The sequence below is a fragment of the Lepisma saccharinum genome, chromosome 15, assembly GCF_977018435.1.
Source record: "Lepisma saccharinum chromosome 15, izLepSacc3.1, whole genome shotgun sequence".
NCBI lineage: Eukaryota > Metazoa > Arthropoda > Insecta > Zygentoma > Lepismatidae > Lepisma > Lepisma saccharinum.
The window spans coordinates 47,061,314-47,205,492 of record NC_139243.1 but is presented as its reverse complement, the minus strand read 5'-3'; the positions used below and the strand labels follow the sequence as shown (position 1 = coordinate 47,205,492).

Below are 144,179 nucleotides of genomic sequence, written 5' to 3'. Positions count from 1 at the left end.
AAACCATATCAATCAATCCTCCCAGGTTCGAACACTGGTCACAAATGTACAGTTGTGTTCGTTCCATTACCCTTTGCATAAGTCGATCATTTATCCTATTAATCGAAGATGTTTAAAAGGGACGTCAAATAAACAAATCATCAATAGATTTAAAATCAAACGAGCTGATATGAGAACCGGATATGAGTTTGAAGTAAAAAGCTTTGCAGGTATGTCTGGTTTAAGTGTAAGTTACATTAAGGATAATGTCCTTGCTTTTTTTGCTGCTCATCTGGGCCTCCCCTATTGGACACAGCCGTTTCATCCATGGTCGTAGGCGTAACTTGGCAGGGACAAGGAGCACTTGCCCGCCTAAACAATTTCCAGATTTTACAAAATTTTGAAGTTAAAGATACTTTGGTTAACACCGATTTCTACTCGCCTGGAATTCTTTGAATTCCGGAGCTCCGCGAAATATACATGAATAGTGAGAGAATTGTTATCCGTAGACGTGAAAAATTGCAACTTCTATTAATCCAAATCCCATTGAATGTATACATATTTATTAATAACCTGAGGCACCTTTTTCACAGTTTAGCATTTATTTTTATCAAGGAAGTAAAACTGCGTGGAAAATAAAATTCTCTCAATCCGTTTACTTTGCTAGTGTCTTTTGCAGAACAATCTATCTGACAGACGGAAGATATTATTGCAAGATAAGATACTTTGAAGTTGATTAGGAAAATTTGAGTTCGAGATTATTATTAAATTTTTTTCGTAGAATAGTATATCCCGTAACATTTGAGACTTATTTTTGTAGATGTATTTCCAGTCTGATTATATGAAATGGCAAATGCAAACTCTGCACCTTAAATATTTTAAATATATATACAATTTAATAGAATTGCAATTGAAGTAGAATTTTTGGATACATTGGAATAACACAGACACTTTATATTGTTACTATTTTGTGTGTGTATTTGGGTGGGTGGTGAGAGGCGGTAATATATAAGGTTGAAATAGAGAAAACATCTACCTGTATCCCCCTTGAATTTTTGGAAAATTTTCTCCTTGAGAACTGGGAATTATACTTGAACTTTATCATGGTCCTAGAATGGCCACCCGGTTAAACCCCTGCTACCTGAGGAGCAAAGAGTAATTTATATTATGATTTCGGAAATTTAGCAATTATTTATTAAAATAGTCCTTTACAAAATAGAAACCTTTCGATTTCTGTGCCCCCCCCCCGCAAAGGTAAGTCTAAAATTCTATTCTGCCCCTCCCCCAAAGTTAGGCTCCAAGTTACGCCCATATCCATGGTAATTTGCTGCAAGGGCTGAACCCTTCAATGTATGTAATGTATTTTCAAGTGTCGATTTTGCTTATCTAAGGCAGAGTTTTAACCTCCCCAGGGATTTATCATCTATGCTAGGAGATAATTATAGTGTTTTAGCAAATGTTTTTAGCTTTTTGAGAAGGGCGAGCCTTTTACGCTGTTTCTGAGGAGGTTTTTACACTATTCTTACCTTTTTAATGCGTTGTGTATGTCTTGTGCAGGGCCCCTTAACATTTTCACCCGTTTTTTGAAACTTTAAGGTAAGGGTTTTAGAAAAGAGGATTGTTTTCTCGTGAATGGAGCAAACGTGTTGAAGCACAGAAAATTTTTAACTCACTCAATCAATATGACAGTCGCTATGGCTAACGCTATCGCTTTGTAATAAAGGGATCTTCGGTTCGATTCCGGTGCAGACACAGTGCTTTGGGATTCTACTTAAAACTGTACATGGAGTTCCGACTAATCTTTCCGAGCATTGGACAACAAAAATAAATATTTCAGAAAGTTTATTAGGCGTTCACAGTACCATAACATTCATCATGGCCTTCAAAATAGAACCACGCTATTACATTCACCCAACCTGGTGTTTACCCTAACACATTTCTCTGACGAAGCCATAGTACAGTCACGGCTACGTCTGAGCTGTAACAATCAAATATACGTTAAATGGGATCGTTACAACGCAGAAGTATCCGTGACTGTACAGGCTATTTTTTTCACATAAGGTAGAAACAGTGATTGATTGATTTGCTTTATTTTAATTCGCTTTTCTTCCACTTTGTCTAATCGCTGAGATGAGGGAGAATGATGATATGATGAAACTGGTGAAAATACAACCACAGACATCCATGGGCAGTACACAACTAGAACTTCACAGAAAATTATACTGTCTTTGAGTACAGATGTCTGCAAAATGTTGTCTAGTGTTGATAATTGAGTGACTTCAGAAACATAACCTTACTGACTATTCACCTTGAGAAGAAACACTATGTATCTTTCCCCAATGTGCTTCCCCACATGAATTGCCCCATAATTAAGTTTATTGAACCATGATGCCATTACACCGTATCAACCTCCCATCATTCTCTCCATCATTGTGGTCTAGATATTAGTTTGCAAGTTGACATGAGTTTAGCTTTATTAGACGTGCTGGGAAGAAGTAACGTGTACGAGAGAGCCTTGGAATTCATCTAAGGCAGTGGTTCTCAACCTTTTTCAGTCTGGGACCCACCTTGAAGGATATTACACTTCATGGCAGCATGGGCGCTGGCAGAATTACTTGTAGAGGTGTGCATCCAGTTTATAATCATATTTTTGCTAACAATCAATGCTAACAAATTACACATATTTCATTCTTAGACTTAGTAATTTAAACGTAATAGATTTTTAAGACACAGTAAATACATTTTCGAGCCCGTCTTCACGGCTCACCAAACGGCCCCTCGGGACCCACCAGCGGACGCTCCTCATAGGTTGAGAAACGATGATCTAAATGTGTTAAAACAAACATTGATTTTGGCTTGGAGTTAGAGGAAGGTTTCGACATTAGGTCACACACACATGAATACATTAATTACGTTGTGTACAAAGGTGCACCAAACTTTATGGTGAAGAGAAATACGAATGTTGAGTTTAAATCTGACTGGTGAATAACAGTAGTCTTTGTTGTCTATGTGCTAATTTCATAATTATTACTTACGGTAAGTTGTCACCATAACATTTCACACATGGTATTAACCTTGGTGATTATTCGTAGTGGATCCACAAACTATTTGAATGTGTATTTAAATCTTGGTGAATTCAATCACTTTTTTACTTCTTAGGTTAATACTGACGTTGAGGATGGATTGATGAACTAGAAGATGGAACAGAAATAATTACGCACACATATATGATCCAGGATTCGAAGCTAGATCTGTTTTCGTGACAGGTTGCAGTCAGTTACAGACAGTACTTCTACACAGAAACCGGTTGTATATTTTTAATAAAAAGTTTTCTTATCCTAACGCGTAAAGTTAAGCACCTTTTCTTGGGTGCTATTTAAAATGTATTATTGTAATTTTGGAATATTTTCTTCAAAGGATACTCATTGAATTTTTATAATGTCTAGAACCCAGTGTCATGTTTGGAGTCAAGTTTCAAAATTTGGTAATCTTAAATATTTAACTTTTTAACGACTATTTGAATCATTGGTTTCTATCTTACTTAAGATCTCAGTAAGTATACTCAACGTACCTAACGAAAAGGAACCTTCCATGCTGTATATAAATTCTACTAACGAGAAGGAACCTTTTATGCTGTATCTAAATTATATCGTGTTCACCACCACTGTATCTATTTCCGAGTTTTATTTACAGGTTGGCTGGTCACTTCATGCACATTACTTTACATTTGATCATTTATATACATTATATACAGCACAGGATAGTACCACGAACTTTAATTAAGTTAGATAATTGTAGTAACTGTAATTTTTTCAGAAATTATATCTGAAACCTAATCATGGATAATACACAAAGAACACCACATATCCAAATATGGGAAAACATTTTCGCCTGGTGCTTATAACCTCTGTTACACAATAAACTCGAACATTAACAAAATAGTAACAACTATTTTCTAAAGTTAAAAGTGCGTATGTATGAATTACTTAATAGTTTATGTCACATACAATGTCAAAACAGTTTTTTGGCATATATATAAGTAGTGGTATTGATGCTATTATAAACTCAATTTTAAGTGTAGAAAAGGCGAGGCTATTTGATTGAACAATCAGATTTGCTTACACTTAAAACAAAGCCAAGAGAGGCCTATACCCTAATTTTTCAGGTGTGATATGCTCTGATTTTTAAGAAATTCTGAATTTCTAGTGTAGAAAAGGCGAGGGCTCAACAGATAGATTTACCCATACTTAAGACAATGGCAAGAGGGGCTTATACCCCAATTTTTCAGGTGTGGAGGTTCGGGTTTAAGTCCTCATAAAATGTGAAGCCTCCCCTGATGGCAAAATGATAATATTGTTGTCTTGTAAACAAAAGGCTCGGGGTTCGAGTCCTGATAAAATATTTAAGATTGAAATACATGTGGCAAAATAATATCTCCACAAGTGAGATTTTGAGAATAATTACTGCTAGTTGATATACAACTCCCAGATCTGAAAACCTGGTAAAAAGTGTTTTACAACAGAGCAAAATTATTTTATATTGGGGATCACCCAAGCCTAGTTAATGTTTTGGCATAGTTCTGTTTTTTTGGACCAAGAAATTTTATATAAATAAACAACAAAAATGCCAAATCAAAAATATTGTAATCAATGCAATAAAAATATAACCAGCCCTACTTGGGATAAGCACAATTGTAATCCAGATAAAAGCAGAATAGTCACAAAAATATGCCCCAAATGCCATAGAGAATATAGCATAAAATACTTCACATATGAACATACAGATACTTCTTCTGCACAGTCATCAATATTTCCAAACAAAATTGAATGGAAATATTTGTGTGATTGCCCTGTATAATTTGGATTGCAATTTGCAATTTTCTAGACCAGGAACTTGACCCTGTGCACCAGAAACAGGCTCTCCACAAATTATGTGAACATCATGGAGCACACAATATATTTTACAATTTTGAGAATCTGAATTTAAATTCAGGAACAAGAGATTTGGATTTGATGTATCTGGAAATATCTTTGCATCTTGAATCAACCTGCAAACAATATTACATGTTAGGCTGGGCTATTTCAACAGCAGTAAATATTTACCAAATGTTTCAATGTTAAAAAACAATCAGAATAATATCTTCCAGTAAATATAGATACCTGAACATGCAAACATATTTTGAAAGAAGAAATATTGCAAGATATATAAAATCAGACCACCTGTTGGATTGTTTTAGGGAAAAATTTGAAAATCTATCAGAGTATGATTTTTTTAAAGTGCAAAATGAAACAGAGGCAAGATGGGTACTTGACAGTGATGTTGGGTTTGGGTATGTGAGCATAGAATTGGGTTCTGAATATGATGATTTTGAATCCAATACATACTGGCATAGAATTGATGCATACCTGTTGCATTGTTATTGGGGAAAATATGTTGCTTTTTTTACAAAACGTACTTCAAGTTTAGAAAAATTTAGGTTTTACAAATTTTTCCATGATCATAGAATTTATACAAACAGCAGGGGGCCTGTTGATGACATAACATGGGACACAACAATTTCCATACTTGATGAGGCAGGAAAATTGGATGTAAATTCTGGTTTATATTTTAATGAGTTGATTATGTACCTGCTTAAAAACAATATCAATTCTGGCTCATTCAATACAAGATGGACTTAAATAATTAGAGTTTTTACACAAAATATTTTTTTTGTAGATGGAACCTCCACCAGATTATAAGCTAATTCCATGGATTCTGTCACGCCTATTCTAATACAATTAATATTACAAGGCATGCACCGCATAAAATCATAATTCCAAGCGATGGCATGGAGTTCCACGATTCCATATCATACATACTGCAATTGGAGCTTCAGCAGTTCGGGACTGTGCAATATATTGTCTATAAATGTAGGAAAAATAATATTGTACGGGTTGCAAACAAAACTCCCAAAGCTTATGTATTTCAGGTTTCTTAAATTTGAAACAGAATCCAAACTGTCTGGAAGTTCATAAAAGTGAAGCCATTCTACAAGCGGGTCTATCTCAGCTTTTGCATGATATATTTGAGCAAGAGGTGATGTGTTTATAATATTTGTTGGTATAGAGGTTTGTTCTGAGTACAATTATGAACAGCTCTGCTGCATGTTGTGATGATGAATATCTAGTCCCTAAACCTAACAGAGCTGTGCAGTGATGTTGTTATTGGGAATAGGATTCAAATCCTACACAGATTTATGGATAGGAGTGATTGCCATGAAATTATATCTAGATCCCTGTGCAATAATGCTGTTATTGGGAATCCCACACAGATACAGATTCTTGCTGAGCTTAATAGGTGATTGTCATGGAAGATACTCAATATTTCTGCTGTTATTAGGTACAAAATTCAATTACACAGACACAGATATAATATCTAGATGCATACAGAACTGTGGTTTCTATAAATCAATATTTGGGGCAGTTCCTCAGATTCCCGAGGCGTAGAGCTGTGAGCAGGTCGGAATCAACACTTTGGGGCAGTTCTATTGCCTCGAGCAATTCTTATTAGCAGCTCCTGCAGTTTTATTAGCAGTTTTATTGCCTGATGGATTAGTTTCTGAGATTCCCGGGAATTTAAAACTTGTCTGAAAAGTGGCAATCAATGCCTATTGTTTCTATATAAACGTTTCAACATATGTTGACACAGAGCTGAGCATGGAACTGTTATGGAATTGTTAGATGAGATTTGTTTGTGAAGAATGAAATAATTTTTAAATTTATACTTAATATCCCTATCTCTAACAGTTTTGCTCTACATAGACACAGAGCTGAGCATGGAACTGTTATGGAATTGTGAAGAATTGAACTAACAGAGCTGTGTTGTTTTGATGTTATTAGGTACAAATCCCCACACAGACACAGAGCTGAGCATGGAATTGTTAGATGAGATTTGTTTGTGAAGAATGAAATAATTTCTAGATGTTTCAATACTCAATATCCCTATCTCTAACAGAGCTGTGCTTGCCTCACACAGACACAGAGCTGTTATGAGGAAATAAATAAAATAATATTTATACCTATTTGCTCTGTCTCTAACAGAGCAGCTGTGTTGTATTGATGTTATTAGGTACAAATCCTTGCACAGACACAGAGCTGAGCATGGAATTGTTAGATGAGATTTGTTTTGTGAAGAATAATTTCTAGATGTTTCAATAATAATATAATTAAATCATCCCTATCTCTAACAGAGCTGCTGTGCTGTACTGATGTTATTAGGTACAAATCCTCCTCGCACAGACACAGAGCTGAGCATGGAATTGTTAGATGAGATTTGTTTGTGAAGAATAAGCCTTGTTGATATTTCCTCAAGACAGGAAATTTGTGACAATATTTGTATCACCGACAGGAATAATTATTACAAGATTACAGATCACAGAACATGTGGCAAATATTATTATAGTGATGGCCCATATGTTGCAGAGTATGTATACAGGGAAGTGTTTGTAACAGCAGAGCTTGAAAAATACAGAAACACATCCAAATTATATTTTATTAGGGCTTTTGCTGAGATTCAGATCCCACCCAGTAAGGTTTCAAAACAATGTGCATATCTCAAGCCGGGAGGCACAGATCCTATGTGATTGCCAGATTTGTACCTACCTATACCGGGAACAGGCCTCAAACACAGACACAGGGCCATGCTGAGATTTTTTGCTATGCTCAATTATACAATTGGAAAAAATAAAATTTATTAACAGAGCTGTGCTTGCCTCACACAGACACAGAGCTGAGTATGGAACTGTTATGGAATTGTTAGATGAGATTTGTTTGTGAAGAATGAAATAATTTTTAAATTTATACTTAATATCCCTATATGCTAGCTGAGCATGGAACTGTTATGGAATTGTGAAGAATTGAACTAGTTAGAATTGAACAATGTTTTTATCACCGACAAGAATAATTATTACAAGATCACAGAACATGTGGCAAATATTATTATAGTGATATCCCAGTATGTATACAGGGAAGTGTTTGTAACAGCAGAGCTTGAAAGTTATCATATCTTATAGAGGGGTTTGTTCTGAATACAATTATAGCCTATCAATTATGATCCCTGACACAGCCCCGCTGTGATTAGGGCTTTTGCTGAGATTCAGATCCCACCTCAAAACAATATGCATAGTCCCTTTCTTCTCAAGCCGGGAGGCACAGATCCTATTTCAAATCTACCTATACCGGGAACAGGCCTCAAATCTCACACAGACACAGGGCCATGCTGAGACTTTTTTTTGGCAAAAAACACAATTTCATGCCACACATTGGGAGATGTAAAAAATTGGACAAGCTTTAAATCCCACACAAATACAGAGTTGAAACTGTCATGGCATAGGGATGAAATAACATCTAGACACTCAATAGATAGGAGGAATTGTTATAGTTGTTAGATGTGAAGAATTAATTATACCCTAACTGTTAGTCCCTATCTCAGAGCTGTGCTCTGTACAAATCCCACACAGGAACTGTTATGAAACTACACAGACACAGAGCCTTGCTGAGCATGAAACTGTTATGGGAATTGTTACATGTGAAGATCTATTATAAACACAGAGCTGTTATGGATATGGAGGTGAAGAATTGAATATTTATACCCATCTACTCTGTCTCTAATGTTGCTGTACAAATCCCACACAGATACAAGCTGAGCATGGAACTGCTATGGAATTGTTAGAAGAGATTTGTTTGTGAAGAATAAAATAATTTTTAAATTTATATAATATCCCTATCTGCTCTACATAGACACAGAGCTGAGCATGGAACTGTTATGGAATTACACAGAGATGTTATGGATATGGATGTGAAGAATTGAACTAACAGAGCTGTGTTGTTTTTGATGTTATTAGGCACAAATCCCCACACAGACAGAGCTGAGCATGGAACTGTTAGATGAGATTTATTTGTGAAGAATGAAATAATCTCTAACAGAGCTGTGCTTGCCTCACACAGACACAGAGCTGAGCATGGAACTGTTATGGAACTGTTAGATGAGATTTGTTTGTGAGCTGATCATGGAACTGTTATGGAATTACACAGAGATGTTATAGATATGGAGGTGAAGAATTGAATGAAATAATATTTATACCTAATAACAAAAATATTGAGTATCTTCATGGTAATCACCTATCCATAATTTGAATCCTGTTCCCAATAATTATATCACTGGTATCTTCACTCTAAGCTCAGCATTGTGCGGGGATTTGAAGCTTGTTCCCAATAATTATATCACCGCACAGTTTTGTTCATAGCATAGTTCTAAGTTTAGCAATTTGAATCCTGTTCCAATAACAGTATCACTGCACAGCTCTGTCAGGTATAGGGATATTGAGTATAGATTTATGGAAACCACAGCTCTGTTAAAATTGTTCCCAATAACAGCATCACTGCACAGCTCTGTCAGGTATAGGGATATTATTTCATGGCAATCACCTATCCATAATAGTTCTAAGCCCAGCAAAAATCTGTTTCTGTGTGGGATTTGAATCTTGTTCCCAAAAACAGCATCACCGCACAGCTGAGTATAGATTTATAGAAACCACAGTTCTGTATGCATCTAGATATTATATCTGTGTCTGTGTAATTGAATTTTGTACCTAATAACAGCAGAAATATTGAGTATCTTCCATGACAATCACCTATTAAGCTCAGCAAGAATCTGTATCTGTGTGGGATTCCCAATAACAGCATTATTGCACAGGGATCTAGATATAATTTCATGGCAATCACTCCTATCCATAAATCTGTGTAGGATTTGAATCCTATTCCCAATAACAACATCACTGCACAGCTCTGTTAGGTTTAGGGACTAGATATTCATCATCACAACATGCAGCAGAGCTGTTCATAATTGTACTCAGAACAAACCTCTATACCAACAAATATTATAAACACATCACCTCTTGCTCAAATATATCATGCAAAAGCTGAGATAGACCCGCTTGTAGAATGGCTTCACTTTTATGAACTTCCAGACAGTTTGGATTCTGTTTCAAATTTAAGAAACCTGAAATACATAAGCTTTGGGAGTTTTGTTTGCAACCCGTACAATATTATTTTTCCTACATTTATAGACAATATATTGCACAGTCCCGAACTGCTGAAGCTCCAATTGCAGTATGTATGATATGGAATCGTGGAACTCCATGCCATCGCTTGGAATTATGATTTTATGCGGTGCATGCCTTGTAATATTAATTGTATTAGAATAGGCGTGACAGAATCCATGGAATTAGCTTATAATCTGGTGGAGGTTCCATCTACAAAAAAAATATTTTGTGTAAAAACTCTAATTATTTAAGTCCATCTTGTATTGAATGAGCCAGAATTGATATTGTTTTTAAGCAGGTACATAATCAACTCATTAAAATATAAACCAGAATTTACATCCAATTTTCCTGCCTCATCAAGTATGGAAATTGTTGTGTCCCATGTTATGTCATCAACAGGCTCCCTGCTGTTTGTATAAATTCTATGATCATGGAAAAATTTGTAAAACCTAAATTTTTCTAAACTTGAAGTACTTTTTGTAAAAAAAGCAACATATTTTCCCCAATAACAATGCAACAGGTATGCATCAATTCTATGCCAGTATGTATTGGATTCAAAATCATCATATTCAGAACCCAATTCTATGCTCACATACCCAAACCCAACATCACTGTCAAGTACCCATCTTGCCTCTGTTTCATTTTGCACTTTAAAAAAAATCATACTCTGATAGATTTTCAAATTTTTCCCTAAAACAATCCAACAGGTGGTCTGATTTTATATATCTTGCAATATTTCTTCTTTCAAAATATGTTTGCATGTTCAGGTATCTATATTTACTGGAAGATATTATTCTGATTGTTTTTTAACATTGAAACATTTGGTAAATATTTACTGCTGTTGAAATAGCCCAGCCTAACATGTAATATTGTTTGCAGGTTGATTCAAGATGCAAAGATATTTCCAGATACATCAAATCCAAATCTCTTGTTCCTGAATTTAAATTCAGATTCTCAAAATTGTAAAATATATTGTGTGCTCCATGATGTTCACATAATTTGTGGAGAGCCTGTTTCTAGTGCACAGGGTCAAGTTCCTGGTCTAGAAAATTGCAAATTGCAATCCAAATTATACAGGGCAATCACACAAATATTTCCATTCAATTTTGTTTGGAAATATTGATGACTGTGCAGAAGAAGTATCTGTATGTTCATATGTGCAGTATTTTATGCTATATTCTCTATGGCATTTGGGGCATATTTTTGTGACTATTCTGCTTTTATCTGGATTACAATTGTGCTTATCCCAATTAGGGCTGGTTATATTTTTATTGCATTGATTACAATATTTTTGATTTGGCATTTTTGTTGTTTATTTATATAAAATTTCTTGGTCCAAAAAAACAGAACTATGCCAAAACATTAACTAGGCTTGGGTGATCCCCAATATAAAATAATTTTGCTCTGTTGTAAAACACTTTTTACCAGGTTTTCAGATCTGGGAGTTGTATATCAACTAGCATTAATTATTCTCAAAATCTCACTTGTGGAGATATTATTTTGCCACATGTATTTCAATCTTAAATATTTTATCAGGACTCGAACCCCGAGCCTTTTGTTTACAAGACAACAATATTATCATTTTGCCATCAGGGGAGGCTTCACATTTTATGAGGACTTAAACCCGAACCTCCACACCTGAAAAATTGGGGTATAAGCCCCTCTTGCCATTGTCTTAAGTATGGGTAAATCTATCTGTTGAGCCCTCGCCTTTTCTACACTAGAAATTCAGAATTTCTTAAAAATCAGAGCATATCACACCTGAAAAATTAGGGTATAGGCCTCTCTTGGCTTTGTTTTAAGTGTAAGCAAATCTGATTGTTCAATCAAATAGCCTCGCCTTTTCTACACTTAAAATTGAGTTTATAATAGCATCAATACCACTACTTATATATTTTTTTTTAAATGCTGGATTTCATGGGTAACCATGTGACACCACTGGCTGGCAAAAACATCAAAAGCATGCGGGAATGCATACACATAAAAAGGGAACACATACTCAAATCTAAATTACAAACATTACATCAACAAGTTACACATGAAATGCAAGTCATCATATCTACATAATATGCCAAAAAAACAAATTCAAAATTGCATTAAAAATGTTGGTAACTTACAACCAACAGTAAGAAGAATACATGATATGTTTTACCATAAAAAGGTATGAGAGAATTGCAAATTGTAATCACAATAAGACACAAAGCATATCAAGATTTCAGATTGCAATGATAAATAAAAAGTGGTGCAACATAGACAGAGATGAGAAGAAAGATAGGAACGTGGTTGCTGGTGATGTCAATATTATTTACAAATATTTCTTTCTCTTTTGTATATAAAAACGAAGTTATTTACTGCTAGAGCGAAACACATATGAACACTACAAGATTTGAGCAATAGAAGATGTGATCATTTATCTTGTGCATGGTGAACATTGCAGTAACCAATTGTACAAACATAAGTGCATACTGAATTGTCATTGATTCTTGTGTATTACACTCTGAAAAGTATTTTATAGATTGTGCAACGTTTGTTCAGATTTTGAAAACATAAAAATGTGTCAGAAGGGCAAACAATATTTCTGCTAATCACAACAGAAAAAAATTGTAGTGAAACTCTTTGGTTTCACAGAGCAAACAAATTCAACTGTTGCATAAATAGTATAAAAAATTGTTATTAGGAAATACCGATTCCCTGCACAAAGTATTTCCATTGCAGTCTGTATAATCCTTATAGTGACCGCTTGTTTAAAAATTCAAAAAAATAATATTACAGTATAATGGACTAACGGTCTTATCATTGTCGTAAAGTTTCATTATTTAATGGCGTTCATGTGCATGAAATTTTAAAGCCAAATGCAGATCTAATTATTTCTTTTTAAAAAACGGTAAAAATCAATGTATATAATTTAGATGATAGATGTGATAAGTCTGGGCTTGAAGTTAACTATTCTTTCACTGGTTTGAGCCAAGCGCTGAAAATAAAGGTTATATAATATTAGTTTATTACATTTGAAACTGAAGCAATCTTAACCTAGTTTATATTATGTAGTAGATTTGTATTGTATTGACGTATTAGGATTTACTTTTAAGGAGTATTTTTAACATTTAAATTCATCCAATAAATTCCCCATTGAAATTGTGAAATTGACTACATGATTCCGTATTCTTTGCACGTCTTATTTTCTTTTGCGAACAGCAGAACTTCAGGCTTCAAGGCGATTTTTTTACCCAACACACAGAAATTGAAGACTCAGCAATACTCTCTGATATCTGTGCATCGTGAAAAGGTACAAAAATACAAAGAACTGTTTATCAAATAAATGTTAGATGTTTATGGAAAGAGTATAAAGTGAATATAGTTTCTATTTGTGGCCGTGCGGTCTAAGACACCTTGCTTTGGACTGCGGCTGCGGGACGGGTTCAGTCCCGGGTTCAGTCACCCGTCCCCCTAATCTGGCTGCAGATGTCCACGCCCCCCTGGTGGCCCTCATGGGAGGGAGGCCAGCAGTCGGTAGGTAAGCCTTGGCCCAATATTGGGCTGTAGCACTATAGGGTTATTTTACTAGTTTCTATTTAATTAGTAGACTCAAACCTGAACTTGGCATCAACGCCAAAGTATTATATTTTTAATTTAATTTGTATAACAACAACAATAATAAAGGCAAACTTCCTGCAAAGATATGAGATACATACCAGGCACGTATCCAAGGGGGGCTTAGGGGCTCAAGCCCCCCGAAAGTTTTCGGTTTACACTAGATAAAATGAGTTTTTTTTCTTTTGGTGTGAAATAAAACAATGTGACGATAATTTGAGGAGAGAAATAATTATCGATGCAAGACGGAGAATGTCCTATAACCTTATTATTATTAACAGCACGTATCCAAGGAGGGAATCAGGGGCTCGAGCACCCCTTCAGGATTTTTTTCTGTTTACGCTAGATAAAATTAGGTTTTTGTCTTCTTGAATAATATGACGATAATTTAAGGAGAGACGAGGCAAGACGGAGAATGTTCTATAACCCTCTTGTTGATAATATTGCAAGTGAACTTTTTTTGCGCTTTCGGTGTTGTCGCAGCGAACTTGAGCACTATGTAAAGACTTTTCAGTACTTGAAGCTGCACAACAAAGATAGCCCTACGAGTAGGACGATTTGTTGTAATTTTTAATCTCTGGAAAGCGCGAGAGGAAACGTTCTTGAATAAGAGAAGGAGTCGAACTGCTGGCAATATTAACAAATCGTTTTATCTGCGGAATGTTGATCTGTACAGAGAATCGGTTAATGAGACTTCAGGGGTAAGTGTGACAGTTCATACAGTCGATAAGTGATCAGTCAATGTCAATTGGTAGCTTTATAAGATCTAGTGATTCGGAAATGAAAATGACTAAATACCATAAAGTAACGAAGTCTACTAGTTCCAGTTCGGGTCCAAATCTGAAGACATTGACGACAGTGGAACATCCGGAGCCTCAGCGTAGTGCTATAATTCGGGTCGAGGGCCGAAGAAATCGAAGGTCTCTCTCTCTAAAGTGAACATTTCAGCAGTCCCGGATGTTGGAGCGGTTTATTAAAAAATATATAAGCTGAAAAATCAAAGTTTTGAGTGATGATTTCGTTGTGCCCGGACCAAATTTTGTGTATGCAGTCCGAGAATTGCATGGCATAAAAATACTTTTGTTTAACCCTACTGAATTCGACACACATTCAAACACTTAACTACCATAAAGCGACAACTGAAAATTTTATGAATGTCGAGAAGAGAAAGCAAGAAGATGTTGGATATGTAGACATTTTGGCGGAAATTGTGAGCTCTTCCAGGACCCGAATCAGGGCTCTGGCATACCGTGCCATTGCTCTAACAACTGAACCATCTAGCCACCCTTGACTTAGACTGATTTTTCGCTAAAATGTCTATATATCTAGTACATGTCCTGAGAATGTCAAATCGTAAGATGTTGCCTGTATAACGAACAAGCACAAAAAATAAAGGAGAAAGAAGAAAACTGAGGGGCATTCCCACCGGTTGAGGAGACATTTTACTTCTGTAGTCTACACGAGCTGCCGCTTCGAGGTGACGATGACAGTGGACTACAAAGGGAGATTTCACACCTTGTCGCCTCAGGATTTCACCAGTCGAAAGTAGGTTTGTGTGGCCTTTTGTGTCGCTACGGTGTGAAACGTTGTTGTTAATTGGCTTATTCCAAACGGCATGTATCGCGTGTCCCTTTAATCTGAAACCTTCCTAAGTCTTGAAGATCCAAGTCACAAGCGTGGAAAATTAGGGTTTTGTTAAGGTTAGGTGCGAAGGCAGGCGTCAGCACCATAAAGGATAATATCCAAACCTACAGGAAGAACGCATCTTACTTAAGTCTCCAATACGAAATGATAATAACTTCTGGTGAATTGATTTTAAAAAATGTGTCCGAGATAAAGAGTGACGTTCCCAGGATTTTTGGAAGGGAGAGGGGTTATGCATACTACTTTTGATGGTCAGTCCTCATTTTGCCATCTTTTCCTGTCTTTGGTGTTTTTTTTAAGGAATACTTGGTCAAATGGGGTTATGATCCCACCAACCCTCCCTTGGACACGTCACTGGAGATAAATGACTAAGCATTTGATCATATTGGGAGACGAAACATTAGATGTGTTGGGAACGGAAGGGATTTCACTGTGCATTAATTGTTTCGCGATCCAGCTGTATTCGAGAGGACTTCCTTTGTTTCATGCCGATACATGACAAGACTGCCGTGACACAATTTTGAACACTTGCGAGAGGCCTGAATATAAACAATTTGGTTGGTTTCAGTATTTATAAGAACTGCAAACATGGGAGGACAAGACACATTAGTGGTGTTCAGACTCAAATCGTAGAGAAATATTCCAGAATTGTCTGCGTCCAGTTCGCAGCCCACTGAATCTCACGTTGTCGAGTGGATTGTCCATTCCGTGCGTGTGTAACGGGGTCGTAAAAACACTCAAAGGCACCATAGATATTTTGATGCCTGGTGAGAAGAAATGGGCAATCACACATAGTCAGATGGTTCAGGCACACAATGTTAATGCTTGTGCAATGTGCTAAGCCTTGTCTACTAAGAGAAAGTAACTTTCCTTAAAACCCCCTTCCTCCCGTTTTGGAACCCAATCGCCACCATTGGCCTTAAACATACAATTGTGAAGTTCTATCTATACCTCTTAATAAAATGGTGTTCAGTCCCCCACGAAAGGAAACCCTGGATATGTGCCTGGATGTTACTGTGCCCCCCCCCCCTTTTGGAGGCCCTTGCATAAATATTTGATATTTTCTATATTTTCAACATCGCTTCCCCAAAATTTCATTTCGCACCCCTTCAGCACCCCTAGATGATTAATCCTGGCGCCGTCGCTGCTCAGTAGCGTACGCAGGATTTCATCAGGAGGTTTGGGGGGGGGGAATTATTTCTTAAACTGTTTATCCAAATTCACATTACCAGTGTTTCATTATAGTTTAATTACTAGTACTACTCTTACTACTAATGGTGCTGCTGTTACTACAAGTACCACTACTACTCTACTATTACTACCACTACTAAATCCCGGCTTGTGCATGGGTGTTATACGTGAGAGTCCTTTCATCAACTTCATGGTCTCATCACTCATTTTCATCTTCGCAATTAGCCAAAAGTGGCAGAAACGTGAAGTAATATAAAGCAAAGCAAATAAAATCAAATTAATTTCCTCTGGTGGTCAACTACCTCCTTAACTTTTTTTACGAGAAAACTACACCTATCTTATTTGTAATTATCTGAACTTAATAATAACTAATTCAATTTAGTACCATTTTCATAAAATATAAAATTTTTACCTGATAATTTCCAGGAGACGTCTTCCGAACTCCCACGACAGTCCACAAAACCACATATAACGATTAATTTAAGTTCATCAACTAAGTTCCAATACTTGGCAATTTGACTGTGAACCCATTGCTTTTGTATGACGGCTCTCGTAATTTTCTATGCAAGGAATCTCCTGCTGCTTCATTTGTCCATCCATAGACAACCATCATCGCCAGTAAATCTATAATGATTTGTGTGTGGTACATTCGCCCGCTAATACAATAGCACCAAAATGTCGATCATGATTCTGTTTCTCCTGTCTTTCTCACCCTACGCCATTTTAAATACTGAAATGATGCTACTTTTCCAATTCTTGAACCTTACAATCTTGTGCGGATTTAGCGGAGCGGATTTCTCCCAAAAGGAATGTCTCAGTGTTATGAAAAATTATACATTGTAGCTCAACGGAGAAAAAGTAGTGGAGCAAAATAAAAAAGAATACTTCAATGAGACACTTCATTGGCCCATTTCTTTAAAAGAAAAAATATATACCCATGAAAATATGGCAAAATATACGATTGACCGCTAAAAGAACTAACTCCCACATGGTAATATCTTTTCTTTCAAAAATTCATAGCACGAGACTATATTTAGCAATATTCGTTTCCTGGCAGTTAAAGAATAAAATAAAGCACAAAATTGGTTAATCGGAACTGAAATGTGCCACGACTGGAAATCGAACCTGGATCTTCATTACTAGATCATAACGTTCATGCCATGCCGGAATACAAGGGGTGACAATTTCGAAGACAGCCAATGTCAATCTCCCTTCCACGCAGTACACCCTGGACTGCATTTTGCAGACTAACGAGTCTCTGGCATCTGGACTTACCACAGTCAGTATAATTCTCCTTCCATCCATTTCACTTCTCACCATTCATTCTCATCTTCACGATTAGCCAAAAGTGGTAAAAGTGGAGTGAAATGAATCAAATCAAATCATATGACGACATCGGGGAGGCCTCAATGAATAACACAATGGAAGAGGTTCTACGTGGAAAAAAGAAAGCGTACCTATTCTAGACTCCTCCATCTTTGCGATGTTTGTGATAGTTTCGTCTAAGAGCCTACGTGGCGGAGTGGTTAAGCACATCGCGCTATGGAGGCAGGGGCTCCAGGTTCGAATCCAGGCGTGAGCGTGGATGGTTATTGTAAGTGTTCCTTCGTCAGTTTCATCATATCGACATTCATCCTCATCGTCGCGATTAGTCAAAGGTGCAGGAGTGCCCACAGGAGGGATTCATGACAAGCTTGCGTCATGGAACTTTTGGGGGACATTTTATACCAATTCCATATATCTTGACACAAAAATGGGGGAATCGTTTCTTTGATTGACTTGTTATTGATTTTTAGTTATGGTTAAGATTTTGGTTCCATTGTGAAATGGAACACCACCTCTTATACCTCTAGAATAGGTTTGGAAAAGGGGGGGGGGGGTGCTGTTTGCATTAATACGAGGTTAGTCAAGCAGACAAACTGTTATGAATAAGGTTCAGTACAGTAACAATGGCAGTGAGCCTGAGCAATTTTGTACGTTTTATATTGCTTAAATATGTCTGTACGTATTATATTGTTTCGCAAATTTTGTCTGATCAAAATAATTTGAGTAGATAATGCGGTATAAGGAGGGAGGGCTACGAAAATAATATACCTTTTGGCCGGAGTGCATCATAGATCTTTGGGGGGGATGGGCACCTCTGCAAAGGTGGCAAAAAAGCGACTCTAAATCACAAAAATTAAAAAAATAATGTTTCGTCTACGATTTAGATTTTAGATTGTATACAGGGTGTATCAAAAGTAATAGCGCAAACTGACACAGGTGAAAGTACACGATAATAGAAGCAAAAAGTCTCAGTAAACGTGGGTCTGCAAACGAGCCGTTTTCAAGATAATCGCGAATGTGTGATTACAAGCCGCCACTGACTTATTTTGTTTGTAAACGTTGTCCTAGTTGGTAAAATACCAATAATACAGTATGAAAAATCAGGAGATCTCATTGCTTTTATTGAACATTCTACTTACTTTAACAAGGAATACAGCACTACTTTACTATGTTTTACGTTACAATTACTGTACACTCGTACCTGCTAAAGGAGGTGTTCAAAGTGTCGTCCTTCCATCTGGATGCAAAACTGTACACGATTCCGCATTGAGTTTCGAATTTTTTCGAACACTCCCGGATCATTTCGGAATTGGTCACAAGCATGTACAATTCTCTGCTCCAGTTCTTCAACCGTGTGAACGGGAATGTTTTACACTACGTCGTTGAGGTGACCCCAGACAAAAAAATTCAAAGGATTTAGATACGGTGACCTTGGAGACCACGATACAGGTCCGGTTTGACCTATCCATCTTTTATGATATCTGCGTGTTAGATGTCGTCTCTCATTAGCAGCAAAATGTGCCGGTGCTTCATCATGCATGTACCACATAAATTACCACAATTTAAAATACCATTGCCTGTGAACCCCGCTTCGTCTGCAAATAAAATGTTACTTGCAAAACGAGGGTCGAGTACAACCTGTTGTTGCATCCACTGAGAAAATGTCACCTAGGAACACAATCCGTTTCAATGAGACACTGAACTCGTTGGAGGTGATAAGGGTAGAGTGAATTACGAAGTAAAATTCTCCATACACTACTACGGCTTAGTGGTACTTGTGCGGTAATTTTCCCCGTCGAGTTTCCTGGAGAGTGTTCTACTGCTTCCAACACCATATCCTCAACTTCAGGTGCAGGTCTACCTGTTCTCCTACCATGTTCGAAGCTCCCATGTTCTTTGAGGCACTGATGTATCCTTGTAAATGTGCGACTCTCGGGGTGACTTCGAGCAGGGCATTTTTGTTGGTACAAGCGTGCTGCCTCCCGTGCACTGCCGTTAGCCAAACCATACACAAAATGCATATCCGCATACTCTTCTTTGCTGTAAGGTTCGATTTTCAGTACGCAGTCCAGCACAATTGACGGGACTCCCACAGTACGATTAGGCTGTGTACTGATTGTATCCATACAAAGTCACCTCTAGGAAATGTTCTGTTTGATTGCAACGCCACATCTCGAAAATGTTCTGTTTGATTACAACGCCACCTCTCTGAAATGTTCTGTTTTGTAAACAAAAAGCAAACCTCGGACAGCGCAAGGAGTAAAGCATTCGGTGTTTACAAAATGCAATCAATGATGGCTTGTAACCACACATTCGCACACATTATTAGCATTTTTACTAGAACGACGTTTACAAACAACGAAGTTAGTGGCGCCTTGTAATCACACATTCGCGATTATCTCGAAAACGACTCGTTTGCAGACCCATATTTACTGAGACTTTTTTGCTTCTATTATCGTGTACTTTCACCTGTGTCAGTTTGCGCTATTACTTATGAGACACCTTGTATATTAGTTTAGTAACAACGCTCTCCTCTACCGAGTGGTCAGCACACTGCGCTACGATGCCAGGGGTCCAGGGTTCGAATCCAGGACTGGATATGGGTGTTTCTTGTGAGTGTCCCTAAATTAATGTCATAATCATCTCTGATTCTTATCTTCGCTATTGGGACCTCACCGATGGCGCAGTGGTAGCGTTGCTGCCTCGTAATCAAGGGGTCCCGGGTGTTGGCATTAATGATGTCTCACCGAGTTCTCTCTTTATGTTCATTTTTATTTACACGTACCTCCCCTACTCCGTATACACATCTTTCCATTACAGATCCAATAACACATGCTCTAAGCTGCCTTTTGCCCCAGCACACACAGAAATGCACTTATCAAGACTTCATTCTACGGGCGCACTATTTAGCATAGCGCTAACCCGAACGCCCCCGCAGTTTATCACGCAGAGGTCCCTACACATACGGCGCTTGCTCTCTGTGTGTCTCGATACATCCATAAAAAAACTGTCTTAATCCATTGAGGGACGGCCACTTTCTGATCTGAGAACCTGAGAATGTGCGTCTGAAGGTATGAGAATATGAGACCCCGTAACAAGTCGGAACCCGGTATTTAAACTTCCGACAAACGACCCGCCCCCAACCACCGGGGCAAGGCCCTCTTGGTATCTTTCAAACAGAAAAGCCGTTGAGAGAAAACAACTGTTAGCTTCCTCGGCTACTGGGCAAAAGGTAACCTAGACAAGAGCATTTACAAATATCCAAACTTTTACACATATACTTTCCATTTCACAGCTGTATGCGTAAAAAACACCCAGCACGGGTTCCATACCCGGTGGAGGCACATGGCACAGTGGTTGGGATCCCATTTTAAACTGTAGGTCCATTCCCGATTAGCCTTACTGTGCATAAAGTGGACTTAAAACAACAATTCAATTAATCAAAATTATATTTGCGATTAGCCAAAAGTGGCAGTGAAGCGAAGTAAAATAAACCAAATTAATCAATACTCTCTCAGTGACATAAATAAAAACATATTGAATTGAATCTGAACCAAATTAATCTTTGTGAAAAGGCTTTTGCCATGGCTATTGTTTAAGATCATATCTGCACCGGAAGCAGAACCTATTTCCGGTTTCTAGAAGCTTCTAAAAATATAATATTATTGCGACAGTATCCAAGGAGCAACACGTGGTGGTTACCTTAAGTAAGAAGAGAAGTTGCTTTCTTTATGGAAGACACTTTTTAATAATATGATCTATGCATTGAGATAGCGCTAGTGTCGTGAATGATAATAGTGGCATTGTATTGCCTTGTATTTGTCAATAGTGATAAAAATTGAGTACAAGGTAAGATATTACGTTGTCATTTTTGTCATCACAATGCAGCCGTAATTTTAAGGTTCGTCTCTACCCCTAAAGGAGTTTAGGCAACTTAGCGCGACGTAGTGATCTTAGCTCCGAAAGTTACGTCACAGATTCCTGCCGTGACGGCCGAGGAAGGGTCAGAGAAAGCTGAGTATGTGACAAGCACGCTACGATATCAGGAATCACGGGTTCAAATCACGCCCTGGGCATGGGTGCGCTTCATGAATTTCATCACATCATCACTCATTTTTATCTTCGCGATTAGCCCAAAGTAGCAGAAAAACGAAGTAAAATAAAACAAATCAATCAAGTGAGTCATTGATTGGCTTATAAAGGAAGACAAGGATCAAAGGATAGAAAGCAGCTAAAGAAGAAAAATAACAAATGAAAGAAAAACTAGATGTGAAAGAGGAAAGAGAGAAGTTAGAGGAAAAAATGTCACCGAAGAAAGAGTCAAGCTGCTTGAAAGAAAGTCCAAAGATTTTTGTGTACTCAGACAAGTTCCATGATAAGTTGGAGTTGAGTACCCCCCCCCCCCATGCCGATGGCGCGTCTTCCCTCCCAGATCATGCCATAATCCCCACATAGTATTTAATTACAGTAGCGTGTCTATTACTATCCTATTGCTGAAAGTAACTTTAGCTTTACTTGGACACTTTACTTGATCTGTCGTCCCCTAAATTCTGCTTTTTCTTCATACAACGGCTTTAAATAGCAAAAAATGACTTGTGGCCGGCTAAAGTAACTATATTACTAAGGAAATATATTCTGATACCCCTCCCCCGCCTCATCGCACATATTGCAGCATGGTGCCAAATTAAAAACTATCTTATACTGTGTATTTTCAAAAAAAAAAATAAAACATGTACATGTTGAATATTTTATTATTTGAAAGGAAACTCTCTCTCGAAATTTTGATAGTGTGGTTGTCAGCGAAGCGAGAAAGGAAATTTTTATATCCATTTCCTTGCAGGCGTGTAGGAATATTGATTTAATATGGTGTCCATACTTTCCTAGCTACCCGTGATATTTACTCTTTTCCAGCTTCTCTTTTCGCACATTCCGCGCGATGAAAACGTGCGCATACCATATCGCTTAATATAGTCCCCGAAATATAATGTTCAAACTCTCCCTCCACTACAAAAATCACTTCACAATCTAAGATTTAGCACTTTACCAACAGCTTCACACCCCACCCCATAAATTCAATCCTCCAATCAAAATTTCCATGCCAACTTTAGACTTACACTTTATATTGAAGAACAGATATTTCCTCTTCTAAAAAAAATCATTCTCAGTATCAACACCAGAGTTTCTGCAACAGTCTAAGATTCTAAGACGTAATAGGAATACACAAGAGTTGGATATTCCCCCAAAATTAATGCTCAATCCTCTCTAACTGAAATTTCAGTCACAATCTAAGTCTGAACAATGATATTCAAGAGTTGGATATCACCCCTCCCCAAACGTTTAATTCTCAATCCCCCACAAGAATTCACGTGTCAATTTAAGCCACAATATTTTACAATTCTTTTGGTAGTCCTAAGTCCTTCTTGTTTAACAATCGTTAGTTGATAACGTATAGTCACATCCCCCATAAAACTGAGAAACTTTATCAGGCACGAAGTTCATAAACCCGATCACCATCCGTTGCACTCATAAGCATCTAAGGAATGCCATGTCAGACGTTAACCAACCTTCCTGAATGAATGGTTTTGCAAACAGGTAAATAAGGTGCTGACCTAAAAGGTATTGGAGGGTAATGAATTGGCATTATGGAGAAAGGAGAGAGAATAAGTATTGAGTGCAACGGGCAGTGAGGTATCATTTCTTCAGGAGACTGTAGCTTGGAAGGAGCAGGAGAGTTTTGGGGAGAGCTGTACAGTCTCATGCCTAAGTGTTCACTCTGAAGGTCAGAGCTATCAGCAGAGACAGGTAACTATAGTGGAACCACAAGCATAACAACCTGCGCAGACACGCGACTCCTGTGCACCGTACTCCCGCGAGGAGGGGGGGGGGAGAGTGAACCATGCTTCCTTATGGCCAGAGCTGAAGGGAAGAAGGGAAAGCTGCGCGGGGACCTTTCGTCCAAGGTTTTTTTCCTTGTGGTCGCTCTATAACTACCTTTCTTACCATATGTGATCCAAACTTGAAAGCGTAAAATCCAAATGGATTTTCCCATCTCTTGAATGTGTGTAGTTACTACCTCTTGCACTTTACCATCAAGCTTACCACAATAGCGAGTGGCTGCGGAAACAAGGATGAATGGTGAATGACCTACATCAACCCATTGGGACATCTGAAAGTCCCTAGTTCGATCCCCCGTTCCTAGGAGAACGTTACGTGGTGGAGATTAGGGTGGAGTGAAAATGGGCTAATTTTTTTTTTTTTTTTTTTTTTTTTTTTTTTTTTTTTTTTTTTTTTGAATTTCAATTAGCTAAATATGTCAAAAGGTGCCAATAGATCAATAGAACACTGTGTAAAAATTTCAAGACTTTCGAGCAATATTTTCATCGACCTTTGCAACCTTTTATTTTGCAATACTAAGCGACATTACAACGATATAACTATATAGTCAGTCAATAGTGACTATTAGTCAGTTTAGTCACCTTAAAACTCAGTTAATGCAATCAAATGCCACAAACAGTTACAAGGTGAAGTGAGAGAAGTCACGTTTCGACTCGAACGTCGGCATTAGCTGTCGAGAAGCGATGCGTGCACGGATGAAGCCATCTCCCGATTTCTGTCCACAGCTTTCACCACCTCGGTCACCATCTTCACGTGTGTTTCCGCAGCCTGTGTGAGGTTGGGGAATTTTGAGAAGGTGAGAGTTGGAGATCCCTGAGCTCAGTGTCTGTCATTGCCTTGATTATGGGAGGCTCCGAGATAGGCAGATGGTCCAGTCGATCACGTCGAAGTAATCCACAGCGTCGAAGTTGAGTTTTGCGGGAACCTTAAACCTCCATATTTGTCCACTGGGGTCTGCTGTAGCTCTGGCCTTCATCACTCGTCGAAGGACCAGCTCACGTATGTGTGGTCGATGGTCCGTCATCACGGCCAGGAGCAGATTCTCCGGGTGAGCGAAGTATGCATTGCGATGAATGACTAGGTCAACGATCGATCTTCTTGTGCTTAGGGCTGAGGTATCGTCACTTGACGAACATGTGGTGAAGGTGCCTAGCTCCATCTTTGCATGACCAGTGGGCTTTTACGGCGAACCACGTTGGAGCATATACGCGAATGATGAACGTCACCAGCTTTTTCAGATTATCTGACGGTTCCATGTCGCTTACATATAATTGGAGGATTCGATTGGCTGTCGTTATCCATCGTGAGTGATTCAGGCAACCAGGGTTTCACGTTGCCAGATCGACGGTACATTCACCTTTGCCGATGATATTGCACATTTCCAGTAGATAGCACTGATCTGTACTCAATTCCTTCGGGTCAACATTGGACAGTTGCTCGGTCAGCTGCACTGGTGCAAATGAGGAGTCAGGCTGTTCGCTATACGTCACCAGCCGCTTTCCGATATATCCAGAGAATCCACGCGGGCCTGTAGTCGTGCCATCGAGTGCCTGGAATAGATGGCGCAGGGGCAGCTCATTGGCATGGAGCAGACATACCAGCCACTGCAGAGGACGCTCGCAGGTTTCTTCCAGTCGGCGGATAACGCCCGCTGTGTGTCCCGTGTTCACATATGTGCCGTCACACCCTACAACTTTAATGTTCTCTGTCTGCCATTCCGCTCTTTGAAACTAGCGACTATTGACTCAGCTATGTCTTTGCTGGAGCCTGATGGCGGAGTCGTGTGGCTGAAGTACGAAGAACCCGGCTCTGCGATGATGCTTATGTGTTCTTCCGTGAGGGTTTTTCTGTGTTACTTGTTCTAGTCGCCGAGAACGTGTGTCAAAGTTTGATCCTTGTGGCCATCAAAGAATACTCCCTTATGCCAGTGTGAGTGTGGTCAAACTGGTCATCATTCTGCTGGAGTTCCTTACGAGTTTTGCTGCGTTCTCGGCGGATCTTGCATCGATCGATTACTTTAGATCAGTCGATTGGCGACACGAGACCAAGATCATGCAGAACTGATGTTGCTAATACAGCAGCCGATCCATCCGAGACTCGGATCCGATCGCAAGCTTTAGCGAGTGAAGGTAGAGACATTGTCATTTTCTTACATTCGCGATTCTGCTTTGGCTTAGTCTTGACTGATTCTGTATCTTGAATGTACTCATCGCCAGTGACACTGACCAACGGGTACGTGTCATCTTCGGCGCTGTCGGCAGAATTGGCTTGACCTTTACTCTCAACGGTCCTCTGCTTCTTCATTCGTTCGAGATTGGCTTCCTCTCTTTCAGCTTTCTTCTTCAATTTTGACGTCTTCTCTTGATCTATACTGCTGATTATCATCTTTTTTGATCCTCTCTGGTCTTCAAGGAAATGGCGTTCCTTTGCCGGAACTTTGAATTCTTTTGCGCATTTGCAGTTGGAAACCATGTCGAAGCACTTGCATTTGCTGAGATCAAACAGACTGTTACCTCTGTTGCGAAAGTCCGAGAGTCTCCGTTGGTAGTTGGCTTGATCCTTTTTCCCTTTGTAGACTTTTAGGATTGTGTTGTATTTGTCGTGGAACGATCTGAGTTTTTCAATCGCTTGCGCGTGAGTTACTGTTGGAAGTGAGGCCCTTTCCCAGATCTCTTCGACTTCATAGCACAGTTTGTGAGATATGTCCAAAAATGATGGGTATATTCCATTGTCCGTCCTCAGGTCTGGTCGCAGTTGAATATATTTCTTCATGAGATCGGTGTAGGTCGGCAGAGTATTGGTCGTTAGGTTTTGTGGAGCGCCAAATCTCTCTTGTAACTTCCATCTCTCTGAAAATGGAAGTTCTGGGGATGGGGATATCCTGAGGATAACATGATGTTCCCAAGATACCCCAAGGACATCCTGGGGATAACGTGTGTTGTATAGGTAAGCTATAGGGCAAATGGCACATTTTCCATAGTCTAGTTTCTAAAAATAAAAAATAAAAATTTTCACTCCACCCTACTATACAACACACGTTATCCCCAGGATGTCCTTGGGATATCCTGGGGACATTATGTTATCCTTAGGATATCCCCATACAATGTATAGGTAAGCTTAAGATGGCCAAAACCTTTTCAATAAGTAGCTCGCTTAGATTCGCTACTTAATAAGCCATGTTGAAATCAAACTGAATCAGGCTACAAAGTCATAAAAAGGGTTAAAATGCCAATTATTTCAATAAGGTGAAGGGCGATCAAAGAGTTGACAGAAAATAATATGATTTTGCAGGATTCTTACTATGGACAAATGGCACATTTTTCATAGTCTAGCTTATAAAAATAAAAGTTTTTTCACTCCACCCTAGTGGAGATGCGAGTTTTTAATTTATTTCACTTCGGAATAAATGAAAATTGAAAGGATAAGATCGTTACGTGGTATTTCAACTCTTGTCCAATGCTGTACTGTTGACTTAGTCAAATTTCTATCACAAAAGATTCTCCCCCAAAGTTAGGCGAACGCAACCTATGTCCACAAACCCATACGTGGGCATCCTTCTCCCTAAATTCCTCCTGTTCTAACTCTAATAAATTTAATTTGGTTCATCTGAGGTGTAAATGTTTTTACACATAAATGTTGAATTTCACATTTTAAGAAACAAATCCCCTCCAAAATTTCTATGACACAGTCCGCTCCATGGTGGGCACCCCAGCTTCAGCTGGGAGGGAAGAGTGCGTTAGAGTCCCTGACTTTGACGTTATACATCTAGGGATTCCATAGTGTGTAGAATTCGAGATTTGGACAGCATCGGAAAATTTCGAAAGCTTCACGTCCCGACAATGGAACTGAAATGGCGAATTCAGAACCACAGGCTTAGAAAGGTTTCCCATCCGAATCACGTACCGACCAAACTTATCTCTCCCGCACACGCACACTCCTAGTTACGGCAGTCAAGATGTTCTAATGCCAATGGTGAAAACGTTATTTCGTTATTTTGTTAAACATGGCAGTAATTGCTGTAACTTCTAGCCTGTAAGTGACAAAAAGCAGTATTATTTGTTATAAACAGAGGGGCAAGTGCCACGCCCATGCTAAGCACCCTAAATTAATTAGCAACTAAAATATTCCATGATCTTGGAATTTACAGCACAGGACTGGTGATGTAGAGAAAGAAATGGGAAAATATTTACCTAATTTTGCTCCATTGAACGGGTTTATTGAACCCTCGACATAAATTCGGCTCATCACGTGAAATATCTGTTGGCATCTATTAATTGACATAAGTGATTAAAAAAAAACAAGTGTCCGTTATTCTGTATTTAAATCCAATATCAATATACATAGTATTTAATACAAAAACAAATATTTACAATAAGAAATTCTTAAACTAAATATAATATGATTACATTGCATTCCACTCAGCATCTAATCAACATAATAGTGATTATATTAATCGCTTGCTACAATAATTACATATACCTATTACCATTATACATCATGTACTAATATACAAAGATACAAAATTGTTATTGTGATATTTATAGTTTAACATGAAATTATATACATTACAAAACACACTCTTTGCACTTATTTACGCCTTCACATATTTATTCACATTTTGTGCACTTACTTACATTTTCACATTTTTACTTACATTTAGATGAACAAAATAATCATTGGAAAGTTCTCAGTTTGAGATATTATATTCCAAAATCTTTGAAATATATTTGCCATTTACCTACAAGATTCTTTGCCTTTATTCATTTATGTATACTACATACAAAACAATTTAAGCACAAGCTCGTCCACAACAAGAACACAAACGACAGTCATAATTAAGAAAAAATAAAACATCTAGGTATTCTCTACAATGAAAGAATTGACCTAATTTCTATCTAACCTAGTATAGCCTAGACAAACAATCCTACAACATTATCAAGAAAATTGAAAACTTCTACAAGACACTCATGCCCATTTAATTAACCATAATTTGTAACTTCACCCATTAACACAATTATTGTTCACATTTGTGAAGGAATAGTTATCTGAAAAATAATTTAACCACCGTATTATCTTCAAATTTTATGCCCTACTTTCAATGATTTATAATTTAAAACCGTGAGAAAGAGGAAATAAAATGAACATAGTCTCCATTATTTTCTTTCAACAATATTTTTACAATCTGGACTAATCTAAAAATCCACATTTTTCTCATCGATCACCTTAAGAGCACAAAAGGAATCTGAGTTCTAGTTGAAGTAACCAACATCGTTAGTTCAGTGCCCTTGCTGTTTAGGTGATTATTTTACTAAACCTACAGTCCGTACGGATTGAGCCTGACACATACTTCACTACACAAAGACAAGCGCACATAATGCACTGGGTGAGTTAGGGGAGCCGCTATTTAGCCGCAAAGAAGTGCCGGATGTGCAAAGTTTTTACTCCCCACAATATATTACCACAGCCCTCTCATTTATCTACATTTGTATAAAACACACACACAGATAATGTAAATTTTAAATTGAACATTAAGATGTAACATAAATTTACATAATAACAAATCATTTCTGTGCTATCATTTTGTAAAAAAGTTAGTGTTAAATGATTCCTTCTAATGCTAATGCCAGATGCAAGGATAGTTTTTTTATATAAATGTCCAGACATGTGATATAATTTTCCCATATTAAAAATAAAACGAACAGAGGAGTTCTGAATACTTTTGAGATTGTAATGCAGGTCCTGGAAACCAGGGTTGTTAATGGTCCAGGAACCCATTAATTTTAATGGGTTCCATTGGGTCCCGCTGGGACCGCAACCTTTTTTCTCGCACAATTTAAATTCGGTCCAAGTTGCGTATTGTTTCATTGGAAAAAAGATTGCTGGACCTAATTTAAATTGATCCGAAAAAAGATTCCTGGACTGTATTTAAATTTATCCGCAAAAAAGGTTCCTGGACTGTATTTAAATTTATCCGCAAAAAATGTTCCTGGACCGTATTTAAATTCATCCTGAATAAATGTTCCTGGATCGAATTGAAATACTTTATACATAAAAAGGTTCTTTACGGCCTAGAAAACTTCCTGATTTTCTCTTCCTGACGGGAATTGAATTTATTTACAATTCATGGAAATTGACAACCCTGGGATTGTTAAGGATCCAGAAATCCATATATTCTAATGGGTTCTATTTGGTTCCGTAACAGGATGGGAATCTTTCTTTCCGCACAATTTAAATTCGATCCAATCTCCGTATTGTTTCATTGAAGAAAGGTTCCTGGACCGAATTTAAATTTATCCGGAAAAAGGTTCCTGGACCGAATTGAAATACTTTACAATCGAGAACCCATTTACGCATGTTGATTTTCTCTCCTAGATCGGAATGGAATTTATTTAAAATTCAAGAACCATGCTGGGAAGTATTAGGACGCAAGTCTAATTAGTAGCTCTTGCATAAGGTGATCTTTCGGATGTTGACAAAATATTTGATTCAGTAAATTTAGAGAATATTATGGACAAGTTCAATTGATTTTGGACGTTTTTCACATGTTGGTCAGTATTTATTTTTAATGCTTAATGGTGCTAGGTGCCACCATTTCTTCTTCTTTCTTAAGTGTTTTCAGGAGAAAATCCATAATTTCCACCTTCCCATAGAATGCAGCACAATGAAAGAGTGATCTGTTCATTTCATCCACCTGTGAAATATACTTCAAAACACTTCCCTCATTTTTCTCAATGGTTGTGATGACAAATTCCACAACCTCCAAATTTCCATTTTGCGCAGCGTAATGAAGTGGAGGATCCGTGGATCTGGATGGTTGTGAAAGGTATCTTAAGACATTTCCTCCACTTTCTGTAATCTTCTCAACTAGAAATTGGATGAAAAATGCATCTTTTTCCATGCAAGCATAATGAATTAGACTCTCTCCACAATAATTAAACTGGGAAATATAATTTAAAAAGTCTACATTACCCGGGACAGCTTTCAGTCTCATGATGAATAACTGAAATATTTCCTTCCGACCTCGTGTTATGCATGTGTGTAAGATGGATAAATTATGAAATCTTTCTCTCATAATGTATTCTGAAATATTTTCTCCATTCTCTTCAATCTTTTCAAGTAGAAACTTGCAAAAATCATCATTTCCATGTTCTACCGCATTGTATATTAATGTTCTTGCATCATTTTCTTGAAGGAACAGCATAATATTCTCCCCGTTCTCCTCTAGTGTAGAGAGAAGCAACTTCACAATTTCAAACGAACAACTTTTAACACTTGCTGCTTTGAGAAAACTTGAGCACACTTGCCTTTCCAATGTTACTGTTTCAACCACTTGTCCAGGATAAAGATTGCCAAAATAAGGTAGTCTATACTCATGCAAGTTCTTAGTATAGTAATTTAGTATATTATCTCCTCTTTCAAGGATCTTTTGCACAAAATACTCGGCACACGAATAATTGTAGGAAAGAATGGCACGGTCTAAGGCAGACATGCCATTCTCTTTCCGAGCAATGTACTGAAGACTCTCCTCACCTGCTGCCTCTAGAGCATCGAGTACCATTCTCATACAATCTTCATCCCATCCGGATTTAATACAGAGCACGAGGATGTTTTGTAAGGACTCTTTAGCAATATGAGCAAGCCTGACGTTTTGCAGATGGAATTCGAGAACTTCCCTGTCTTTGTACTTACCAATATATCTTATTATCAAATTCATGTATTTTGCCATGTAAAGGACCACCCCTTTCTCGTCTTTCACTAATTCTCGCAAAAGAACTATTAACTCATTTGAGCGTTTACCTAAGAGGTGATATTCTATTATCCTCTTAGGAATTGGTTTATATCCTTTGCCACCCACGAACCTAAGATACTTGATAATGTCTGAGAACGCGAGATGAATTGGAGTGTTCCCTTCTCGATCATCCTTCTCAAGATACTCCACAACATTCCCACCACTTTCACTCAGCTTGGAAATAAAATACTGAATCAAATCTGCGGATCCATATTTAGCAGCATAATGCAGATATGTCATTCCTTGATCATGGATTATAGAAAAGCACCGTAGAATATCTTTCTCATTTTTTATTACTTTTGAGAAGATAAATTTAACCACTACAGTTCTGTTGTATTCAATTGCATACTGAAGTGGGGTTTTATGCGTGCTATCTTTTGTACTGAAATAACGTAAAATGCTGGATTCATTTTTCTTTGCCTTGCTCTTCAAGCAATGGAAAATGATTTCCAATATTCGTACCTGACCAAATTTGGCCGCATTATGAAGTAGTGTCTTTCTATATTTCTCCATTTTGATAACTTTCTTTAGATCATATTTTCCTCTCCTACCTATTTCCATTAGTAGGCGGATTACAATTTCTTCGTAACCACGAACAGATGCTAAACCTAGAACACTTTCACCAAGCGTGTTCTCGTCTAAAATATATTTCAGAGTATTTTGTTGTCTCTTCTCCATTCTGCTGAGAGAGTATTCCAGTAAAGGCATGCTAGGTAAAATTGCACAATTTGTAGTACATTGATTGCTCCAAATGTACTGGAATATCTCCTCGTCAATCTCTTGTTCTAGTCTTGACGAAAGATACAAAGCAACATTTGTGCTAGCATGTGAAAGAGCAGTTTGGAGAGAACTTAGTTGGATTCTGAATCTTAGGGCTCGGCTTTTGAACTTCTGTATTATTTGAAACAGAAATTTTGTGAGATCAACATAATCATGTTTGATAGCAAAAGTTATCAAATAGCCTTCACCCTTTAATTTCTGATGTAAGATTTCTATCAAGAAATGTTCATCTTCCTCCTGTTGTTTCTGTAATAAACACAGAATAACTTTTTCAGTGCTGTTTTGCAATAAATCAACAAATGACTTTCCTCTCTTTCCAATGTTACTGATGAAATTAGTCACTTTTCTGTCATTTTCCTTAATTTTATTAAGGATCATCTCAAGCAATGCTACGTTCTTGCTTAAAACGGCACACTCCAGCAAAGTCTCTGAATATTTTACACGTGATGTTGAATAATCCACAAATACATGGGATGTGAGATGCTGAACAAGGGAGGCTCCTTGCTTCTCTATTGTGTCAAGTAGCAGTTCGCACATTTCGAGATGATTATTAATTGCAGCATATGAGAGTGGCGAATAACCCTTCTTGTCTACTTGAGTAATGTAATGTAAAAGTTTTCGCTCTTTGCTCCAGGTTTTATTTACCAGATACTCAACAAGATCATGGCATGAAAAGGAGGAATGTTCCATCATATCCATTGGGATCCTTCCGACTTCTTGTTTAACCTCGTCCATTAGCAAATTCACAATATCTTTGTGATTTCGTTCTTCATCATAATCGATGCTTGTTTTTCCTGAAAAATCACACTGCAAAATAAATCCTAATGTAGTGTTATTGTTTGCAAGAATTTGTTCCAATAACATGTCATATAGCTGGTTCTCATTACTTCTAAACTCAGAGGAATTCAGTTCAGAACCCAAATAAAAAGTATTTCCATTTGTTTTCATTTGCTGAAGCAGGAATTTTACGACTGTTTTCTGCCCAGAAAAAGCAGAAACATGTAAGAATGTCTGTTGTGAAAAGTCTTCTCGTGAGATTACACATTCCTTCTTCTTGACTTGATTGAACATGTCTATAAACAGCTGTTCTCTTTCCCTCCACAATGCATAATGCAGCAGTGTATGCCTTTGGTTGTCCTCTTCACAGATTAATGATGAAACATCTTCTCCTTCTTCCTCATACTTTGAGCGAAGATACCTTATGGAGTATTCAGTTCCGTAAGCAGCCACAAAATGCAGAAATGATATCCTTGATAGGAAATTTAGATTCGCGTAAGGGTTGAGTTTGCCTATCATTGGCTTTACTTTGTCATATAAATTGTCCAAACCTCTCGGTTTATACTTGAAACTACGGGTACTTACTTTTCCTTTGCGCACTTTTTGCATTGCCTTTAAAAAGACGTTCATTTGGATAGCTTCTTGAAGCGCTGGATGGTCTTCACTCTCTTGGCTTTCCAGTTCACTCTGAAGATCTTTCGCGTTCCTTGCTTCAGAAGCTGCCATTATCATAGTTCCCATGACATGTTGCAATAAATCTGTGAAGTCAATGTCTCCTACTTCTAAACTCTCAAGCATTACTTGCACACATTTCAAACGACAAGAATATGCAGCTACCAACAAGGTCGTTTTCCAATAACTGTTCGTCTCGAATATTACGTTTACAATGTTTGCTCCACAATACTTCTTGTAAGTATCTATTATAAAGCTCATAACTTCCAAGTTACCTTGATCTGCTGCAAGATGTAACCCGCTATTAGAATGTTTATCAGTAGATTGAATAATTTTCAAAATTGAATGAGGTTTTCCTTGCGATGAGCATAGATGCTTAAGCATCATTTTAAGGTCTTCCAAATCTCCATTCTTGCATAAATATCTGAAGAGAATACACCATTCCTTTATCTTTAATTGTACTTTCTTCTCGGTAGTGAGAAATATACTGCATAACTTCCAGTATTGAAAGCAGGCAGCCAATCTCACTGGTGTTAGGTTATGAAGTATATCCTTTTGGACTACGTCAGAACCTTCGTCCAAGAGGATTCGAAGTATCTCGTGATGTTTATAAGCTACAGCCAGGTGAACTGCCGTCCTTTGAAGTTTGTCTCCTTTATTTATTCCTTCACCTCTCTCTATTTCTCTGGATACTGTAGCAAGATCATTAAATATTACAGCAGTGTGAAGCTTTGTTGTAGCAGTCATACTGTCCACGAACGTACGAATTACCGAATATTGTAGTTTGTAAAAGTTCTGTTGCAACAGCTTTAGTGTTTCCGCTCTCAAATGATTCGACGTTAACATATCAACCACATGAATTGCACAAAAATACTCAGTAAACATACGGTGAGTGAAACTAAGATCTACACCGTTAGCTTTCTGAAGAATACCAATTCTGAGAAGTTGAGTATCATCAACAAGCACCTTGTTGTCTCTCTGCATTTTACGATGGTCATAACTGGACCCAACATGAAATAATGCATTTAAGGCGTGTGTAATACAAATCCTTCTGTGTTCATCACATGCAAGATCTAAGATTCGTTCAAAAAACAATCCTCTATCTGAAACAACTTCTTGAATATATTCTGAACAGCGCTTTCTTTCATATTTCTCAAACAGCTGAAACACATTCATAGTTTCGTCTATGTTAAAATGGTTATCAGATGCGTTGCAGTAAATTCTACACCTTTCTTCGTAAACCTCTGCAAGCAACATCAACTGGAGTGGTGTATCTACAAAACTCATTTTCAGGTAACTTTCTGGCATAGAGGATGCTTCTAAAAGGCTCCTCGAATAGACATAAGCGCGTTCGGTTTCATCATTATCTAAACCAAGTTTCTCTCTCCAAGCGTTTGCCAAGTATTCCTCACTTTGATTTTTTAAAAATGGTTTCAAACGATGTGCAATGCACGATGCAGCTCTCTCCAGTTCAGCTTTGTAATGCAGTCGTGTTGTTATAATCACCCTCCCATTAGTATTTCTTTTCAGCATTTGTAAGATTTGGTTAACCTTTTCTCTGTGCTCGAACTCTATTTCATCATATCCATCCAAGAACAGGGAAAAATTATGAGTATGTTCCAGAGAATGCCGGAATAACAACTTAGATAGACTATCGTCATCGTTAAGCAAATCTGTTAAGATGTATGACAAGTCTCCAAAACTTGTATTATCTTGCATTCGTGACAATACATCTGTTATATCTTTAAGATTTACTCTCACAACCCACCTTCTAGGATCACGTTCCTTTTCTTTCTGTGCGAGGTAAGTTAGTAGAGTCGATTTTCCCATTCCTGGCTCTGCAGTTATAATCACAGTCATTTTATCTGAAATGTCTTGAATATCAAAGCGAAAATTATTATATGCAGAAGCTTGAATTCCACGTATGAAACCATAGGTATCACTCCACCTTAGTACAAACTTCCCGTGTGAAATTTTGGAAATATATAATTTATGTATGTTCTTCTGAGGAAATGTTTCACACAAGGATATGTACTTCCTGTTGGCAAACTCTTCATGCAACAGGAAAATGTTTTCCCTTCCCTTGCATAATTTCAATATTTCACCAAGATTGCCATCTTCATGTTCCAAATCTCTACTTATGTCACAATTTAGGTTCACAATAACAAACAAATCTTCAATCGGGCTGTACAATATTCTGTTTTTCACTGCATTCTCAATATACAAGTTACGTGCGACAAAATGCTCAACGATGTCTTGTACTTTCCCTGGATCTTTACCTACCACAATATCTCCCTGTGTCACTAAGGCCTCTATTACTTGAGGACCAAGGCATGATATGTGTTTTACACCTACAATATCATGCAGTTGAACAGAGGCATTTTGAAAGCTAATTACTTTTTTCATTAGCAATTGTTTGAAGTCCTCAGAAAAGGAATTGAAGCTGTAGGCATGATCATTGTAACACGTGGGTTTGTATATCTCCAACATTTCTCCTGTGTTGTATTCCACTGAAGTTTCAATCACAAGCACAAATTTTGAAAGCTTCTTGTTTGTGTTTTCTACTGTTGTTTCTAAGCCAACTTTTCTTCCTTCTTTCTCAGCACTTCCTATGAAATATTTTAACATTTTCTGGAGATTTTCTTTATTCTCTCGCAATGTTTTCTCATCTGTACATAAAATTATAACAACATCTTCATTGTTGACGCATGAAGAGCAAATCAAATTATGTAGTTTCTGCAAACAAGTGATATTCAATACAAAAGTTCTAGAGGAATCAGATGAATGGTCAAAAAGCTTTGTGCAACAGAGTTTTGAGCTTGTGGTTGAAATGCAGATTAAATTGACATTATGTGAATGCATGTCTTGCACAAGATTGTCCATTTTAACCGCACCCTTCTTCACTGGAACTGTATTGCGGAATTCTTCGGAGTACTCAGTGAGCAAGAGAACCAGAACGTCAGTTTCAGTAAAATACCGTTCCTGATTTCCTGCTGCTGGTTTTGCCATCCAATTTCGCAAAGATGTGCACAAAATGTGTTTGAATTTCTTTGGATCATTTACAGTGTCTTCTATTTCTTTCAATTTATCTACCAGAATGTGATCCAGTTCTTCCACTGAAGGTTGTTGAACATAAAACTTTAGCAAGTGTAGAAATTCCTGAATGTGTTCATCAGACTTGTCCATCACACCTGCAGTACATCTCAAATGTCTCTTTATGTCCTCATTTACTTCCAACCGATAAATGCGGGCGTTCTTCTTCCACTTACTGACATTCAAGAATTCATCACTTTCGTTTATTTGGTGAAAAATCAAGTTTATGTTCTTCTTACAATTTATAGTTCTAGTTTCACCTTCCTTGACACCAGATGCTAAGTCAGCTGTAGTATAAATAATGCAGTCTTTTATGGCAACGTTTTTGAATTCGTCGCGTTCTCGAAAGGTGGAATATCCCTTGAAGTAAGACATCAGGCTGAAGTCTCCGCCCTGAGCAAAAAGATCCGCACCTTTAATAGTTGCATCGCCTGTTCTGTGTTTCGCTTGAAGAAACCGATATTTGGGCTCGCTGTTTTCTTTGAACATAAACACGACGTCATCGAATTTGTCAGCTGTTGCGTGTTCAATGGAGAGATTGTAGCGAACATTTCCTTGCTCTAGCGCCGATGTCACCAACAACGCTGCTATGTTTATTTGATAATCAGATCCTGTCACAGCCTTAGGGAGAGATGGTGCTTTATGAAACGTTGTCTGCCTCTTTTCTTCCAATCTCAGGTCAGAACGTCCAGCTCTCTGATTTGGAGGTGGGTCTTCTGAAGGTTTTTCCATCGTTGCTCCTAGATCTGGCCGTTTAGTATATGTCTTCAACACGAGATGGCTTTCCCTGTTTCCTAGAATGAGAAACATAGAAAAACTTCACCAACACCAGGAAACATATTTGTAAACATCACCTAGATGTGTAAAATGTCAGCAAGAACGCTTCTTCAATGGGTCCTTATTTACCTTGAACGAGTATCAACATTCGGGCATGTTGTACATTTGTCTGTGGTTAAATATTTAATTTCAGGTGGTATGAATAAATTTGATAATCTGAAATACTGCAAGTATAAATTTGTTAACAGTTTTTGTTGTTTTATGCACTTTTTATGTTGAGATTGATTATGCGGGACTGAACCAAAATTTACTGGTACTGTGGTACTTCACTGGAGACTGAACCAAGAATCCATTTGCTACAAGGTGCCCTCTCTCCCACCTAGAGATTTGTTTTTCTTTGCTAGCTCCAGAGATGCCCTGGACAGAGTGTAACTTTATTGGCTACGTGAGGAAGAATGGCACATGCACTAGATTGTGGAATTTTATAACAAGACTTATTGAGCATATCACAGAAGGATAGGGTGAATTTTATATGTATAAAACATAATCTGAACTGAAAATTATGAATATTGTGTTTATTGTCAAGAAGGCAATTTCTTTGCAAATCGGGCAGTAGTCAAGATTTTCAAGTGATCATTACATTTTATGATGCTGTACCTCTAACGAAGAACACGGAAACTTTCGACTTCCTGGACGTCCCATTTCCAACTCCTGCTGTCTAATGTGCCTCGTTGTGGGTAACTTAAAGATACAAAGAAGGAAATATTAAGTAAACTGACATATCGAGGAAGAGAATAATAAATTCAACTTTGAAATATAAAGCTTTGCACTCGTAGTGTACGCAAAATATTAATGCAACGTGAGGTATAGACAGGTCAAAATTATTGAACCTATTCTCCTATAAAAATTATTATTATTATTATTGCTGCTTAAATGCTGAAATATACATTTATACGGAAACATATTAAATAAATATAGCACATGTCTCGGTAAGTTGCTCACAACCTGTAACAACACAAACAAAGTTCACTTTTTCGAGGAAAAGTGGTGAAAACGCTTTACAGTCGTATCATTTTCTAACACATCATCGTGAGACGATGAGATGCCCAAAACTTGGTGCATTTGAGGTACTGGAAAATCATCTTTTTTCTGTGTATGGAGTGTCAGGTTATCTCAAGTTCGGGTCACTGCAGTGTTTTGTTTCACATAGATCCACGGCATTAAAGTGGCCTAATCCTGTTCCCATCTCCGATAACTAAAAACACTTTGTGGAAATACCAATATGATAACAGTTTGGTGGAACATTAATTAATAACTATTTATCGAACTACGATGGTAAAATGAATAACAAAACAACATATCAGCTTTTAATTTATTATGATACTACCCTCATTAGCAAGTTCGTAAAATATCTATAACAATATGCTATACAGGGTGAGTCAAAAGTGCCTGACCACCCCTTATGAAATGAAGGGGAGTGTAGATTGCAGCAATTGGCTGGCCATGGTAGTAATATGTTAGGCCTAGGCGGAAACTTTCTGGTGCATGTCATGACAACGTCCGCCATCTTGGTTACCGCCATCTTAGATCCAACTTTAAATAGGAAGGGGGCCTGTGCGGTATGGTTTTTAGCTAGCATTTCACCAGGAATTGAGTGGTGAAGTCATATTTATGAAAACTTTAATGGTAAGGAAGTTATGGGCATATGAAAGTGATAATTACGTTTCATTTGCAGGTGCTGAACCATGCCACTGACCAAGGCCGAACGAATCCAGATATTCAAGCTGGGGGGGGGGGGGGAGGAGGCATGAGTGCCAGTGCTGTAGCTCGTGATTTCAACGAACAGAACCCTCAATGGAACCCAGTGTCGTACGTTACAGTGTCCCAATTGCTGACCAGGTTCGAAGAGAGCGGTACAGGACAGGCCACTATCTGGTAGGCCCAGAACTGCCACTGACGAAGGAACAGCTATGGCAGTGCTAGCATCGTTTGCCAAGTCTCCGCAGCGCAGCACACGTCGAATGTCTTTGCAATGTGGTGTCAGCCAGAGATCCATTTGCAGGATATTAAAGATGGTTAAGTGGCACCCGTACAAGCTGCAGCTGCAGCACCATCTCTCTGAGGTCGACCCGGATAGGAGAATGCAGTTTTGTGAATGGACTGTGGAGCAAATTCGCCAGGACCTACACTTTGAACTGCATATTCTGCATTCTGATGACGCAAATTTTTATGTGAATGGGTAAGTGAATAAACAGAACATGCGATATTGGTCATCCGAGAACCCGTTGTGGAGAGATCCGAGCAATATGGTTGGTGCTGGGAAGGTTATGGTATAGGCCGGGATCTGGGGGACACCTATCATTGGCCCATTCTACATTTATGGCCATATAAATGCAGAGGGCTACTTGCAGTTGTTACAAGAACACCTTTTTTCTGTCAGTTTTGACGGAGGATGGCAGTTTCCCCTCATATTTTCAGCAGGATGAGGCACCACCTCATGTTGGGCGACAGGTTCGTCACTATCTGGACTTCCAGTTTCCTGGTCGATGTATTGATCGACGTGGGCCAGTGGAATGGCCTACTCGATCACCAGATTTGACCCACTCGAATTTTTCCTGTAGCGTCATGTGAAGTTCATCGTGTACGCCGAAAAGATACGGATCCTGGAAGCCTGTGCACAAATCACACCTGAGATATTACTCCGTGTCTACAGAGCATGGGAGAATCGTCTCAACATGTACATAGCACAAGAAGGACAGCACATTGAACACATTATGTAACTTTCATTGTGTAACTTTCATATGGCCATAACTTCCTTATCATTAAAGATTTCATAAATCTGACTTCGCCACTGAATTCCTGGCGAAATTCTAGCCCAAAACCGTACTCCACATTCCCCCCTTCCCATGTAAAGAAATGAAGTTGGATCCAAGATGGCGGTCACCAAGATGGCGGATGTTGTCATGACATGCACCAAATGTTTCTCCCTAGGCCTAACATATTACTACCATGACCAATTTCTGCAATCTACACTCCCTTTCAGTTTATAAAGGGTGGTCAGGGACTTTTGACTCACCCTGTAGATAGACCAGAGGACAAATGCTGCATAGTTAGGACAACTGTTTAAGACCAGCAGAAAGACCAGTGCATTCGCTTTTGACGCTGTATTCTTCCAAGGCTGAAAGTACTTGTAGTTTGTGCCTTGAATCGCTTCAAGAACAATTTCGACGTACGATGACAAAAAAAGTGTCTTATCTCCGTGGCACTGTGTCAAGTACATAAGGAAAATATGGATAATATTGACACTAAAGGGATTATGAAATCATTCATTGAGTGCTGTTTAGCTTATAAAATGTCGGGCAGAAGATGAAAATGTTCTGTTTTGCACTGTTCTATTTAATCAGTATAAGTGAACTTTTTACTTATGCCGGTAAACATATGCGTACTATTTCATACTGCATTACTGTCGCTAATGTTACATATTTAGCGTGACTAACGTTGAAAAATACGTTTGTGTGTATACGTGTGAGCATGTGTGAAGATATGAAACACTCATAAAGGGTTATGGGAAAAAGTACAGTATATAAACAGACTGTGATAATGAAATTCTGAATCAAAGGTTACATGTAAAGCATTATGTAGCGTATTTATGTAATCACAATATAGTGATTTTTTTCCAACTCATCAAGTTCGATGAACAGTGGCAGAGCCAGGATTAACCATCCGGGATTTATGAGGGGGTGCGGAATAACATTTAGGGGAGTGGGATGCTGAAAATAAAGAAAGCATGACATATGCATGCATGTCTTAGCAGGGGCGCACCCACGAATTATTGTCTGGTGGGGGCAAGTACCACGATAAACGTGCAAGTAATAATGATAATAATAATAATAATAATAATAATAATAATGATAATAATGATAATCATAATAATGACATTATTATGATTATTATTATTATTATTGTTAGTAGTAGTAGTAGTAGTAGTATCAGCAGCAGCAGTAGTAATAGTAGTAGTAGTATCAAATACATTATTATCCTCGTAAATCACGAAAAAAAGAGGGGAGAAATCTGTGCTAAAGCATTTGTGTTGGACAAATTATTTGAAATATTCTTTCAACACGTTCAATTTCCCATTAGCTAATAATTGAAAAACAAGAACAGAAACTGTATTTTTGAAAGACAGAAAATGCATGACGAATATAATTATTTTTGTACATATGACATGTATAACTTTAATGTACAACATACTATGTTTGTCACATATGCAACATGGAGCGACGTAAAAAATAAGAACACACATATGCAACATGTTAACACTAAATTGTGTATGCATTCAAAGTTTCTTTAATCCATTTATATAACATATTATTTAAATGCATTACGTAATCAATTCATCCTCCTCATAACAAAGCAACAGCAAAAATTATATAAATCTCTGAAATGTGCGCGCTCCTTTTCATCCAAACAATTGTTCATGCATTTAAGACCAAACTGCTTAGCAGTATCAGTCTGAAATACATAGTTGGTCTTACAGTGCTTCTCTCTCTCTCTGGTAAATTTCAATGCATTACAGAGAAGAATGATATTTCTCGCTTCGCTTGCAAGAATATTTTTAGATCCAATTTATTGCAAACTGAAAACAATATTAATTTAATAGGGTGCCGCATTCTCTCTTTTGTAACGTTTTAATTTCGACTGTTCGCCGTCATGAGAAACAGCTATGAACTTTAACGAATTTACGAAAGAAAAATTACGAAATGTATTTTTATTTGCATAAAATCTGAAATCAAGGATGGCAATTGCCTCTCTGTGCCCCCTGCAGGGGCCCTTGGCAGTGTGGAAGAAAAAAATAAAGAAATACATGAAAACTAATTCCATCTTCAGTTATCATTTCATCCTGCTACTCTTAGATTTTGCTAGCCTCTCTTTTTTATTTACTTCAATGTTTATGAAAATCTAAATATGCTGACCAAGGCAGTAATTTATTTTATTAAAAACATAAACTAAACGTAACGTTTCAACCTTCTAGCAAGGTCTTCTTCAGACTCTGTATCAAGTACAAAAGTAACAAGATACAAAAACAGGGCATTATATATACACAAACATTACTCCCTCCAGACTATTAGAAAGTTATTCTGAAACTTTCTAGCAGGTGGCTTTCCCTTGTCAACTGTACTTTCACCTAAAAGGCTAAACATATTTACTTCCATCTAGAATGTGGTTGGGCTTTATATCTCACGCTCTTTTTCCTTCATTTTTCTTCCTTCTCCTCTCCTCTTACTCTCTTGTCCTTTCCACTCTTTCTAACACCTTCTTTCATTCTTTGTTTATCTTCAGTCCCCCATTCCAGTTCATTGTGTCTTCTTCACCTTTCTTCTCTATTTCCTTGGCTTCCTTCCATTTTCTCACTAGCATTCTCTTCTCCCTTCCTATCTGCTTAGCCTCATCCCACTCTATGTCATGTCCTGTTTCTCTCGTGTGTTTAAATATCGCATTTCTCTCTCTTTTAAGTCGTACATCATCCCTATGTTGTTTCAACCTGTCTTTCAGCCTAGGGATGATGTATGACTTAAGACTTAAGAGAGAGAGAAATGCGATATTTAAACACACGAGAGAAACAGGACATGACATAGAGTGGGATGAGGCTAAGCAGATAGGAAGGGAGAAGAGAATTCTAGTGAGAAAATGGAAGGAAGCCAAGGAAATAGAGAAGAAAGGTGAAGGAGACACAATGAACTGGAATGGGGGACTGAGTTAAACAAAGAATGGAAGAAGGTGTTAGAAAGAGTGGAAAGGACAAGAGAGAAAGAGGAGAGGAGAAGGAAGAAAAATGAAGGAAAACGAGCGTGAAATAAAGAGTCCAACCACATTCTAGATGGAAGTAAATATGTTTAGCCTTTTAGGTGAAAATACAGTTGACAAGGGAAAGCCACCTGCTAGAAAGTTTCAGAATAACTTTCTAATAGTCTGGAGGGAGTAATGTTTGTGTATATATAATGCCCTGTTTTTGTATCTTGTTACTTTTGTACTTGATACAGAGTCTGAAGAAGACCTTGCTAGAAGGTTGAAACGTTACGTTTAGTTTATGTTCTTAATAAAATAAATTACAGCCTTGGTCAGCATATTTAGTTTTTCATAATCATGGAAACAAGGCTTAATGGTATTACTTCAATGTTCACTCCCATAGAATTTATTTCCAGCCAAGGTTGGGTAGGGGGGTGTTATGTCCCCTGTGGTTGTGCCACTGGCTATCTTTCGTCTGCCCCAGATGATGCGATCCAGGACAGAACGCGAAGTTCACGGAAACTTAATCTTTGTTAAAATCCCTTCTGCCGCGCTATCCCCATCAACGAACTGTAACATTTCTTCGCGAAATTTGGGCTCCTCGACAAAGTTTGAAATGGTACTTTACAAAACATATTACGTGGAACATACAGAACTTACTACCAGGTAAATTACCCGTCACGATAAAACTCGCGTTAAATTTCCCGAGCATGACCTGATGATATCTTGAAAGCACCTGAAATTTTTGTTCCAGTGTGACTTGGAGGATAGAGTAGACGGACAATAATACCGTTTAACAACAATGCCAAAAAAATAACTCACTGAATGCCGACCAGGGGCGTGGTGCTGATCACATCACCCCCACCACCCCACATCCCTATACGCCTTCATGGCGTGGTGCAAAGCACAGGGGAGCACTTTACTTTTTTACTTTACTTTATTTTCAGGATACGCCACTGCATTGTATGTTCTGTTTGTTATAGAAGTACAAATGTTAGCTCGCAATTTAGATTTTTTAAGTCTTGAGTAACGCAATTTGAAAAGTATGTATGTAACCACGTGTCGCTTCAAGAAGAAGGTTTCTACACAAAATAACATTATAAACTCTAACTTATCACAAGAATTAAATCCATCGCAGAATTGCAATTTTTGTAACAGCCCCTCCCAACACACTTTCTTGGCCAGATAAACTGTAGGATATATGAAGAGTATGAGACGTGAAACCGTTTTCAATCTTATCTTCCTCAAATTCCTTTTCAGATCACAATCCTACTTATCATACGACACTTTCAAAACGAGTCACATATTTGCTAAAAGTATCTACAACTGAATATTACTTTGTGACCTGTACTTTTATTGTACACTAAATTGTGTAAAAATGTATAGCATTCACTTGAATATACACTATATTATCGCAATTATTGTAGCTTTCTTTGCAAACCGTTTAATTCACTTATAATTTTTATGTCCAATATGGAGTGTCAAGGGTCTGACATTAACGCTACATAGATATGCAAAAAATATGAGTTTCGTTGTAAACAGTAATAAATTAATAATAATTATGTGTGTGGGAAGATTGTTACAATAACTCCAATAAATATTGAAATGAATTGTATTTTAATCAGGGAGAAGGAGGTTGTATGTGAAGGTTGAAGTAATAGGGATATGCATGTAGTTTTCAAGATATCGTTTGAATATTGTGAGTTCAATAAGCGAAAGCAGTGATGTAGTAGTAAAATAAATTCAGCCCCTGTGCAAATTATTTTCCCGAGTATTTCATATAGGATACCTGTGCACTGTACTGAGAATTAAAAATTAGAATTCCTGTCATTCAAGTAAATGTTAACTGTAAAGTCACTAACTAAACTAAGTAACTCACTAACTCTCTAGCCTTCTAAACACGAAGGTTTATGGCTTCCATGTGTTCCTATCCTGGGCAAGACCAATCTAATATTTTTTCACCCATACAGTTTTTCATTAGGTCCATCTCAACGTTGTCCCTCCATCTTCGTCTTGGCCTTCCTACAGGTCTCTTACTATCAGGTTTCCCAACAAGAATCCTGTAAACTCCTCTTTCCTCTCCCATTCGTGCCACATGGCCTGCCCACCTAAGTCTTCTTGATTTAATCATTCTAATAATATCTGGACATAATACAAATTATGCAGTTCTAAATTATGTAATCTTCTCTACTCACCTGTCTCCTCATTCCTATTTGGTCCAAATACTTTTCCAAGGATTCTACGTATTTTCAAATACTCTTAATTCATGTTCCTATTCTAATGTAAGTGACCAAGTTTCATATCCATATAATACTACAGGCTATAATACCATAATTCTGTACCGTTATTACTATTATGAACTGGCTATTAATTTAAATATGGCAGTATATTATGTCATGTACATTAGATAAAGCTTTGTAATTTGAAATACGATTCCCAAAGGCAAGTAAGTTGAAAAATTGGTCTAATTATGATTGTTGATTTCTACTTAATAATTCACGGTAGTGTCCTTATTTCGGAGAAAATAAATCTATTCAATTAACGAAACAATAAACACTGTGAGTTGACGCAACTTACCAGAAAGCGTCAAATTCCTCTCTCAGATTGTAAGTGTATGAAGAGTATCTTCCAGCAAGCGTTCCATGACAGGCCATCTCAGTGCCACACAGGGGCGTAGCGAGACTCATGGGACCCCGGGGCAGGCTACTCAAGTGGGGCGCCCCAGTCACTGCTCTTATAATGGCTGGATCTACGAAATCAAAATTTGTAATTTTAGCATATGGGGTAGTAAACAAATATAATTCTCTTGATTATGATTAAAGATGTTTTTATTTGTTCTTGTCAAATGCTAGACTAAATAGGAGTGTGCATGAAAAAACTAACAAAATAGATACTGTGAAATACATTCTTTACCCATAAAAAAAATAAGATTATGATTATTTGATTCGACTTAAATAATTAAGACTTTCTTGATTTTTTGTCTGCACAAGAATCAATTACTTTGTTAAAATTGATATTTTTAACTCTGCAATTTTCAATAGAAAGTAAAGGTGACGAATAAAACGTTGCTAACTCTTAGTACTGCGTAAATGACTCTTTTTAAATTTCAATTTAGAAAACGATGTCTGCCTTTGCTACTGTGACAAGGACAGTAAGCGACACGAAACAAACCGTGCACACATCAGGGTAACTGGAAGTCAATGAACTAGTTTGTTTCTCAAGCGTCTTATCTAGAACGCCTCGGTGTTCGCAGCATTGCCAACTTATTTTCCGTTGGGAATTGTTTTCCTACTATTTAATCTGCGGTTGGCTGTACCACTCTCTGAAAGTATCACAGAAAGTGTCAACTGACAAAGAAGCAGCACCGCCAGAGCTTCTTCGCATTATAACCTGCAAACGCCTTCAAGGCTCCACAAGGGGCCTTGTAGCTGTAGAAAAATTGGGCTTAAGTGTTCAGTGATATGTAAGCATTGCGAAGATTAACTTGTTCAAAACCTGACACTGTTCTGTACTCTGTCCAGGGAATCTCGGGAGCATAACCGCGCAATGCTGTTCCCTCTCACGCGTTCATTGGTCGAGTATTCTCAAGTTACTACCTGCACAAGAGACCTGTATTCATTCGCTCTCTCCGGGGGATTTCCGGGACAGAATGTAGAAGAGGAAGGGAGCTTTCGGACGGAAGAAGCACGTTTCTCTCGGAAGCTAATCTTAAGAAATAAATGCAACTTTTCGATTTGGAACTACACGACAAGCTGCACGTGTCGCTCTAACTGGAACATGTTCTCAATAGCATGCATCTTAGCACTTTGTTATTCGCGCATACACGGTGAATGTTTCCCTTTAGACTAAAAGGAGGGGAGGGGGCGTGTCATCACTTCGGTTTGAGATCCTTGTTTAGATTGTGGCCTGTAGCTTTCGCTTCGATCTGAAAGCTCAGGACGACTGTGATGATCTTGTTCATATGCACTTACAATAATTTTGCTGGTAGAAGACAAGGATGGTTTGGTTTCTAACAGTAGCAGAAAAACAGACATTATGTTCATTTGTTTTATATTAAATATTGCAGAATTATTGTTTAATTAACATACACATACTACCACTTGAAAACACATTTTCAAGAAAAGTTGTTAGAACATTTAGAATAAAAAAAGTAAAAAAAAAATTTAAATAAAATGCTCCCTTGTGCTTTGCACCACGCCATAAAGGCGTGTAAGGGGTGTGGAGTTAGGGCTCTACACTTTATTGAGCGCGGGCGAAGTTGAGGGTCATGTGATCAGCACCATGCCCCTGGACGTCTTTACACCCCAGAATCTCCTCCAGGTACACACTTTATACGACGCTGGATGGGAGCCGGAACCGCTTGAACAGATGGAAGAAATATCCGTTCTCCCCCGCCGGGATCGAAACCAGGTCTCCCGCATGATATACGCCAAAACTACATTTTTTTTAAAAAAAATAATACTCCCACGCGGTAGTATTTCGCGTCCTTCACCATTTTCTCAACTTTCACACATATCACTTTTTACTGATATTCTCGGTTTTTCTTATTACGGACATACACAAACATCCAGCCGGGATTCGAACCCGATCCCTGGCATTGCAGCGCGCTGTGCTAACCACTCCGCCACGGATGTCGACAGGACTGAGTTACCGCGGCTCATACATTTAGAATAGGTATTTTTATAAGAAATTAGCCCTCAAGTTACCTTGCAAAAAAGTTTCCTTGTCTTTCGCTCTTGCAAAATGGAGCGGAAAAAAAGAAGTGAAATTTCTCGCTCCTGTAACGTCCTAACGGAGTTTCCTAGAAGAAACATGCACAGAACATTTTTTGTAGAGAATTGTACGTAGATTATTTTCTGTCATAACCTCTTTTGCTGTAAAGTGCTTTTCAAACGAGATATTGCAAGAAACCGATTTTGGGCGCCATTTTACAAAGATGGCGGCCAAATCAGGGGTAGTACAGGTTTTTGAAAAATTAATATGACATTAAGAACCTTTTTAGAAAGATAATAAAATTTGTTCCAGCTTTCCCTGATCTGTTTCCTTATTCGGCCCCAAAATCATCCTTTGTTGACTGGCCAAATGGGCAAATTTTCAAATTGATGAAAATGTCGATTTTGCCCTTTCATAAATGAATCGGTTTGGGGTGGAGAGAGGCAGCTCTCAGAAGTCTGAAGTCTGCAATATCGGGTAGTTTGAGCTTTATAATCATTGATGCAAAGGCCACCAGATTTAGTCTGGACCAGTGGCGGAGATTGGGTTCCAAACCTGGGACGGGGACAAGGTGCCAAAACTTAGGGGGTAAGAACAGTTTACTTTCCCTTGATACGTAAGGTTTAACATAGTACGGGAGCAAAAGTGGCAAAAATGGGGGGGGGGGGGATTAACTCGAATGAAATGGAAATGTGAATTGAAGGTCGAAACCAGAAAACGCTTGTCACGGTTTTTGATGTTATCTGAAAAAGCATGAACTGTGACGAGAGCGGGAGCCGTGTAGGAAATGAAGTCGCCTTTTTGAATATCCTCTCTCCTCTGATGTAAAGATTGCATGCCTTCACCATCCTTCATGCTTGGTGTCTTTTTTTGCTTACACAGATAACATTCCAAACGTAAGTCCTGAAGGCCATTCGTGTGCATTAGAGTTGACAATTGAATGCGCCTCCCCGCCCCCTTCATTAAAACACTGAAGCTCTAGTCGCCACAACACAAACATTTTCTCCCAATGTGACATTTTTTTCCTCTTGGGATTCATCGCGGCGATGTGTGTGAATTAAGTTCCCACTGCATGCAGCAACGTGCTCCGAGAGCCTTTATTCTCCAGCTATTAATTCGAGCTCCCGCAGCACTTAAGGCGAGAAATGGTCGGACTTACACCGGAAATGAAACTCCTTTGTGGCAACAAAAAAAATATAGTTTCAGAAACCGACAAAGTATCAATAATAGATTGTTTGATTGTAAATCACACATACCGATTATGATTAATGAGAAACACACACACACACACAAAAGAAAATACAACTTGTAGAGATTGGTTTACTTTTTTTAAGTCCACTTTATAGACAGGTAGACTAAACAGGATTTAGAAGAAAGATCTCAAGCAGTGTGTCACCAGCAAGCATATAGAGTCTATGTATTGTTCGAAGCATGTAATCAGTTTTCGCCACGATTGGTGGAGATAATCTAGTAGTATTTTCGTATAACATCTTGTAAACGGGATCTGCTGAAGTTTACGTATGAGCTCAATATGCCATACTCGATCAAAGGCTTTTTGCACATACAGAAAATAAGCCCACAACACGATGTTTTCTGTTGTTGTGGACTGCTGCGTAATCACGGACACTTAAGAGCTGTTCTGTCGTACCATTGTTTGCTCTGAAACCAAACTGATGATCTGGGATTAGGTGATTCTCGTCTATGGCATATTCATAATTGTGGACAACTTAATATCGCAATATCATAGACACAATCCGTATCACACTGATTAACCTTGCCCTTGTACAATTATTGTAAACGATACACAAACCGTGCAATCTTCATTTCTTACCGTACAAAATGGATTAAGCCGACACAATTTGTCTTTGCATAAACCTATGCAGGAATGATGATCGTCGCTTACTCTTCGTGATGTCTTCATCCATACTTCTTCTCACGAAGAATCACCACGAATATCCCGTACGACTGCGCCATAGATGTAAGCCTTATTGTTGGGTGTGTGCTTTCTTATCTAAACTTGCACAAGGCATACAAAATACGTAGGATCAAATTATAACGATATAACTTTAATGCCTGGAAGCCATTCACGTACATGTTACACCTGGTTACTATGACAACTAATAAATAACAAGCTATAAATACAAACTCCTCTTCTTCTTCCTGTCATGTGTCTATCAATACTAAACAAAGTAATCACAAATAACTTCCCCCCTCCTAATCGTTGTCACTGCAGACTACTGTTATATTAATTTTTCATAACCAATCCTATCAAATCAAGAGGTAAAATAACAAACACAACACACTTTCTGGTCTGGAATCACAAATTAAAGTGTCTGCTTAGGAGGGATCGAAGCCACGACCTCACATGTGTTTATTATTTATTGACATTATTTTTGCCACTTTCATCTAATTAACCAATAACAATAGTTGACTGTTTTATTATAACTTACGACACTATTTAGGGGTAATCCACATTTTTCAAACAACTGTCTCTGAGCCGGAATGTTTTTGTAGATAGCAGTCCCCTCACAAATTTCATCACCTCCTCACTATGCGACATTGACTAAAAGAGTACTAAATCAACCAATCGTCATAGCAGTAAAGCATTGCTAAAATTTGAACATCGTTACAGAAAACCGGTTTATCTCTTTCCCCTTCTAACTTTCACGAAAATACAATATATATATATATATATATATATATATATATATTCGTGAACTAATAATAAACACACACTGCTTTGACTTTTCTCGCCTTGATATTTAGATTCACTCGCGATTTAGTCACTAACCGTTCATAAAAGCATAAACACAGTACATCTAAAGTTTTGCAAACAAGGAATTATCTTACCTTAATAATCTTCTCACTTTCAATTACGTAGAACACTATAAAAGCAACATCCACTTTTCACTCTTCCAACTGGACTAACATTCGCAAAGCTTCGAGGCGTGTATGGTGATGACACCGTTCGAAATAAGGGCATTCGTCTTCCTCTCTCCCTTTTCCTACATTAGATGCAATATTCGCTGGGAGACAAAGGGACGGAAAACATCACCCTCGCTGGATTTCCGCTGAACCAGATATTTGAACTCAACTTCGCGGTTTGTAAAGCTAAAGAATCATAATGTGGAAAAGAGTTTCCTTCTTTAATCAGTTAAATATTAAACCAAGCTTTGCATACAAATTATTTCCCCGTTAAGTTATTTCATGAATCATTATGCAATGTATGAATGTGGGTAGAGAGGTTCACAGGGAGAAACAGAAAGACAGAGACAAGCAAAATATAGAGAAATGGCCATAGAGAAAGGAAGAGAGGGATAGAAAGCGGATAGAGTGAAAGAGATATAGAGAGAGGAAGTAGGAAGGAGGGAGTGAGAGAGGGGAAGAAGAGAATAATAGAATAGAGGAAGAGAAAAAGGTGAAAGAGAGAGAGAGAGAGAAAGAAAGAAGGCAGGAAAGAGGGAAAGAGGCAGTGAGAGAGGGGGGAAGAAAGTGATTGAAAGAGGAAAATAGAATAGAGAAGAGAGGAGAGACAAAGAGATGGAAAAGACAGAGAGCGCATGGCTTCTTCGGCCCCAAGATAAAAACATACAATATCGTGTATTTATAATAGTACGTAGGAGTATAAGAGAAACTAAACGAAGAATTCCTTAGCCTATAACAGGTTATCGCAAATGTATCCTCCACCAGCACTTGGAGGGCCCAAACACCCACTCCCAGCACAGGTAAAAGTAATTTCAATAGATTAATTTGCAAACGACAGGACAACAAAACTCAGACTTCGAAAGGCAATAATAAAATGGATACTTCGTCCCCACACTTGCAGGAGGCCCACAATAAAAAAGTGCTCGTAATAGACTACGACTAGGACCCATCTCGTAGGAAGTTGTACCACGACACAGGCTACGGGTCTCGTACCGGTCTCGGACCCATCTACGAGATGGGTCCTAGTCGTAGCCTATTACGATAACTTTTTTATAGTGGGCCTTCTCCAAGTGTGAGGGCGAAGTATCAATTCTATTATTGGCTTTCAAATTCTCAGTTTTTTGTCCTGCCATTTGCAAATTAATCTATTGAAATTACTTTTACCTGTGCCGGGAGTGGGTGTTTGGGCCCTCCAAGTGCTGGCGGAGGATACGTTGAAGTAACTGGCTGGCGAAACAGGTCTCGAACTGAAGCTCAAGAGCAAGGACCGCGTAGTCAAATTTGAGGCTTCACCCAGAAGCCCTATCTACTCTCTACTATTGGGTTCCAAAACTAGGGGGGCAAGGACAGCCTACTTTCCCTTGGTAGATAAGGTTTAGCATAGTACACAACAGGAGGCACAAGTGGCAAAATGTGGGGGGAAACTGCCCCTCGCCCCCCTAATCGCCGCCACTGTAAGCACCTATTTGTTGTGATTTGTACAGAGCTCGAAGCAAACAATACCGAAAAAAGATTTGCTTACAGTTAAAGTGTTTTGATATCATTTTGCAAGCATAGCTATAGAGAGCCCGTTACTTTTAGTTTTAGTAGGTTCACAGAAATTAAATTTTGAGTCGAACTTATGCATTCGGAGAGTTTTCTACGTCAAGGAAAAATAATAGAATTCGGCATCCTCTGCACTGATCTCAGCGAACCTTCAGGTGGGCAAGTGCCCACCCAAAAAATCCTCTGGCCACCTGAACCGATTCAAGAAGTATTAATACATGTTTGGGAAAATACGAATGCTTCAATAAAAATATATTGTTATCTTGACTCGGTGCATATTTTTCTTATGAATATTGTCGATACTAGAAAGGCTCACACATGATTAAATTGATGAATGGACACTCACAAACATCCATGCCGAAGCGGGGATTCGAACCCGGGATCCCTGGGGTCGTAGCGTGATGTGCTAAACACTTCGCCACGGGGCCGGCACATAAGACTAGTGATCGACTTAACACTTCTGTGGCTAGAAGTATTGCAATATCTCCAGCCAAAGTGCACTTTCTTCGAGGTGGGAGAACAAAATCTTGATAAAAATACGCGTATATCTAAGAAAAGAACAACTGAATAAATATAAACATCTTCGATTTACTTCCATTAGTATGCAAAATAACTTCGATTCATAACTAAGCTTCTTAACGTTTCGGGTAATGGACGATTTATTTCGCTCGTGTGGTAATTGTCAGTAATTGAAACTGTATCCAAGAGTTTCAAAGCGCAAAAAACAAGAGAAACGCCATTTGTATATTTGTATGAAGGTAAGATATGATCCTATTAAAATCCAATATCTGGCCAAGGCTTACCTACCGACTGCTGGCCTCCCTCCCACGCGAGCCATCTGCAGCCAGACTAGGGGGACGGGTGCTCAGCCCGACCGACCCCCAGCCGTTGTAGGACTTCGCGACCGGATTACGCTCACTCACTCGAAGCTTCCCAATTTCCTCACGATGGTGGGTTGAAAACGGCCCTATACGTAGGCCGAATGAATTCCGACCAGAGCCGGATTCAAACCTACGCCGTCCCGCAGCGAACGATCTCAAGACGTGTGAACGCCTTAACCCGCTTTTTATTATTATTATTATTATTACATATATTTGCAATTTACATTTCAACTCATTGAGCAAGTGAACATTACAGTAAGAAAATTAGCATACAATCTATTTCTTTTACAGTGAGGTATCCTGTGGTATTCTTGATGCAGGTAATTTACAAATTGTATATTAAAATCTGGTTGCCGATATGTCGATAGGAAATAGGCATAGTGTCCTAAGAGCCATTGTACACTTTTACGTTTTGTTTTTGGGTAATAGGCAAAAGCTGGATATAAAAGAATATCTACAGAGATGTTATACACTGATGTTCGACAAATAGTACTCACAAGTTTCCTTATATAGAGCCATGATGTTTGTATTATTTGGCATTCACTCAGTCTATGGACTAAACTATCAGATACATTATATCTAACACACATTGGTGTATTTATTAATTTAAGATCATAGAGTCTCTCTCCAGTGATTAATATTTGATGGACAATTATATACCATGCTCATCGGATTTGTGATGTAAGATGGTGGGTCTGAATATTATTCCATATTTCTCTCCAATTCATTCTGGGATTTTGCTAAATAATTTTACACTTTGGTTGTTCTAATTTGCATAGTCTGCGATATATTTCCGATGTCACTGGTATTGTTAATATCGGAGATTGTAATAGTGCATAACTAATATCCACTATTGTTGCCTTAAAATACCATAAAGTGTCTACCAGTCTAGTAATATCAATAGGAGCCTCTAGTGAAATATAGTCCAAAGTGCTTCTCAAAACTTTACTTGTGAGGCTGAGTGGATGCTGAATCAATGTCTGCGTGTCAGCTTGAATACGTAAGGCCTGGCATTTAAGTTCTATGTTCACAAGATTCATTCCTCCCTCGGCAAAGGGCAAACAAAGTAACACATGCTTTACCCTCAATATCTGACCGTTCCAAATAAACCAATTTACTGCACTCTTAAGTTTATTTATATCTAACTTCCGTAGTGGGAGGATTTTTGCCATGTACCATACCTTTGACAGTTCATAGACCTGTACAAAGGTCACCCTTGACTGTAAACTAAGGCTGCGAAATTTATTTGTTTGTAATATCGCTTTATGCGTATCGTTTGTACAACCTTAAAATTACCTCGCTGCGAGTGAGAATGAGCCACATTTAGATTCAAAAGTGATGATTTTTCATGGTTTATTTTTAATCCCGACCATATTTCAAATTTCTGTAATACCTGACACGTTGCATCAATATCAGACTGGTAATTTATTAATACAGTAATATCGTCAGCATACGCTAACACCTTAATAGTAGTAGAGTGTATGTTAATTCCTTGAACTTTTCGGCCTAATTCAGAAAGGAAGGGTATCAGTGCAATACAAAACGCTAACATCGACAAAGGATCTCCTTGTCTTACACCCTTATAAATATAGAGTTCTTTTGTCAGAAAACCATTTATTTGAACTTTTGCTGTTGCATGTCTATAAAGACTTTTAAATACTGACAGAAAATGTCCACGTATACCGTAGCCCTGCAAAACGTTAAATAGATATTCATGTTTTATCGAGTCAAAAGCACGTTCAAAGTCTAATGCTAATATAGCATTTTTAGAATTATTTTTCTGTAGTCTATAACATGTAATTACTTCACGCATAGTTTGTAAAACATTTGTGATTTTCTTATTTAAACCAAAAACATATTGTTCCTCTCCTACTAATTTGTCGACATAAGGCATAAGTCTGCCAATATTTTGTAATCCGTACATAGGAGGGTGATGGGTCTATAATGACCAGGTTCGCTTGGTTTTGGACATTTTGGGATTAGAATTATAATACCCGTATTGGAAGATTTACCCATTTGATACTTGCTAAACACTGCATTTATCCAGTCCGTTATTGTTTCACCCATCAATTTCCAAAAGGTTTGATAAAACTTATTGGGTATCCCATCCCAACCAGGAGCTGAAAATGATTGACCTGCCTTAACCGCTCGAAACACTTCCTCACTTGTATATTCTTTGTTTAAATTTTCACTTTCTTCATCTGTAAAAGCCTCTGATTCGGATGCCAATGCATCCATCAAAGCTCCATTATGTGACGCTGGTTGGGAATATTGCTGCTCAAAATAATTATAAATGCAATTACGTATTTCAGGGGCTGAATTTATCTTTCTTCACCCATTATCAAATATTTCACTAATACATTGTATTTTAGCATTTTTTCTTTCATGAATTATATGGCTAATAGAGGCGACCTCATCGTTGTCAAAATGAGGAAGTCTACTACGAATTTTAACCCCTTGACGCATTTCTGCAGTCATTTTTAACAGTACAGCTTGTATACATTTGACTTCAGTTTGCACTTTTTTCTCGTCTGTTGCTTGCTGAATTTGTTCACGCAACACCCTGTAGTAAAAATTATATTTATTTGTCCAATCTCGCGACCGTTCCTTACAGTAACTGATACAAAATCTTTTTATACCCAGTTTGAGAATCTCCTCCCACCAGCGGATTATATCTATCCTCCTCAGACGGTGTGTTATCTATCTCGACCATTGGTCATTAAATGCTTGTTGGAAATTTTCCTCATTAAGAATTGAAGCATTTAATTTCCAACAACCGTACCCTCTAGGGACTATTGGAATGTCCACATTTATCATCATAATGACAGCACTGTGATTTGAAAAACATGTAGGTGTTATACTGATGGACTTTACAGACTGACGTAATGTGGGTGTTACATAAAATCTATCCAATCGGGATGTACAATTGTCACGTATATAGGTGAAACCTCTCTGCCCAAAATTTTTGTCACTCCAGACATCTGTGAAGTTAAAGCCAGTGACTAATTTTTGCAATGAATTCGACGTGTTAAACCCAGGTATTTGGTCATGCGGATACAATACACAATTGAAATCTCCCCCACATATTATGTGTTCTCTCCTACCCTGCATTTCAACCGCAACTTCCTGCGCAAAGAACTCATCCCTTTCTTTCCTATACTGTGACCCGGACGGGGCATATATATTATACTCTATGTGATCAAAAGTATCCGGACACACCGCGAAACGTGTGTTTATCATAGAGGGCGACACTGTACTGCCATCTACCTCGTGGAACCCATAGGCAGCGAACTCAGTAGTCTGCAGACAGTGTGAGATAGCAGTATGGGATGGTCTGAGGAACTCACAGACTTTCAACGTGGTCAGTTGGTTGGGTGCTACTTGTGTAGGAAGGCTGTGTGTGAGATTTCCACCCTCCTAAACATCCCTCTGTCCACTGTTTCCAATGTTATAGTGAAGGGACGTGTACAACCCAAAAGTGTGCAGGCTAACCTCCCATGTTGACCTCCAGAGACCATCGAGTGTTGAAAAGGGTCGTACAGCATTATCGTCAATCATCCATCGCCAGCATCACACAGGAATTCCGAACTGCATCAGGATCTTCTCCAAGCACCATTATTGTTTGGCGCAAGGTGCGGCAACTTGGTTTCCATGGCCGAGCAGCTGCCCATAAGACAAACATCACACAGACAAATGCCAAACGCCGCCTCGTGTGGTGCAAGGAGCGTCGAAACTGGACCATAGAACAGCGGAAAACCGTTGTGTGGAGTGATGAATCACAGTATACAATGTGGCGATCCGATGGTAGGGTGTGGGTGTGGAGAATGCCTGGTGAACGACATCTACCAGCCTGTGTAGTGCCGACAGTGAAATTCGGAGGTGACGGGGTTACAGTGTGGACATGTTTCTCCTGGAGGGGCTTGGCCCCCTTGTTGCTTTACATGGCAATGTCACGGCACAAGCTTACGTTTACATTTTAACAGCTTTCATGCTGCCTACCGTCGAAGACCAGTTCGGGGATGACCATTATGTCTTTCAACACGACCGAGCACTCGTCCACACTGCAGGGCTTGTGGGGGAGTGGTTTGACGACAACAACGTCCTACTAATGGACTGGCCTGCGCAGAGTCCTGATTTGAAACCATAGAACATCTCTGGGATGTTTTGGAATGCCGACTTCATTCTAGACCACACCGATCCACATCAATACCTCATCTCATTTTGGCGCTCTGCGAGGAATGGGTTACCATTCCTCAGGAAACCTTCCGACACCTGATTGAAAGTATGCCTGTGAGAGTGAACGCTGTAATCAAGGCTAAGGGTGGTCCAACACTATATTGACTGCCAGTGTTCCCGATGGAGGGTTGCCCAAACTTGTACTTTATTTTCAGGTGGGTGTCCGGATACTTCTGATCACATAGAGTATATCCATACATTTGCAACTTTTGCAGATATGATTCTATTATTAGGATGACATACCACATTTGTGAGGGGAACCGTATTACGTGTTAACAAAGCTGTTCCTGTCGATTGAAAATTCGCATTATTATGAATTCTTATCGTTGGGGAAAAATTGAAATTCATTTGTCCATATTCTTGGAGAAATACAATATCCAATGATGCTTGCATAATAAAGTCCTCTAATGCCGCCTGTTTTGTGAGGGATTTCATTTTGTTTATATTTATCGTCGCAAAACGAAGGGTCGTCATCATAAATACTATGATCAAATTTTTTAGGATTGGGTATTCCCAATACTTATACTTCCACCTTTGCCCCATCTAAGAGTAATACTTCTTACACTATTTTTATATGCCCCTAATGTTATACACCAAAAATTAACAAACACACTAACAATATTATTTTAGCAGGGGGGTGGAACTACCCCTTCCCTTGATGTATCTTAATCCATAAATATCTACCACCACATAATTCAATATCATTAACTTGCTGACAGTCCATATAAAAGTATTCATTCCAAATAATAATACTTTCTAATCTTAAAATGATTACCTGTACCCAGTATTCACAAACTTTCATGGCCTATCGGACTCGGATCAATAACCATTTCATCAGTGCGTGATTATTTCGAAGAATACCGCATTCTTCGGAATCGGTGCACGCAGGAAATACGAAAGAGAAAGTTTTCCTTTGCCAGGCAACTCTTAAACTATAGATCGCAACCGAAATCGCTGTGGAACAAACTTAAAATGTTCGGCGTTGGGAAAAAACGTGATAGAAATGAAGTAATTGGCATTTCCAATGAAGAACTAAATGGTCATTTTCAGAACTCATCAGACATAAATCCTAAAATTAAGAAACGTACGATCGACTCCATAAGTGTTCACAAAAGCAAAAACAAAAATAGTTTTGATTTCTCTTTTATAACTCATGCTAAGGTCCAAACTGCAATTAATAAAATAAAATCCAATGCAACCGGAGCAGATGAAATTTCTATAAACATGTTAAAATGTATCGCTTCCCACATCTCATTTGCAATTGCAGACGTTTTCAACACATCCCTGTATACTGGCACATTCCCAAATATTTGGAAACTCGCTCACATACGCCCCCTGGCTAAAATCACCAACCCAGTAAGCGCTCAAGATTTTCGACCGATCAGTATTCTCCCCACGTTGTCAAAAGTATTTGAACACATCGTGCACGAGCAAATTTTTAATTATGTACAATCGAAAAATATGTTAAACCCCTTCCAGTCCGCTTTTCGCCCACAACACAGCATCAGCACAGCACTCATTAAAGTGGTGGATGACGTAAGGTCAGCGATGGATAAGAGATATCTGACAATGCTGGTTCTCCTCGATTACAGCAAAGCCTTCCAAACCGTCGACCACGATATCCTGCTGGCAAAATTGTCATCGTATTTCAACTTCTCCCAACCCGCTGTTGACTGGACTCGATCATTCTTAGCAGCCAGACAGCAATGCACATTCGTTTCTGAAAATAAGTCGTCATGGCTGCCGATAAATTGCGGTGTTCCCCAAGGAAGCGTTTTGTCTCCGCTACTGTTCTCCATGTACATAAATGACATATCGGAAACATTTCAATCAACGAATTACCATCTGTACGCTGATGACGTCCAATGTTACTTATCGTTCCCTAAAACAAACATCAATATGGCCATCAAAGCCCTAAACGCTGGTATTATGAACGTCTGCAAGTGGTCTCAGGCAAACGGTCTACGAGTAAATGCTGAGAAAACTAAATGTATTTTAATTGGCTCACGGCACCTCATATCCACAACAGCGAAGTCCTCCATCCCGGACATTCTTGTAGACGGAAAACCCATTTCACTATCACTTTCGGTCAAAGACCTGGGAATTGTTGTGGACGAAAACCTCACCTGGAGTGACCATGTGAAGGCCATATGCAAAAAAATCTTACGCAGCATTACAATCACTGTACCGCCTAAAAAACATCTTACCACAAGAGGTAAAGAAAACACTTGTGGAATCGCTAGTTTTGTCGCAAATAGACTACTGCGACTTGACGTATGTTGACCTCAACGGTGAACTAGCAAGACGTCTACAGCGAATACGAAATGCATGTGTACGTTTTATTTATAACATCAAACATTTTGACCACCTTACCCCGGCTTTCAAAGACCTAGGCTGGTTTGACCTTTCAACACGCCGTCGCTTCCACGCTCTTACAGCGCTCTACAAAATAGTGCATTCAAGAGAACCCCCTTACCTATTTTCAAGATTCAACCCCTAAGCGCAGCACACACCTTTGCTATCCGTTCACGAAACAACTCCCTGCTCACCATCCCCTCCCACAAGACAGCGTTTTACGGAAATTCCTTCACGGTCACTGCCACCAGAGCGTGGAACGACCTCCCCAATGGCATAAGAAACTCTTCTTCTCTAGGCAATTTCAAATCAAAATTAAGAAAGCATCTTCTGGAGGCAACTTATCAGTACTGAAAACAAGGAAAGAAAATAGAATGAAACCTTTCTTGATCTAAATTTGCAGGACAAACACCGACCAACTTTTCTGTATTTTAAGTATTTTTGTTATGTGTGTGTTCATGCTGTACGTGCATTTTTTACGTTTCTTACAGCATATATCTGTATTTTTGTGTTTTTTTCTTTTTTGTGTTTTTTCTTCTTTCTTTTTGTGTTTTTTTCTTTTTTGTGTTTTTTATTTTCTTTGGTATTTTGATCTTTTATATTTCGTTAACTGTTAGATATTTCAACAAAATTTGTAAAATGTGAAGTAGAGATGGTTAAGTGTAAGAAAAGGCTTGTGCCTTAACTTCGCCATCCAAAAGAAGAAGTAAATAAATAAATAAATAAATAAATTTCTTGTACATTTGTTTTTACATGTCGCAATGATCGTCTTTTCGTCCGATTGCTGCCTGACGCTTTCCTTATACTCTTCGGTCGTTTTTGTGAGCCGGAAACCGAACGACCCGTACTACTTTGGACACTTCCACTTTCACTATCAGTTTCCGAATCTTTTTCCTGTTCAGCTTCTTGTCGAAGTCCTTTTGCTTGGTCTGATTCTGCTTCCTCTCCTTCTTGCTCTGTAGCACTTCATCACTCGATTCCTCTTGCACTTTAGTTATGTCTTCTTGTCGTCTTAGTGGTCCGCCCTTCTTCTGCTTCATAGTATGTAGGGACATTTCTTCACTTTGTCGCGTAAGTTGAATATTTAACACAGGTTCTTTTGGTTGCTCTTGCATATTTTCTTCAGTTCCTTCCTTGGTCAAAGTCTGTTGATCATTCTTGTGAATATTTTTCTCTTCCTGTATATGTATTTCCTGTTGAAGCCCTTCTGTCACCGTCAGTTGTGCTGATTCTTGACTCTGTGTCGTATTATGGTGACCCACATTTATACCTTCGTGTGTAGATGTAGACGGTGCAATTGCTTTGCTATAGGACCGAACTGCACGACCCATAACTTTGAACACTGTTGGTTTCCGTAAGTTACAATTAAACCGCATGTGGTCACTACTACCACACCATTCACAAGTCGGGATTTGACCATTATATACTACATGTGCCGTATATTGGCCTATTTTCACAAAGGAGGGAATTGGCTTCTTAATTGCCATCAAAACCTGACGCACCCCATTATACACTTTGTACCTGAATTTGTCACTCCAAGTTTCAGCTATCAATTCATCTATTGTCCCATATTCACTCAGTTTTTCACGAATTTGTCGTTCTGGCACTTCCAAAGGAAGATTAAACACTCGAACCGGCTTCACAATTCGATTCGCATCACTCAGTTTCACTGGTGTCACAGCTCCACTACTATAATAAAAATTCACTTCACCAGTATTTTCTTCTAATATTTTTCTCATTTTCCCAGGACGCACTAATTTCAAAAATACACATTTAATCGTCGTGGGAATTTGTATGGCTGCAATTTCATCCACACTCAGTTTGAATTTATCATGAATAAATTCATGTACTTCCAATGGACTAGGTTTCAAAGTTCCCGTTTCAAAACTGATTTGTATCGTATTTTCGCGATCCATTTTATACTTTACTTTTGTCCAATTCTTCACTAGCCAGTTCAACAGCACACCCTCTCCCACACGTACGTACCGATATCGCTCTGAACTTTCACTTTTCCTCAAAGCACAGAGCTCGTACGGCACGACCTACCTGTTCCGCGCTAGGCGCGAGACTTGGTCCCGCTCGGCTACGGAGGAGGACAGGTAAGATGTGAACAAGAGAGGAATTGAGGAATTGCTACATGGCTATCATGATCAATTTTTTTTGGCCCAAATTACTTCCTACAATTTACTTAAACGCATTATTTGTATCTCCAATCTCTATGTATATTTCTATTGAAACATATCTAGCATCTCGATATTGATTTTGCACAAATTCCTTTATTTTTACTATTCTTAGTTTTATCTTGTGTGACAATTACGTTATTATGTCAGGAAATTTTAATGTACAATGAACAAAATTTCTTTAAAACTTCCCTAACAAGACATTAATTAAATACAAAGAAATATATGCCCTCATAAATTTGGAACATCTCTGTGAGCCAAGAAAAAGTATCATTCATTAACCCTCAACGAAGAAGCAGTGCTCTTTTCTGTTAAAAGCACATAATATTGTTAAAACTATTCAAGATAATTCGTTTGAATTATGGAGAAAAAATATTTATTCACTATTGTTGGTGTTTACCATACTTTGTCATCATCCTTGAATATACTATGATGTACGGAACATACAACATTGTATCGCAAGAGAAAACAAGTTGATTCGTTTTGAAAAGTAGGTGAACAGGAGCAAAGAAAGGCGCATAGTTGAAACTTGCGTAACTGTAAATGTCGAATTTTGGCATAACTTTCTTTGCGAATATAAAACGATAAAATTACATTTTGTGCAGTTTTGCTCTAAAGTTCCTTCCCTCCATGAAGCACGAGGCCTTGCCCCTCTCCTGGGGACGGCGCCAGTTTCACACACAGAAATACTTCTTTAGCCTTGGGTGTTTCTTCCATTTCTAAGGAATTTGATCTACATTTTTCATAATTGTCGCATGAATTAAACAATATTCTCTAATCTGCCACCCATGTGTCAGCGTTTCTTAGACGTAGTACACCAGACTAAGGAGACTATGGCGTCTGGACTCACAGCCAATACAATCCTCTGTGGAGCTTGTTTTGTGATCTGCCCATTGTCCCACTTCATCATCACCTTCGTGATTAGCCAAAAGTGAAAATATGGAAGTTAAATAAATCAAATCCATTAATCTGATATGCTTCGTCCACTTAATAAAGTATGGGCTATTATAAATTATTTCTTAATTTAAAGGGATAAAATAAAATATCCTCTGTACAAAGCAAAGTACACCATGTTTGTGTAGGCGAGAGAGAGGGGAGGGGGTAATACATCATAGGGAAATGGTGAAAAGGGGGTAGTAAATAAGACGTACAACAGCAAAGAGAAAAGGCGAGAGAAATACAAAGGAATCCAGGAGAGGGCGAGAGGATATGTGTTTGTGTAGGGTTACCAGACGTCTGTTTTCTTTTCGGATGTGTCCTACATTTTAGCCTTACGACCGGCTCCTGGAGAATTTTGAAAAATATCATTTTGAATGTCACATAGTTTGAATTCGGAAAATACTTTTTCAGATGAACAAAAAGAAATCATGCAAGTTACAAGTTCATAAAGTGCACTCCCAAACTCAATAGTGAAATTTATTTTGATTCGTTCATTGCCCAAAATTAAAATAAAAGTTTGTACTGCTAGAGGACAAACGGAAAAACGGAAGCAATTAAAGAACAAAGTTTTGGCACCACATTCTGATGATGTCACTCTTCGGTGGGGTTTTTACTAATGGAACAAGGTTTTTCCCATTCTTATTCAATATTTTGATAGTAAAGCAGGGGTATAGAGGACAAAGTTATTGAACTAGAAACTACCCCAGATAAAACTTCTGGAACCATTTCAAGTTACGGTAATTGCCAGTGTTTGGAAGTAACTAGTTACAAGTAACTCAGCTACAAGTAACAGTTACTTTTTTGAGAATATGTAACTGTAACTAGTTACTTTCAAAACTGAGTAACTGTAACTGTACCTGAGTTGTTTCTTTACGATAGAAGTAACGTTTTAACAGTTACTTTTATAGTTACTTTGCGACACTTTTGTTGCTATGCAAGTGTCATAAATTATTGGTGATTTAGGAATCAAGTAAGCCGGAGCGATATAAAAACCCATTCTTTGAGACGTTAATTCTTGCAAACAATAGATGAAGAGGAAAAGAGAAAGTTGTGCTAAATTTGTCCCCTAGCGGTGGTCAGTCAGTAGGCTCCATTTAGGTGCCAGAAATTTCAAGGTTTATCGTATGTTTCATCTCTCGTTTGGTAGACCTGAATTCCAAAGCGATATACACAGCTCGGAAGAGAGGTGGATTTCTCAGAAGCGGGACGGTAAGCCTCTAGGAGGAGGAGCCTTCCTATTGCTGACAGTTTGCAATTGTCAGTTGCGTGCTGTGAAGTGTCTTTTGTTTCTGTAGTATGTTCCTCTGAGGTGTTCCTCTGTGACCTTATAACATCCTCCGTCTGTAAGCAGCATCCGATTAGTTTTTTCTTTGCTATAATATCGGATAAAGCTGGAGAGGGAAGAACCTACTGCAATATTTCAGTGTTTTTACGAAATAATTCAACGATACAGGTAGTATGGACGAAACTGAAGAAGACGAGACGTAGCAAATGCGCATGTGAATGGGAAATAATGTAATTCGCGACCTTAAAGTAAAAAGGTTCTATCTGCCAAGTGGTGATATTCTCAGGAGAGATAGTTAAAGATTTGACTATGTGCACAGGAAAAAATAATTATTCCAAGACGTTGTGCTTCTGGCATTGTATAGTGATCACTCCCTCTCTAATATATACAGGAAAATTAGTGAAAATATATTACTAATGTTTAGGTATTGCAACGACGAATTTGCGGTTAGAACCTTTTTACTCCAAAGTAACGTTTCAGATGAAAGTAAAAATGTTATCCCTTAAATATTCAAACTTTTTGTAAAAAAGGAAAAATGAGAAATTAGTTATATTCTAGTTATTCTATATTCTGCATGAACTATGTACATGTTAAAGTAAATAATATGTAAAAGGTGCTCCAGAGTACAAAATAATACTAACTGTTTCATCCAATACTATATACCAATTATGTAAGAGTGTGAAGATTGGATTTTGAAATAATGTTTAATAGAATGTATTGCAGTTGAAAAAAGTACCATGTTGTAAATAGTGTTGCAGAATATAATCCCAGTGGAAACACAAAACTTTCATTTTAACATAACATGGTACTGCATATCCTTTTGATAAGAAAATGAAAAGTATTTATACTCATTGGGAGTAGATATCGCTTATTGACAACAAGACTGTAAACAAATGGGAAAAAAAAGTATCTTATATGTTTCTCTTCAGCACCGTAGCAAAGTAACGTTGGTTCACAGCCGGCATCCACTTCATCATATAAGTGAGATCTGACACTTTTTCTTTACTTAATTGCTTCCTCTCTACGTTGGAGGTTCCAACAGATGGATACATAGGAGATGAACGTTGTGCCAGTTGGGCATCAGTTAGCCCAACTGCTGCAATACAACAATACGCTATGCACTGAACACAAAGACCGGAAACAAAGCAGATATAACTTGTTTACCCCAAACTTAAAACCTCATTTGCAGATAGTAATTTTTTACCCCGTTGATTTCTTCGAAACTAATATACTTCGAAGCACGATCTTTACGGAGTACAAAGAATGTAAATCAATGGTCTGCTTAAGGTCACAAACTCATTTTCGCACAAAAGTGCAGATAGAACCTTTTTACTTTAAGGTCGCGAATTGTCTCCACGTGTTCTCATTTATCTCAGTTCCTGATAATTTAAAAATGGAAGTAAAATTATTTCCGGTTAGAATTCACTTATTTATGATTATTCATCATTTCTGGACATTTTGAAAAAAGAAATATAGTTTGTTAAGTGCTATTCGTTTAAGATTTAGATGAGAAGCCATTTTCTTGAAATAACAGATACGACAGATTATTGATACAACAGTGAATTACAACACTCAAGTAGCAAACGAAAGAATCAGGAAGACCCTAACAATCATTCTCGCCTGTTTATGTAATCGTCTCAGAGAGAATTGAAAGGGTAAGTTTAAAATGCCATTTTCACCTTCATTGATAACGCACAATTATAGGCTGCTACATTTTAATTTTTATCATTTTCTGGTTCATAAACACTTGAAATTTTACTACAAATTTATGTCTCTCTGACACGCCCTTTATGCGAGACAGACCTCCCTTCTTAGAATATATTCTCTCTTTCTCTCTTTCTATACATTTTCTAGAATCCCCCCACTCCAATGGACGTTCCTTAAGAACAACAATGATAATAAATACAAATGTTTAAGTCGCAGTAGCTCAGGCCAACCTCCGTGGCGGAGTGGTTAGCACAACGCACTATATGTCAGGGGTCCCCCCACTCACGACCGGATCAAGAAAGTGTGGGGCGTTACCCCCACACCCCCTATACGCCTTCATGGCGTGGTGCTATGCACAGGGGAACACTTTACCTTTTTTACTTTTTTTACCTGGATTCTAGTTCGTTTCGGACGTGGATGTTTGTGTTTGTTCCAATGAAAATACAGAAAACAGAAAATTGACATACGTGAAAATTGGAAAATGTGAATAACGGGGATACTACCGCATAGGCGTATTCCTTTAAAAAAAAAAAAGTAGTTTGGTTGCCTGACTACCATGCGAGAGACCCCAGGTTCGATCCTTGGTGGGGTAGAGCCAATAATTTTTCCACCTGTTGAAGCGGCTCCAGCGCCCACCCAGCGTCGTATAAAGTGGGTGTCTGGTGGAAACTCTGGGGGTTAATGGATGCCAGGGACGTGGTGCTGATCACATGACCCCCACCTTCGGCCATGATCAAGAAAGTGTGGGGCTCTAACTCCACACCCCATATACGCCTTCATGGCGTCGCGCAAAGCACAGGAGCGCACTTTATTTTGTAATAAATATAAATATACGAAGACTTATATTATGGACCAGTAACATAAGTAAAATACATGTTAGTCTTCACAAAATATTTTATTACAATTAATGATCGATTTGTGTAATTTGGTTGCATGAAAATTTTCAGCAGACAGTAACTGTAAAAGTAACTTACAGTTACTTTTGAAGTACATGCAACTGTAACTGAGTTACTTTTTAAAATGAGTAACTGTAACTGAGTTACTTTTTAAAATGAGTAACTGTAACTGAGTTACTTTTTTAAATGAGTAACTGAGTTACTTTTTGAAATGAGTAACTGTAACTGTAACTGTAACTGAGTTACTTTTTAAAATGAGTAACTGTAACTGCAACTGTAACTGAGTTACTTTTTAAAATGAGTAACTGTAACTGTAACTGAGTTACTTTTTAAAATGAGTAACTGCAACAGAGTTACATTTTAAAATGAGTAACTTTGACTGAGTTACTTTTTAAAATGAGTAACTGTAACAGAGTTACTTTTTAAAATGAGTAACTGTAACTGTAACCGAGTTACTTTTTAAAATGAGTAACTGCAACTGAGTTACTTTTTAAAATGAATAACTTTGACTGAGTTACTTTTTAAAATGAGTAACTGTAACTGAGTTACTTTTTTAAAATGAGTAACTGTAACTGAGTTACTTTTTTAAAATGAGTAACTGTAACTGAGTTACTTTTTAAAATAAGTAACTGTAACTGTTACTTTTTTAAGCAAGTAACTGTAACTTAACTAGTTACCTTTTTAAAAGTAACTTTCCGAACACTGGTAATTGCCGAGTCATAATGCAAATGTTGAGAGAGTACTTTCCTTAACATCAGCACAACGGACTCATGAGAGAGATATTTCTTTCATAAAGTTTGTAAAACGTTAAGTACTGGGTTCAATATATTTTCAAATAGCTTGACTGTTCAGTTTCTCAAAAATATATCTTAACTAAACCTCAAATTCTGAGAAAAATTGGCTCCTCTGAGAAGTAAGAGGTGTATTGTATTGTTTGGGAATTTTGCATTTAAGAATTCCTTAAGAATATTTTTTAAACTGAAAAGTGTCAATTTCAAATTACTCTCTAACTTGTTCTGGAAATGAGTTATTAATTGCCAATATATTGTGTCCTACATTTTGACTTAAAAGTCCTACATTTTGGAATATCATGTCCTACTTTTCCCTTGTAACGATCTCGTAACCCAATGTTTGTGAGAGACAAACTTTATATCTGCCCACCCTAATTTATCCATATTTAGCTCCTTCCCGCCCGGTCAAAATTTTCGAGCGCCGCCCCTGATTTTAGCAAAAGAAAAACTGGATGTGTGACTGCTACAGAATACGCTCGTATTGCGAGCGAAGCAGCAAAATAATTTTTAATAAATCTATAGTTATACACACCGACAGCAATTGTGCCTGTGTGTGTGTGTGTGTATGTGTGATTCTATCCAAAATATCAAAAACTCACAGAAAACACTGCGGGGTCTTAATGGTCTTAATCGTCGGGGCCTCCTCACAATGTGGTCGTCGGCAGCAGGGGGGGGGGGGGTAAGTGTATAAAATTAACATCAGAAGGACTGTGTACATTAACCACGAACAAAATTTTGTGTAGCTGTAAAAGAGAACGAACGTGGTTGATGGAAGCTTGTAATTTCGCTACTTTTACTCCTTCCTTCTCTGAAAGTATGATTTCTCTTCGTGCTTGTTTATTTTTCACTTTCGCAATATTCTTCATTAGATACAATATCAATCTTTTAAAAATTGATTTACCTCCTCGCACCAAGTAGGTGAGTGGACACCATTGCAAGTAAGCTGCTTCTTTCACTCACTATGATTCTAACAAGGGGTTCACCAATACAATAAAGGGCCTCCCCCATGGCGCAGTGGTAGCGTCATTGCCTTGTAATCGAGGGGTCCCGGGTTCGATACCCGGTGGAGGCACAATTGGTTCGGATCCCACTTTAAACTGTAGGTCCAGTCCCGATTAGCCTTACTGTGCATAAAGTGGACTTAAAAAACAGCAACCAGTACAATAACTTTTGCACTCACTCTCTCTCACTTTTAAGCAATTCCCATTACACTTACCTGGCTGTTTTTCGAGTGTTTGCCCAACACGCTTCAGTATTAGCTCTACCAGCACCATGAAGCGATGCGTGTACTGACATGTCTCCTCCGAGAGTAATTGTCGCTGTAGAATGTGCAAAGCAAGGTCACTCACTCACTTACCTCATGGCCCTCTCCTCTCACTCCTTTATGCACACGCAATCCAGTAGTTAGTGGCGTAACAGGTGGAAATAAGTCATGGAAACATTCGGGCAAGGTCTTCACAACCAAATAATAATAAGGCAAGTTAATTTTGGTTTGAAATATCGAAAAACAGCATGTATAATAACTATAACTTTAATTTCTAACACAAGACTTCAAAAGTATGCCGCTTTGCAAGGTGCAAATTAATGGTAATTTCCCCCACTAGACTCCTAGTGACCCTGTGAAGTTGAATTTCATTCCTCACCTGTAATAAAATTGACACATTTAACACAAATTAAATTGGAATTAATTTTTAACATGTAAACTTGTTAATGATATAAGCATCATATCATGTTTAGAAATGTTATCAACTCATTCGTGGCAACACGTCTGATTACAAGAAGATCCAAACTGGATGCCCGGTGCAGTCACAAAGCACGATGATTCGGTTCCCACCTTAAACTGTAGGTCCAGTCTCGATTAACTTATCTGTGTGTAAAATGGATTTAGAAACCCATATCAAAAAAGTCTGATTCCCGTGAAACTCACAATATGTTCCTGTTCAGTACCAAGAAATTTGTCATTTTAAAAGTAGAATTAGACATACAATTAATTTGAATGGAACAGGTTCATAGATCGAGAAATTGTACACCATCGAAATTCTTCTCCATATTAGATGCTTGTATAAAGAATGATGTAACATGAGATGACAATTCGCGAAAATAAAAAAAAACTAATGAGAACAACAAAGAGTGGAACAGTTTGTCGCACTAAATACAGTAGGAATTATACTCTTTTTATCTCCAACACATCCGTTATGGTGAGACACAGTACGATCAAGAACTGTTGTATGTCACTTTTCACTACAGACACCTAACGAACCATGTGAGTGGTAGGAATACCTCATCTAGTGAAATATTTCCTACTGCTTTTGACTTCCTGTTCATTCCGTACATGAGATCCTAGAAGTTACATGTGATTAATGGCTGGATTCGGAGTGAATCGTTTCCTAGAATGCTGACTTTGGAAGACAAGATATCAAAGAAAATTTTCGGAGTTGTGAGATTGACGCCATACTAATCTGTGGTTTGAGACCGACAGAGGTAATGTGCAGCATTTGATGGTTCCTGAAATAACTACTTCATGAACGAGAGGAAAAGTACTGAGATTATTCATGAAAGCATTCAGTTCCAGAGCTAATGCGTGTCTGTTCACACAATGCGTAAGAGCAGCAAACCTTCCTTTCAGAAGAGGAACACGGGCAGAAGAAAAGTTTGTTTAACTTGCGACACCTTTTTAGCCACTTGTGAATTTGTGTTTCCCGTAATTTGTAACGTGTTGCTTGGACTTCGAGAGTGGAACACTTGTGGTAACTTATGGAAATTGAAGCAATAGGTGCAAAAATCAATTCATTGGCAGATAACTTATTAGAACAGCCTTTCCAAAATACACTGTAGGTAGAAATCTTGAAAGTCACACAGAATTTCCAGTTCAGATGTAGCACCGCATTTACATCAAAACAAAGACAACGCAAGAACTACACGTCTAAATACAAGAATCTTGTGTAATTCTCAGCGCTTGAAGTGTAAAACATTAGCTGCAGGAAGTTTCAACCAGAATTAGGGTTACCTAGGGTATGGCCCTATGTTTATTTTTTTGGTTTATTTTACTTCGCTTTTTGTGCTACTTTTGGCTAATTTGCGAATATGGAGATGAGTGATGACATGATGAAGTTGATGAATGAACAGGATAGGGACACTGAGGGACGAGGTCCTCCAGCCTCCTCTCGCCACTCACACATATCACCCTCTCTCCTGGCGTACTTGGCGTCGATTGCTAATCTAGCTATAATCTTACCAGGAGCGGTAGTGTCCCAAAGGAAAGGATGAACGGAGGATGCAGGTGATGGTGGAGAGGTAATTAACCTTGTTGCCTATCTTGAAAAAACCAAGGTGTGTTTACTGTTTGGATGTTTTCTCTATGTATAGTATTTGTGTCAGAATAAAGATAAGAAAGAATGAAAGAATATATACTATGAATAAATTGAAACAACATATATATAAATAATATAGAAAATAATAATGAAAGTGATATGTCAGAAATGATTGACTTATTCAGTCATGGTCCTTAGACCGATTCCAATGATGTTTGCTCTAGTAAAAGTATTTAAGACATCACAATCACAATTTAGAATCCCTTGTCCTTGCTTAGCAACATATAATAATATGATATGATATAAAATAGAATAAATAATTTGATGATTATATAAGAAATATAATACAGTATACTAAGCACAGAACATTGATACATAATTAAGATTAATACTGTGGATCCTTAGATCCTTTAGCCTCTCAAAGTGAGGGGAGTTACTAGACCGGATGATGGCTTCTGCTTTAGTCTCCTTTCTTCGACTTGGATTTAGTTTTCCGCATCTAGAGGTTCCTGGACGTCATCCAATGGATAAATGTAAAGTTCATGACAGATCCGTGGATGAAGTTTCACTAGTCCATGGTCCATTACCAGGCTTCTTGGAGTGATCACACTCACAGAATGAATGAACACTCACAAACATCCATACCCAGGCCGGGATTCGAACCCAGGACCCCTGACGTCGTAGCGCGATGTGCTAACCACTCCACCACGGCCGCTGGCGTATGCTCCTATGGTTTAACATTGTGACGATGAGACAGCTGGGGGATGCTTTGTGAAAATATAGCTAGCTGGAGGAATACGACCCTCCCTGGATTCCCCTCACTTCGAACGCTTGTGTTAGTAATCCTTTAATGCCTCTCTCTGTTTTAAACATACACCCGCCGGCATCCGTGGCGGATTGGTTAGAACAGCGCGCTACGACACCAGGGGGTCTAGGTTCAAATCCCGGCCTGGGCATGGATGTTCTTTGTTAAGTGTCCCTTCATCAATTTCATCATCACTCATCCTCATCTTTGCTATTAGCCAAAAGTGGCAGAAAATGGAAGTAAAATGTACCAAATCAATCAAAGTTAATTTTTCATACCTTTCAAAAGTCAGTAGAAATTAACAGTTAGAGTTAAGGTCGTAAGCTAAACGTATCGTGACACAATTGGAAGATGTATCTTGATTTCTCAAGGATTCCACTCTCTCCCTGAAGACAGTTCGAGTAACAACCGACTACGAATCAGAAGGCGGAAACCGTGGTCGTGTTGGAGTAGCGGACGGAGCCTCGAGCGGAGGGATAGCCTCTTTGCTCGGGACCTTTTCAAGCGCGCGCTTTTCAAATTAGTCGCGAAGGACAAAAAGCATAGCTCCAGAACGAATTGTCGTAGAGAGATGCAATCAATTACGTTTTCTTTCTTGACGATAGGGACTTTACAGGAGGTAGAGATTTATACATTGTGCCATCCAATAATGAATGCCGAAGGAAGAAGAAAAGGAGGAAAATTGATTTTAAGAAAAATGGCACACGATAGGCCCCTGTGGTCTCCACAATAACACGACGTTAATGGCAAAATGTAGTATGTAGCAGTGATAAATTCCTCCAACCATCCAAAGTTTAGTTGACCATCTGAGCCACAGAGGCCGATCCTTTATCCTGCAGGGGTAGAAGAAGGTTAAGAATTTATACAGCAATGATAACCTGACGGTTACATCCTTGCGCCAGGAGGTGCCAACCATAGTCACCTGATTGGGTGCAGGAACGTAAAATGTGTAAGATTCGGAGGGTTTAACGGGTTTAACGTGCATCAGCACTCCAACCACTACGCCAGGACGACAATAGAATTTCAATAGTAACAATGCAGCATATATATAATATTAAGTCGAATATGTCACTAATAAAGAAGAAAACAGAACTGAAATAGTTTATAAATGGAGCAAATTAATTTGTTTATATATGTTTATAAATATATATAAATAAATAATTTAATGCTATTAATTAATTATATAATAATTGACATATATTTCACGACAATTTATATATATATATATATATATATATATAACCAAGGTTTCGGGCTTGGCTCCCCTCAAAAAATCCTGGGTACGGGCCTGCTGAACCAACGGGGGAGGGGGCCTGATTCTAAGGGCATAAGAGATCGTGTTTCATTTTAACCCAATCGCCGCGATATCAAAGAAACGACCCCCAGCCATTTGTGTGTTAAGATATAAGGAATTGATCTAAAATTTTGTCACCCAAAAAAATTCCCATGACGCAGGCGCGTCATGAACCTCCCTGTGGGCACCCCTGTCTCTCATAACACCACCGCTCAAGGAGATTAGGCAAGCTACCGCGAAGTAGGAATCCTTGCTCGGAAAGGAACGTCACAGATTCCTGCCGTGACTGCCGAGTGAATGAGTGAGTGAGTGATTTAGTTTATTTTACTTCGCGTTTTGTGCCTCTTGGCTAATTTCCGAAGATGGGGATGAGTGATGAAATGATGAAATTGATGAATGGACATTCACAAACATCCAAGCCCGAGCGGGATTCGAACCCGGGAACCCTAGCATTGCAGCGCGATGAGCTAACCTCTCGGCCACGGGGTCCGACCCGTGACTGCCGAGGAAGGGCCAGAGAAAGCTGAGCATGTGAGAACCTTTCCGAGAATATCCAGAACACTGGATCATTGAGTGGTTGGCACAGCGCGCTACCACGCCAGGTGTCACAGGTTCAAATCACGCCCTGGGCATGGCTGCTCCTTCATGAATTTCATCACTCATTTCTACCTTCGCCATTAGCCCAAAGTAGCAGAAAAGCGAAATAAAATAAAGCAAATCAATCAACTGAGTCATTGATTGGTTTATAAAGGAAGAGAAGGATCAAAGGATAGAAAGCAGCTAAAGAAGAAAAGTAACAAATGAAAGAAAAACTAGATGTAAAAGAGGAAAGAGAGAAGTTAGAGGAAGAAATGTCACCGAACAAAGAGGCATGCATGCTGCCTGCAAGAAACCCGAAAGAAGGATTTTAGCTGAGACAAGATTTTAGTGTACTTCATAGCACAGTGGTTCAGATTCCACTTTAAACTGTAGGTCCAGTCCTGATTAGCCTTTCTGTGCATAAAGTGGATTTAAAACAACAATTCATTCATTCTATAGTGCGTAGAGTTCGAGATTTTCGCCGCATCGGAAAATTCCGAAAGCTTCCCATCCCGACACTGCTCCTGAAATGGCGAATCCCGAACCACAGGATTAGAAAAGTTTCCCTTCATAATCCCAACCCGACCAAAAGTTTTTGTCCCGCGCACGCACATCCCTAGTTACGCAGAAAAGACTATTCTAATGCCTGTCGTGAAAACGTTCCTTTGTTGTTGTTTTCTTAAACATAACTAGTAGCCTGTAGATCACAGAAAGCAGTATTATTTATAATAAAAATCACCATTCGATTCACATAATCTCTTTCTAGATATCTCAGGGATATCTAATGCCACTATGCCCCTTCTCTTTCGGGCGGTCATGCTAAACACCCTAAATTAATCAGAACTAAAATGTGCCATGATCATGTTAGTTGCAGCACAGGACTGGTGATGTAGGGAAAAAATTTACCTACTTTTGTTCCATTGAACTGGTTTATTGAACCCTATATACAAGGTCGGCTTATCATGTGAAATATCTTTTGGCATCTATTAATTGACATAAGTGATTTAAAAAAAAACAAGTGTCCATTATTTTGTATTTAAATCCGATTTATATAGTATTTAATACAAGAACAAATATTTACAATACGAAATTCCTGAATTAAACGTAATATGATTACATTGAATTCCACTCAGCATCTAATAAACGTAACAGTGATTAAAGTAATTGTTTGTTACATTTTGTTTTTGTGGTATTTATAGTTTAATATGAAATTATACATTACAAAACACACTTTTTGCACTTATTTACTCTTTCACATATTTATCTACATTTTGTGCACTTAGTTACATTTTCACATATTTACTTACATTTAGATGAAGAAAATAATCATTGGAAAGTTCTCAGCCTCAGAAATAATATTCCAAAATCTTTGAAATATATTTGACACTTACATACGAGATTCTTTGCTTTCTGTTAATTCATATATGTATACTACATACAAGACCATTTAAACAGAAGCTCGTACACAACAAGAACACAAATGACAGTCATAATAAAAAAACACACATTAGATATTCTCTATAATAAAATAAGTTACTTAATTTTAATCTAACCTAGTATTATAGCCTAGACAAACAATGCTATAATATTATCAAGAAAATTGAAAACTTTTACAAGGCACTGATTCCCATTTGATTTACCACCATGCGTGCGTGAGTTCACCCATTAACACATTGTTCACATTTGTGAAGAAATAGGTGTCTGAAAAATAATTTAACCACCATATTATCTTCGGATTTTGTGCCCTACTTTCAATGATTTATAATTTCAAACCATGAGAAAGAGGAAATAAAATAAACACAAGATATTTAATGGATTTTAACAAATTCATTTGAAGAGATATCTCCATTATTTTTTTCAACACCATTTTCACGATCTTAACTAATCTACACATCCACACTTTTCTCATCCATCACTTTATTAAGAGCACAAAGGAATCTGTGTTCTGGTTGAAGTGCCACATCGTTAGTTAAGTGCCCTTGCTGTTTAGGTCATTCTTTTACTAAAGCTACAATCTGCACGTGGTTAATACAAGGTGCACGGATTGAGACTGACACATTTCAATTAGTTGCCATAATTCACTACACAAAGATAAGAGCAGATAATGCACTGGGTGAGTTACAGGAGCCGCTAGCTATTTAGCCGCAAAGAAGTGCCGGATCTACAAATTTTGGACTCCCCGTAATATAGCTATTACCACAGCCCTCTCTATGTATCTACATTTGTATAAAACACACACACATAGATACTGTATATACATATTATTTATTATTATTATTTATTATTTCCATAGGGTTACAATTAAGCCATACAACATTTCATTTTGAACAAAATTAATACAAATAATGACTTGATGCCCTATATAGTAAAAAAATATGCAAAAGCTACATCTAAGGAAAATGTGATGAATTTACATTAGTAGCTATATATAGTGTTCTATAGTAGCAATGAAATAAAGAAAGTTTGAGAGTTATACACATTTAGAAGAAAAGAAAGTGTAAAGGTGTGTGGGTTTGGATATGAGTGTGTATGGAATTGCTGTTCGAAGTACAGGGATGAAAATTTTAAAATATATGTGTGTGGGTGGGGATGGTGAGGGGGGGGGTAAGCACTGAAAATAATATTACTGGAGTTAGAATTTATAGACATGTGAACGTAGAAGACGACAGAACTGCGCTTTGCTGGTACTGAGTTTGATCTTCGTCGGGAGTGAATTCCAGGTTACCGCTGCTAAGTACGAGAAAGACTTCTGACCAAATCTGCTTTTGTTGGGTTTGGGGATTACAAGGTCTCTATGTAAGGACGATCTGGTGTTTCGGGTGCTGAACTCTGAGCGGAGCTTAATCCTATGATGCAATGGAGATGATTTGTTATGTATGCTATGGAATACCTTATTCAAGTAGATGTAATGTATTCTGGAAGTGACTGTAGGTATATTGTAAATCTTGCGCAATTGTTGGGAATTATATTCTTGGGGGTGCATGTGTATGATTCTTAAGCAATTGTTTTGGATAGTTTCAAGCTTCTTCAGATGAGTTATGTTACCGCCAAAAATAAGACTAGCACCATACTCGAATACGGGACGAATAAATGAAAGGTAGAAATGTCTACTCAGATTTCTATTGAGATATTTACGAATTTTTCGAAATATGTAAATATGGTGATAGATTTTACGAATATAGTTATTTATTTGATAATTAAAATTTAGCTGAGGGTCGATAATGATTCCGAGATATTTTAAATGATTGCTCAAAGGTACTCTGGCGTCATTAAGGGTAATATCTATCGTGTTAGCCGGGATTCCCTTACCGGTGTGAAGCACCATGGCCTTCGTCTTTGCAACGTTAAGTTTCAGGTTGTTCATGTTGTACCACGTTAATACTTTGGGGAATGAGTTTTCCATTTTCTCCTTTACATCCTGGTACGTATCTCCAACATGGACGAGAAGGCAGTCATCTGCGTACAGAGTAATCGACAAATCAGAATTTATTAGTGTGATATCGTCAATAAATAGGTTGAATAATTTTGGGCCAAGTATAGAGCCTTGTGGAATGCCTGCAGACACTGACTGCTCGGTGGAAAGTGAACATCCTACTTTCGTTGAGATTTTTCTATTTGCGAGAAAACTTTCCATCCAGAGAATTGTTTTGCTATTGAAACCAAATCTGTTCTTTAATTTTTCTATTAGCAAATTGTGATCAACGGTATCGAAGGCTTTGCATACGTCCAGGGAAATTAATCCAACTAGGGAATTGCTTTTTTTGTCCAGTGTCTCGCGCCATTCATTAATTAAACTAAGTAATAATAATTCCGAGGATACATCCTTCCTGAATCCATACTGTCGATCAGACATCAGATTGTTGGCTTCCAGGAAAGTTGTCAGTTGCTTCTCTATTACTTTTTCCATAACTCGGCTTAATGTTGAGGTTAAGGAAATCGGCCTGTAGTTACACGCTAGGGTAGGAGATCCAGATTTGTGAATTGGGGTTATTATGGAGTGCTTCCAGCTCGTTGGAAATTGGCCACGTTTGAAGGACGTGTTTATTATGTCGGCGAGGGGCTCCGCTATAAGTGGGGCCAACACCACCAGAACGCTGTTGGGAATGCCGTCCGAACCTCCTGCCTTTTTTACGTTTAATTTATTAAGAATTACCAAAACTTCATCGACCGTAACAGATTTTAATGAGAACTCTTCAATTTGTTGGACAACAGCTGAATTGGGGTCTTTTCTTAGAATATTTATGTTCGAATTGCGAGGATTAACGTGCGCCGATGCTTTGCATATATTAGAAAAATGAATATTTAAATAATGAGCTATGTCGGACGGGCTGGTTAAGAGGACATTGTCGACTAGTAAATGATTAATTGTAGTTTTTGATTCTCTTCCCGTGATCTCATTGATAACCTTCCATTTGCAGTTGTTATTGCTAGTGGTCTGGTTCACCATATCTCGGTAGTAATTTACTTTTGCCTGCCTAGTAATTGTTGTGCAATGATTTCTAAAAGATTTGTATTGCTCCCACGTATAGTCACGAGAAGGATCCACCGCGTTCTTGAACAAGCGGTTCTTCTGTGAAATTAATTTAATAATTTGAGGGGTGATCCAGGGCTTCCCGCTTTCTCTCACCCTGAGAGTTTTCAAGGGAGCAAATTCGCCGAGTGCAGTCGAAATGAGAGACTGCAGATGACTGACCTTGTCGTCCACGGTTAAGTCGGGAGATGTACTTGCGTAGAACGGAAGAGAGGACGCGAAGGTGAAAAAATTAGGTTCGTATATTTTATGAATTTTACGGGTAGTAATTAGCTTCCTTGGCGTGCGCGTTATATTAATTTTGAGTGTGGTGTAAACGAGAAAATGGTCACTCATGTCCTCATAGACAGTTCGTGTGACTGTGTGCAAGTGAGGGTTCGAGGAATAAATGTGGTCGATTAACGATTCGGATGTCCACGTAATTCTTGTAGGCAGAGTAACGAGTTGTTTGTGTCCTAGGACTGATAACGTTTCCATTAACGTATCTAAGTCTTTGTCATCTTTCAGCAAATTTACATTCATATCTCCAAGGAATATTGATAGATGGCTCGGTGGTAAGCTACCGATCATCCTTTGCAAGATTTCGCACGCTTTTACAACCGATCCGCTGGGAGGTCTATATCCGCAACCTACGATAACACTTTTATTTGTTTTTGGGCACGAAACTCGCACCCATAGTCCTTCAAGGTCACTTTCATTGACCGAAATTACGTTAGAGGCAAGAAGGTTGTTCTTAACGAAAATAGCGGTACCGCCTCCCCGGGTGTCTCGGTCGTTTCTAAAGAGATGGAAATTTGGAATGCTGTATAGAGGGTCAGGAATAGATGATTGAAGCCACTTTTCGCTCAATGCGATAACATCGAATTTTGTTATTTCGGATGCGGAGAATTCCGTGAATTTGTTGTCGAGGGACTGAACGTTGAGGTGGCAGATGTGAATGTGGCCTTCCCCCTGTGCGAGCTGGACGTCCGGCAGGGTAGGATACGACCTCAAAAGCACTTGCTTTAAACCTGTCGGCCCCTTGAAATGTGGGTCAGCGGTTGGGGAGGGGGTGTCTTCGAGGCTAGCTACTTGGGGTGGAAAATCAGCCATTTCTTGCGGACGCGAATGACCGCGGTGTGACTGCAAGTGTTGCAAACTCAGTATCAGCTATGGCGCAATTCGTAAACTGTCTTCTCCTTGTTTGTTCAGTGCATCTGGGGGGATCGGGGAAGATAAGTACGGACTTGTGGGGTGAGTTTGTAAAAGTAGGGGGTGTTAAAAATTTGAGATCCTGAGAGTGAAATTTAGACATTTGCATAAATGAGGTAGATGATATGAAATAATTAATAGCTATTTAAAATTATTTGAATGAGATTGAAAAGGTACTTTCAATTCTTACAATGAAAATTTGAATTAAAAAAAATGAAAAAGAAAAAAGAGAAAAAAAAGAACGAAAATAAAATAAAAATAAAAAACACTTGAGAATGACACAAACTAAAAGGCGGTTGAATAGCAATGTTCCCAGCAAACGATCACTGTGTTTTGTTTTAGAGGCGACCAAGTTCATCAAAAGTTGTGACGTAGTGCCTGACATTGTTTCTTTTAACCACAATGCGGCCATCGAATGTCCACACACACTTCATACCGAATTTCTCGATTGCTCCCCTGTAGAGCTGCAATCTGGAGAAGCACAAGTCTTCTTTGATAGAGATTCTACTACCTTTAAGCTTTTTCTTGGAGTTAAAAACTCTGGCCCGGGAATGATAGTTTGTAAATTTAACAATGATTGGTCTGATCTTACCTTCAGATTCGGCCCCTATCCTGTGACTCCTGCATATTTCAGATGGCTGCAATTTCACTGCTAGCTGTTCCTCAAACAGAGAGAGAGAGCGACATTGTCTGTGTTTTCATTCGGGGTCTCCGGAATCCCGAATATCCGGATACTGTTCCGCCTCTGATACTGCTCCAGATCCACCACCTTTTCTTCTAATTTCACCAGCTGTTTCTTGACCTCTTGGTTTTCTTCATTCTTCCTCCTAAGCTCTTCCTCGAACTGGTGAACTTTCTCTGTGTTAAAGTCGAGGAGATCTTGTAGACGAGCCACCACTGCTTTTGTGATTGAGTCTATGAGGCAATCCTTGATCATCGATAGAATGTCAGGGGATTGCACCACTGACTTCACCTCCTCCGTCACTTGTTTCAGTAAGTTCGGGGGAAAACACTGCCAATTCACACGCACACGAAAGTTCAATAGAAGGAGCACACTGCGTAAAGATAATCTTATTTTCGTACACGATACTGTTCCTACAGCTATTGTTTCACGCCAGTAAAATGCTACAAATGACTGCAATTTTTTCCTTCTCCTTCTTTATAGAAAGTGCTGGGACAGCGTAATTTGCCCGTCTAGCTAGCTGGCTAGCTAGCTGCCGCTACTAATTTTAAATTGAGCGTTAAGATTTAACATAAATTTACATAATAACAAATCATTTCTGTGCTATCATTTTGTAAAAAGATTAGTGTTAAATGTTTCCTTCTAATGCCGATGCCAGATGCAAAGATAGTTTTTTTTTTTTTTTTAATATACAGACATGTGATCTGATGTTCCCATATTAAAAATAAAGCGAACAGAGTACTGAATACTTGAGATTGTAATGCAGGTCCTGTGAAGTAGGGTTGTTAAAGTTCCAGGAACCCATTAATTTAATGGATTCTATTGGGTTCCGCTGTAGGACCGGAACCTTTTTCTCGCATAATTTAAATTCGGTCCAAGTTGCGTATTTTTAAATTGAGCGGGGAAAAGTTTCCTGGACCGTATTTGAATTCATCCTGACTAAAGGTTTCTGCATCGAATTAAAATGCTTTATATATAAAAAGGTTCTTTAAGGCCTAGAGCCAATTTACACTTGCCGATTTTCTCTTCAGGACCTGAATTGAATTTATTTACAATTCCTAGAAATTACCATCCCTGAGATTGCTAAAGATCCAGAAATCCATACATTCAAATGAGTTCTATTTTGTACCGTAACACGACGCGTAGCTTTCTCCTCCCACAATTTAAATTCTACCCAAGTTGGTTCTGTTTAATTAAAAAAAAAGGTTCCTGGAATGTATTTTAATTGATCCAGAAAATAGGTTCTTGAACCGTATTTAAACTGAACTGGTGAAAACAGTTCCTGGACCAAATTGAAATTCAGTCAGAAAAAAAGGTTCCTGGACCGTATTTAAATTCAGCCGGAGAAAACGTTCCTGGACCGAATTCAAAATGATCTGGAAAAAAGGTTCCTGGACCGAATTGAAATGCTTTACAGATAGAAAGGTTCTTTACAGTCCAGAACCAATTTACGCTTCATGATTTTCTCTCCTGGACCGGAATTGAATTCGTTTAAAATCCCTGGACCTTTAAGAAACCTGCTGGGAAGTATTACGAAGCATGTCTAATTAGTAATTCTTGCATAAAGTGATTTTTCGGATGTTGACAAAATATTTGAGACATTAAATTTAGAGAATATTATGGACAAGTTCAATTGATTTTGGACGTTTTTCACATGTTGGTCAGTATTTATTATTAATGTTTAATGGTGCTAGGTGTCACCTTTTCTTCTTCTCTCTTAAGTGTTTTTAGGAGGAAATCCATAATTTCCACCTTCCCATTTAATGCAGCATAATGAAAGAGTGATCTGTTTATTCCATCCACCTGTGAAATATACTTCAAAACACTGCCCCCATTTTTCTCAATGGTTCTGATGAGGAATTCTGTAACCTCCAATCTTCCATTTTCTACAGCACAATGAAGGATAGTTTTGCCCACATCATCCACGTCAATTGTTCTAATGCATATCGTTCTATTGTTTAGTACATGATAATGAACGGTAGATGTGTTTTCATCGTCCACCTGTGAAATATACTTCAAAACACTGCCCCCATTTTTCTCAATGGTTGTGATAAGAAATTCCATAACCTCCAAATTTCCATTTTTAGCAGCGTAATAAAGTGGAGTTCTCCTAGATCGGGATGGCTCTGAAAGGTATCTTAAGACATTTCCTCCACTTTCTCTAATTTTCTCAACTAGAAATTGGATGAAAAATGCATCTTTCACCATGCAAGCATTATGAATTAGACTATATTCAAAATAATATCTCTGGGAAATATGATTTAAAAAGTCTACATTACCCGGGACATCAATCAATTTCATGATGGCTAACTGAAATAACTCCTTCCGACCTCGTATTAAGCATGTGCGTAAGATCGATATAATTTCAGATTCCTTTCTCGTAAAGTATTTTGTAATATTTTCTCCATTATCTTCAATCTTTTCAAGTAGAAACTTGAACAAATCATCATTGCCATGTTCTACCGCATTGTATATTAATGTAAGTGCATCATTTTCTTGACGAAACAGCATAATATCCTCCTCGTTCTCCTCTAGTGTTGAGAGAAGCAACTTCACAATTTCAAACGAACAACTTTCAAAACTTGCTTCTTCGAGAAACTGTGAGCACACTTTCCTTACCAATGATTTTGTTTTAACACCTTGACCAATGTAATAATCGCCAAAATAAGGTAGTCTATACTCATGCAAGTTCTTAGTATAGTAATTTAGTATATTATCTCCTCTTTCAAGGATCTTTTGCACAAAATACTCGGAACATGAATAATTGAAGGAAAGAATGGCATGGTCTAAGGCAGACCAACCATTCTCTTTCCGAGCAATGTACTGAAGACTCTCCTCACCTGCTGCCTCTAGAGCATCGAGTACCATGCTCATACAATCTTCATCCCATCTGGATTTAACACAGAGCAAGAGGATGTCTTGAAAGTACTCTTTAGGAAGAAGATCAAGCCTGGCGTTTTGCATAAGGAATTCGAGAACCTCCCTGTCTTTGTGCTTACCAATATATGTTATTATCAAATCCATGTATTTTGCCACGTAAAGGAGCATCTCTTTCTCGTCTTTCACTAATTCTCGCAGAAGAACTATTAACTCATTTGAGCATTTCCCTGACGAGGGTCCCTGAGCCAGAATTACTTCATGTGGCAAAGCCCTCTCTGAAAGTGCATGGCGAATAGAAGTTTTTCCTTCTCGATCCTCCTTCTTAAGATACTCCACAACGTTCCCACCACTTCCACGCAGTTTGGAAACAACATACTGAATTAAATCTGCGGATCCATATTTAGCAGCAAAGTGCAGAATTGTCATTCCTTGATCATGGGTTATAGAAAAGCACCGTAGAATATCTTTCTCATTTTTTATTACTTTTGAGAAGATAAATTTAACCACTACAGTTCTGTTGTATTCAATTGCATACTGAAGTGGGGTTTTATGCGTACAATCTTCTGTACTGAAATAACGTAAAATGCTGGATTCATTTTTCTTTGCCTTGCTCTTCAAGCAATGGAAAATGAATTCCAATATGCGTACCTGACCAAATTTAGCTGCATTATGAAGTAGTGTCTTCCTATATTTCTCTGTTTTGATAACTTCCTTTAGAACATACTTTCCTCTCCTACCTATTTCCATTAGTAGGCGGATTACAATTTCTTCCTTACCACGAACAGAAGCTAAACTTAAAACACTTTCACCAAGCGTGTTTTCGTCTAAAATATATTTCAGAGTATTCTGTCGTCTCTTCTCCATTCTGCTGAGAGAGTATTCCAGTAAAGTCATACTAGGTAAAATTGCACAATGTGTAGTACACTGACTGCTGCAAATGTACTGGAATATTTCCTCGTCAATTTCTTGTTCTAGTCTTGACAAAAGATAGAGAGCAACATTTGTGCTAGAATGTGAAAGAGCAGTTTGGAGAAAACTTAGTTGGATTCTGAATCTTAGGGCTCGACGTTTGAACTTCTGTATTATTTGAAACAGAAAGTCTGTGAGATCGACGTAATCATGTTTGATAGCAAAAGTTATCAAATTGTCTTCCCCCTTTAATTTCTGATGTAAGATTTCTATCAAGAAATGTTCATCTTCCTCCTGTAGTTTCTGTAATAAACACAGAATAACGTTTTCAGTGCTGTCTTGCAATAACTCAACAAATGAACTTCCTCTTTTTCCAATGTTACTGATGAAATTAGTCACTTTTCTGCCACTTTCCATAATTTTATTAAGGATCATCTCAAGCAATTCTATGTTCCTCGATAAAACAGCGCACTCGAGCAGAGAATGTGCATGTTTTTCCAAAGGTAATGAATAATCCACAAATGTATGGGATGCGAGATGATGAACAAGAGGGGCTCCTTCCTTCTCTATTGTGCCAAGTAGCAGTTCGCATATTTCGAGATGATTATTAATTGCAGCATATGACAGTGGCGAATAACCCTCCGTGTCTACTTGAGTAATGTAATGTAAAAGTTTTCTCTCCTTGCTCCAGTTTTTATTCAGGAGATACTCAACAAGATCATGGCATGAAAAGGAGGAATGATCCATCATTTCCCTTGGGTCATTATGTAAAATCTTTTCGACTTCTTGTTTAACCTCGTCCTTAAGCAAATTCACAATATATGTGTGATTTCGTTCTTCAGCATAATCGATGCTTGTTTTTCCTGAAAAGTCACCCTGCAAAATAAATCCCAAAGTAGTGTTATTGTTTGCAAGAATTTGTTCCAACAACATGTCATATAGTTGGTTCTCATTACTTCCAAACTCAGGGTAATTCTGGTCAGAACCAAAATAAAAAATCTTTCCATTTGTTTTCATTTGCTGAAGCAGGAATTTTACGACTGCTTTCTGTCCAGAAAAAGCAGAAACATGTAAGAATGTCTGTTGTGAAAAGTCTTCTCGTGAGATTACACGTTCCTTCTCCTTGACTAGATTTAACATGTATATAAACAGCTGTTCTCTTTCCCTCCACAATGCATAATGCAGCAGTGTATGCCTTTGGTTGTCCTCTTCACAGATTAATGATGAAACATCTTCTCCTTCTTCGTCATACTTTGAGATAAGATATCTTATGAAGTATTCAGTTCCGTAAGCAGCTACAAAATGCAGAAATGATATCCTTGATAGGAAATTTAGATTCGCGTAAGGGTTGAGTTTGCCTATAGTTGGCTTTACTTTGTCATATAAATTGTCCAAACCTCTCGGTTTGTACTTGAAACTACGGGTACTTACTTTTCCTTTACGCACCTTTTGCATTAGCTTTAAAAAGACGTTCATTTGGATAGCTTCTTGAAGCGCTTGATGGTCTTCGCTCTCTCGGCTTTCCAGTTCACTCTGAAGAGCTTTCGCTTTCCTTCATTCAGAAGCTGCCATTATCATAGTTCCCATGACATGTGGCAATAAAGCTGTGAAATCAATGTCTCTTACTTCTATACTCTCAAGCATTACTTGCACACATTTCAAACGACAAGAATATGCAGCTATCAACAAAGGCGCTTTCCAATATTTGTTCATCCAGAATATTACGTTTACAATGCTTACCTCACAATACTTCTTGTAAATATCTATTATGAAGCTCACAACTTCAAAGTTACCTTGATCTATTGCAATATGTAACCCGGTATTAGAGTGTTTATCAGTAGATAAAACAATCTTCGAAATTGATGAATGAGGTTTTCCTTGCGATGAGCATAGATGCTTAAGCATCATTTTAAGGTGTTCCAAATCTCCATTCCTGCATAAATATCTGAAGAGAATACACCATTCCTCTCTCTTTAATTGTACTTTCTTCTCGGTAGTGAGAAATATACTGCATAACTTCCAGTATTTAAAGCAAGCAGCCAATCTCGCTGCTGTTAGATTATGAAGTACATCCTTTTGGACTACGTCAGAGCCTTTGCCCAAGAGGAGTCGAAGTATGTCGTGATGTGTATAAGCTACAGCCAGGTGAACTGCCGTTCTTTGAAGTTTGTCTCCTTTATTTATTCCTTCACCTTTCTCTATTTCTCTGTATACTGTAGCAAGATCATTAAATATCACAGCAGTGTGAAGCTTTGTTGTTGCAGCCATACTGTCCACGAACGTACGTATTATCAAATATTGTGATTTGTAAAATTTCTCTTGTAACAGCTTTAGTGTTTCCGTTCTCAAATGATTCGACATTAACATGTCAAAGAAATGAATTGCACAAAAATACTCAGAAAATATACGGTGAGTGAAACTAAGATCTACACCGTTAGCTTTCTGAAGAATACCAATTCTGAGAAGTTGAGTATCATCAACAAGCACCTTGTTGTCTCTCTGCATTTCACGATGGTCAGAACTGGACCCAACATGAAATAATGCATTTAAGGCGTGTGTAATACAAATCCTTCTATGTTCATCACATACAAGATCTAAGATTCGTTCAAAAAACAATCCTCTATCTGAAACAACTTCTTGAATATATTGCGAATAGCGCTTTCTTTCATATTTCTCAAACAGCTGAAACACATTCATAGTTTCGTCTATGTTAAAATGGTTATCAGATGCGTTGCAGTAAATTCTACAGCTTTCTTCGTAAACCTCTGCAAGCAACATCAACTGGAGTGGTGTATCTACAAAACTCATTTTCAGGTAACTTTCTGGCATAGAGGATGCTTCCAAAAGGCTCCTCGAATAGACATAAGCGCGTTCGGTTTCATCATCATCTAGACCAAGTTTCTCTCTCCAAGCGTTTGCCAAATATTCCTCACTTTGATTTTTTAAAAATGGTTTCAAACGATGTGCAATGCACGATGCAGCTCTTTCCAGTTCAGCTTTGTAATGCAGTCGTGATGTTATAATCACCCTCCCATTAGTGTTTCTCTGCAGCATTTGTAAGATTTGGTTAACCTTTTCTCTGTGCTCGAACTCTATTTCACCATATCCATCCAAGAAGAGGGAAAAATTATGAGTATGTTCCAGAGAATGCCGGAATAACAACTTAGATAGACTGTCGTCATCGTTAAGCAAATCTGTTAAGATGTATGACAAGTCTCCAAAACTTGTATTATCTTGCATTCGTGACAATACATCTGTTATATCTTTAAGATTTACTCTCACAACCCACCTTCTAGGATCACGTTCCTTTTCTTTCTGGGCTAGGTAACTGAGTAGAGTCGATTTTCCCATTCCTGGCTCTGCAGTTATAATCACAGTCATTTTATCTGAAATGTCTTGAATATCAAAGCGAAAATTATTATATGCAGAAGCTTGAATTCCACGTATGAAACCATAAGTATCACTCCACCTTAGTACAAACTTCCAGTGTGAAATTTTGGAAATATATAATTTATGTATGTTCTTCTGAGGAAATGTTTCACACAAGGATATGTACTTCCTGTTGGCAACCTCTACATGCAACAGGAAAATGTTTTCCCTTCCCTTGCATAATTTCAATATTTCACCAAGATTGCCATCTTCATGTTCCAAATCTCTACTTATGTCACAATTTAGGTTCACAATAACAAACAAATCTTCAATCGGACTGTACAATATTCTGTTTTTCACTGCATTCTCAATATACAAGTTACGTGCGACAAAATTCTCAACGACGTCTTGTACTTTCCCTGGATCTTTACCTACCACAATATCTCCCTGTGTCACTAAGGCCTCTATTACTTGAGGACCAAGGCATGGCATGTGTTTTACACCTACAATATCATGCAGTTGAACAGAGGCATTTTGAAAGCTAATTACTTTTTTCATTAGCAATTGTTTGAAGTCCTCAGAAAAGGAATTGAAACTGTAGGCATGATCATTGTAACACGTTGGTTTGTGTATCTCCAACATTTCTCCTGTGTTGTATTCCACTGAAGTTTCAATCACAAGCACAAATTTTGAAAGCTTCTTGTTTGTGTTTTCTACTGTTGTTTCTAAGCCAACTTTTCTTCCTTCTTTCTCAGCACTTCCTTTGAAATATTTTAACATTTTCTGGAGATTTTCCTTATTCTCTCGCAATGTTTTCTCATCTGTACATAAAATTATAACAACACCTTCATTGTTGACGCATGAAGAGCAAATCAAATTATGTAGTTTCTGCAAGCAAGTGATATTCAATACAAAAGTTCTAGAGGAATCAGATGAATGGTCTAAAAGCTTTGTGCAACAGAGTTTTGAGCTTGTGGTTGAAATGCAGATTAAATTGACATTACGTGAATGCATGTCTTGCACAAGATTGTCCATTTTAACCGCACCCTTCTTCACTGGAACTGTATTGCGGAATTCTTCGGAGTACTCAGTGAGCAAGAGAACCAGAACGTCAGTTTCAGTAAAATACCGTTCCTGATTTCCTGCTGCTGGTTTTGCCATCCAATTTCGCAAAGATGTGCACAAAATGTGTTTGAATTTCTTTGGATCATTTACAGTGTCTTCTATTTCTTTCAATTTATCTACCAGAATTTGATCCAGTTCCTCCACTGAAGGTTGTTGAACATAAAACTTTAGCAAGTGTACAAATTCCTGAATGTGTTCATCAGACTTGTCCTTGACACCTGCAGTACATCTCAAATGTCTCTATATGTCCTCATTTACTTCCAACCGGTAAATGCGGGCGTTCTTCTTCCACTTACTGACATTCAAGAATTCATCACTTTCGTTTATTTCGTGAAAAATCAAGTTTATGTTCTTCTTACAATTTATAGTTCTAGTTTCACCTTCCTTGACAAAAGATGCTAAGTCAGCTGTAGTATAAATAATGCAGTCTTTTATGGCAACGTTTTTGAATTCGTCGCGTTCTCGAAAGGTGGAATATCCCTTGAAGTAAGACATCAGGCTGAAGTCTCCGCCCTGAGCAACCAGATCCGCACCTTTAATAGTTGCATCGCCTGTTCTGTGTTTCGCTTGAATAAACCGATATTTGGGCTTGCTGTTTTCTTTGAACATAAACACGACGTCATCGAATTTGTCAGCTGTTGCGTGTTCAATGGAGAGATTGTAGCGAACATTTCCTTGCTCTAGCGCCGATGTCACCAACAACGCTGCTATGTTTATTTGATAATCAGATCCTGTCACAGCCTTAGGGAGAGATGGTGCTTTATGAAACGTTGTCTGCCTCTTTTCTTCCAATCTCAGGTCAGAATGTCCAGCTCTCTGATTTGGAGGTGGGTCTTCTGAAGGTTTTTCCATCGTTGCTCCTAGATCTGGCCGTTTAGTATATGTCTTCAACACGAGATGGCTTTCCCTGTTTCCTAGAATGAGAAACATAGAAAAACTTCACCAACACCAGGAAACATATTTGTAAACATCACCTAGATGTGTAAAATGTCAGCAAGAACGCTTCTTCAATGGGTCCTTATTTACCTTGAACGAGTATCAACATTCGGGCATGTTGTACATTTGTCTGTGGTTAAATATTTATAATTTCAGGTGGTATGAATAAATTTGATAATCTGAAATACTGCAAGTATAAATTTGTTAACAGTTTTTGTTGTTTTATGCACTTTTTATGTTGAGATTGATTATGCGGGACTGAACCAAAATTTACTGGTACTGTGGTACTTCACTGGAGACTGAACCAAGAATCCATTTGCTACAAGGTGCCCTCTCTCCCACCTAGAGATTTGTTTTTGTTTGCTAGCTCCAGAGATGCCCTGGACAGAGTGTAACTTTATTGGCTACGTGAGGAAAGAATGGCACATGCACTAGATTGTGAAATTTTATAACAAGACTTATTGAGCATATCACAGAAGGATAGGGTGAATTTTATATGTATAAAACATAATCTGAACTGAAAATTATGAATATTGTGTTTTTTGTCAAGAAGGCAATTTCTTTGCAAATCGGGCAGTAGTCAGATTTTCAAGTGATCATTACATTTTATGATACTGTACCTCTAACGAAGAACACGGAAACTTTCGACTTCCTGGACGTCCCATTTCCAACTCCTGCTGTCTAATGTGCCTTGTTGTGGGTAACTTAAAGATACAAAGAAGGAAATATTAAGTAAACTGACATATCGAGGAAGAGAACAAGAAATTCAACTTTGAAATATAAAGCTTTGCACTCGTAGTGTACGCAAAATATTAATGCAACGGAAGGTATAGACAGGTCTAAATTATTGAACATATTCTCCTATAAAAATTATTATTATTATTATTGCTGCTTAAATGCTGAAATATACATTTATACGGAAACATATTAAATAAATATAGCACATGTCTCGGTAAGTTGCTCACAACCTGTAACAGCACAAACAAAGTTTACTTTTTCGAGGAAAAGTGGTGAAAACGCTTTACAGTCGTATCATTTTCTAACACATCATCGTAAGACGATGAGATGCCCAAACTTGGTGCATTTGAGGTACTGGAAAATCATCTTTTTTCTGTGTATGGAGTGTCAGGTTATCTCAAGTTCGGGTCACTGCAGTGTTTTGTTTCACATAGATCCACGGCATTAAGGTGGCCTAATCCTGTTCCCATCTCCGATAACTAAAAACACTTTGTGGAAATACCAATATGATAACAGTTTGTTGGAACATTAATTAATAACTATTTATCGAACTACGATGGTAAAATGAATAACAAAACAAGATATCAGCTTTTAATTTATTATGATACTACCCTCATTAGCAAGTTCGTAAAATATATATAACAATATGCTATACAGGGTGAGTCAAAAGTGCCTGACCACCCCTTATGAAATGAAGGGGAGTGTAGATTGCAGCAATTGGCTGGCCATGGTAGTAATATGTTAGGCCTAGGGGGAAACTTTTTGGTGCATGTCATGACAACGTCCGCCATCTTGGTGACCGCCATCTTGGATCCAACTTTAAATAGGAAGGGGGCCTGTGGGGTATGGTTTTTAGCTAGAATTTCACCAGGAATTCAGTGGTGAAGTCATATTTATGAAAACTTTAATGGTAAGGAAGTTATGGGCATTCATTCTTTCATTCTTTGTTTAACTTCAGTCCCCCATTCCAGTTCATTGTGTCTTCTTCACCTTTCTTCTCTATTTCCTTGGACTCCTTCCATTTTCTCACTAGCATTCTCTTCTCCCTTCCTATTTGCTTAGCCTCATCCCACTCTATGTCATGTCCTGTTTCTCTCGTGTGTTTAAACATCGCATTTCTCTCTCTCTTAAGTCGTACATCATCCCTATGTTGTTTCAACCTGTCTTTCAGCCTAGGGATGATGTATGACTTAAGACTTAAGAGAGAGAGAAATGCGATATTTAAACACACGAGAGAAACAGGACATGACATAGAGTGGGATGAGGCTAAGCAGATAGAAAAGGAGAAGAGAATGCTAGTGAGAAAATGGAAGGAAGCCAAGGAAATAGTGAAGAAAGGTGAAGAAGACACAATGAACTGGAATGGGGGACTGAAGTTAAACAAAGAATGGAAGAAGGTGTTAGAAAGAGTGGAGAAGACAAGAGAGAAAGAGGAGAGGAGAAGGAAGAAAAATGAAGGAAAAATAGCGTGAGATAAAGAGTCCAACCACATTCTAGATGGAAGTAAATATGTTTAGCCTTTTAGGTGAAAGTACAGTTGACAAGGAAAAGCCACCAGCTAGAAAGTTCCAGAACAACTTTCTAATAGTCTGGAGGGAATAATGTTTGTGTATACGAGGGGCGTTCAAGTCAATCGGGGACTTATTTTTTTTCCAGGTTTAAATAGACGCCTAGGCTGGAGGTTATGCTGTATGCAGTAGGAACTGGCAACTGTGTGCTGTTACTGGTAGGCGGCGCTTATTTCCCGCGCTTCTGCATAGACCGTTATTCAAGATGGCGGACAACAGTGTGGACGTCTACATGGAACAGCGTGTTGTGATGAAGTTTTTTAATGAACGAGGACAGAAAACCTGCTGAAATTTACAGAAGACTTCAGGCTCAGTACGGTGATGAGACACTCTGTCGCAGTAAGACATTTGAATGGTGTAAGCGCTTCAAAGATGGCCGTATCTTTATTACTGACGATCCCGGTCGTGGTGGATCACAGCCCACGCCAGTCATTCCTGGGAACATTCAGTGCGTGGAGCAGCTGCTCCTGGACAATCGTCGCATAACCTGTCGTGAAATTGCAAGTATCAATACTATACTATCAACAGTGAATATTACTGCAGTGTTCTGCGTGATGTGCATAAGAGTTTATGGAAGAAACGTCCGGGTTTCATCACAAAGGGTGTTCTCTTTTTGCAAGACAATGCACGACAGCATACCGCTCAACGCACATTCCAAACATTCCAGGAAATCGGCTGGGAGATATTACCACACACCCCTATAGTCCTGACTTAGCGCCAAGTGATTTTCACCTGTTTGGACCCCTGAAGGAATTCCTTAGAGGAAAACATTTCAACACTGATGATGAAGTGAAGAATGCTGTCCTACAATGGTTCCGCCGTAATGATAAATCTTTCTATGCCGAAGCATTCCAGTCGTTAGTTAAACGCTGGGATAAGTGTATAACTGTAGCAGGAGGTTATGTGGAAAAATAAATCCAGTTACCACGCTTTGAAATTTGTTCTTCTATTTGTTTTAAAAAAAAGTCCCCGATTGACATGAACGGCCCTCGTATATAATGCCCTTTTTTTGTATCTTGTTACTTTTGTACTTGATACAGAGTCTGAAGAAGACCTTGCTAGAAGGTTGAAACGTTACGTTTAGTTTATGTTCTTAATAAAATAAATTACTGCCTTGGTCAGCATATTTAGTTTTTCATAATCATGGAAACAAGGCTTAATGGTATTACTTCAATGTTTACCCCCATAGAATTTATTTCCAGCCAAGGTTGGGGGGGAGGGTGTAATGTCCCCTGTGGTTGTGCCACTGGCTATTTTTCGTCTGCCCCAGATGATGCGATTCAGGACAGAATGCGAAGTGCACGGCAACTTAATTTTTGTTAAAATCCCTTCTGCCGTGCTATCCCCATCAACGAACTGTAACATTTCTTCGCGAACTTTGGGCTCCTCGACAAAGTTTGAAATGATACTTTACAAAACATATTACGTGGAACATACAGAACGTACTTCCAGGTAAATTACATGTCACGATACAACTCGCGTTAAATTGCCCGAGCATGCCCTGATGATATCTTGAAAGCACCTGAAATTTTTGTTCCAGTGCGACTTGGAGGATAGAGTAGACGGACAATAATACCGCTTAACAACAATGCCAAAAAATAACTCACTGAATGCCGGCCAGGGGCATGGTGCTGATCACATCACCCCGACCACCCCACATCCCTATACGCCTTCATGGCGTGGTGCAAAGCACAGGGGAGCACTTTACTTTTTTTACTTTACTTTATTTTCAGGATACGCCACTGCATTGTATGTTCTGTTTGTTATAGAAGTACAACTGTTAGCTCGCAATTTAGATTTTTCAAATCTTGAGTAACGCAATTTGAAAAGTATGTATGTAACCACTTGTCGCTTCAAGAAGAAGGTTTTTACACAAAATAACATTATAAACTCTAACTTAACACAAGAATTAGATCCATCGCAGAATTGCAATTTTTGTAACAGACCCTCCCAACACACTTTCTTGGCCAGATAAACTGTAGGATATATGAAGAGTATGAGACGTGAAACCGTTTTCAATCTTATCTTCCTCAAACCCCTTTTCAGATAACAATCCTACTTATCATTCGACACTCTCAAAACGAGTCAGATATTTGCTAAAAGTATCTACAACTGAATATTACTTTGTGACCTGTACTTTTATTGTACACTAAATTGTGTAAAAATGTATAGCATTCACTTGAATATACACTATATTATCGCAATTATTGTAGATTTTTTTTGCAAACCGTTTAATTCACTTATAATTTTTATTTCCTCTCTCTCTCCTTTCTTTCTCTCTCTTTTCTTCCTTTCTTTCTCTCTTATTTCTCCAATATGGAGTGTCAAGGGCCTAACATTAAGGCTACATAGATATGCAAAAATTATGAGTTTCGTTGTAAACAGTGATAAATTAATAATAATTATATGTGTGGGAAGATTGTTACAATAACTCCAATAAATATTGAAATGAATTGTATTTTAATCAGGGAGAAGGAGTTTGTATGTGAAGGTTGAAGTAATAGGGATATGCATGTAGTTTTCAAGATATCGTTTGAATTTTGTGAGTTCAATAAGCGAAAGCAGTGACGTAGTAAAATATGGAGTGTCAAGGAGTGTGCAAATTATTTTTCTGAGTATTTTATATAGGATACCTGTGCACTGTACTGAGAATTAAAAATTTGAATTGCTCTCATTCAAGTAAATGTTAACTGTAAAGTTACTAACTAAACTTACTCACTAACTCTCTAGTCTTCTAAACACGCAGGTTTATGACTTCCATGTGTTCCTATCCTGGGCAAGACCAATCTAATATTTTTTCACCCATACAAATTTTCATTAGGTCCATCTCAAGGTTATCCCTCCATCTTCGTCTTGGTCTTCCTACAAGTATCTTACCATCAGGTTTCCCAACAAGAATCCTGTAAACTCTTCTTTTCTCGCCCATTCGTGCCACATGGCCTGGCCACCTAAGTCTTCTTGATTTAATCATTGTAATAATATCTGGACATAATACAAATTATGCAGTTCTAAATTATGTAATCTTCTCTACTCACCTGTCTCCTCATTCCTATTTGGTCCAAATACTTTTCCAAGGATTCTACGTATTTTCAAATACTCTTAATTTATGTTCCTATTCTAATGTAAGGGACCGAGTTGCATATCCATATAATACTGCAGGCTATACTACCATAATACTGTAACGTTATTACTATTATGAACTGGTTACTAATTTAAATATGGCTGTATATTATGTCATGTACATTAGATAAAGCTTTGTAATTTGAAATACGATTCCCAAAGGCAAGTAAGTTGAAAAATGGGTCTAATTATGATTGTTGATTTCTACTTAATAATTCATGGTAGTGTCCTTATTTTGGAGAAAGTAAATAGATTCAATTAACGAAACAATAAACACTGTGAGTTGACGCAACTTACCAGAAAGCGTCAAATTCCTCTCTCGGATTAGAAGTGTATGAAGAGTATCTTCCAGCAAGCGTTCCATTACAGGCCATCTCAGTGCCACACAGGGGCGTAGAAAGACTCATGGGACCCCGGGGCAGGCTACTCAAGTGGGGCACCCCAGTCACTGCTCTTATAATAGCTGGATCTACGAAATCAAAATTTGAAATTTTAGCATATGGGGTAATTTTCTTGATTATGATTAAAGATGTTTTTATTTGTTCTTGTCAAATGCTAGACTAAAAAGGAGTGTGCATGAAATAAACTAACAAAATAGATACTGTGAAATACATTCTTTACCCATAAAAAAATAAGATTATGATTATTTGATTCGACTTAAATAATTAAGACTTTCTTGATTTGTTGTCTGCACAAGAATCAATTACTTTGTTAAAATTGATATTTTTAACTCTGCAATTTTCAATAGAAAGTAAAGGTGACGAATAAAACGTTGCTAACTCTTAGTACTGCATAAACGACTCTTTTTAAATTTCAATTTAGAAAACGATGTCTGCCTTTGCTACTGTGACAAGGACAGTAAGCGACACGAAACAAGCCGTGCACACATCAGGGTAACTGGAAGTCAATGAACTAGTTTTATCTCAAGCGTCTTATCTAGAACGCCTCGGTGTTCGCAGCATTGCCAACTTATTTTCCGTTGGGAATTGTTTTTCCTCCTATTTAATCTGGGGTTGGCTGTACCACTCTCTGAAAGTATCACAGAAAGTGTCAACTGACAAAGAAGCAGCACCGCCAGAGCTTCTTCGCATTATAACCTGCAAACGTCTTCAAGGCTCCACAAGGGGCCTTGCAGCTGTAGGAAAATTGGGCTTAAGTGTTCAGTGATATGTAAGCATTACGAAGATTAACTTGTTCAAAACCTGACACTGTTCTGTACTCTGTCCAGGGAATCTCTGGAACATGATCGTGCAATTCTGTTCCCTCTCACGCGTTCGTTGGTTGAGTATTCTCAAGTTACTACCTGCACAAGAGACCTGTATTCTTTCGCTCTCTCCGGGGGATTTCCGGGACAGAATGTAGAAGAGGAAGGGAGCTTTCAGACGGAAGAAGCACGTTTCTCTCGGAAGCTAATCTTAAGAAATATATGAAACTTTTCGATTTGAAACTACACGACAAGCTGCACGTGTCGCTCCAACTGGAACATGTTCTCAATAGCATGCATCTTAGCACTTTGTTATTTGCGCATACACGGTGAATGTTTCCCTTTAGACTAAAAGGGTGGGAGGGGGCGTGTCATCACTTCGGTTTGAGATCCTTGTGTAGATTGTGGCCTGCAGCTTTCGCTTCGATCTGAAAGCTCAGGACGACTGTGATGATCTTGTTCATATGCACTTACAATAATTCTTGCTGGTAGAAGACAAGGATGGTTTGGTTTCTAACAGTAGCAGAAAAACAGACATTATGTTCATTTGTTTTATATTAAATATTGCAGAATTATTATTTAACATACATATACTATCACTTGAAAACACATATTCAAGAAAAGTTGTTAGAACATTTAGAATAAAAAAAGTAAAAAAAAAGATAAAGTAAAGTGCTCCCTTGTGCTTTGCACCACGCCATAAAGGCGTATAAGGGGTGTGGAGTTAGGGCTCTACACTTTATTGAGCGCGGGCGAAGTTGAGGGTCATGTGATCAGCACCATGCCCCTGGACGTCTTTACACCCCCAGAATCTCCTCCAGGTACACACTTTATACGACGCTGGATGGGAGCCAGAACCGCTTGAACAGATGGAAGAAATATCCGTTCTTCCCCGCCGGGAACGAAACCAGGTCTCCCGCATGATATACGCCAAAACGACATTTTTTAAAAAAAGAGAGAATACTCCCTCGCGGTACTATTTCGCGCCATTCACCATTTTCTCAACTTTCACACATATCTCGATTTTTCTCATTACGGACATACACAAACATTCAGCCGGGATTCGAACCCGATCCCTGGCATTTCAGCGCGCTGTGCTAACCACTCCGCCACGGATGTCGACAGGACTGAGTTACCGCGGCTCATACATTTAGAATATGAATTTTAATAAGAAATAAGCCCTCAAGGTACCTTGCAAAAAAGTGTCCTTGTCTTTCGCTCTTGCAAAATGGAGCGGAAAAAAAGAAGTGAAATTTCTCGCTCCTGTAACGTCCTAACGGAGTTTCCTAGAAGAAACATGCACAGAACCTTTTTGTAGAGAATTGTACGTAGATTATTTTCTGTTATAACCTCTTTTGCTGTAAAGTGCTTTTCAAACGAGATATTGCAAGAAACCGATTTTGGGCGCCATTTTACAAAGATGGCGGCCAAATCAGGGGTAGTACAGGTTTTTGAAAAATTAATATGACATTAAGAACCCTTTTAGAAAGATAATAAAATTTGTTCCAGCTTTCCCTGATTTTTTTTCTTATTCGGCCCCAAAATCATCCTTTGTTGACTGGCCAAATGGGCAATTTTTAAAATTGATGAATATGTCGATTTTGCCCTTTCATAAATGAATCGGTTTGGGGTGGAGAGAGGCAGCTCTCAGAAGTCTGAAGTCTGCAATATCGGGTAGTTTGAGATTTATAATCATTGATGCAAAGGCCACCAGATTTAGTCTGGACCAGTGGCGGATATTGGGTTCCAAACCTGGGAGGGGGACAAGGTGCCAAAACTTGGGGGGCAAGAACAGTTTACTTTCCCTTGATACGTAAGGTTTAACATAGTACGGGAGCAAAAGTGGCAAAAATGGGGGGGGGGGTTAACTGGAATGAAATGGAAATGTGAATTGAAAGTCAAAATCCAGAAAACGTTTGTCACGGTTTTTGATGTTATCTGTAAAAGCATGAACTGTGACGAGAGCGGGAGCCGTGTCGGAAATGAAGTCCCCCTTTTGAATATCCTGTCTCGTCTGATGTAAAGATTGCATGCTTTCACCATCCTTCATGCTTGGTGTCTTTTTTTCTTTTGCTTACACAGATAACATTACAAACGTACCGAGTCCTGAAGGCCATTCGTGTGCATTAGAGTTGGCAATTGAATGCGCCTCCCCGCCCCCTACATTACAACACTGAAGCTCTAGTCGCCACAACACAAACATTTTCTCCCTACGTGACATTTTTTTCCTCTTGGGATTCATCGCGGCGATGTGTGTGAATTATGTTCCCACTGCATGCAGCAACGTGCTCCGAGCGCCTTTATTCTCCAGCTATTAATTCGAGCTCCCGCAGCGCTTAAGACGAGAAATGGTTGGACTTACACCGGAAATCAAGGTCCTTTTTGGCAACAAAAAAATATATATACTTTCAAAAACCGACAAAGTATCAATGATAGATTGTTTGATTGTAAATCACACATACAGATTATGATTAATGAGAAACACACACACACAAAAGAAAATACAACTTGTAGACATTGGTTTACTTTTTTTAAGTCCACTTTATAGACAGGTAGACTAAACAGGATTTAGAAAAAAGATCTGAAGCAGTGTGTCTCCGGGAAGCATAGAGAGTATGTATTGTTCGAAGCATGTAATCAGTTCTCGCCACGATTGGTGGAGATAATCTAGTAGTGATTTCGTATAACATCTTGTAAACGGGATCTGCTGAAGTTTATGTATGAGCTCAATATGCCATACTCGATCAAAGGCTTTTTGCACATCCAGAAAAGAAGCCCACAACACGATGTTTTCTGTTGTTGTGGACTGCTGCGTAATCAAGGACACTTAGGAACTGTTCTGTCGTACCATTGTTTGCTCTGAAACCAAACTGATGATCTGGGATTAGGTGATTCTCGTCTATGACATATTCATAATTGTGGACAACTTAATAGCGCAATATCGTAGACACAATCCGTATTACACTGATTAACCTTGCCCTTGTACAATTATTGTAAACTATACACAAACCGTGCAATCTTGATTTCTTACCGTAGAAATTGATCAAGCCAACACAATTTGTCTTTGCATAAACCTATGCAGGAATGATGATCGTCGCTTACTCTTCATGATGTCTTCATCCATACTTCTTCTCACGAAGAATAACCACGAATATCCAGTACGAATGCGTCATAGATGTAAGCCTTGTTGTTGGGTGTGTGATTTCCTATCTATCTCGAAAACTTGCACAAGACATAAAAAATACGTAGGTTCAAATTATAACGATATAACTTTAATGCCTGGAAGCCAATCACGTACATGTAACACCTGGTTACAATGACAACTAAAAAATAACATGCTATAAATACAAACTCGTCTTGTTCTTCCTGTCATGTGTCTATCAATACTAAACAAAATAATCACAAATAACTGCCCCCTCCTAATCGTTGTCACTGCAGACTATTGTTATCATATCTTAATTTTTCATAACCAATCCTATCAAATCAAGAGGTAATATAACAAACACAACACACTTTCTGGTCTGGAATCACAAATTAAAGTGTCTTCTTAGGAAAGATCGAAGCCACGACCTCACATGTGTTTATTTTTTATTGACATTATTTTTGCCACTTTCATCTAATTAACCAATAACAATAGTTGACTGTTTTATTATAACTTACGACACTATTTAGGGGTAATCCACATTTTTCAAACTCCTGTCTCTGAGCCGGAATATTTTTGTAAGATACCAGTCCCCTCACAAATTTCATCACATCCTCACTATGCGACGTTGACTAAAGGAGCACTAAATAAACCAATTATTACTTCTTTTCGTCATAGCAGTAAAGCATTGATAAAATTTGGACATTGTTACAGAAAACCGGTTTATCTCTTTTCCCTTCTAACTTTCATGAAAATAATAAACACACACTGCTTTGACTTTTCTCGCCTTGATATTTAGATTCACTCTCTATTTAATCACTAACCGTTCATAAAAGCATAAACGCAGTACATCTAAAGTTTTGCAAAACAAATAATTATCTTACCTTAATAATATTCTTACTTTCAATTACGTAGAACACAATAAAAGCAACATCCACTTTTCACTCTTCCAACTGGACTAACATTCGCAAAGCTTCGACGCGTGTATGGTGATGACACCGTTCGAAATAAGGGCATTCGTCTTCCTCTCTTCCTCTGGCCTACATTAGATGCAACATTCGCTAGGAGACACTACGCTCGCTGGATTTCCACTGAACCAGATTTTTCAACTCAACTTCACAGTTTGTAAAGCTAAAGAATCATAATGTGGAATAGAGTTTCCTTCTTTAATCAGTTAAATATTAAACCAAGCTTTGCATACAAATTACTTACCCGTTATTTCATGAATCATTATGTAATGTATGAATGTGGGTAGAGAGGTTCACAGCCAGAAACAAAAAGACAGAGAGAAGCAAAAAATAGAGAAATGGCCATAGAGAAAGGAAGAGAGGATGAGAAAGCGGATAGAGTGACAGAGATATAGAGAGAGGAAGTAGGAAGGAGGCAGCGAGAGAGGGGAAGAAGAGAATAATAGAATAGAGGAAGAGAAAAAAGGTGAAAGAGAGAGAAAGAAAGATGTCAGGAAAGAGGGAAAGAGGCAGTGAGAGAGGGGGAAGAAAGTGATTGAAAGAGTAAAATAGAATAGAGAAGAGAGGAGAGACAAAGAGATGGAAAAGACAGAGCTCACGGCTTCTTCGGCACCAAGATAAATACATACAATATGATGTATTTATAAAAGTACGTAGGAGTATAAGAGAAACTAAACGAAGAATTCCTTAGCCTTTAACAGGTTATCCCAAACGTACCCTCCACCAGCACTTGGAGGGCCCACACACCCACTCCCGGTACAGGTAAAAGTAATTTCAATAGATTAATTTACAAACGACAGGACAACAAACTCAGACTTTGAAAGGCAATAATAAAATGGATACTTCGTCCCCACACTTGGAGGAGGCCCACAATAAAAAAAAAATGCTCGTAACAGGCTACGACTAGGACCCATCTCGTAGGAAGCTGTACCACGATACAGGCTACGGGTACGAGTTGAAGTATCTTATAGAATGCCTCGATTCGCTTGAATTTGGTAAGTTGGGCGAGTCAAATCACCATCGCGCTGGCGAAACAGGTCTCGAACTGAAGTCCAAGAGCAAGGACCGCGTAGTCAAATTTGAGGCGTCGCCCAGAAGACCTATTTACCCTCTACTATTGGGTTCCAAAACTAGGGGCGGCAAGGACAGCCTGATTTCCCTTGGTAGATAAGGTTTAGCATAGTAAAATACAGGGGACACAAGTAGCAAAAAGTGGAGGGGGAAAGTGCCCCTTCGCCCCCCCCTAATCGCCGCCACTGTAAGCACCTATTTGTTGTGATTTCTACGGAGATCGAAGCAAACAATACCGAAAAAAGATTTGCTTACAGTTAACGTGTTTTGTTATCATTTCGCAAGCAGAGCCCGTTACATTTAGTTTTAGTAGTTTTACAGAAATAAAATTTTGACTCGAACTTATGCATTCGGAGAGTTTTCTACGTCAAGGAAAAGAATAGAATTCGGCATCCTCTGCACTGATCTCAGCGAACTTTTGTTTCTCTCGAAATTGTAATTGGACGGCACGAAGGGTTGGCAAGCACCCACCCAAAAATTCCTCTGCCCACCCGATTGCCCACCTGAACAGATTCAAGAAGTATTAATGAATGTTTGGGAAAATACGAATACTTCAATATAAATATATTCTTATCTTGAATCGGTGCATATTTTTCTTATGAATATTGTCGATACTAGAAAGGCTCACACATGATTAAATTGATGAATGGACGCTCACAAACATCCATGCCGAAGCGGGGATTCAAACCCGGGATCCCTGGTATCGTAGCGTGATGTGCTAACCACTCTGCCACGGGGCCGGCACATAAGACTAGTGATCGACTTAACACTTCTGTGGCTAGAAGTATTGCAATATCTACAGCCAAAGTGTACTTTCTACGAGGTGGGAGTACAAAATCATGATATGATAAATAATATATATAAAAACGAACATATGAATAAATATAAACATCTTCGATTTACTTCCAGTAGTATGCAAAATAACTTCGATTCATAACTAAGCTTCTTAACGTTTCGGGTAATGGACGATTTATTTCTCTAGTGTGGTAATTGTCAGTAATTGAAACTGTATCCAAGAGTTTCAAAGCGCAAAGAACAAGAGAAACGCCATTTCTATGTAGGTAAGATATGAACAAGAGAGGAATTGCTACATGGCTACCATGATCAATTTTTGTTTTTTTTCCCTAAATTACTTCCTACAATTTACTTAAACGCATTATTTGTTTCTTCAATCTCTATGCATATTTATATCTTACCATATCTAGCATCTCGATGTTCATTTTGCACAAATCCCTTTATTTTCACTATTTTTAGTTTTATCTTGTGTGACAATTACGTTATTATGTCAGGAAAGTTTAATGTACAATGAACAAAATTTCTTTAAAACTTCCCTAACAAGACATTAATTAAATACAAAGAAATATATGCACGCATTAATTTGGAACATCTCTGTGAGCCAAGAAAAAGGATCATTCATTAACCCTCAACGAAGAAGCAGTGTTCTTTTCTGTTAAAAACACATAATATTGTTAAAACTATTCAAGATAATTCGTTTGAATTATGGAGAAATAAATATTTATTCACTATTGTTGGTGTTTACCATACTTTGTCATCATCCTTGAATATCCTATGATGTACGGAACATACAACATTGTATCGCAAGAGAAAACAAGTTAATTCGTTTTGAAAAGTAGGTAAACAGGAGCAAAGAAAGGCGCATAGTTGAAACTTGCGTAACTGTAAATGTCGAATTTTGGCATAACTTGTTTTGCGAATTTAAAACGATAAAATTACATTTTGTGCAGTTTTGCTCTAAAGTTCCTTCCCTCCATGAAGCACGAGGCCTTGCCCCTCTCCTGGGGACGGCGCTAGTTTCACACACAGAAATACTTCTTTAGCTTTCGGTGTTTCTTCCATTTGTAAAGAATTTGATCCATATTTTTCATAATTGTCGCCTGAATTAAACAATATACTCTAATCTGCCACCCATATGTCAGCGTTTCTTCCACGTAGTACACCCTGGACTGCATTTAGCAAACTAACGAGACTACGGCGTCTGGACTCACAGCCAATACAATCCTCTGTGGAGCTTGTTTTGTGATCTGCCCATGTGTGTTTGTGATTGTCCCACTTCATCATCACCTTCGTGATTAGCCAAAAGTGAAAAAAGGGAAGTTAAATAAATCAAATCCATTAATCTGATATGCTTCGTCCACTTAATAAAGTATGGGCTATTATAAATTATTTCTTAATTTAAAGGGATAAAATAAAATATCCCCTGTACAAAGCGAAGTACACAGTGAGCAATTGAAGGGCATCAGGGAAGGGACACTTAAATGAGAGAAATAGAAATAGGGAGATTTTATCAAGATTAACGTGGGAAAGGTAGCCAAGCGGCTTTAGAGCAGGTGACGAGTTGACGACATCAAGCCCTTTCGCTACTTTTTTCTAAATTTGAGTGAATCGAGAAATCCTTAATCAAGATTTGGCTAACGATTTATCGGTGTGTGTGTGTGTGTAGGCGAGAGAGAGGGGAGGGGGGTAATACATCAGAGGAAAATGGTGAAAAGGAGGTAGTAAATAAGACGCACAACAGCAAAGAGAAAAGGCGAGAGAAACACAAAGGAATCCGGGAGAGGGTGAGAGGATATGTGTTTGTGTAGGGTTAACAGACGTCTGTTTTCTTTTCGGACAAGTCCTACATTTTAGCCTTACGCCTGGCTCCTGGAGAATTTTGAAAAATATCATAAATGTCCTACATTTTGAATGTCACATAGTTTGAATTTGGAAAATACTTTTTCAGGTGAACAAAAAGAAATCATGCAAGTTGCAAGTTCATGAAGTGCACTCCCAAACTCAATAGTGAAATTTATTTTGATTCGTTCATTGCCCAAAATTAAAATAAAACTTTGTACTGCTAGAGGACAAACGGAAAACCGGACGGAATTAAAGAACAAAGTTTTGGGACCACATTTTGATGATATCACTCTTCGGTGGGGTTTTTACTAATGGAACAAGATGTTTCCCATTCTTATTCAATATTTTGATTGTAAAGCAGGGATATAGAGGACAAAGTTATTGAACTAGAAACTACCCCAGCTAAAACTTCTTGAACCATTTCAAGTTACGGTAATTGCCAGTGTTTGGAAGTAACTAGTTACAAGTAACAGTTACTTTTTTTTTGAGAAAATGTAACTGTAACTAGTTACTTTCAAAACTGAGTACCTGAAACTGTAACTGAGTAGTTTCTTTACGATAGAAGTAACGTTTTAACAGTTACTTTTATAGTTACTTTGCGACACTTTTGTTGCTATGCAAGTGTCATAAATTATTGGTGATTTAGGAATCAAGTAAGCCGGAGCGATATAAAAACCCATTCTTTGAGACGTTAATTCTTGCAAACAATAGATGAAGAGGAAAAGAGAAAGTTGTGCTAAATTTGTCCCCTAGCGGTGGTCAGTCAGTAGGCTCCATTTAGGTGCCAGAAATTTCAAGGTTTATCGTATGTTTCATCTCTCGTTTGGTAGACCTGAATTCCAAAGCGATATACACAGCTCGGAAGAGAGGTGGATTTCTCAGAAGCGGGACGGTAAGCCTCTAGGAGGAGGAGCCTTCCTATTGCTGACAGTTTGCAATTGTCAGTTGCGTGCTGTGAAGTGTCTTTTGTTTCTGTAGTATGTTCCTCTGAGGTGTTCCTCTGTGACCTTATAACATCCTCCGTCTGTAAGCAGCATCCGATTAGTTTTTTCTTTGCTATAATATCGGATAAAGCTGGAGAGGGAAGAACCTACTGCAATATTTCAGTGTTTTTACGAAATAATTCAACGATACAGGTAGTATGGACGAAACTGAAGAAGACGAGACGTAGCAAATGCGCATGTGAATGGAAAATAATGTAATTCGCGACCTTAAAGTAAAAAGGTTCTATCTGCCAAGTGGTGATATTCTCAGGAGAGATAGTTAAAGATTTGACTATGTGCACAGGAAAAAATAATTATTCCAAGACGTTGTGCTTCTGGCATTGTATAGTGATCACTCGCTCTCTAATATATACAGGAAAATTAGTGAAAATATATTACTAATGTTTAGGTATTGCAACGACGAATTTGCGGTTAGAACCTTTTTAATCCAAAAGTAACGTTTCAGATGAGAGTAAAAATGTTATCCCTTAAATATTCAAACTTTTTGCAAAAAAAGAAAGGTGAGAAATTCTAGTTATTCTATATTATGCATGAACTATGTACATGTTAAAGTAAATAATATATAAAAGGTGCTCCAGAGTACAAAATAATACTAATTGTTTCATCCAATACTATATACCAATTATATAAGAGTGTGAAGATTGGATTTTGAAATAATGTTTAATAGAAAGTATTGCAGTTGAAAAAGTAACCATGTTGTAAATAGTGTTGCAGTTTATAATCCCAGTGGAAACACAAAACGTTCATTTTAACATAACATGCTACTGCATATCCTTTTGATAAGAAAATGAAAAGTATTTGTACTCATTGGGAGTAGATATCGCTTATTGACAACAGGACTGTAACCAAATGAAAAAAAAGTATCTTATATGTTTCTCTAAGTAACGTTGGTTCACAGCCGGCATACACTTCATCATATAAGTGAGATCTGACAATTTATCTTTACTTAATTGCTTCCTCTGTACGTTGGAGGTTCCAATAGATGGATACATAGGAGATGAACGTTGTGCCAGTTGGGCATCAGTTAGCCCAACTGCTGCAATACAACAATACGCTATGCACTGAACACAAAGACCGGAAACAAAGCAGATAGAACTTTTTTACCCCAACTTAAAACCTCATTCGCAGATAGTACTTTTTACCCCGTTGATTTCTTCGAAACTAATATCCTTCGAAGCACGATCTTTACGGAGTACATAGAATGTAATCCAAAGATCTGCTTAAGGTCACAAACTCATTTTCGCACAAAAGTGCAGATAGAACCTTTTTACTTTAAGGTCGCGAATTGTCTCCACGTGTTTTCATTTATCTCAGTTCCTGATAATTTAAAAATGGATGTAAAATTATTTCCGGTTAGAATTCGCTTATTTATGATTATTCAGCATTTCTGGACATTTTAAAGAAAGAGATATAGTTTGGTAAGTGCTATTCGTTTAAGATTTAGATGAGAACCCATTTTCTTGAAATAACAGATACGACATATCTCACCATTATTATTGATACAACAGTGAATTACAACACTCAAGTGGAAAACGAAAGAATCAGGAAGACCCTAACGATCAGTCTCGCTTGTTTAAGTAATCGTCTCAGAGAGAACTGAAAGGTAAGTTTAAAATGCCATTTTCACCTTCATGGATAACGCACAATTATAGGCTACTACATTTTAATTTTTATTATTTTCTGGTTCATAAATACTTGAAATTTTACTACAAATTTATGTCTCTCTGACACGCCCTTTATGCGAGACAGACCTCCCTTCTTAGAATATATCCTCTTTCTCTCTATCTATACAGTTTCTAGAATCCCCCCCTCCAATGGACGTTCCTAAAGAACAACAATGATAATAAATACAAATGTTTAAGTTGCAGTAGCTCAGGTCAACCTCCGTGGCGAAGTGGTTAGCACAACGCACTATATGTCAGGGGTCCCGGATTCTAGTTCGTTTCGGACGTGGATGTTTGTGTTTGTTCCAATGAAAATACAGAAAACAGAAAATTGACATACGTGAAAATTGGAAAATGTGAATAACGGGGATACTACCGCATAGGCGTATTCCTTTAAAAAAAAAAAAGTAGTTTGGTTGCCTGACTACCATGGGAGAGACCCCAGGTTCGATCCTTGGTGGGGTAGAGCCAATAATTTTTCCACCTGTTGAAGCGGCTTCAGCGCCCACCCAGCGTCCTATAAAGTGGGTATCTGGTGGAAACTCTGGAGGGTAAAGGATGCCAGGGACGTGGTGTTGATCACATGACCCCCACCTTCGGCCATGATCAAGAAAGTGTGGGGCTCTAACTCCACACCCCATATACGCCTTCATGGCGTCGCGCAAAGCACAGGAGCGCACTTTATTTTGTAATAAATATAAATATACGAAGACTTATATTATGGACCAGTAACATAAGTAAAATACATGTTAGTCTTCACAAAATATTTTATTGCAATTAATGATCGATTTGTGTAATTTGGTTGCAAGAAACTTTTCAGCAGAAAGTAACTGTAAAAGTAACTTACAGTTACTTTTGAAGTACATTTAACTTTACTGAGTTACTTTTTAATATGAGTAACTGTAACTGTAACTGTAACTTTTTTTAAGCAAGTTACTGTAACTGTAACTAGTTACCTTTTCAAAAGGAACTTTCCGAACACTGGTAATTGCCGAGTCATAATGCAAATGTTGAGATAGTATTTTCCTTAACATCAGCACAACGGACTCACGAGAGAAATATTTATTTCATAAAGTCTGTAAAACGTTAAGTATTGGGTTCAATATATTTTCAAATAGCTTGACTGTTCACTTTCTCAAAAATATATTTTAACTAAACCTCAAATTTTGAGAAAAATTGGCTCCTCTGAGAAGCACCAGTTAACACATGTAGTAAGAGGTGTACTGTATTGTTTGGGAATTTTGCACTTAAGAATTCCTTAAGAATATTTTTTAAAATGAAAAGTGTCAATTTCAAATTAATTTCTAACTTGTTCTGGAAATGTGTTATTAATTGCCAATATATTGTGTCCTACATTTTGACTTAAAAGTCCTACATTTTGGAATATCATGTCCTACTTTTCTCTTGTAACGATCTCGTAACCCAATGTTTGTGAGAGACAAACTTTATATCTGCCCACCCTAATTTATCCATATTTAGCTCCTTCCCGCCCGGTCAAAATTTTCGAGCGCCGCCCCTGATTTTAGCAAAAGAAAAACTGGATGTGTGACTGCTACAGAATACGCTCGTATTGCGAGCGAAGCAGCAAAATAATTTTTAATAAATCTATAGTTATACACACCGACAGCAATTGTGCCTGTGTGTGTGTGTGTATATGTGATTCTATCCAAATATCAAAAACTCATAGAAAACACTGCGGGGTCTTAATGGTCTTAATCGTCGGGGCCTCCTCACAATGTGGTCGTCGGCAGGAAGTGGGGGGTAGGTGTATAAAATTAACATCAGAAGGATTGTGTACAATAACCACGAACAAAATTTTGTGTAGCTGTAAAAGAGAACGAACGTGGTTGATGGAAGCTTGTAATTTCGCTAGTTTCTTTCCTTCCTTCTCTAAAAGTATGATTTCTCTTCGTGTTGGTTTATTTTTCACTTTCGTAATATTCTTCATTAGGTACAATATTAATCTTTTAAAAATTGATTTACCTGCACGAACCAAGTAGGTGAGTAGACACAATTGCAATTAACCTGCTTCTTTCACTCACTATGATTCTAAAAAGTGGTTCACCAATACAATAACTTTTCCACTCACTCTCACTCTCTCTCACCTGTAATCAATTCCCATTACACTTACCTGGCTGTTTATCGAGTGTTTGCCCAACACGCTTCAGTATTAGCTCTACCAGCACCATGAAGCGATGCGTGTACTGACATGTCTCCTCCGAGAGTAATTGTCGCTGTAGAATGTGCAAAGCAAGGTCACTCACTCACTTACCTCATGGCCCTCTCCTCTCACTCCTCTATGCACACGCAATCCAGTAGTTAGTGGCGTAACAGGTGGAAATAAGTCATCGAAACATTCGGGCAAGGTCTTCACAACCAAATAATAATAAGGCAAGTTAATTTTGGTTTGAAATATCGAAAAACAGCATGTATAATAACTATAACTTAACTTTCTAACCCAAGATTTCAAACGTATGCCGCTTTGCAAGGTGCAAATTAATGGTAATTTCCCCCACTAGACTCCGAGTGACCCTGTGAAGTTGAATTTCATTCCTCACCTTTAACAAAATTGACACATTTAACACAAATTAAATTGGAATTAATTTTTTAACTTGTTAATGATACAAGCATCATATCATGTTTAGAAACGTTATCAACTCAATCCTGGCAACACGTCTGATTACAAGAAGATCCAAACTGGATGCCCGGGGCAGTCACAAAGCACGATGATTCGGTTCCCATCTTAAATTGTAGGTCCAGTCTGGATTAACTTACCTGTGTGTAAAATGGATTTAGAAACCCATATCAAAAAAGTCTGATTCCCGTGAAACTCACAATATGTTCCTGTTCACTATCAAGAAACTTTTCATTTTAAACGTAGAATTAGACATACAATTAATTGAGTGGAACAGGTTCATAGATCGAGAAATTGTACACCGTCGAAATTCTTCTCCATATTAGATGCTTGTATAAAGAATGCTGTAACATTAGATGACAATTTGCCAAAATAAAAAAAAAATGAGAGCAACAAACAGTTGAACAGTTTGTCGCACTAAATACAGTAGGAATTATACTCCTTTTATCTCCAACACATCCGTTATGGTGAGACACAGTACGATCAAGAACTGTTGTATGTCACTTTTCACTACAGACACCTAACGAACCATGTGAGTGGTAGGAATACCTCATCTAGTGAAATATTTCCTAATGCTTTTGACTACCTGTTCGTTCAGTACATGAGATCCTAGAAGTTACATGTGATTAATGGCTGGATTCGGAGAGAATCGTTTCCTAGAATGCTGACTTTGGAACAGAAGGTATCAAAGAAAATATTCGGAGTTGTGAGATTGGCGCCATACTAATCTGTGGTTTGTGTCCGCCAGAGGTAATGTGCAGCATTTGATAGTTCCTGAAATAACTACTTCATGAACGAGAGGAAAAGTACTGAGATTATTCATGAAAGCATTCAGTTCCAGAGCTAATGCGTGTCTGTTCAGACAATGCATAAGAGCAGCAAACCTTACTTTCTGAAGAGGAACACGGGCAGAAGAAAAGTTTGTTTAACTTACGACACCTTTTTAGCCACTTGTGCATTTGTGTTTCCCGTAATTTGTGACGTGTTGCTTAAGCTTGGAGAGTGGAACACTTGTGGTAACTTAAGGAAATTGAAGCAACAGGTGCAAAAATCAATTCATTGGCAGATAACTGATTAGAACAGCCCTTCCAAAATACACTGTAGGTAGAAATCTTGAAAGTCACACAGAATTTCCAGTTCAGATGTAGCACCGCATTTACGTCAAAATAAAGACAACACAAGAACTACACGTCTAAATACAAGCATCTTGTGTAATACTCAGCGCTTGAAGTGGAAAACATTAACTGCAAGAAGTTTCATGTTTATTGTTTTGCTTTCTTTTACTTCGCTTTTTGTGCCACTTTTGGCTAATTTGCTAATATGGGGATGAGTGATGACATGATGAAGTTGATGAATGAACACTTCACAAACATCCATACAAAGGCCGGGATTCGAACCCGGGACCCCTGACGTCGTAGCTCGATGTGCTAACCACTCCGCCACAGAGGCCGCCGGCGTATGCTCCTATATTTTAACATTGTGACGATGAGACAGCTGGGGGATGCTTGTGAAAATATAGCTAGCTGGAGTAATACGACCCCCCTGCATTCCCCTCACTTCGAACGCTGGTGTTAGTAATCCTTTAATGCCTCTCTCTGTTTTAAACATACACCTGCCGGCCTCCGTGGCGGATTGGTGAGAAGAGCGCGTTACGACACCAGGGGGTCTAGGTTCAAATCCCGGCCTGGGAATGGGTGTTATTTGTTAAGTGTCCCTTCATCAATTTCATCATCACTCATCCTCATCTTTGCTATTAGCCAAAAGTGGCAGAAAATGGAAGTAAAATGTACCAAATCAATCAAAGTTAATTTTTCATACCTTTCAAAAGTCAGTAAAATTAACAGTTAGAGTTAAGGTCGTAAGCTAAACGTATCGTGACACAATTGGAAGATGTATCTTGATTTCACAAGGATTCCACTCTCTCCCTGAAGACAGTTCGAGTAACAACCGACTACGAATCAGAAGGCGGGAACCGTGGTCGTGTTGGAGTAGCGGACGGAGCCTCGCGCGGCGGGATAGCCTCTTTGCACGGGACCTTTTCAAGCGCGCGCTTTTCAAATTTGTCGCGAAGGACAAAAATCATAGCTCCAGAACGAATTGTCGTAGAGAGATGCAATCAATTACGTTTTCTTTCTTGACGATAGGGACTTTACAGGAGGTAGAGATTTATACATTGTGCCATCCAATAATGAATGCCGAAGGAAGAAGAAAAGGAGGAAAATTGATTTAAAGAAAAATGGCACACGATAGGCCCCTGTGGTCCCCACAATAACACGACGTTAATGGCAAAATGTAGTATGCAGCAGTGATATATTCCTCCAACCATCCAAAGTTTAGTTGACCATCTGAGCCAGAGAGGCCGTTCATTCATCCTGCAGGGGTAGAAGGTTAAGCATTTATAGCAATGATAACCTGACGGTTGCATCCTTGCGCCAGGACGTGCTAACCATAGTCACCTGATTGGGTGCAGGAATGTAAAATATGTAAGATTTGGAGGGTTTAAGGTGCATCAGCACTCCAACCACTACGTCAGGACGACAAAAGAAAAACGAGAAAAATGGGTGACATTTCTTGTGGAAAAAAAATAATTTAATAACAATGCACATGAGAGGTAGGGGTTATAACTCACGATAACAATTTCCGGAATTTCAGTAGTAACAATGCAGCATGCATATATATTAATTCGAATATGTCAATAATAAACAAAAAAACAGAACTGAAATATCGTGCGTAGTTTTCAAGAAATGGTGCGTTTATAAATTGTTTATAAATGTAGAAAAAAATTGTTTATATATATTTATAAATATATATATATAAATAGATAAATTAATGCTATTAATTAATTATATAATAATTGACATATATTTCATGACAATTATATATATATATATATATATATATATATATATATATATATATATATATATATATATATATATATACATACATATATATATATATATATATATATATATATATATATAGCTATAACCAAGGTTTCGTGCTTGCCCCCCCCCCCTAAAAAAATCCTGGGTACGGGCCTGCTGAACCAACGGGGAGGCCCCCGATTCTAAGGGCATAAAAGATGGTGTTTAATTTTAACCCAATAGCCGCGATATAAAAAAAACGACCCCCCCCCATTTGTGTGTTAAGATATAAAGAATTGGTCTAAAATTTTGTCATCCCCAAAAATTCCCATGACGCAGGCGCGTCATGAACCTCCTTGTAGGCAAGTTACCGTGAAGTAGGAATCTTAGCTCCGAAAGGAACGTCACATATTCCTGCCGTGACTGCCGAGGAAGGGCCAGAGAAAGCTGAGCATGTGAGAACCTTTCCGAGAATATCCAGAACACTGGATCATTGAGTGGTTGGCACAGCGCGCTACGACGCCAGGTGTAACAGGTTCAAATCACGCCCTGGGCATGGCTGCTCCTTCATGAATTTCATCACTCATTTCTACCTTCGCGATTAGCCCAAAGTAGCAGAAAATCGAAGTAAAATAAAGCAAATCAATCAACTGAGTCATTGATTGGCTTATAAAGGAAGAGAAGGATCAAAGGGTAGAAAGCAGCTAAAGAAGAAAAGTAACAAATGAAAGAAAAACTAGATGTGAAAGAGGAAAGAGAGAAGTTAGAGGAAGAAATGTCACCGAACAAAGAGGCATGCATGCTGCCTGCAAAAAAAAACGAAAGAAGGATATTATCTGAGACAAGATTTTAGTGTACTTCACAGCACAGTGGTGCAGATTCCACTCTAAACTATAGGTCCAGTCCCGATTAGCCTTTCTGTGCATAAAGTGGATTTAAAACAGCAATTCATTCATTCTATAGTGCGTAGAATTCGAGATTTTCACCGCATCGGAAAATTTCGAAAGCGTCCCATCCCGACACTGCTCCTGAAATGGCGAATCCCGAACCACAGGATTAGAAAAGTTTCCCTTCCTAATCCCACCCCGACCAAAAGTTTTTGTCCCGCACACGCACAACCCTAGTTACGCAGAAAAGACTATTCTAATGCCTGTCGTGAAAACGTTCCTTTGTTTTCTTAAACATAACTAGTAGCCTGTAGATCACAGAAAGCAGTATTATTTATAATAAAAATCACCATTCGATACACATAATCTCTTTCTAGATATCTCAGGGATATCTAGTGCCACTATGCCCCTTCCCTTTCGGGCGGTCATGCTAAACACCCTAAATTAATCAGAACCAAAATGTGTCATGATCATGTTAGTTGCAGCACAGGACTGGTGATGTAGGGAAAAAATTTACCTACCTATTGTTCCATTGAACTGATTTATTGAACCCTCAATACAAGGTCGGCTTATTATGTGAAATATCTTTTGGCATCTATTAATTGACATAAGTGATTTTTTCTTTTAAAAAAAGTGTCCATTATCCTGTATTTAAATCCGATTTATAAAGTATTTAATACAAGAACAAATATTTACAATATGAAATTCCTGAATTAAACGTAATATGATTACATTTCATTCCACTCAGCATCTAATAAAAATAACGGTGATTATAGTAATTGTTTGTTTACATTTATTACATACATCTATTACCATTATAAATCGTGTACTAATATACAAAGATGCAAAATTGTTTTTGTGGTATTTATAGTTTAACATGAAATTATACATTACAAAACACACATTTTGCACTTATTTACTCTTTCTCATATTTACTTTCATTACTTATATTTTCACATATTTACTTCCATTTAGATGAAGAAAATAATCATTGGAAAGTTCTCAGCCTCAGAAATAATATTCCAAAATCTTTGAAATATATTCGACACTTACCTACGAGATTCTTTGATTTCTGTTAATTCATATATGTATACTACATACAAGACCATTTAAACAGAAGCTTGTACACAACAAGAACACAAATGACAGTCATAATAAAAAAACACACATTAGTTACTCTCTACAATAAAAAAAGTTAGTTAATTTTAATCTTACCTAGTATTATAGCCTAGACAAACAATGCTATAATATTATTAAGAAAATTGAAAACTTTTACAAGACATTGATTCCCATTTGATTTACCACCATGCGTGAGTTCACCCATTAACACATTGTTCACATTTGTGAAGATATAGGTCTCTGAAAAATCATTTAACCACCACATTATTTTCAGATTTTATGCCCTACTTTCAATGATTTATAATTTCAAACCGTGAGAAAGAGGAAATAAGATAAACACAGCAGATGGAATGGATTTTAACAAATTCATTTGAAGAGATATCTCCATTATTTTTTTCAACACCATTATCACGATCTAAACTAATCTACACATCCACACTTTTCTCACCCATCACTTTATTAAGAGCACAAAGGAATCTGAGTTCTAGCTGAAGTAACCCACATCGTTAGTCAAGTGCCCTTGCTGTTTAGGTCATTCTTTTACTAAAGCTACAGTCCGTACGTGGTCAATACAAAGTGTACGGATTGAGACTGGCACATTTCAATTAATTTTCATAATTCACTACACAAAGATAAGAGCAGATAATGCACTGGGTGAGTTAGAGGAGCCGCTAGCTATTTAGCCGCAAAGAAGTGCCGGATCTACAAATTTTGGATTCCCAGCAATATATTACCACAGCTCTCTCTATGTATCTACATTTGTATAAAACACACACACATAGATACTGTATATACATATATAATACTAATTTTAAATTGAGCTTTAAGATTTAACATAAATTTACATAATAAAAAATCATTTCTGTGCTATAATTTTGTATAAAAGTTAGTGTTAAATGTTTCCTTCTAATGCCGATGCCAGATGAAAAGATAGTATTTTTTTAATATATAGACATGTGATCTAATGTTCCCATATTAAAAAAAAAAAACGAACAGAGAAGTTCTGAATACACTTGAGATTGTGAAGCAGGTCCTGGGAAGTAGGGTTGTTAAAGGTCCAGGAACCCATTAATTTAATGGATTCTATTGGGTTCCGCTGCAGGACCGGAACCTTTCTCTCGCATAATTTAAATTCGGTCCAAGTTGCGTGTTGCTTCATTTGAAAAATATTCCTGGTCGAAATTTAAATTGATCCGGAGAAAGGATCCTGGACCGTATTTAAATTGAGCGGGGAAATGCTTCGTGGACCGTATTTGAATTCATCCAGGAATAAAGGTTCCTGAAAGGTATTTAAATTCATCCTGACTAAAGGTTTCTGTATCGAATTAAAATACTTTATACGTACATAAAAAGGTTCTATACGGCCTAGAGCCCATTTGCACTTGCCGATTTTCTCTCCCGGACCTGAATTGAATTTATTTACAATTCCTAGAAATTAACATCCCTGAGATTGTTAAGGATCCAGAAATCCATACATTCAAATGGGTTCTATTTGGTTCCGTAACACGACGCGTACGTTTCTTCTAGCAAAATTTAAATTCGATCCAAGTTGCGTTTTGTTTAATTAAAAAAAGGTTCCTGGATTGTATTTAAATTGATCCAGAAAAAAGGTTCTTGGACCGTATGTAAATTGAGCCGGTAAAAAACGTTCCTTTACCGAATATAAATTCAGTCTGAAAAAGGTTCCTGTACCGTATCAAAATTGAGTAAGAAAATAGGTTCCTGGATCGTATTTAAATTCAGCCGGAAAAAAGGTTCCTGGACCGAATTTAAAATGATCTGGAAAAAAGGTTCCTGGACCGAATTGAAATACTTTACAGATAAAAATGTTGTTTTCTCTCCTGGGCCGGAATTGAATTTATTTAAAATCCCTGGACCTTTAACAACCCTGCTGGGAAGTATTAGGAGGAGAGTCTAAAGATTTAATGGTTCTTTATGGACAGTGGTTCAGGTTTCTATTAATCTTAGTTGTTTTTTGTTTTTATTGATGGTATGAGTTGGTATGGGTGTAGTTCTTGCATAAGGTGATCTTTCGGATGTTGACAAAATATTTGAAACAGAGTAAATTTAGAGAATATTATGGACAAGTTAAATTGATTTTGCACGTTTTTCACATGTTGGTCAGTATTTATTTTTAATGCTTAATGGTGCTAGGTGCCAACTTTTCTTCTTCTTTCTTAAGTGTTTTCAGGAGAAAATCCATAATTTCCACATTCCCATTTAATGCAGCATAATGAAAGAGTGATCTGTTCATTCCATCCACCTGTGAAATATACTTCAAAACACTGCCCCCATTTTTCTCAATGGTTCTGATGAGTAATTCTATAAGCTCCAATCTTACATTTTCTACAGCATAATGAAGGATAGTTTTGTCCACATCATCCACGTCAATAGCTCTAATGCCTGTCTTTCTTCTGTTCAGTACAGGATAATGAAGGGTAGGTGTGTTCTCATCGTCCACCTGTGAAATATAATTTAATACGCTACCCCCATTTTGCTCAATGGTTGTGATGAGAAATTCCATAACCTCCAAATTTCCATTTTGCACAGCGTAATGAAGTGGAGTTTTCCTGGATGTGGATGGCTCTGCAAGGTATCTTAAGACATTTCCTCCACTTTCTCGAATTTTCTCAACTAGAAATTGGATGAAAAATGCACCTTTCACCTTGCAAGCATAATGAATTAGACTCTCTCCGCCAGGATAATAAATTAGATTATTTGCATAGACATTCAACTGGGAAATATGATTTAAAAAGTCTACATTACCCGGGACATCAATGAATTTCATGATGACTAACTGAAATAATTCCTTCCGACCTCGTATTAAGCATGTGTGTAAGATGGATTTAATTTCAGATACCTTTTTTTCTCTTAATGTATTTTGAAATAGTTTCTCCATTATCTTCAATTTTTCCAAGTAGAAACTTAAAAAAATCATCATTGCCATGTTCTACCGCATTGTATATTAATGTACTTCCATCATATTTTTGAAGGAAATGCATAATATTCATCCCGTTCTTCTCTAGTGTTGAGAGAAGCAACTTCACAATTTCAAATGAACAACTTTTAACACTTGCTTCTTTGAGAAAACGTGAGCACACTCTCCTTACCAATGATTCTGTTTTAACATCTTGACCAAGGTAAAGATCACCAAAATATATTCTCATTCAAGTTATTAGTATAGTAATTTAGTATATTACCTCCTCTTTCAAGGATCTTTTGCACAAAATACTCGGCACACGAATAATTGTAGGAAAGAATGGCATGGTCTAAGGCAGACATGCCATTCTCTTTCCGAGCAATGTACTGAAGACTCTCCTCACCTGCTGCCTCTAGAGCATCGAGTACCCTTCTCATACAATCTTCATGCCATCCGGATTTAACACAGAGCACGAGGATGTTTTGTAAGGACTCTTTAGCAAGATGAGCAAGCCTGACGTTTTGCAGATGGAATTCGAGAACCTCCCTGTCTTTGTGCTTACCAATATATGTTATTATCAAATCCATGTATTTTGCCATGTAAAGGACCATCTGTTTCTTGTCTTTCACTAATTCTCGCAGAAGAACTATTAACTCATTTGAGCATATACCTACAAAGGGTTCCTGTACCAGACTTCTGTCATGTCTCACAACCCTCTCTGAGAGCGCAAGGTGAATTGGAGTCTTTCCTTCCTGATCCTCCTTCTCAAGATACTCCACAACTTTCCCACCACTTTCACTCAGCTTGGAAATAAAATACTGAATCAAATCTGCGGATCCATACCTAGCAGCATAATGCAGAATTGTCATTCCTTGATCATGGATTATAGAAAAGCACCGTAGAATATCTTTCTCATTTCTTATTACTTTTGAGAAGATAAATTTAACCACTACAGTTCTGTTGCATTCAATTGCATACTGAAGTGGGGTTTTATGCGTGCTATCTTTTGTACTGAAATAACGTAAAATGCTGGATTCATTTTTCTTTGCCTTGCTTTTCAAGCAATGGAAAATGAATTCCAATATTCGTACCTGACCAAATATAGCCGCATTATGAAGTAGTGTCTTTCTGTATTTCTCCATTTTGATAACTTTCTTTAGAACATATTTTCCTCTCCTACCTATTTCCATTAGTAGGCGGATTACAATTTCTTCGTAACCACGAACAGATGCTAAATCTAGAACACTTTCACCAAGCTTGTTCTCGTCTAAAATATATTTCAGAGTATTCTGTCGTCTCTTCTCCATTCTGCTGAGAGAGTATTCCAGTAAAGTCATACTAGGTAAAATTGCACAATGTGTAGTACACTTATAGCTCCAAATGTACTCGAATATTTCCTCGTCAATTTCTTGATCTAGTCTTGACAAAAGATACAAAGCAACATTTGTGCCAGCATGTGAAAGAGCAGTTTGGAGAGAACTTAGTTGGATTCTGAATCTTAGGGCTCGACTTTTGAACTTCTGTATTATTTGAAACAGAAATTTTGTGAGATCAACATAATCATGTTTGATAGCAAAAGTTATCAAATAGCCTTCACCCTTTAATTTCTGATGTAAGATTTCTATCAAGAAATGTTCATCTTCCTCCTGTAGTTTCTGCAATAAACACAGAATAACTTTTTCAGTGCTGTTTTGCAATAAATGAACAAAGGAAATTCCTCTCTTTCCAATGTTACTGATGAAATTAGTCACTTTTCTGTCATTTTCCTTAATTTTATTAAGGATCATCTCAAGCAATGCTACGTTCTTGCTTAAAACGGCACACTCCAACAAAGTCTCTGAATATTTTACACCTGATGTTGAATAATCCACAAATATATGGGATGTGAGATGCTGAACAAGAGAGGTTCCTTCCTTCTCTATAGTGCCAATTAGCAGTTCGCATATTTTGAGATGATTTTTAATTGCAGCATATGACAGTGGCGAAAACCCTCCGTGTCTACTTGAGTAATGTAATGTGAAAGTTTTCTCTCCTTGCTCCAGTTTTTATTCAGGAGATACTCAACAACATCATGGCATGAATAGGAGGAATGATCCTTCATTTCCCTTGGGACATTATGTAAAATCTTTTCGACTTCTTGTTTAACCTCGTCCTTAAGCAAATTCACAATATATGTGTGATATCGTTCTTCAGCATAATCGATGCTTGTTTTTCCTGAAAAGTCACCCTGCAAAATAAATCCCAAAGTAGTGTTATTGTTTGCAAGAATTTGTTCCAACAACATGTCATATAGTTGGTTCTCATTACTTCCAAACTCAGGGTAATTCTGGTCAGAACCAAAATAAAAAATCTTTCCATTTATTTTCATTTGCTGAAGCAGGAATTTTACGACTGTTTTCTGTCCAGAAAAAGCAGAAGATGTAAGAATGTCTGTTGAGAAAAGTCTTCTCGTGAGATTACACGTTCCTTCTCCTTGACTTGATTGAACATGTCTATAAACAGCTGTTCTCTTTCCCTCCACAATGCATAATGCAGCAGTGTATGCCTTTGGTTGTCCTCTTCACAGATTAATGATGAAACATCTTCTCCTTCTTCGTCATACTTTGAGAGAAGATACCTTATCGAGTATTCAGTTCCGTAAGCAGCTACAAAATGCAGAAATGATATCCTTGATAGGAAATTTAGATTCGCGTAAGGGTTTAGTTTGGCTATCATTGGCTTTACCTTGTCATATAAATTGTCCAAACCTCTCGGTTTGTACTTGAAACTACGGATACTTACTCTTCCATTGCGCACCTTTTGCATTATCTTTAAAAAGACGTTCATTTGGATAGCTTCTTGAAGCGCTTGATGGTCTTCGCTCTCTTGGCTTTCCAGTTCACTCTGAAGATATTTCGCGTTCCTTGCTTCAGAAGCTGCCATTATCATAGTTCCCATGACATGTGGCAATAAAGCTGTGAAATCAATGTCTCCTACTTCTATACTCTCAAGCATTACTTGCACACATTTCAAGCGACAAGAATATGCAGCTTTCAACAAGGGCGTTTTCAAATATCTTTTCATCCCGAATATTACGTTTACAATGCTTACCTCACAATACTTCTTGTACATATCTATTATGAAGCTCACAACTTCAAAGTTACCTTGATCTGCTGCAAGATGTAACCCGCTATTAGAATGTTTATCAGCAGATTGAATAATTTTCGAAATTGAATGAGGTTTTCCTTGCGATGAGCATAGATGCTTAGGCATCATTTTAAGGTGTTCCAAATCTCCCTTGTTGCATAAATATCTGAAGAGAAGACACCATTCCTTTATCTTTAATTGTACTTTCTTCTCGGTAGTGAGAAATATACTGCATAACTTCCAGTATTGAAAGCAGGCAGCCAATCTTGCTGCTGTTAGATTATGAAGTATATCCTTTTGGACTACGTCAGAACCTTTGTCCAAGAGGAGTCGAAGTATCTCGTAATGTTTATAAGCTACAGCCAGGTGAACTGCCGTTCTTTGAAGTTTGTCTCCTTTATTTATTCCTTCACCTTTCTCTATTTCTCTGGATACTGTAGCAAGATCATTAAATATTACAGCAGTGTGAAGCTTTGTTGTAGCAGTCATACTGTCCACGAACATACGAATTACCGAATATTGTAGTTTGTAAAAGTTCTGTTGCAACAGCTTTAGTGTTTCTGCTCTCAAATGATTCGACATTAACATATGAACCACATAAATTGCACAAAAATACTCAGCAAATATACGGTGAGTGCAACTAAGATCTACACCGTTAGCTTTCTGAAGAATACCAATTCTGAGAAGTTGAGTATCATCAACAAGCACATTGTTGTCTCTCTGCAGTTCACGATGGTCAGAGCTGGATCCAATATGAAATAATGCATGTAAGGCGTGTCTAATACATATCCTTCTATGTTCATCACATACAAGATCTAAGATTCGTTCAAAAAAAATTCCTCTATCTGAAACAACTTCTTGAACATATTCTGAATAGCGCTCTTTTTCATATTTCTCAAACAGCTGAAACATATTCATAGTTTCGTCTATGTTAAAATGGTTTTCAGATGCATTGCAGTAAATTCTACAGCTTGCTTCGTAAACCACTGCAACAACATCAACTGGAGTGGTGTATCTACAAAATTTATTTTCAGGTAACTTTCTGGCATAGAGGTTGCTTCCAAAAGGCTCCTCGAATAGACATAAGCGCGTTCGCTTTCATCATCATCTAAACCAAGTTTCTCTCTCCAAGTGTTTGCCAAATATTCCTCACTTTGATTTTTTAAAAATGGTTTCAAACGATGTGCAATGCAAGATGCAGCTTCCTCCAGGTCAGCTTTGTAATGCAGTCGTGTTGTTATAATCACCCTCCCTTTAGTGTTTCTTTTCAGCACTTGTAATATTTGCTTAACTTTTTTTTTTGTGATCGAACTCTATTTCATCATATCCATCCAAGAAGAGGGTAAAATTATGAGTATGTTCTAGAGAATGCCGGAATAACAACTTAGATAGACTGTTGTCATCTTTTAGCAAGTTTGTTAAGATATATATGCCAAGTCTTCAAAGCTTGTTTTCTCTTGCATTGGTGACAATACGTCTGTTATATTTTTAAGATTTATTCTCACAACCCACCTACTAGGATGACGCTCCTGTTCTTCCTGAGCTAGGTAAGTGAGTAGAGTCGATTTTCCCATTCCTGGCTCTGCAGCTATAATCACAGTCATTTTATCTGAAATGTCTTGAATATCAAAGCGAAAATTATATGCAGAAGGTTGAATTCCACGTATGAAACCATAAGTAACAATCCACCTTAGTACAAACTTCACGTGTGAAAGTTTGGAAATATATAGTTTATGTATGTTCTATTGAGGAAATGTATTACACAAAGATACATACTTTCTGTTGGCTTCCTCTTCATCCAACAGGAAAATATTTTCCCTTCCCTTGCATAATTTCAGTATTTCACCAAGATTGCCATCTTCATGTTCCATTCTGTGTATGGGACCGGTGGCAACCCACCATCGTGAAGAAATTGGGGAGCTACGAGTGAGTAGCGTAACCCGGTCTCGGAAATCTCCTATGGGGCATGTTCCTGGGTAAACAAAAAATAATCGATCAGACAATTCGATTATCGAAGGCGATAAAATAACCTCCGGTTGACCAAGTTGCCAATATAAATAAATGGAATACAGATTGTCTTCGAGCTTACATTGTTAAAAAAGAGCGGATACACGTATTACTATCTCAATAATTATTCAATACGGTTTTTTTTGTCTTGAATTATCACTTAAACTATTGCATGTTGAGCTGGTGCCTACCTAGCCGCCTCTGATGAAATCTACCATTCTTCAGATTCTCTTTAAAATTCGACTCTGGTCACTTGTAACGTGCTGGGTGCGATAAGAAGCGGCCTTGAATAGCTTTGATCGCCAGCAAGCTAGACTACCAAGCTTGTATGCCTTTGAAAACCAAGTCATTTTTATTCACGGTTTCCGAACGCGTTTGCTATTGTAGAAGTATATATTCTCTCAAAAGAGCAAGAAATTAAATTCGACCAATGTTCTCCCGTCGTTTAAAACCAAATATTATCTATTAAACGAAAAGTTAACGATTGTCAATAAACGGTTTAACCTATCTGAGCATAAGGTGAATGTAAATATTAAATTTAATAGAAAGGTTCTACAAAATTTCTCTTCCACTGTCTACGTAAGGTCAGTACCCAGGGGAGGGGCCATGTGGGCCATGCTTCCCCCTCGAACCCTAAAATATTTAAATGTGAACCTATAAATAAATAAATACGAAAATAACATCGTCGATTTTTGAAATGTGTAAAAATTTCAATTTTGCTCTTGTATAAATGAATCTGTTTCTTGTGCATAAGTCTTCAAGCTGTAATATTGGGTGGTTTTAGTTTTATAATCATTGATGCAAGGCTACCAGACGTCCGATTCACCGATTTAGTCAGGATAGTGCGTTACTTTCAATCCCTGTCCAGACTTTTTCGAACTGCAATCGTGATGCAAAAATGTCTCTTTATTATTGTTTTTTTTTTTTGTTAACTCACAATTAGACATGTTCTTTACTGTATGAATAATTCTAAGTACGCAACATAGAATTATCATGACTTTTTAATGGCGTTCGCACTATTTGAACTATTTTGTAATATCTGTCTGTCTGTCTGTCTCTCTCTCTAGTCTACGTCAATGACAGAAATGCAAGCAATATTATTATTTATTATTATTATATTTTTAACCCAATTAAAGGAAAGTGTAAGCATTTAAAAGAAATAAGAAAGATCATCACTGTTGCTCTTCCTTACAAATTGTTGTTCTTCGAGGAAGAAAAATTAGAAGGATTTAGTCCAGCACCTTAACACAGTGTCCCACGAGTCTCTCTTGACTAACACTGTCAAATGTGAAGTGATTTTATGAATAAAATTTTCCGCCTGTTTACGTATAACGTTACACAGATTTGGTAGTTCGCAAACGGTGTAATTATTTCGTGTTATCTTACGCAACAGCAAATACATTTCATAAGACTGTTCTGGACACAAGACTTGCATCAGTAAACAAGCATTTTGTCTGTTAGAGTATCACAGAAAAAAAACATCGTCCTGTAATATTCAAGCCTCTAGATATTTTCCATTAGTAATGCCTAATCACAATAATAAGTTAGAAGAAATAACTCGCATTTTCACAACTACCAATATTTTCGTTATTAATTACTTCGAAAATTATTTCTCGAAGATATCGGTTATACTACAAGAAAGCAAATCAAAATTAAAGTAAAAGTTCAACTACACGTATACCAAACGACATTTACAATATTGGAGGGACAGCATACTTAAAAAAATTATTGTTTCATTCGAAGGTAAAGGCGTAGTGTAGTGGTTCTTCTACCTGGTTTAGTGAGTTAAAGGTTGTAGGGTAGTGGTTACCGTTCAGGATTGTCAATCTGATGGTCGTAGGTTCAAACCCTTCCGCTGGCAGAAAATGTTCGTAAGTTTTAGACATATCCCATTGTGTTCATTGTCCACGCCGTGTGAAACGGAATGATTCAGTTTGGAATTACCGATGGGGGGAGGGGAAATATTGAATTACAAAATCTCCATTTCAAAGAACCGAGAAGTGGAGAAAAATTGAATAATTCTTATAAATATTAAAAATTACGTTCATTTTTTTAGTGGTGTAATCGCAGGTAAAATCAAAGATCTTACATGGAAGATTTTAATTTGCTCTGAACTCAGCCAAAAGGCATTTTGCACCGATCTAATATATTCTCCAATACATTTCAAAATGTCATTGAATGTTTCATGTCGATAATTTGACGAATGCATCCATTCTTGACGCTCAGACGGTATTTTCTGCAACTACCTCTTCTCTCCAGTTCCTTCTCCTTCTTCTCTCCCCTCTTTCCGTTCTGCTTTTATCTCATATCGCCTTCCCTACTTTTCTCGCATCTTATCTCCATCCCACTCTTCTCCACTCGTCTTATCTCCTTTTCTGTCTTAGATTTTCGACTCCACTGCACTATTCTCTCTTTTTTCGTTCTTCTCTTTTTCTCTCCTTTACTCTACTCTCCACTTCCCTCTTCTCGTCTCCTCCTCTCCTCTCCTCTCGTTTTCCTCCTCTTTTATCTTCTTTGCTTTTTTTCCTCATCTCTCCTCGAATCTTTTTCCATTCTCCTCACTACATCTCCTCTCCTCGTCTATCCTATCTTTCTTCTCTCCTCTACTTTTAGTCTTCTCCTTTCGCTTTCTCTTTCTCCTCTCCTTTGTGACCTTTCGTTTCCTTTCACCTCTTTTCCTTACTGTAGACTCATCTGCGATGAAATACTAGAAAACCTATTTTTTTCTTTCAGAAAGAATTTTGTCATTTGCGATATAATAGTGATATTTTTAATAATTTTATACAATAATACTTGTTTATATTTCTTTCGTGTGTTTTATAAATATCTATTGTGCATGTGGCAACCCTGAAATTCAGCCTAACTCTGCACGCAACCCACCAACGGCTTGTGTAAATTGGGTTGCCTAGTTTAAAATGTCGTTGTCCTAAAACTTTTGAGAGACACTGTACAAGGGAGAAATATAATTATCAACATTATTAACCTAATGTCAGTGAACATCAAGTTAAATCTAATTAATGATTACACTAGGGAACATGATTTTTGCCCCTGTGAAAGTAATGACTGTTTCTAATGTGTTTTGTAGTGTAGTAAGCGAAACTAATCCTCAAAATTCTCCTACACGTAAAAATTTTTCATAATGTCAATTTTTAATAAAATAAAATTTAAGGTATAAGGTGTATGAACATTGGAAAATAAGGCTAGATGTGTACCTGGAAAAGAAAGGGAAACAATTAATTCATTCGAAAAGTTGTTATGTAAATTTATATATAAGACACCAGTACACAACAGCGAGGAACTACCAGTTCAAAAACCCCCACGCACATAGGTTGTGCAAGCACCAGATGAAGATACCGCAGACGAACCGTCAACATTAATCGACGTAGAATATCATTGTGACGAACAAGATGATGGTGTGCACCTCATTATGCATGATGAGCTAAGTGATCTTATAGGCGATTTAAATTTGGGAAAAAAAGAAGCAGAGATTCTTGGTTCAAGGTTTCAACAGTACAAACTCGTTGCGAAAGACACAAAAATTTCCATTTATCGAAACAGTCACGAACAGTTTTCCAAGTATTTCACAATGATAGAAAATATGTGCTTCTGTGTAGATATCGTTTCCTTAATGAATGAGTTCGGTGTTCGACGTTCAGTACCCGATTGGAGACTGTTCCAAGACTCCTCAAAATTAAGTATGAAATCTGTATTGCTGCATAATGGCAATGTTTTACCATCGATTCCTTTATTCCATGCTCTAAATACGAAGGAAACATACGAAACAATGTCTGCTTTGTTAGCAGCTGTAAATTATAATAAATATGAATGGGAAATCTGTGCTGATCTCAAGGTTATTGCCTTGCTCACAGGATTACAGGGAGGTTTTACGAAACATTGCTGCTTTTTGTGCCTGTGGGACAGTCGCGACACAAGTCGTCATTTTGTAGTTAAAGATTGGGGAATGAGAGATGAATATCAAATTGGAGAAAAAATGTGAAACATGTGACGCTTGTTGATCCAAAGAAGATTCTTCTCCCACCACTACATATTAAATTAGGATTGATGAAGAATTTCGTGAAAGCCTTTAATAAAGATGGCAGTGGATTTCGTTACCTCCAAGACCTTTTCTCGAACTAGACAACTAGCAAAATTGAAGGAAAATATTTTTTGTGAGACCACATATTAGAAAACTCCTGAAAGACAATTTTTTTAATCAAAGCTCCGAGACGTAGAGCTGGAAGCGTGGCGTTTCTTCAAAGCTGTGGTGAATGGATTCCTGGGAAACTAAAAAGAAGAGAACTATGAACTTCTGGTTTCAGAGCTACTAAGGTGTTACAAAGAAATGGGTTGCCAAATGTTTTTAAAAATTCATCTTCTACATTCTCATCTTGAATATCTTGAATATTTTCCACAGAATTTAGGTGATGTAAGTGATAAACAGGGGGAAAGGTTCCATCAGGACATTTCTGACATGGAACGTCTTTACCAAGGACGATGGGACCCAGCCATGATAGGGGATTACTGTTGGAATACGAAACGAGAAAGTAGCACTGAATATAAGAAACGTTAATTGAAAGATAGACATTTTTTACCTATTCTGAAGTAAATGTATGCTTTTGAATTGTTCAAATTTCCTTATCTGTAGCAAGGGAATTACTTTTGATTAGTGGTTGATTACTAATTTCCTTATAAAATGATACTTTATATTATTTACATGTACTTACATGATGTGCAATTCATGGCTCTGTACATTTGTTACGCATATTTACATGTATACTGAAATCTACCTGTAAAAATAAAATATTGCGTATTAGAGTATTTTTTTTTTAATTCAGCACACTTGTTTCCATAAGAGGCAACTCATTTCGCTCTAGAGGCACAAAAAATATTTCATTTGTTCCCTAGTGTTATCAATTAAATGGACAGAGTTAATAGAAAAACTATTCTCTGAAGAATTAATTAGCTATGTCCTTTGAATTCGTAATTTGGTCCAAGTTTAGATTGCAGGGTCATAATCACTTCATTACACACAAAATCGCATGACAAGATTTCGGTACATATGTAGCCTACTATATGACTGTATGTATGCCAGAAGTAGATTGCCGTTGTCATGTTAGGGACTTCATGAAATTTCTACATCTCACGCCATATCCTCAAAGGCATTATTACTGTTTGATTTTTACCATTACCTGGCTTGTCCACCGCAAAGGAATATAAATTATATGGAATTGAAAACAAAAAAATGCAGTAATAGTGGAGACATTCTCCTGACTATACGTGAGCTTACCGTGTTGTCCTAATATTATCAATGAGCAAAATTTTCTGTGTTCGTAAATCCCTTCCTGTACGCTTGAAATAGTAGGTTAGGTGAATTAGGTTTGGTGTTCTTAGCATCCAGTTTCGAGTAGGTTCGGCTAGTTAAGGGTGTTGCATTCGTATTTGTACACTTTCGCTCTTCGCTTGCACGTACACGTATTATAGATTTTAATACGCAAAACGATTTCACACAACTGTAACATCAGCACGGTAACTTGTACAACCTCACTTTGATATCGAAAATTAACATTTTATGGAAATTACGAACTGGACTTGCGTTTTCAAGGTTTGAGGTTTTATTTACAACAAAAATTTTGTAGCACGAAATGCCAATCTTACACTCTAATTCCTCATCCTCCTGTACGTAAAATTTCCGAAAATATGGAACTCAGAGACCCGAACATATAATTAATACGAAATTAAATAAAACAAGCTTTTAAACAAATTATTAGTGTAATGTGATTTACAATTAGAGAGAGTTCACACATATTTCATCAATTGCAAAACATCACCTAATATACCTGGCCGACAACGAAATGAATTCCACACCCATCTTCTTAACGTATTAAAGTCCAGGTAAAGGTATACCAACTGTACTTCTCAAATAAACATAACATTTATTTGAAACGGCTCGAAGATTCTACGCTTTGCTTATATCATCTTTAGTCCATAGGGATTTCGTTTTACCGTGTACTAAGTATTGTACTTGAGTGTCACTGAACACTTTCTCCAAGATATTCGTGAGTTTTCTTGTTACATTGTCGGTTAGGTTATGTTGAAGATTTTGAACTTGTTTAGTTTTTTGGTTAAAGCAAGTTGCAAGAGCTTGTTCTTAATCTTTAACTTATTAATTTCTTTATGTAAACTTGTGTTGTTCTTCTGTAAGCGATGAACAGTGTTTTCCAACAACGAAACATTGCTAGCAGTTTCTGTACCTATGTCTATTTTTCTTTTTTTCGGCGACATAGTATTTATCTTATTTAAGGAACGTTTCCTTATTTCACACCTTTCGTAGCGTACATCTCCACAGTCTTTATCAGCACATCCTAAAAATGATTCATGTTTTGAAGGGGAAGGTTCAGGAGAATTTGCTACACCACATTCTCTATTATTTTGCACTGAAGTAATATGGTGTAATTTTAGTGATGGCACTGCAGTTGGCTTCAGTACTTTCTTTGTTGGCAAACACAGAAGTTCTGCTCTTAGATCTCGCACATAGTCTTCTTTACAAAAATGGGTACTGCAAACTCTTGCTTTTTTAATATTAATATTATGTTCTCGATCACAAGCACGAATGCACTGTTTATTTACACTATTATCAGCTGGACATCTATGATATTTTGTATCACTTCCTATAGTTTTTTGGTTATAATTCTTACAGCTTGTTACTGCACAATTAGGCATGATTATGGGTGGAATGAACAAAACAATCTCAGGTAACACTTTACTATACCTGAGACGGATTCCTTCAAAATTACAGGAGAAAGTACTTACGGAATTCATTTTCTGGAGTGTTGTTGATGTTCCGGAATGTAGTTTTGGTCCATTTTAATGCGAATCCATGTGGTTTTATACGAAAAAATCTCTCTCCAACGTGCTATTTCTGCTCCCGCCATTTGCTTTTTACGAGAGCACAATACGCGATATTGCTGCTGCTACAAGCCGATGTTGTCCGTATATGCTAAATTGAACGAAAGGAGTGCTAATGGAACCTAACCTAACAGGCCTAACCTAACCTAGTAGGCATACCTCGTCCCCGTAAGTAAGTAAAAAAGTCAATTTAAAATTCCTAAAGTGTTTTTAATTTTTAAAAAATTATTTCCGACGCGCTATTGCGATCAACGGTAAGCTACCGCCATGTTTTGTGTGGAAATAAACAAGAACAGTAAGTACTCGTAAATGTAAGAAATATACATTATTTTCGTTACGAATTCCATTATTTCACCTAAATAAGTGTTCCGGAATGCAGAATAGTACGTTAGCAATGTAAAAAAGTGCGAAAGGAATCATTTCCAGGTGTCTCAGGTATAGTAAAGTAGTACCCAATCTCATTTCAAGAGAAATAATACAATAAAAATATATCGAATGCGACAAAATCAATAACCTGCTTATTCCGATTTTTGCGACGTGTTAGTGGTGTTAGTAGTTAAATGTACCCCGCACCAAACTTACTGCACAATAGCAACGAGCACCGTCAAACCCGATCCTCCCAGATGACGTAACGCATACGTACTTCACATAGCAATGAGCACCCGCTGCTATTAGGTTCAGAAATTCTTAATTGTCGAACTTTGATCACAAACATATTTTGCACTAACACTTAATTGCGTTTTGTATTACACAGAAACGCATAAATTTACGTATAATTGATGAATACTTTTAAATCTGCGATGATAATTATTATTCTTACTCTAAAATAAATAAACTTAGAGGGTTTTTTTCGCACCACTAGAATCAGCTGTTGGTAGACGTCACTATATTGTAGGTAAATCTCAGCTTTCTATAGGAAGAATGGATTCCAAGTACTCTCATATGACTCTAGTTTAGAAGCAATACACCAAAATTTAAATCATTTAATTTTCCGGACATTCTCGTTTTATGTGAACAATCTAGGTATTTGGCCATTCTTTTATAATTGTTTTATTGTAATTGTGTAGGTATTGTTGTCTAACTACAAAGTAAATGATCAAACAGCAGTTCGTAAAGCTTAGTACCTTCGCCGAGTCAAGCAATTTGAAATCTTATGCAGGACCTGGCCACTTTGGTACTTGGCTGTTAAAAACAACAACATCTGACATGTAACGTCATTGTACGTTGGTTGTTATTTATGTACATGTTTTTATAAATTCAATGTACATAATTTAATTAACATGTTCTACAGTGGAATCTTGGATTTTTGTGTGTTCCGTCCATACTTTTTTGAGTTAAAAGCGCGCGAGGGAGAAATTTGTCTTTTCGTCTGTTCGGAAGGAGGGGGACGTTCACAAGCCGGAATAGCCAGAGCATGGACGCGTCATATTTATAAAGTTTACAACACTCCAGAAAGGAGTTTTATTTGTTATTGTTGCAGTGAGAAGCTGTTTTCTGGACCAGAGCATTTGGGCGGTTAGTTGGTGAAATGTCAATCACTTCTCATACCAGGTAAAGCCGAAATTCGAAGTTGAAAATGGGATTTGGTTTGTAAGGGAAAGACATCCTCATCGGCAGCCACATCAAGGTAGGTTTACTTTTTATTTCTAAACGAGGAAGATAGCTACAGCTTATGCAGGATTTTCTTGGGAATGAATCTAAGAATACTAGCTTGCATGTGCATTGGATTAATGCAAGTACGTGTAGAGATTGTTTGAAGCTTTATGTTCTTTGATTACTACACCAATGTATTGTAGCTACTTTCTCGTTCTGGTATAGCTGTGATTAATTGTGTCGTCGCAAAGCATATCGGGAAACACGTATATTATAAACTTGATATTCAGCTCATTATTTTTGCAATGGTAATCACGTGTCAAGTTAACGGAAACAAGGTAGCTCACGAATATAGGGCTACTTACAAATCGACGTAAATGTGTGTTTTCGTTCAAGTCCGTGATATGTAATCCTGAAAAAAATAATCACGAGACGTTGTATGTTGTTAATTTTACAAACGCAAGTTCATTACTGATAAGTAAGGTATAAGATTTGAACTTGAAAATCAATGTCTATTCATGTAAACAGTGCCTATATTATACTACACTGTTTCTACATTGTTGTAAGAAAGTACAAAATGGTAACTATTACAACTAAAGCTAATGTTTTCAGTTATAATGTTACGGAAATGTAAGGGCTGTGACTGACATATGATGAAAGATTTGTGAAATGACAAATCTATTTCGTGTTACTCAGTTCTGGCTGTCAGAATGGCATAAATTATAGTAACGCTCATGTCTATGATATACAACAATGTATATCAAAATATTTTATGATATTTCTTTAATAGCAAAGCTATAATCTACTTGACAGATCTGCAAAATATATATTTTCTACCGCGTAGGATGGCGTCACAGTGTTACGTGTAAAAATGTCTGATTTACATACTTATTTACTGCGAGCTTTCAAGGCGTTTCTTTTAGCATTTCTTAACCATTCACATACTAAACGATAACTTTGTGATTACAAGCATCCGAGTGATGTTCACTGGGAAACGCTTTTTGCTGTTGAGCTCCCTTCAATGTGTTTCACTATAATAGTTGAAACACTCACCCTGTTAGTTCATTCTTTTTCAGAAATGAAAACCAGTCAAATCAACAAGATTACAATATATTACATGGTCTAATGCTATGGAGAACGAAGTGAAAGATTGTTCACGGTGCAAGTGAGAAATGCTTGCTGAACAATTTTAGTTGAAAACTTTCCTCTAAACGCTGTTAATTCCAGTACTTCTTATGAAAACATTCTAGGATATAATTCGAAAATGGTAAATTATGCACCGAAATATGCTATTTTGGAACACATACACCTGTCACAAGTGACTAGTATATATTTTGTAGACGTCATTTCGGAGGGGCTTATGCCCAATATCTATTCTTTAAATACGGTCAAATATGTTTCTAAAACATTAAACAATTAGCAACTAATTAACTCTCTGCTACCAAACCAAAGGTACTTTCCTGTCCCTGTTCTGAGCAAGGTAACTCCGGTCTTCAACATCCTTGAAAATTTCCCAACGGTTGATGTCAATATTTACCTTCAATCTTCGCCTTAATCTTCTGAATCTCTTACCATCAGGTTACCCAACATAGATAACGTATATATCCTTTATTCGTCAATGCTACCTGTCCATCGAGACCATAATTTAATTATTCTAATTGCGTTTGAAGATGAAAATGAACAATCCAAATCAGTCTTATGTAACCTTACGAACCTGTTTCGTAATATCTTTTAGATCCAAATTATATTTCTAATTATTTTTCGAAAACCCTACTTTTAATTTTGAAATGACTGTAACATACCCCTACACACAACCCCCCCCCACACACACAAATTAACAAATTCACAAATACACGTGGGTGTTCAGAAGGAAAAGGTGAGGCACATGGAGTCAGTCATCGATGTTTCGAAACGGCAGCCCATGTAGGTTAATCAAATATATGAATGATAATTATTTCTCTTGTTATATTAGGGCTATAATCCGTCATCTCGCATGTGAGATTTTTTCCTATTATAAAGCGACACATTTCGATGGCTCGAGCCCCCTAAAATCCCTCCGCATAGACGAAAGTAGAAACATGTTATTCCCTCATAAAAAAAAATCAGAGCCTCCAGTGTATTTATTCTAGAACATATAATATGTATACACGTGTATAATCTCAGGCAATCAACCTGAACATGTCATAGCTTCATTTTCTTCTATATTTCTGAGAAAAATTTAAGATGTTATAAATTAAAGGTTAATGATCATATTACGATACGTTTAGAATTTAATTAACTCTGTATTATTACAATTTAAAATATATGATAATTAGAATGTGAAGAAGATTTTTCATCTTCTCTTGATTGTTATCCATGAAGAAGACAGCTTTCTTGCAACTCGCATGGAACGTGTAAGGTGAGTTACTTTATAAAATGTGTGACTCTTGGGCGAAGTAAATATAGGTGGAAATCGCATAACGAGATTTAAACCCATGGGTACATGCATTTTTTAACTTTCTATATTGGTTATTTTAATTCCCTTTTCTACAACCTGGCCTATTCTCGACGATGAAGATGAAGAATGAAATTGGTGATGGGAACAATCATCCAGGCCTGAGTAGGGATCGAACTTGGCAATTCGAATTTATGGGCATTATTGTTCTATATTGCAATAAGTAAGTAGAGTGCGAGTGTTTGTCCTTTGATCTTAACATCAAAATCGTCAAAGTAATGTACATAGAGAGAAGCACCATTCGAAATAAGAACACTACGTGCCTTCCAAATCAAGATTACGAATGACCAAAACAACATTTATCTACACAATTAGATTTTATTGTCAATAGCTTTCAGCATAACGTTCTAACTACTCACATGTGGGAGCATACATCACATGTTTATCATTATATCACTACACATTTCCCTTGAAGAGGAACAGTTTCTAATGTAATTGTAAGAAGTAACAAAAATTTAATCCATTATCATATGTTATATACAGTTCCATGTATGAGCGATACATAGATTAAAAAGTTTAGTGGTATTTAGAACGTGGAAGAAGACGTCACAAGCTATAATCACAATACTAAAATTTCCCTAGAATTGAGGAACACCTCCAAATTGAATTATCATAAGCAATCAAAGCTTACTCAATGTTCATATAATGAGCATTCGTACATTTGAAGCGGATTAATTCTTTGGAGCAATTTCCGGACTGGACACAAGATACTCCTTAGCGGCTCCTCCTCTGTTGCAGCTTCCTTGTCCTTCTTGTGGTTGTCCCTCGTTAATGGTTGCGGCATAAGGAGTTGCTCTGAGTCTCTCTTAGTAGCACCACTTTCCTCGTTCCTTATTGCCCCCGATGCATTTTCATACCTTGTCGGGTATTCGCAGCGGGTGCAAGGTTATCCGTCCTGTATAAGGTTCACTACATTTGGTTCCCGTGTGAAGATTCCTTAAGGTAAAACATCTTGGGTGTGATTGAAGCGTTATCAGTGCCTGTAGCAAGAGGCACTGGTCCTGGTATGTCGAATTCAACAGCGAAAGTTGCATTCGAACTTCTCTCATTTTCTACATTTAACCTTCTATCAGCATTTGCGCTGAATTTGTCTCGATTGTGTTGGAGGAGATAAAATATTCTGTCCTCATCTGCTCTAGGCGGAGATAATGATTCTATCATTGTGACACAATGGATGTCTTCGCTTGATCTTTCCTTTTGCACACGATTACTGTCACCATCAACTTCACTCTCCAGGACGACGGTTGAAACTACATTTCTGCTCGATTCGTTCCAAAAAACATTGTGCTTCGGATAAATTTTCTTCCAGAGCTGCTATATTTTGTGCCTTCATTAGGGCAAAGTTTCAAAGATCTGTTTCGTATTTCACCTCTGTCGTGCATATTGCCTATCTGACCTGCGACTGCTTGTGATGGGTGATATCGTCATCGTGATCTACTCTACTTTGTGAAGTCAGTAAATCCTGCGATAAATAGTTTATCTGAGCTCCTCGCTTTGTCACGTTTATGTGCTTTCTACTGACTTTATCAGCAGAGTGGTCAGCAACATCATCATCAATAGTAGTAACGGAATTAGTGTGATAAGGTTCAAGACTATTATCGTTTCGTAATACGGTATTTCTAGTTTTATCTGCATCTATACTTTTTAAACTTCCTCTGTGTAGATGAGAACGGTCGTCTTCAAATACTCATGACTTGTCGATGAACCTTGCAACGAATTGACACCCTCGAATGCCATTCGGTGCTCTTTCATCCCTGTGCGTTTAACGGATGTAGCCTTATTCTCATCCGATGTTTCATTTCTGTTCTTGTGAACTAAATCTATAGTTTTCGAAGCCAGAAATTCCTGGGATAACTGGTTCTATGGACTCCTCGGTTTTCCACGTTCGTCTGCCTGCTACTGGATATGTCAACAGTGACATCAGCAATATCATCATCCGTAATAATGGTGACTGAGTTTTGCTCAGTATGACGTTTACGCTGATATGTTTTATTATAAGTTACCGCATGCATGCTCGATTCTAGTCCAGTTTCTGTTGAGTCCAGAAGCTCAGATGTTTAAACAACGGAAGGTTCGAAGTCTGATTTTGCTCCTGATGACTTGAACTTTTGCTGATAAAGGCAGTTTCTACCTGACGTTATTATACATTGTGCGTTATCGTTTTCGTAGTCTGACTTGCTTTTATTATTAGATGCAGCTTGATCTAATTCTTTACCCATTTCACCTTAGCTGGAATTTATTTTCTTTTTTGATATTAATGTCTCTTTCATGACTTCCTGGTCGTTAATGTGATAAGGTTCAAGACTATTGTATTTTCGTAAATCGCTAATTGATTTTTCTCTGCATCTAGCCTTCGTATATTTTCTTTCGGTTGATGAGAACGGCGGTCTTCCAAACACTCAGTACCTGTCGATGAACTTTGCAACGAATGGACACCCCCTAATCTCATTCGATGCATTTTCATCCCTGTGCGTTTAACGCATCTAGTCTCATTGCCAACCAAAGTTTCACTACTGTTCGTCTGAACTAAATCTGTAGTTTGTGAAGCCACTATTTCCTGCAATAAACTGTTTTTGTGTACTCTTCGCTTTGTCACGTTCATCTTCCAACTACTGGATTTGCCCAAAATGACATCAGCATCATCATCATCAGTAGTATGGACGGTTTCTTCCTCAGAATGAAGTTTGCTTTTATATTTGTTGTTATCATATATCTTTGACTCTAGACGCACAGTTTTTTCAGCAAGGAAAGTTTCAATGTCCGAATTTGCCCATGAGGACTTGAACTTTTGCTGATCAACTCACCTTTTAACTAACGTTATTCTACCTTATGCGCCATCGTCTTTGTAGTCTGAGTTTTCGCAATTATTAGATGCATCTTGGTCTAATTCTTTACGCATTTTACTTTTGCTGGAATTTGCTTGCTCTTTTGATACTACTGTCTCTTTCATGACTTCCTCGTCGTTAATGTGATAAGGTTCAAGACTATTGTAGTTTCGTAATCCGGTCATTATAGTTTTATCTGCATCCAGACTTCGTATATTTTCTTTCGGTTGATGAATATGGCCGTATTCGAAACAATCATGACCTGGCGATGAATTTTGCAACAAATGGATGCCATTCGATGTTCTTTTACATTTGTGCGTTTAACGGATCTATTTGAATTATCATCCGAGGTTTCACTTCTGTTTTTGTGAACTAAATCTATAGTTTGCTATGAACTTTTTCTGTGGATTCCTCGCTAGGTCACATTCACCTGTCTGCTACTAAATTTGCCTACAATGAAGTCAACATCATCATCATCAGTAGCGAGGACGGTATTTTCCAGAGAATGAAGTTTGGTTTGATATTTGTTGTTATCATACATTTTTGGCTCCACACGCACAGGTTTTCCATCAACGGAAAGTCCAACGTCTGAAATTGCCCCTGGTGAAGTGTAACTTTGCTGATCAAGGCAGTTTTTACCTGAAGTTATTCTACCTTGTGCGTGATCGTTTTCGAAGTCTGAGTTCTTCTTATTAGACGAATCGTGTACATTATCTTTAAGCATTTTGTCCTTTTTAGAACTTCCTTTCGTATGTGATGTTTTTTACCACTTCAACGTTAGTGTGATAAGATTTGTTATTACTTGCGTTTCCTAATCCGGTACATATGAATTTATCTGAATCCAGACTTCCTCCAAAATTTCCTGTCGTAAGATAATGACCGTTACCTTCTAACACTTGCTGATCTGTCGTTGAACTTCCAAGGCGTTTCCTTGTGTCTTCACTATCTATCTCCTCCCATTGTTCATTCTTCTCATTGATCATTGTACTGCAACTAAGCCCCCTTTTTAACACTGCTGGCGTCGAGGACGTGACTGGCTTGTGGGACGCGAGACGCTTTTTTAAACTAGACAACCTTGACCTTTTTTGTCATTCTTTTTTAAATGTTCTTCGTACAAGTTAAAAAAAGTTTTTCGAATTGTTTAATTTTCCGTGTGTTTTCTGCGACAGCCTCCTGAACTGTTCGAGCAAGTTCCACCAGATCGCGTAGAGCGGAGATTAACTCTGCTGGTGTGCCAGTGTCTTTCTTGCTCAGCAGACCTACAACGTTCAAGATGTTAAAATTGTTGACTTTTCTGTCATTTTGTTGCATTCATTGACATTTTTTATTTCACTCCACACTTCCTGCATGCTATTGAAGCTGCTAATCTGTGAAAGATTTTCTGTTTTATTGCCGTTGTCAAATTGTGAGTTTGATGTTGTGTTCTCCTCTTGATCGACAATAGTACTTAAATGCTCCAAATCGGAATTCATATTAACCAAACTATCTTTTTGGCTTACTTCTATATCACTCTGTATCTCATTGTATTCAGCTCTTTCTTCATCTTCACCATGAGATGCAACACTGGTATTTTCGTTGCATGAAGGCGAGAATGCGATACCCAGTCGTTCATTTGAACCATTTTCTGAAATTTCGTTGCATTCATTGTCTTTTTTTATTTCACTCGACGATTCCTGAATGCTCTTCGAGCTACTCATCAGTGAAAGCTTCTCTGCTTTATTGCCGTTGTCAAATTGTGACTTTGATTTTGTGTTCTTATATTGATCAACGATAGGACTTAAATGCTGCAAATCGAAGTTTATAATTACCAAACTATATCTTACTTTTATATCACTCGGTATCTCATCATATTCAGCTCTTTCTTCACCACCAGATGCAACACTCTTATCATCGTTGCATGAAGGCAAGAATGCGACACCCAATTGTTCATTTGAAACATTTTCTGACATTTCGTTACATTCACTGTTATTTTTTATTTCACTCCACGATTCCTGCATGCTCTTGGAACTACTCGTCAGTGAAAGCTTTTCTGCTTTATTGCCGTTGTCAAATTGTGACTTTGATATTGTGCTCTTCTCTTGATCAACGATAATACTTGAATGCTCCAAATCGGAATTCATATTAAGCAAACTATCTCCTTGGCTCATTTCTATTTCACTCTGTATTTCATTGTATTCAGTGCTGTCTTCACCATGAAAAGCAACACTGGTATCTTTGTTGCTTGAAGGCGACAATACGTCACCGAATCGTTCATTTGAACCACGCCTTCTGCGTGGATTGGAGGAGAAGATTCGAGTGAACTTGAATAAGTGCTCTCGTCTTGGCAGCTTTGTTCACCATCTGGGAGTATCACGTAATGCTGCGACTGACTCGAAGCCTCGTTGATCAATAGACGGGGTGTAGTGTGTCTTTGACGATGCCTTGTGATGAATAACGAACTGCTGGATCCGGAGTTGATTCCGTCGCCAGCAGCCAAGTACCTCTGCTCGTGAGAAAGAAGTGTTCCAACCGGTGCTTCATTGGTCAGTATCCTGTGCCGGCGCCTCGTGTTTTCTGCATTGAGGACTCCAGTACAGCCTTCGTCCGAGGAGAAAGGCTTCTTACCTGTTGCCGATGATTGAAGCTGCGTGCTAGAAACCGTGTTCGAGAAGGTCTTACGGTCAGGGAGTAATTGTATTTGAATCTTCTTTCTCAGAGAACTACTGGCTTCCTGAGGGGACTTGCGGTTCGTTGTCCTATCATCAGATCGAGAACAAGTAAGACATAAAGTGCTGTTTTGGCAACTTACCTTCGAAACCGGGTTACATACTGATAACATTATTTGTTAATACAGACGGATGATATATTACTAAGAGCTTATCATAAATGAATTTGAAAGAACAGCACACTTTGGAAGCAACCTATCGTTTGTTGCAAATTATAGCTTTTTGAGTTTCTGCTATCAATTCAGGAATCCTTCTTATTCTCACAAGCATAAACTTTGGACTTAATTAATCCCCAGAGGAAAAAAAATCGCACAATGTGAGGTCGCACTGTTGTTTCATTTGGGCGCTCCTCCTACCGAAAATATCAGGTATTATGCCCCCAGTCTCCGAAATTTTAATGAATTTTAACGACCGTCACTCGCCCCGTCGTGTAGCGCTCCATATTGACTACCGGAATGTTTTTACTACAACATGTAACCTTGCAAAATCCGGGCAACCCTTCGGGGGAAAAATGATGCTGCAGAATTTAAATCCTGCGTTACTTTTGGAACACCCGTTACAAGGAACACTATAAGGTTTATCAGTGAAGCACAAGGGAGCTGCCCATCAAGAAATCGACAAAAACGTGTGCATGAGGTAGTTTGTAACACCTACAAACTTCCCTTAATCTTGCACTGGGATAGTACGTTAATGAATGATCGAACAAATCAAACTAATCTGAAAGGAATTATGGATAGACGTCCGATATGTAGAGTCGAATTTCTTTCGGAACATCTCTAGCGAACTGCGCGAGTCTGTCTAGCGAGACTAGTTGGTGTGTAGAACCTGAGCAAGGGGCTTAGCGATGGGTTCTGGGTTGAGATGACGTCAGCGGCTCGCTTGGTTAATTGGCTGCTTCGAGAGTTGTGACTCGTTCCGAAGCTTCAAATGCATAACAGCCAAAGATGTTACGAAAATAATCTAACTCTACCTGTTACAGGTTATGAAATTGACAAAATATTAACTGCTGCAAAGGTAGCACCTGGAACAGGAGAGGTACAAGGAAAAAAAACATGCAGAAACTTGCTGCTCTTTTGAGAGGAGCTTCATGACATTGTGTTCGTGAGTTTCGATGCAACTGCTTCTATGACAAGAACGATGAGAGGTGTCTACTTTCTGTTAGAACAGTGTATTGCAAGAAATTTGTTGCATTTAGCTTGCATACACCACATCCACAAACTGCAAGGAACAAGTTGGAGGCCCATTTGCGGTATCTTAGAGCTGAGCTGGTTAAGAGAGAAGGCATATTCCAAGGAAAGCAAGAAATAACTTGTCTTAAGGCTTGTGATGAAAACTGGATTTCAATATTCATGAAACTGACAGACTCCCAAAGCTTAGAAGAAAAAGGTCTGTTTGATTTGATGAATTCAGTCTTCCTTTTGCATCTTATGTTTGTTTCCAGCTAATGTTGATTTCAGGTTCCAATATTAACCGAAAAGCTGGAGTGACTTGCACAAATTCTAAGAAGTCAAAGCAATCGTTGGCACTGAAGGTTGTCAAAGATACTTTTGAATGGTTAGTGCCTCTTATATCAAACTTTAATGAGTAAATAACAAGAAAAATAAGCTCTAAACGTACCATATATTCCATGTGCATTACATATACATACTTATGGCAAAACTTCATGTCGCTTGAGCGACCTTCAATACTTTCCAATCGGGCTGAATTTTTGCAGTAAAATACGTTCGTGGAAAAGGGACAAAATTAGCAACTATGCGAAATTAAATTCAGAAACAATATTTTTTTGGGCCAGCACATGCTTGTGTTCCCCAGGAAAATTGTAGATCCGCCTATGAATCTATCCCCCCTTTAAAAAATCCTATGCATATTCCCCCTCCCCCCTTAAAAAAATCATGGGTACGGGCTTGACTTGAGGTTTGATGTTCTTTTATTCTTTACTGATTCCTAGATCTTGGTGCACGTCGATACATGTCATTACTTTGTGGTACCATGTTTTGTATTCTTTCCACATTCCATTTTAACTAGTATAGAGTCCTTGCAACTTATCTGTCTCGTACTAGAGTATCTAATTGCATAGCGATGGCTTCGAGATTAACTAATGTTTGGATGCTTTGGAAACATCCCTCAGAGAAACTCCCACGCATTCCATTCATGTGACACTTGAAGGCATTTTCATTATTTGGAGAAATTTCATCATCCACTGAAGGAGATTCTGCTGACAAAGTCGACTTGAAAGCTTTCGAAATTCTCGAGTCTATGATCCGATATGTAGATGACCTACTTTGCAGAATATTCTCCAGTATTGGCCTCTGTTTTTACCTTATTTTATGCATTGTAGGCGGCATGATATAATATATATATATATATGGTATTCATTGATATGTTTTAGAGCATCGTTACGTTTATAGTGCCCTCATTTGGTTATTGTACCGTTAGAACGAGACCAGCGTATTCAAGGGCCACAAGGTTCGACTCTTGATGATGTGAGAGGAACATGTTAGTATCTATGCGAGTCAAGTCACAATGAGAATGTCTGTGCATAAAGTGGGCATCAAAGAAATGTTAATGGACTTTGTAAGACTTACCTGTTTCCTGTGGGTCCGACTACGACATGGAAGACTCGATACGTGATCTCATGTGGGAATGACTCTAGGGCTCAAAGGCGGGAGGAGAGGGGTACTGATTACGTCACTTACAGAATGTCTGGGTTAATAAATACGGAGCCTCTACTTCCGAACACCCCTATGAAAATCGGTGGCTTGTTTCAATGTGCAGGACAAACCTTTACATGTTTTCTATACATTTTGCATGTAATTATAAATAGAGCCCGGATTTGTACTTAGTTGCATACTCTATTCCTTTCTAGATACAAACCTTGAACAACGAAATGTCAACGAATTATATAACTGGCATGATCTTTCATAAGTATTATGTTACATATTTTTACATATTTGCCAGGATATTATATATTTTATATATTTATTTATTTATTTATTGCAATTTCCAGTACAGCGGAAGCCATTTTAAACCGGAAAGACACAACAGAAAAACAGTTCCCTAGTGTTAAAAAGAACACACGAAACAAGATAAAATAAAATAAACAAAATACAATCATAACTATAATTTACTTTACATAAAACAACATATTTCGTTATTTTTTCCTATCTTGATCCTTTTTCCTATGTTTTAGATCTCTGAAACATGATGAAGAAAATTTGTAGCTCATTGTGATGTCATATTTTCTAATGGCATGTCTCTACATCTCCATGTACTCTTAACTTATCATTTTTATATTTCATTATTTGATTTATTATTTTCATTATTATTTTTCTAATATAGATTAGTTGACCATATCTGTTCTGGCTTCAGAACAGTTCTTGTCCGTTCCACTTTGTGTAACTAAGGTGTAAATTATAGAATGAAGGGAGAAAAGAAAAAACCCGGGGGAATCCGTAAACGTTCTCGGAAAAGACGTTCAGGGTTCATTTTAAGGTACCTGGGCAAAAGCGCATACCTCCGAATATATGCGGGTGGAGGATGGGCATCTTCGGGGGGTTCCACCTTTTAATTGTTTATTTTCTAATCAATGAGATGCTTAGTGCTTACGGTCACCTAAAATTGACTGCCAAATCGAAAGATAGGCTAAAGACGAAAACAAAATTACGGTAACTGTTATTTATAGAAAGATGCTGGAGTTCCCCGCCCCCCTTTCTGGTTATATATTTTCGTCTCGCTTTTTGGTTTAAGGGAAGCACCTAGAAACTTGGCATCGGTGGACAATAAAGTTAGTCTCCTGAACGTAGCGAGATACACAATATGTCCCCTTCTACAAAAGGTGCAAAAGTAGCTATGTATTTTCATTCGATTGCTCTTTCTGTAGATGCTTCTTTTTACGACAATTTGTTTCAAAAGTTTCAAAGAACTCTCTTACATATTTACATATTATACAATAATTTGCGATGTGAAAAATAATTAATAGTTGACAACATTGGTTTCTTACATATGTACACGTTGCTGTGCTTTCTTAATACAAATCTTAATTCAACGACTTGTGTCCTTAAAATTATGTTGAATATGTTCAAATAAAATTAATATCTAGCAGAATTCTTGAAATTGCTTCGATTCTCGATTGTTATTAATATTACATATTCTTTGACACTACATATTTAGCTACATATCCTTTTGATAATACATATTTAGGTACATACTTGTCAATTATTACTATATTTTATGTACATATTTTGTACTTTGATATTACATAAAAATCTGGGGTCTAATTGTAACACACATCTCCTACACAACAAACAAATGCACGTGGGTGCTCAGAAGGAAAAGGTGAGGTGGGGTAAGCTTTCCTGTCCAGTTTTTTGGCAAGTTTAGTAATATGGAAATTAAGATCTGTGTGAAACTGGCAACATTGGTCTTGTTCCTGCCTTGTTGCCCTGGCTTCCGTTGATGGCATTTGCACGCGGCGTCTATTTCGTTTGTTATTTCTTGTGAAAAATCGTTTATAAATGGAAGGCTTTTGTGATTTTCAAGATTTCTGCTCAATTCTAAGCAGGTTGGTTAAGGAATATGTTTTCATGTTTCTCTTGTTACTTATTGTTTTAATGAAATTATTGCACATGGTTCTTGTTTAACGGTTAGCTAGACCCTAAAGGAAGTGCATTGACGTCCCATTGTCAACAAATTGTTTGTCAACAAATTGTTTAATCGCTGCACGCTTTCAAGGGTGCCAATAACTGGTTTTGCTAATGTGCATGATGACCATTTACTAGGCACAAGGGCCAATAACTCGCAATTCGGAAGTAATAGGCCTTTCATGTTTTTAACACTACCATGGTGCTATTTAAAACATAAGAATGACGATGCGAGCGTTCTCACTTTGATAGCTTTATGTTAACCAGTAGTTGCCACCAGGGCCAAGTACCAGCATTCAGACTGACACCAATTGGTACAGACTTTCGGTATCTAAACCATTTCACTGATTTAAGTTCTTTCATAATTTTCATTACGCACATTCCTATTTGAATTGTTTTATAACTACAATATAGGCTTAGCTACTGCGTAGCCTACAATAACTGTGAATGTTAGTAGCTTAGCACATTGTAAATATGGAGTGCCAATAACTGGGCACAAATGTCACAATAACTGGTCAGTGTATCTAGACATTATCAGGTTATGAATAAAAAAAATAATTAAATAACTGCTTTCTGTTTAAACTATGTCTCACACGATTTCACTTCAGAACAGGTGTATAAGATTTTAAAATACCGAAACCCAAAAAAATGTACTGATAAATTCATTTTTTTCCAGCTACTTCCTCTTAAAGTGCCAATAACTGACATGCTTACCTACATGGAGTCAGTCATCGATGTTTCGAAACGGAAACTCGTGTTGGTTAATCAAAAATATCAATGATAATTATTTATCTTGCGAGAAGTTACGAACTACTTTTTTCTAGTTTAAAGAGACACATTTTGAGGGCTCGAGAACCATAAGCTCTCTCGGGATAGGGGAAAGTAGAAACAT

The 144,179-nt window shown here is 37.8% G+C and overlaps 1 protein-coding gene across 7 annotated transcripts; it reads right to left on the bottom strand.

Annotated features, from left to right (window-relative positions):
- Nucleotides 1-28,131: 28,131 nt before the first annotated feature.
- On the bottom strand, nucleotides 28,132-108,775 carry LOC145999699 (uncharacterized). Of its 7 annotated transcripts, none has more exons than XM_083136944.1 (5): nucleotides 108,695-108,775; nucleotides 95,171-95,342; nucleotides 45,960-46,131; nucleotides 38,253-38,336; nucleotides 28,132-37,612 (listed from the first exon to the last, which is right to left on the bottom strand). In XM_083136944.1, the coding sequence occupies exon 5, from the start codon at nucleotides 37,548-37,550 to the stop codon at nucleotides 30,270-30,272; it is 7,281 nt and encodes a 2,426-aa protein (XP_082993070.1). In that variant the 5' UTR covers nucleotides 37,551-37,612; nucleotides 38,253-38,336; nucleotides 45,960-46,131; nucleotides 95,171-95,342; nucleotides 108,695-108,775; the 3' UTR covers nucleotides 28,132-30,269. The 7 variants fall into 7 exon arrangements, with proteins under 7 accessions (XP_082993070.1, XP_082993071.1, XP_082993072.1 ...); XM_083136945.1 differs by lacking the exon at nucleotides 108,695-108,775 and adding an exon at nucleotides 100,104-100,126; XM_083136946.1 differs by lacking the exon at nucleotides 95,171-95,342.
- Between the last annotated feature and the right edge of the window lie 35,404 nt (nucleotides 108,776-144,179).

Excerpts from the sequence above, each read along its gene's own strand:
- LOC145999699 (XM_083136944.1), bottom strand. The coding sequence starts at position 37,550 with ATGGAAAAACCTTCAGAAGACCCACCTCCAAATCAGAGAGCTGGACGT.